This window comes from Meles meles, chromosome 7, assembly GCF_922984935.1.
Source record: "Meles meles chromosome 7, mMelMel3.1 paternal haplotype, whole genome shotgun sequence".
Taxonomy (NCBI): domain Eukaryota; kingdom Metazoa; phylum Chordata; class Mammalia; order Carnivora; family Mustelidae; genus Meles; species Meles meles.
In genome coordinates, this window is record NC_060072.1 from 87,281,877 (window position 1) to 87,406,719 (window position 124,843).

At 48.8% G+C, this 124,843-nt stretch overlaps 3 protein-coding genes and 1 pseudogene across 13 annotated transcripts; 2 read left to right on the forward strand and 2 right to left on the reverse strand.

Moving 5' to 3' along the window:
- The first annotated feature begins 339 nt into the window (after positions 1-339).
- On the forward strand, positions 340-20,722 carry PRPF40B (pre-mRNA processing factor 40 homolog B). Of its 4 annotated transcripts, none has more exons than XM_046011505.1 (26): positions 340-468; positions 6,567-6,647; positions 7,418-7,561; positions 7,877-7,942; positions 8,612-8,639; positions 8,871-8,896; positions 9,034-9,144; positions 9,429-9,549; positions 9,635-9,659; positions 9,883-10,086; positions 10,313-10,442; positions 10,524-10,588; positions 11,102-11,266; positions 11,372-11,480; positions 11,862-12,012; positions 12,746-12,879; positions 13,523-13,637; positions 13,780-13,871; positions 17,989-18,105; positions 18,347-18,484; positions 18,693-18,788; positions 19,019-19,105; positions 19,335-19,512; positions 19,755-19,816; positions 19,930-20,073; positions 20,174-20,722. In XM_046011505.1, exons 1-26 carry the CDS (start codon positions 466-468, stop codon positions 20,264-20,266), a joined length of 2,685 nt encoding a protein of 894 aa, XP_045867461.1. In that variant the 5' UTR covers positions 340-465; the 3' UTR covers positions 20,267-20,722. The 4 variants fall into 4 exon arrangements, with proteins under 4 accessions (XP_045867461.1, XP_045867462.1, XP_045867464.1 ...); XM_046011506.1 differs by having other exon boundaries at positions 9,429-9,501; XM_046011507.1 differs by lacking the exon at positions 6,567-6,647 and having other exon boundaries at positions 385-468.
- A 121-nt stretch (positions 20,723-20,843) lies between these two features.
- Positions 20,844-74,795, reverse strand: FMNL3 (formin like 3). Of its 5 annotated transcripts, none has more exons than XM_046011502.1 (27): positions 74,365-74,795; positions 43,254-43,337; positions 41,177-41,257; positions 40,819-40,895; positions 37,365-37,448; positions 34,496-34,648; positions 33,123-33,231; positions 32,874-32,950; positions 32,331-32,424; positions 31,166-31,240; positions 30,465-30,575; positions 29,998-30,144; positions 29,516-29,617; positions 27,787-28,066; positions 27,267-27,335; positions 27,059-27,183; positions 26,656-26,858; positions 25,660-25,894; positions 25,464-25,532; positions 25,282-25,362; positions 25,059-25,188; positions 24,359-24,519; positions 23,745-23,846; positions 23,318-23,410; positions 22,922-23,045; positions 22,674-22,790; positions 20,844-21,952 (listed from the first exon to the last, which is right to left on the reverse strand). In XM_046011502.1, the coding sequence occupies exons 1-26, from the start codon at positions 74,488-74,490 to the stop codon at positions 22,699-22,701; spliced, it is 3,084 nt and encodes a 1,027-aa protein (XP_045867458.1). In that variant the 5' UTR covers positions 74,491-74,795; the 3' UTR covers positions 20,844-21,952; positions 22,674-22,698. The 5 variants fall into 5 exon arrangements, with proteins under 5 accessions (XP_045867458.1, XP_045867456.1, XP_045867459.1 ...); XM_046011500.1 differs by having other exon boundaries at positions 29,998-30,147; XM_046011503.1 differs by lacking the exon at positions 34,496-34,648 and having other exon boundaries at positions 29,998-30,147.
- A 10,577-nt stretch (positions 74,796-85,372) lies between these two features.
- Positions 85,373-85,529, reverse strand: LOC123947728 (annotated as a pseudogene).
- Positions 85,530-90,593: 5,064 nt separating this feature from the next.
- On the forward strand, positions 90,594-110,869 carry TMBIM6 (transmembrane BAX inhibitor motif containing 6). Of its 4 annotated transcripts, none has more exons than XM_046012416.1 (10): positions 90,594-90,716; positions 101,037-101,124; positions 101,508-101,616; positions 104,535-104,655; positions 105,864-105,912; positions 106,021-106,118; positions 106,326-106,405; positions 106,704-106,804; positions 107,416-107,491; positions 108,858-110,869. In XM_046012416.1, exons 2-10 carry the CDS (start codon positions 101,069-101,071, stop codon positions 108,879-108,881), a joined length of 714 nt encoding a protein of 237 aa, XP_045868372.1. In that variant the 5' UTR covers positions 90,594-90,716; positions 101,037-101,068; the 3' UTR covers positions 108,882-110,869. The 4 variants fall into 4 exon arrangements, with proteins under 4 accessions (XP_045868372.1, XP_045868371.1, XP_045868374.1 ...); XM_046012415.1 differs by having other exon boundaries at positions 90,596-90,738; XM_046012418.1 differs by having other exon boundaries at positions 90,646-90,708.
- The last annotated feature ends 13,974 nt before the right edge of the window (positions 110,870-124,843 follow it).

Below are 124,843 nucleotides of genomic sequence, written 5' to 3' on the forward strand. Positions count from 1 at the left end.
CGAGTGCGCGGGCGCCCATGCGCGGCGGACGCGCCAGCTGATCCGTAAAGGCCGGGAAAGCGGGGGTCCCAGGTCTGGAGGCGGCCGGTGGGAAGGGCGGGAAGGCAAGAGAGCTGCAGACGCGCGGAGCCGGCCCCCGAAGCGCGCTCTAGCCGCTTGGGGCTGCCAGGCTTCTGCGGCTCCCGCCGCCAGTCAAGAGCCCCGCAGCGCGCCCCGCCCCCCGTGGGCGGGCCCCGGACCTGGCGGCGCGGGGGCGGGGTCTGGCTGTCCGCGCCGGGGGCGGGGCCGGGCCCGGGCGCTCCGGGCCGGTGCAGGGCCCGGCTGGTCCGCGGGCGCGACCGGAGCCCCGGCCACCAAGGGGTGCGACCCCCCACTGGCCCCGCCTTCCCGGCTGCGGCTCGGCCAATCAGAGCGTCTTTTACTGGCGGGTGGGCCGAGCCGGCCCAGCTGCTCGGAGGCTCTGGCATGGTAACGTCCCCGCGCGGGGGTGGAGGGGCCCGGGGCGGTCCCACAGCGCCCCCGGCGGCCCGGGCCGGGGCCGGGGGGGCGGGGAGGCCGCCGGGGGTACCCGGGACCCCGGGGGAGGGCGAGGGGCATGAGGGGTTAGGGAAGAGAGCCCGGGAGGGGGAGGGGAGCGGGGATTTGGGGGAGAAGGGGCGGGGAGGCCATGATGGAGGATGGCGGGGGTGGGGGAGAGGGGGGTTGAGGGGAGCGAGAGTTGCGGGACTGGGTTGAGGAGGAGGAAGGGGAGAAGAGAAGGGTGGGTTTGTGAAGAAAGGTCAGGAAAGGAGAGGGGGCGGGAATGTGGGAACCGAGGGACAAGGGGAGAGCTGGGAGGCCAATTTCCCCTTGTGGGGTATTTGGCGTGCATCACGCCCCTCCTCAGACCCAGTGCTTGTTTCCTTTGGAAGCCCTGGACGCCCCATAAAATCACTTGGAGACCCCCTCCTTCGTTTCCCCCTCATTGTGTCGTGAGGTGAGGAGAGGGCATTGTCTCCTGAGGAAAGAGAGGCTACATTCCCCATCTAGTCCCGGATAGCCCAAGAAATGAGAAGACAGAGGACCCTTGATCCCAGCCCTGGCTCTGCCATCAACAAACTGTGTTAACAACTCTGTGTGACCTTGGGCAAGTCACTACCTTTCTTTGGGCCTCAGATGCCCTATCCATTTAAAAAAAAACAACAAACAAACAAGGAAAATGCATGAGAATAATACCACAGATCCTTTCCAGCTTCGAAATGGGGTGGTTCCTCAGGAGAGAGTTCAGGAAAATGGGTTCTAGGATATGGGGAAGTAAGGGAAAGCAGGCTGACGGTGGAGGCGAGGCCTTCAGCTGGGGCTGCAGAAAATCCCCAGGGATGTGGGGGATGGTAGGCACAAAGCCTGCAGGGCTGGAGCAGGCTAGCCAGCGCCTCTGGCATCCTATTGGAGGGATGGAAGAACTCTGGAAGTGGCGGAGGAGGTAGAGACCTAACCCAAGAAAATGAAGACCAGAAGGAGGTCTTCATTCTGAGGAGATGGCAGGACAGAGAGAAGCAGTGGAAGCTCTTTTCTAGTAAGACAGCCAGTATCTTTGGGGAGAGGGAGGAATATACTATGGCTGGTGTAGAGGAGTGGGGATTAGGATGGTCTTGAAAACGGAGGGCCTGGCACTGTTTGGGGCAGCTGAAGCAGGGCAGCAAGTAAGGGTTGACTGCAGGGGAATTAGCTGGTCTCTTGGCCTCCATGCTATTTTTCTTTTTGATGAGAGGTACCTTCTCTCACCTTTCTGAGAAGTGTGCCTTCCAGCTTTCATTGTCCCAACACAAATCCCTTTAGGGAATGAGTCAGACCAGACCATCCTTGGGATCACCTGGAGGATTTCAGGATAGTGTGTGGATTGGGGTGAAAAGAAAACAGGAGAATCAGTTTGTGAGAAATAGCTGTGGCGCCATCACCCTAGCTGGGAGACAGCTTTGTGGAGTAGTTGAAAGCTTTGGGGTCAGGCTGCGTGGATTCCAAACCTGCCTCTGCCGTTTAATCCTTTGGAACCTTGCTTAAGTTATTTAATCTCCTGAACCTCACTTTCTTTATTTATAAAATGGGGACAATAATAACCTTTTAGATGGTTGCAAGGATTAAATGAGTGGCATAATATCTGGCCCATAATAAGCACTCAATAAATACTAGTTGTTAGCTCTTCCCTCTTTCCTTGCTCTTCCGTCTCTCCATTCTTGTTCTTTTCCCCTTTTATTCTTTCTTCTGAGTCTTTAGTTCTGAGCTGCAGCTTAGATAAAAAGCTCAGAAGAATTGATTGCACCTTTGGTGAGGGGTAGGGGGGTTTGTGTCCTTCCACTGGAACAGGTGAGCTCATGATGATAAGATGATCATGGTTTCTTCATCTCTCTCCAGCCCACAGATGTATTTTTGTTCCAGGGAAGACATAGGATCTGCTCTTTCAGCCCATTTCCTGTATCCCTCTGTCACACGAGTTCAGTCTCGCCCCAAAGTGTAATGAGACCCGCACTTGTCCAGGCACTGCAGCAAGTGAGAGAGGGGCAGGGGTGTTTCAGGAAGAAAAGTATACACACTGCACAGGGGAAGCTCAGGGAAGGGAGGGCCGCGGAAGTTCCATGGTAATTTATGTTCATTCCTTTGCTCTGTCCTCTGCGGGAACTGTCCAAAACAGTCCAGCATCTGGATCCTGGCCAGGGGTCTCCATTCCAAGTTAAAGATGGTCAGTGCTTGCTTCAGCGGCACATACACCAAATTAGAAATGTCTTATACAGTGAGTTTTTTACTATTTAGGTTTTCCCGTGCCAGTATTTGATTCCAGTTTTCTTTCCCCAGCTATACAGACAGCCTCTGGCGAGCTGTCCATCTCATTACAGACCGCCTTTACCCAGAGAATTTTATACAACTGTACATGGGCACGTGGGTGAACCTGCACACATTTGCCTGTTCTGGGATATTCCGGGATGTAAAAATCGAGTAAGGTTAAGGATGAGTCTGCATTCTATCACAGCACTTTGTATGCAGGGTCCTGCAGTCAAATGCTCTACCACTGAGCTATACCCCCTGTATGCAGGGTCCTGACTAGACACTCAAGAGGAGGCTTAAAAGGAGAAAACATAATCCCCCAGTATGGAGACATCTCCTCCCAAGTAGGGAGACAGGTGGTCCTGTGGGAAACACCCAGCAAACATCCACAGAGTAGTGTGTCATCAGTGCCTAGTAGTGCTGCATTTATGCCGAGGGGACACAAGGAGGGAGGAGTATGTGTATGTGTGGAGGATAATCACAAAGGTAATCTGAAGGGGGTGAATACCGGATCATCTTGAGCAAAGTGAGAGACAGTAGAGTAAGAGGAACACGGTGTAACCTACCAATCGCCGTGCAGAGAGGAGGAGGGAAGCCACTGAGTCAGGCTGAGCCAAGAGTAGACAGGTCTGTTGAAAGGCTTTGAATGTTAGGTGAGATTCTGTAGGGTGAGCGATAGGGAGCCACCACTAGTTCTCAAGGAAGGGTTTGGATCTTTGCTGATTTTACCACATGGGTAGCAGGGAATATGCTGAGTGAAAAAAACAGAGCGTTTCCTTTTGGCAAGGACAGTGCTGAGGGTGTAGGACTGAAGAGCAGAATGGACCCAGTCCTGGCTCTGTCCCTGACCACAGTGGAGCCTGGGACTGATAATTTCCCTTAGTTTTCTCATCTGAAAAAGGAAACTCCCTTGGGTGGTCGCCAGAGTCCCCTCCATCTCTGACATTCTGTGTTCTCTGAATAACTCCTAGGCCTTACCAGTGGCTGTGTTTTGTGCGACCTGCCAAGACGATCAAGTCGATAAATACTACCTTCTGTGTTCCAGTCTGGGGCAGTGAGGAAAATACAGTGGGGCTAGGAGATCAGGGTGAGCCAAAACAGGCCAAGTCCCTGCCCCTTTAAATGTAAGATCTGGTGGAGGCAGCAGATATTTCATTGACCCTAAGACTCACATTTTAACATTTCTTGTCAAGACTTCTTAAAATCGTTGGAGTATCATAGTTTAAGTGGTGGCATTTGTTTTTTATTAGTGGCCACGTAAAATAATGGGACAGTCAGCACCATGGGAGTAACTGTAAACTTCCAGTGGGTAATTGCTAAAGGGAAGGGTGCGGGGTACACGAGCCTGTAAAAGAGGGCTCTGGCTTAAACCTAGACCACTGGTCTGGGAGGAAGCCTTTCCTAAGGAGGTAATGGCTAGTAGATGTGAGACCTGTAGGCTAGGTGTATAGGGTCGGCAGGAAGTTGTGGCAGGCAGAGATGAAAGCCGGAAGTGGGAGAACTGAGAGATGGTGAGTGTGGCCAGAGCACACACTCAGGAACTCAACATGGATGAAGCTGGCAAGGCAGTTGAGAAGCAGACCGCCCACAGCCTTCCAGGCCTTGGGGACGAGTTTTGTTCTCTACCGTAAGAACAGTGGGAGCCATTGAAGAATTTTAAGCAGGGAGTAACATGATCTGAGGTGCATTTTGATGAGCTTGTTGTGGATGTGGGGAGACTACTACAGAAGGTCAAATGAAAACGAGAGAGGGGTGGACGGATTCAAGAAATGTGTACAAGGTACAATTAGCAGGACTCAGTGACGTATTGACAAGAGGGAGGTGTGGAGAATGACTCACCAGTTTCTATCTTAGCTGTATGGACTGTGGTGCCAGCCTCAGAGGGGCAACTCTGGAACCTGGTAGGACCCAGAGATGGTTACGTAGCATCTGGGAGGTCAGAGAGGACCCTGAGGCAGCTTGAGGTGGGTAAGCATGGCACAGAGAATTGGATTTCCTTCCACACTGGTGAATTTCTGACGTCCCATACTAAGGACAGTCTTGGGCTGAGGCAGGTCTGAATACAGGACTGGAGCAGTTCAACCCTGAGAAAGGTGATTCTGGGTGGAATAGTGTGGCTTACCCTTTTCTCCTTAGGACAAGATGTGTGGGAACAGAGGCAGGACAGATACTACGGGAGGTAGAGATTAGAAAGCATCTTTCAGTGCCAAGCCTTCTCAGTGCAGGGGGTCACTGGGGAGATAGGGAAGTTGGGCATCAGTGGGGTGTCTCCTCCTCAGCCAGCTACCACTTTTCCCTAGAACTCCTCCCTGATACCCTCTAACCATCAAGCGAAAGGAGGAAGGATAGGGCCTTTTAGCTGCATCTCGAAGCCTCAGTTTACTTAAAAAGATTTTTTTTTTAAGTAGGTAATATTGTCACATGGATGCATATTCAAAAGTTACAAAAGGGCATATGTACAGCGAGAAGGTTCCTTTCCCACCTCTGACTCCCTTCTACTGATTTCTTTCTTGTATGTCCTCTTTTCTCTCCGGTTTTCGTACAAATGATCACACTTTGCCGCACTTTGCATTTTTTTCCACTTGTTAATGGATCTTAGAGATTGTTCCTATCAAGACCATGAATGGCTTCATTCTTTTTTTATGACTGCATAGTATTCCACTTTATGTTTGTGTAAATTTCATAGTTAGTGACAGGTGTATAGGCTGATGCCAGTCTTCTGTTTACGAATAATGCTGGGCTGGAAACGTTGTATATGCATCATTCTGACCATATCTATGGAATGAATTTGGCAATATTTAATAGATGAGGTGTTAGAATTGGGAGTGTTTGGTCCTTTCTTTGTCCCTTCTTGCATTCATTCAGTATTTATTGAGTACCCATTATGTGCCAGACACTGAGGCAGGTACCAGGAGTCCAGCTTTCAACAAGTCCGACACATCCCTGTCCTCATGGAATGTTGTTACACATGTAAGGGGAAACGTAATAATTACGAAACTGTATACACCAGGAAACTAAGAAGGGCATCAGATAGAGAATAAATTCAGTGGTCAGGAAGGCTCTTGGGAGCACGTGGTATTTAAGGCAACAACTGCAAGATGGGATGTGGTGGCTAGTAGGCATAGGGCACGGAGACTAGACTGTTCAAAGTCTCAGCCACAAGGAGAGGAGGTCGGGATCTGTAGGGGAAAGGGGTAGAGCTGCTGAGAAGTAGGTGATGGGGAGTGGGAGGTGTCAGAGTGAGCAAGGGAGTAAAGATGAGGCCAGTTGGGGGGCGCCCGCAGTGAAGAGAGAGGGAAGCTAGAGCTTAAGGTGTGATTGTTTGGGCTTAGAGGGCTTTGGGGTTGACTCTAATGGTGAATTCAGGTAGGGGGATGGGAAAGGAGGTCACTTCCTCCCTGGCTACTTTGGGAATGAGAGACCTCTGCTTAAGGCTTGAGGGAGGCCCAGCCTTGTCCACAGATAGGAGAATGGATGCAAAGCCTTGGGAAAAGCCACACTGGGCCTATAGTCCAGTCGCCCTCATCTGTTCTGGGGCTCTGGTGCGATAAAGACCACGTAGAAGGGGACTGGCAGCCTGGCTCTTGGCTGGTAGAAGAGAGCAGACTTAGCCAGGGCTCAGAGCTGGGTGTGGGCAGGAAACCAGGCCAGGAGATCCTTCCTCTGAACTTTGTGCTCCTTTTTCATCCTCATCGCTTTGCTTCCCTTTTGCAAAAGCCCATCTCTTTGCCCATCCTGGGTCCTATGACTTTTCTCTCCCTCAACAGTCGGTTCCCGATTCTGGTCCCCGGCCCCCAGCAGCGCCTGCCCCCTTCCCACCGGGGCCCCCCATGATGCCACCACCCTTCGTAAGTTTTATGTCTTCCCCTGGGCTTGGCTTTTCCAGCCTGCACCCCCATCTCCCCGGTCCCTAGCACTGCTGCATTGCCAGCTCGGTTTTGTGTCCTGCTTTCTCTACCACCCTTGGAAAAGGGGTGGTGTTGCTTGGGCATGGGGGTGGGAGGAGCTGCTGTCAAGCTCCCTGTCCGTCCAGTTGACAGCTCCCCCTTTGTCTTTTTGTCCTTGGGACACACTGGGGCTGGGGTAAGAGAAGTGGAAGGGAAGAGACCCTGTTAGTGTAAGCGCATGGTGGGGCTGCCTTTCTCTTTCACTACTCCTTCTCTGTTCTTTCAACGTGCCACTGAAGTCAGGCTGAAGTAGCAGCTGGTGGTCATTGAGCTGGAGAAAAAGGGATGGGAGGCAGGGGACTGGGGGGTCTGGGGACCTGGAATCCTGCCTCTGAGAGGCCTCTTTGGGGAGAGTTGCTCAAGGGATGGAGCCTTCCAGCCACGGTCTGGTGGCAGTTAGACGTTTCCCCTCTCCCTTCCCTACCTCTGAAGAAGCTGTGGTGCTTGCCTCTTAGACCCAGAAGACTCCCCCCTTCCCCCAGTTTTCAGTCTTTTTCAGTGGTGGGGAGCAGGCAGTTTCATGCTTTGTGCTTCTTAAGCTAAAGCCTTGGAATTGCCTCAGAGCCAGGCGGTGCGGGGAGTTGAGAAGTGGGGAGGACAAGCGGATGTTCCCTGACCGGTCCAAGGTGGGGTCTTCGCTGCTCAGTGTCCCTTCCTTTCCTCACTTCCAGATGCCCCCTCCAGGAATTCCCCCACCCTTTCCTCCGATGGGACTACCCCCCATGAGTCAGAGACCACCAGCCATCCCCCCGATGCCGCCTGGCATCCTGCCCCCAATGCTTCCACCAATGGGGGCGCCACCACCACTCACGCAGGTAATCCTCCCTCCTGCCCCAGTGCCTCAGAAGACCCCATGAGTCTTGCTGGGGGTGGAGGGGAGAAAGGGCATCTGGACTTCAGGAAGTAGGGAGAGAAGGGAGGGAGCTTTGGCCAGGCCGATGTGGATTTGTCCACTGAGTGATGGGAGGAAACTCTCTGGTGGGGCTGAGAGCCTAGAACCTAGAGATTGTCTAAGGTGGGGCGGGGGACCATGTGAAGGTCATGGCCCCAAAGGGTATCTCTCAGGAACCTGCCTTGCCTCTGCCTGCCCTCACCTTGGTAGTTGTTTTTTATCTTCTTTGTGTCCCCAGATACCAGGAATGGTACCTCCCATGATGCCAGGAATGCTGATGCCAGCGGTGCCTGTCACTGCAGCGGTAAGCACGAGGGGGGCCAGCAGGAAGTAGGCCCTGCGGGTCTGATTCGGAGGACAGGGATGCGGCCTCCATCCTTTCCTTCTTCTCTTTGGTTCCGTCCTGGTCTCAGCAGCACTCCCCACACTCAGGTCCTCCTCTCTGGCCACGTACTCTGCTCTTGTAGTTTCTCACTCACCCCCAAAGGCATGTTACTCTCTTGTCCTCTTTATTGGGCCCGGCTCCCTGAAGGAACACATTCATGGCTGACACTGCTTGCCCTCACAGAGCTGGCACTGCAGACACTTGAATACAGTCCCCCCTCACATCTTCTCTGTCTCTGGTAGAAGCAGCAGCACCTGGGGATCTCACCGAACCTTCTGGTGCCATTGCTCAGTGTAGTAGAGTCTCGGTAGGATGTAGCAGTTGGCATCTGCTGTGGAAGAGGGGCCTCGGAGGTGGACTCGACAAAATACTCTCACTTGAGGAAAACCAAGAACAGCTGCTGTGCGATTCCCCTTAGGATCCTACAGCCGCGGCCCCAGAGGGTGGGGGTTGCCTATTAGGGGGCAGAGGTCCCTGGGAGCAGGACACATGGATCCTGGCCTGGCCTGCTTCTTCATCCCCCATGGCCTGGGTCCTGGGGGCCGCTGGGCTTGGCCCCAACCCTTCCCCCTCCTCTTTCTTCGGCAGACGGCTCCGGGTGCGGACACAGCCAGCTGTGAGTCTTCTGGGGGTCTGCTCCCCCCAGGCTCGGAGGTTGGGGGGTACAGGGGAGAGGGGACCATGGACTAGAGCCCACCCTGGATCATGCCTGTTGGGATGCCAGGGAGCCTGGGATGTTGATGGGACCAGGGGATATTTATTGGGGATGGAGTAGGGGAGGAATAGGTGGGATAAAATGGGGGTTGGGGCAAGGACTTAACATTTCCCTTGGCTTTTTTTTTCCTAGCTGCTGTGGCTGGTACAGGCCCTCCGGTGAGTTCTTCCAGCTCAGGGGTCTCTGGGTAGAAAAGCTGAAAGTTGGGGAAGCTGATGGTTAAATCTTTGGGGTAAGGAGGAGAAGCTTTGGGGACGGGGCCTTGACCACCATTCTTTGCCCCCTCCCCTCCCAGAGGGCCCTGTGGAGTGAGCATGTGGCTCCTGACGGACGTGTCTACTACTACAATGCTGACGACAAGCAGTCTGTGTGGGAGAAGCCCAGCGCTCTCAAGTCCAAGGCAGAGGTCCTAAACAGGGCTGTTTGGCCCTTCCTTTCAGCTTCCCTGACCCTTCAAGTCCTTGGCCTCCCCAAGTCTTTAACTATACACATGGTTCCTCTGATCCCAAGATCCTTGACCATTGCCCCAGCCTCCCTAGGATCTCAGGAAGTCTGTCTTCCCCCATGTTGAGCCAGGCCAGATGATAGCTAAAAACTCCCTGCTCACAGGATCCTCTTTGCTCCCCCAACTGTGCCTCCACTAGGGGGCATGCCCAGCCCACTGATGTCCTCTGACCCATCCTCTTGCAGTTGCTGCTGTCCCAGTGCCCCTGGAAAGAGTACAAGTCAGACACGGGCAAACCTTACTACTATAACAACCAGAGTAAGGAGTCTCGCTGGACCCGGCCCAAGGACTTGGATGACCTGGAGGGTGAGGAGGGGGTGGGACCCGGGCTACGGTTCTGGGGTGGTGGCCCTTGCCACCCTGTGACCATGTTATCTTTTTCCCATTGCAGCTCTAGTCAAACAAGAGGCTGCAGGGTGAGTGACTTGCCCACCTATCCCCCTGTACGTGGGGCCAGCAGAGGGGTGGGAGTGGACCCTCTGTCTGTGGTCGCCACTCCGTGGAAGAGCCAGCTCTCAGTCTGTATGTGGAGTGGTCCACTCTGGCCCCAGTCCTTCTCAGGACAGAGAGACCAGCTGGTCCCTGACTGTCCCACTCTCTGCTCCGCTCCTGGACACTGCTCTTCCGGCCCACCTGCAGGAAACAGCCGCAGCAGCCCCAGATCTTGCAGCCGCAGCCACCTCAGCCCCAGCCTGAGCCCCCACCTGGGCCGCCTGGTCCCACCCCTGTGCCCCTGGGCCTTCTAGAGCCAGAGCCAGGTGGGAGTGAAGATTGTGATATGTCAGAGGCCACCCAGCCTGTGGAGCAGGGTTTTCTACAGCAGCCGGAGGAGGGCCCCAGCAGGTGAGGGCTGCCCCTCTGAGGCATTCCAGATGCTGGCTTCAGGCTCCCTGCCTGTTCAACCCTTGACTTCTGCCAGGCCTCTTGGGAAGGGTGTGAAGATCTGGGCATAGCCTCTGGAGGGCAGAAGGGGGCTACTCTGGGGAGCCAGGCTATATTCCTGACCACATAGGCACTGAAAGCTGGGGGACCTGGGAGATGCTGTGGCTGAGTCCCCTTTGCCCCCCAGTGCTGCTGGACAGCATCAGCCGCCACAGCAGGAGGAAGAGGAATCAAAGCCAGAACCAGAGAGGTCTGGCCTCAGTTGGAGCAACCGGGAGAAGGCAAAGCAGGCCTTCAAGGAGCTGCTGAGGGACAAGGTGCGGGGTGGGGCTCCCAGGGTAGGCCTGGAGGGGGCTGGAGGTGGGCAGGCCCCATGACCCCTGCCTGCTCCATTCTAGGCTGTCCCCTCCAATGCCTCGTGGGAACAGGCCATGAAGATGGTGGTCACCGACCCCCGTTACAGGTAGGCCTGGGCAGAGGGAGCCAGGCCCTCCAGACTGTGTGTGAGCAGCTGGGCCAGGGCCTCCCTGAGAAGCCCCAGCTCAACACTCTGGCCCCAAGGGGGCCCGAGTTAGAGTGATAGAAGGGCAAGGGCGCAAGGAAAAGAAGCTGGAGGGCCTCCGGGAGGAGGAGGGGAAAGGTATCTGATATGAGACATTCAATAAATGCTTGTTGAATTGAATTGATTCGAATTGAATTAATTGGGGTAAGGGGGCTGGATAGGGCGGAGGCCTGAATGCACCTTGAGAACCAACCCCAGAGCAAAAGGGCTCGGTGTTAGTGTCTTGGAGCCCTGTCTTCCCCTCACTGCCTCCCATCCTTCCCCTCATCCCAGAGACCCGTCTTGCCTCCCTGCAGCCTGCTGTTCCCATGCATGGACCCCTCACTCAGTTCTGTGTGCCGTGACCCTGCTTGGTGGGCTGTGCAGGGTGACTCCTCTATCCCTCCCCCCCAACTCCCACCCTCTCCACCCCAGTGCCTTGCCCAAACTGAGTGAGAAAAAGCAGGCATTCAATGCCTACAAGGCGCAGCGGGAGAAGGAGGAGAAGGAAGAGGCCCGGCTAAGGGCCAAGGAGGCCAAGCAGACCTTGCAGCATTTCCTGGAGCAGCACGAACGCATGACCTCTACCACCCGCTACCGGTCAGGGGGCCGGGATGGGGTGGGGTCTGGGAACCCTGAGAACACACGGGCCCAGGGTCTCTGTCCCCTGCCTGCCCGCCCGCCCATGACCCATATGCTCCACAGGCGGGCAGAACAGACCTTTGGGGAGCTGGAGGTGTGGGCTGTGGTCCCTGAGAGGGATCGAAAAGAGGTTTATGATGATGTCCTCTTCTTCCTGGCCAAGAAGGAGAAGGTAACAGTCACTGGCTGGATCCGTCAGTCTGTCCTCAGGCTTTTCGTGTCTTTGTGTCCTTGTGGAGCCTGGCCATTCATTTCTCTGCTGCCCCAGGGTCTCAGCTCCTTCCTTGGAAGCTAGTGTGGCACTTGCACGCCCCCCGCTTCTGCTCGGAGCTCAGGGCCTACAACCTCGGTGTGGGAGGGCAGGAGGGCATCTGTGAGGGGTTGGTCTGTAACCCGTGCTCCTTCCCCTTTCTGGGGACAGGAAAGTCTTGAGTCTGGCCTTCCTAGGGTTCCCTAGCTGCCTGCTTTTCCCCAAATGCTCCTCTGCGCAGGCCCACCTGAGTAGCTCCAATCTGCCCTACCTCACCCTGACCCTGACCCTGTGGCTCCCCAGGAACAGGCCAAGCAGCTCCGGCGCCGCAACATCCAGGCCCTGAAGAGCATCCTGGATGGGATGAGTAGTGTCAACTTCCAAACTACATGGTCCCAGGCCCAGCAGTACCTCATGGATAACCCCAGCTTTGCTCAGGACCACCAGCTGCAGAGTAAGCCTGGGTCTCCACTCCTGCCCATTCCTTCCCTTTTACTCACTGACCTGGGAGCCCAGGGCCTGCCTCCTACTGCTCCCCTGCACTTACTGTCCTTGTGGATGTCTGGGGTCCTCTGCATTCACTCCGTCCCTGTATCTCTCCAGAGTCTAGAGATGCTGGAATGCTGGGACACCCTTCCTCTCCCTCTGGGGTCCACTTTTGACCTGGACATTGTGTGTCCTTGGAGGAAGAGCTCTAGGATAGGCAACAGAGGACCGGGAGAGGATAATTTTTCCAACTCCTGTGAATATGGTCTTAAATTGTCTTGGTGCCAGGGACCTCCACTGGTCATGTGTTGTCATGATGAGCTCTTGTTGGCCTGCAGTTATTGGCAATGTCAGAAATTGACCTTCTGAACTTTCGTCAAAGCCTGATCAATTCCCAGTTCTGTAAAGCATAAAACCTCAGATCCCGAGATTGCTGGTTTCATACGATTCTTTCCAGTAACTGAATTCACAAGAGCTGAATACTTGCTAGTTTTGTTCTCATGTATTAATGAACTATCCTCCAGAACCACCATTCCAGTCTCCTCTCCCACAGAGGCTTCTGCTCCCTTGCCCCACCACCCGGGGTGATCCCGGCACCTACTAAGGCAGCACCCTTAAACACAGGGTAGAGGGGTGGGTGCTTGGGTCGGTGAGGGTGTCCCCCTCCTGCAGCACCTGCTGAGCCTCCTTTCTGTGCTTAGACATGGACAAGGAAGATGCACTGATCTGCTTTGAGGAGCACATCCGAGCTTTGGAGAGGGAGGAGGAGGAGGAGCGGGAGCGGGCCCGCCTTCGGGAGCGGCGTCAGCAACGCAAGAACCGGGAGGCCTTCCAGGTATCTTTGCCACCTGCTGGTTAGGTGCTCAGCTCCGTCAGGGCCCATAATCTCTTCGCTCGTGCCCTGCCTCCTCTTGGCTAGGCCTGTTGTTTCATCTCCGCCTGGTCCTGTGCCACCTCCACGAGGCCGCTCTGCTTCTGCTGTCCCTTCCACTGGGGACCATGCTCCTCTAGGGAGACTGGATGTATGCACCACCCAGAAACTGCCAGCAGAGAGCGCCCTAAAGGCACAGCTTGGCAGCTCGTCCAAGTTCATTTCTGTTTGGTGGGGAGCCAGACAGGCAGAGCTCGATTGTCCCTCAGCTTGGAGGTGGCGGCAGCGGGGGTTCCTTAGCCTAACACTTTGGGAAGCTGAGAGCAAACGCCGGGCAGGACATGCTGCAGACAAGTTCCTATTTCTCTGCCTTCCAGGCCGGCTGCTTGTCATGTTTGAGTCTGTCCCTCTCTGTATTTATATTCCCTCCGTTTTCACTGCTCTCTGCCTCGCCATCTGTAGTTTTTCATCTCTGCCTCCTTCGCCTGCATTTCCTCAGGCGGGATTGTCCCGGCCTTTCCCTCCCATCCCCTCTTTTCCTTCCTAGTCTCTGCCTCTGCCGCTCTCCGTGTTTTCCTCTCCCTATAATTGGCCTCTCCCCACTCAGACCTTCCTGGATGAGCTGCACGAGACAGGGCAGCTGCACTCTATGTCCACCTGGATGGAGCTGTACCCAGCGGTCAGCACTGATGTCCGCTTTGCCAACATGCTGGGCCAGCCGGGTAAGGCAGCCAGGCTCCCCTTCTCAGGCCTGGCTTCCTGCCCTGCCAGCCTCTCTGCATCCCCACTCCCTGTCCTGGACCCCTCCCCCAGGCCTCGGGAAGCTGCTGCCTGCCAGGCCCCCCCTCCTTCCCTCCCCCGCAGGCTCCACCCCTCTGGACTTGTTCAAGTTCTATGTGGAGGAGTTGAAGGCACGATTCCATGATGAGAAGAAGATCATTAAGGACATCCTTAAGGTGAGGGAGGCCCAGGGTTGTGGATGGATGCAGATTGGGTGCAGGGCGCCTCTCCGGACAGGACTCCCTGCTAAGTCCTGTTTTGCAGAAGCAGTGTAGCTCCATTCAGCGGAGATCTGCTGTGATCCCTGACTGCACTGGGAACACACAAATAAGAAAGATGCGGTTTCTGCCATTAAGAGCTCATGGCCTAATAGGAGGATAAACATGAAACCTGTTTTAGAGAGGGGCAAGTGCTATTAGAGACGAGAATTGATAGAATTGACACTTTGTACTATGCCTTTAAGAACGAGCAGGTGGAAGAGGCTGACAGTCCTGGGTATGGGGTATTACAGGAGCAGAGGCAAGGGTGTGGGGAGGGTATGGCAGGTCTGAGCAGTAAGGGGCACAGCTCCTCATAAGCTGGTGGCCCACAGATATTCCTTTTGGCCTGTACAGTGTCCTGGAAACATTTCAACTTTGTTGTTAACATTTTAAAATTAGGAGATTGTACAGAAAAATCGGGAGTCTTTTAGTTCTCTTAAAATTATGGCTTATCTAGCACCACTGGGCTGGTTTTGCAAGGCATTCCAGGGCCTCAGACTGAGATGCTACTGCTTTTTAGAAGGGGCAGACCATCCTTAACCTCACGCTTCCGCCACCTATCTGGTGTGGCAGCAAGTTCAGCTGCCCCTTACCGCTGAGCAGGCACCTTGCTTGTCTTAGACTGGAGAGGGAGTTCTCAACGTCTATGTCCATGAAAGGTGGAAAAGGGATTGCTGCACTAAGAGGGCCTTGTGTTTCAGAAAGAAAAAACAAAGAAAAAGCGTATTTCTTGGTGGAAGTGAAGAACGTGCAAAGGCCCTGGGGAGGCAGTACGCCCAGCAGTTAGGAGCAGCACTGTGGAGACAGACTGCTTGGGACACAAGTTCAGCTTAACCACTTACTAGTTGTGTGACCTTCGGCAGACTATTTAACCTTTCTGAGCCTCAGTTTCCTCATCTGAAAAATGGAGGATTTTCCACCAACCTACACCTAATTACCAAGGGCAGTAACTCGGTACCTGGGGCAAGAAGGGTCGAGAATAAAGCTAGGAATGGGCCACTGCACACAGAGCATTTCTTTGAAGTCCTGTATTTTGTTTTACAGATTCAGGTGTTGCATCTTCATACCCTATTACTTCTCTGTTTAATATAAACATAATGTTTTAAAAGTCCTTACCATTAGGTAAGATGTGCCCTATTGTCCTGTGGCTTCCTGTTTCTCTGAAAGGAAGAGCCCTAGATGTAAAATACTTTGAAGGCTAAAATAAGAAGTTTGGGTTTTTATCTTGTAAGTAATGGGGAGCCAGGGAATGCTGTGGTCGGAGGATGTCTTGGAAGAGCCACGGGGTAAGAGTATAGAGTAGCATCCCTCAGACTGAGTGCCTGTGTCCGTAGAGGGTAGGTAGTTGGAGGACAGTTTTTGAAGCCTCAGGACACTGAAAAGTCACAGTGGCAAGTGATTTAAACAGATCTGGAGCTTGAGCCGTCCTCTTCTGACTCATCCCCAGGCTCTCTCCCCTGCTGTTAGGACCCTTTGGTAGGAAAGTCAGAGCAGCACAGGACTCTGGAGGACAGGTTAGAGGTATGGGAGGTGAGAAGGGAGGCCAGTCGGGAGGCAGTCTAGGTGGTGAACGAGCTCTGCGGAGGCAGCAGAGACAACAGATGAGGAGAGCTGTGCTCTAGTTGTGTTTTTCTGAGACCCCCACCCCCTCCCCCGAGTTTCTTCAGAGGAGCCTTGGGACACGAAAGGGGGAAGCTAATGCTCCGTCATCTGTTTTTAAGTATAGCAGCTTTTCCTTTATATACTGAGGTTCTCCGTAAGATTTTTTGTGGGAAAAAAGGTTTCTGCTGGTAAAAAAAAAAAGAGAACTTTAAAATCAGGAGGATGGAGTCACTCAGAAGTCAAGTGAGTTGAAGTTGGCGGAGGTGGGACAATGGTACCATTACTGAGGATTTGGCAGGAACAGGGCTAGAGAGAGAATAGAAATTCCATTTAGGGAATTAATCTCAAAAGTAACCTGGGGCAGGGAGGAATACAGCAAAGACCACATTTTAAATAGGTTATTTGTGTATAGTATAAATATCTAATCCCAGGAGAGCTGTATTTTATTGGATGCTTACATTTTAGCCACAGAGTGGCTGGTCCTGCTGACTGGCCTGCAGAAGTCTTATCCTTGCTGTGTCCTGTCTCCCCATATCTCCTGAGAAAGAAGCTTCTTTACACAGTTCCCCCACTGCTCCCCCTTTTGGGCTCCTGCTTATAGAAGGCCGATGAGCCCAGGAGTCCCTGTGGCCATCCATAGCCGGGCAGACTGTGAGGGCACCTCTCACCCCATAGGATAATGGCAAGAGCTTTGGACTCGGAACAGCTGGAAGCCAGAAGATCTAGGCCTGCGAGATCCATGGGAGTGGGGAGGGGGTGGCTCACAGGGAATGAATTCTCTTGGGGTCTGCTGAATTTGAAATTTCTGTGAAACATCCAGCCTATTATGGGTCTGAAAATCAGGAGGGAAGTGGGGCTGAGGTCACTAGGGACAATGTAGATTGAAAAGACCAAGTGCTATTCTCAGGTGAGCAAGCGCAGGCAAGAGAGGCAGTCAGAGAGGTCAGAGAAACAAGAGGGCGGTTGTTGAAGGGAGCAGCACACGTGTAAAGACCAGTCAAATGAGGACTGAGAAGGGGCCCGTGGAAGTTGCCTCTTGAGCACATGAGCACTTCGAGGAAAGTAGTGTCTATAAAGAGGGTGGAATAGAGTCAGGTAACTCCTGGCTTAGACCTGTGCAAGTCCTATCAAATTTGAGCCTCAGTTTCCTCATCTGTAGAATAGGAATAATTTACGCACATGGTTGTGGGAAGTGCTAATATTTGTAAAGTGCCGGGCTTATAGCAGGCTCACTAAATGTTGATTCGTTTTCCTTTGTGCTGCATTTAAAGATTTTACACCAAAGGGAAAGCAGCACAAGTTGTTAGTTTGAAGAAGGCGAGAGCAAGGTGGACAGGCTGTTCCCAGTCAAGTGAGGTCTGAGCTTGAGGGGAGTAGCCAGCAGAGAGGTGGGATGGCCTCTTTCACTCTCCTGACAGAGACTGGGCTGTTTGAGAAGGTCTGGAGTGTGAGTTGAGGAAATGCTCTCGAAGACGACAAGAAGAGCACACTCCACCATTGGCGGAAGGCCGGAGCAAGTTCATGCTGTGTGGAGGGAGGGAAAGGGAACCGGGCCTATGCCCCCACTGGCTCAAACTCCAGATCGACTTGGGCCCAGTGAGATACCTCTCCGAAGCCTCTGCTTGATTGAGGTGTTGGGAGGCATAGATGAGCAGCTCAGAGCCAGGCCCAACGTGCTTTGAGAAGGGGAGGTATTTTTAAGTGTTCTGGAGTTGCACACCTGATGCAACTCCATTAAATTCCCTGGAGGACTGAGGGATCTGCGTGGGTGTACTGCTTCAAACCATGGCTTTGGTGTTAGGACCTGGGGTAGAATTCTCAGTCAACCACCAGTTAGCTGTGAGACCGCGGGCAAGTGTGCAAGTTTCTCTAAACCTTGGTTTCTCCTTCCACATAAAATTAGGCGGCCAGGACCTATTCTTAAATTTCGATTCTGAGGATTTAAAGAAATAAGGTGTGTGAAGCACTCAGCACAGTATCTGGCAGCCTAGTAAGCACACAAGAACTAAGCCAAAGGATGGGACCAGCAAATGTTGACAGAATGCAAGGAAGTTACTGAGCAGCAAGAGGGCCTGACTGGGGCCCAGCCTTAAGCCAAAGGAACAAAGAATTACTTGTGGGAAGCTCAGGCGTCCGTCAGCAGACATGGCACATGCACATGCCCCCCGCCCCCCACCATGTGATCCAGTGCCCCACTCCGCTCTCTGTGACATCCAGACCAAGGGTAGGCATGGGAGGCTTAGGTGTCTGATGGTGAGGACTTGGGCAGCCTGGTTTCAGAAGTGCATCTGAGTCCTGTGGGTCTCTTCGGGGGGCTGGGGGACTTCTCGATCATCCCATCCTGTAGTCCAACCCTCTGCCTGCCCCGGAGGCTGGCTTCAGGCCTCGGGCCCATGGCGGCCCCTGCTTCACACACCACCTTCACACACAGGACCGGGGTTTCTGCGTGGAGGTGAACACAGCCTTTGAGGACTTCGCCCACGTCATAAGCTTTGACAAGAGGGCTGCTGCGCTGGACGCGGGCAACATCAAGCTGACCTTCAATAGTGTGAGGGCCCGGGTGGGGCGGGGCTGCAGCCAGGGCTCTGGTCTCCAACTCATCCCACATCTTGTTCTGTCGCTTCTCACTCACTGCCCCGGTGTGACTGTACCCAGCCCCCCTGCTCCGTTCAGTGGGTGGCGGCAGAAGCCCCCAGACCCCAGCTTCCCATGTCCTGCAGTGTGCCTGAGTGGGGCCCGGGCCCCCCCCCACCCCGGGTGACCCTGCTGTACCTCCTTCCCATCCTCAGCTGCTGGAGAAGGCAGAGGCGCGGGAGAGAGAGCGGGAGAAGGAGGAGGCGCGAAGGATGCGGCGCAGGGAAGCTGCCTTCCGAAGCATGCTGAGACAGGCCGTGCCTGCCCTGGAGCTGGGCACTGCCTGGGAAGAGGTCAGGGCTGCAGCCTGGCACCAGACACCACCCCCTCGGTCCTGAGGGCAGCAGTGCTTCACCACCACCGGGGGCCCGCCCCAGTCATAGCGCAGCTCGCGGCCAGCTTCGGCCCCCTTCCTTCCTCTGCCCCAGCCCTGCCCTGTGCTCCTGGCGGTGTCCGTGCCTGCCCGGGGCTGGTCTCATCAGCAGTGCTCTCCCGTTCAAGGTCCGTGAGCGCTTTGTGTGCGACTCAGCCTTTGAGCAGATCACCCTGGAGTCGGAGCGGATCCGGCTCTTCCGCGAGTTCCTGCAGGTACTGGAGGTGAGGCAGAGCTTCTGACCCCCTGTGTCTGTGCCCTGCTCACAAGCAGCCTGTCCGGCTCAACAGAGACCCCAGTGGCCGCCTACCGCCAGGGTCTGTCCTTGCCCTGAGGTCTGACGGCCTGGAGAGGCCTGAGGCCCTCATTTGAGGCAAAACCAGATTTTTGGGTTCAGGGTGCGTCCTGTGGCGAACCCTGGGGCCTTCCTCACCCCTCCCTCTCCCTCAACCAGACTGAATGCCAGCATCTCCACACCAAAGGCCGAAAACACGGCAGAAAGGGCAAGAAGCACCATCGGAAGCGTTCCCACTCACCCTCAGTGAGTTAGTGGGCAGAAGGGATGCGGGGCTAGTGGCGGGGGGAGGCTGGATTGTCTTGGGGAAATAGGAACCACGTTGCTTGTTTTTTCCCTAAACTGCCTCCCCTCGGAGCAAGATTTGAAAATTCCTTTGGCCCTGGATCCTCCTCTCTGTCCCCAGTTCCCAGACTTGAGGGCTTCTGGAGGCCAGAGAACCTGTACGCTGACATGTCTGTGCTGATCTGCCCAGGGCTCGGAGTCAGAAGAGGAGGAGCTGCCCCCGCCATCTCTCCGACCCCCAAAGCGGAGAAGGCGGAACCCCTCGGAGTCAGGCTCTGAGCCCTCTTCCTCACTTGATTCGGTTGAAAGTGGGGGTGCTGCCCTTGGAGGACGGGGCTCCCCATCTTCTCGCCTTCTTCTTGGATCAGGTGAGCCATTGGGAGTTGAGAGGCGACTCAGATGAGAGGCGACAGCGCCCTGGGGGTGGAGGGGATCAGGAGGTCTGTACCCATCGGAGTGGGAAGAACTTCCCTGCCCTGCCCTGGCAGAAAACGGGAGAAGGAAGGAAAACCGGACCAACAGAGACTTCCCCAGCTAGCTCCCTGTCTAAAGAATGAGCCGCACCCCCTCCTCCCGGCCATGGGACTTACTGAGTATTTTTTATCTCCAGATCATGGCCTTCGGAAAGCCAAGAAACCAAAAAAGAAAACTAAGAAGAGAAGACACAAGTCGGTGCGTAGAGAAGGGACTGCTACTCAGGGCCCTGCTATGCTGAGAGAGCTCTTCAGCCGCCTCCCGGGCTATCCTTCACAGGAACTGAGCAGGCGGGCTCTGGGCTCTTACAGAACAGTCCTGAGAGCGAGACAGACCCTGAGGAGAAAGCTGGCAAGGAGAGTGATGAGAAAGAACCAGAACAGGACAAGGACAGGGAGCTGCGGCGGGCAGAACTCCCTAACCGCTCCCCAGGTTTTGGAATCAAGAAGGAGAAGGTGAGAGGCAGGCACCTGACCCCAGCCCAGTCTGCACCCTCCACAGGCCTCCGTGGCCCTTGGCGGAGGCTGTGGGTGAGCTGTGACTTTGCTCCACCAGACGGGCTGGGACACGTCGGAAAGTGAGCTGAGCGAGGGTGAGCTGGAAAGGCGGCGGCGGACACTCCTGCAGCAGCTGGATGACCACCAGTGACCCGACGAGCCGCTCTGCCTCGGGTCTGTGTGAGGCCGTGGATCCTCGGTCACCCTCACTGTCTGCACTAGACTCCTTTCTTAGTCTGGTCTGTGTCCACTTTTCCTCAAGTAGCCCCGCCCCCAATGCGCCACGGCCGGCACCTCCCCAGGTTGCTCGTGGTATTCCAGGGTCCTCCACTTCCCAGGCAACTAGCGCGGTCCTTGCCCTCAGCCCCAGACCAGAGATTGGGATGCCATGTGGAGCGGGTGGTGCCAGTAGAGAAAATGTGAGAAGGGGCCTCTAGGGAAGAATGACAGGTTGGTGACAGGCGGGGTCCTTAGCCTCTAGCATCAGTGCCTGCTCCTGCCTGCCTGGGCCCTCGGGCTCCACCACTCCTTCCTTCAGCCCCGGGACCCAGTGTATGTGTGTTTTGTTTTGTTTTGTTTTTGTTTTTTAAATAATATTTATAACATGGCCAGTGGCTCTTCTCTCTTCGCCATATCCTGCTGGGGCATGCTGGGGACCGGGCAGGTGCACGTGTGGCCAGCAGAGAGCACTAGTGTCTCGTGGCAGGCCGGCCTCCCTTTGTGTGGTTGGAGCCCACCCAGCCTGGTGCCCCATCCCCAGGCTCTTCTGCTTACCTCCCCCAAGGAGATGGCAGGCTCTGTGTGACCTCCTTTCTGTCCCCGTGGTTCAGGTCAGACTAAACGGCCACCCTAGGCACCCTGCCTCCACTCCCCCCGCAAAGAGGAGACAAAGTCAGGCCTGGTGCTTCAAGCCTTTGTTGGGAGAAGGAAGGTCTGGGATTTATGTACATGAGAGAAGGGAGGTGCTACATGTACAGAAAGAAGTGGGTCCCTGTATTCCCCTGCGGGGGCTGGGACAAACTTGCAAGAGACTGAGAAAACAGCTAAGACCGCTGTGCCCCTGTCCCCTGCCAAAATACCCTAGTTGTGGAAAGGGGGCGAGGGTGCTGATGGTGCGCCCTTTCTCTAGCAGCCCCGGGAGAACCTCTACCCCTCTGCCCACGCAACAAGGACAGAGTCAGCCTAGAGTGGAAGGGGCTAAGGGCAGTAAGCACGGTATCTCTCCTTTACCCTTATCACCAGGGCCCAGCTGGGTGGGGACCAGGCTTAGGTGGGCCTTGCTCCTGGTAAAAGATGATCTGAGTCTTGTAGGGTCCTGGGGCCCCCCGAGTCTGGATACTTCCAGACCACAGCTGACCATGAGCCTGCAAAAAGGAAGGGGAAAAAAAAAGAAGGGGTATCTGCTTTCCCCTCTTGTTCCTCTGACCTAGTGACAAAGGGGGCTGTGGGCCCCTATACAGGCTAAAGCTAGAAATGCCTTTTCCCAGCTCTGAGCTGACCCTTGGTGACCTTTCAGTTGGGAAATGAAGCTGAAGACCCTGGGGCCGAAGTGCAGTTCTGGAGGCACCAGGGAAGTGCCAGGCCCCAGGAGACCCAGGGCCCCCGGTGGTGTCAGGCACGTGCAGCTTTGAGAGCTGGGGTGGATGCTGGGCAGAGAGCAGCACAGCCCTGCACTGCGCCCTTGGCTAGCTCCAGGGCCCCAGGTCCACAGGTTGGAGAGCTGAAGTGCTCCTGCCTTCAGGGGGTTCTTAGTGGGGGCCTGGAGCCCGCGGGGGGCCGCTGGGCGGTGCGGCACTCCTGGCTTGGTGGCGAACGACGATGGGCTGGTGGTGAAGGCCTGTGGGGAAGACAGGAGGACTGTGAACAGGCAAGGAGTCTGGGCCAGGCCCACCCTCTGTCAGAACATACCCTTGAGGAGCAGCCCACGGGCAGGGTCAAAGAAGAGCCAGTCATGAGGCCGAGGAAGGAGAAGCCTTAAGAGAGGCCAGAGGGAATGGTCAGGGAGCCTGCCGGGGCTCTGCATCTTCGAAGGACCAGGTCGGGGTGACTAGAGGCCACTGGGCAGCGGCAGAGACAAAGTAGACTTGGCGATAGCCAGAAGCTGAGGAGAGCCCCCAGGTGGACTGAGTATCAGGAAATCGGTCAAGGGACATCAGTTGCCGCTGGGCAACAGCTGCTGCCAGCGTCTTTATGGCGGGGGTGGGGTGGTGTGTGGCACAAGTCACAAAAGATACCCAGGCCTGGGAATGGAGGGAGCCTCGGCCTCAGCAGGGAGAGGTGGTGTCCAGGTTCTGCCCCCTGTGGAAGCTCCCTACCCCTCAGCGCTTAGTAGAAGCCAGGACAGCATTAGTGGGAGACACCACTTCCCCAAAGGCACATGCAAGGGGACAAGCCATGCTTCTCGGAGCACTGGGCATGCAAGTGGAGAAGTACGTGCCCCCATCACCGTGAGCCTGCCAGAGGACAGTTCCAAGTCATGCAGGGGAGGAGGGGTCTGCGGGCCCAGGAGGAGCCCGGGGAGGTGGGCATGCAGAGAGGGCAACTGTGGTGCCCGGTACCTGTCAAGAGCCCCAGCCTTGGGGGTTAACAGTTTGACTCATCATGGTGGGCTGCATCGCAGAAGAAGCGTGAGCCCCGCTTGGCAGTACGGGCCGTGAAAGGGACACTCTTCAACACTGTGGCCCAGGAAAGAGACACAGCGGTCAGGCCTTGTGGGGATGGAGTGGGAGGAGGGCCCAAAGGGGTGAGGTTGAAGTTGGGGAGCCAGGCCCAGTGGCCAAGCCTGAGGGAGGGACGAGGGCCCCACCTGTAATGATGTCCTCAATGGTACCATCCTTCCCCTCGTAAACAGGCCGATGCTCCTTGGCCTGGCGCCTCCTCAGCTCTGCGATTAGCTCCTGCTGTTGCCACTTGTTCCGCTGAGATGGCGTCTAGGGCCGAGCATTGAAGGGGAGGGGAGTCATCCCTACCTACCATGGCTGGTTCCTGCCCCAAGATACAGTCTGAGGATGCCCTTGGTTGTACACAGCAGCCCATCCCCAATCACTGCCTGAGAATCCCTTCCCAAAGCCCCTCTCCCCATCACTTCAGACTCCAGTCTTGGGCCCTTTGGGTGGTCTCTGGGCTCCAGTTTTCCATCTCGAGTTCTCCCTCCACCCCTCCTAATCCTCTCCTCCAGGCCCCAGCTCTTGGTCCCACCCACCTTGGCATCCAGTTTCTTGGCTTCCTGAGCCAGCTGCTTCTCCCGCATTACCTCCTCCTGCTTCTTTCTAGCTTCGTTCTCTTGTTCTGCTTCCTAAGAACCGTTGGGGGGTGGGGCGGTGAGGCTCACACAGGCTGTGAGGGGCGGGGCTGCCACCGAGGGTGGAGAATGGGTGGCAGTGGGACCAGCAACCCCAGGTGGCCACCCTCTGGAGGGGCACTTCCTGCCCCAAACAATGACAGGAAGGGCCTGGGCCCCCACCCTGCCCACCAGTTCACAGCTGAGAGGCCTGTGGCCAGCTTCCATTGCTCCCTCCCAGGACTCCAAGGAGGAGACAGAAAAGGCCTAGACCTGGAGCCCAGTCCTCCCTCCCCCTACCAGTTTTCCCTCCACTAGATTCCTTTGTAAAAGCCTCTATTCCGCTCACCTTGTAAGAACGAATGAATCGGACGAACACTGGGAAGAATACAGAAGGGGGTGTGGTCTTGGGACTCTCGCCAAAGTAGCGTACAACCGCATTATAGGCCTCCTGGGGAAGGGATGGACAGAAGGGGATCGGTCTGGCAGAGCAGGACAAGCGTGGCTCTCCAGCAGGGACAGGAGGCCCACAGAAAACAGTGCTTGGGGCCAAAGGAGGAAAACCAGCAGCCCCCAGCCCCTGTGGGAGGGATAAGAACCTAGGGCTCCCCAAGGTCCATAGAGTATGTCCCCAGACATGGCTGGTGGCCACCCTCACATCCCCTCTCCCCCACATGCAGCCGGTCAACCACGTGAGAAATGTTCTTCGGTCCAGGGGCACCTGGGTGGCACAGACCGTCACATTCAGAGCATGATCTCAGGGTCTACTTAAGACTCTCTCCCCCCTCCCTCTGCCCCTCCTCCCTGCATGCACTTGCCCCGTCTCTCTGTCTCAAATAAATAAATCTTTAAAAAATAATAATAAATAAAGTTGTTCTTTGGTCCAAGAAGCAGAACAAAGCCCATCTGGAGGGGCACAGGGCCTTGGCCCTGGCTGTTCGCCTGCCTCCACCATTCGCCCACCTCGGCTGTCTTGGCGTCACGCTGGAGCTTGTCCAGTTTGCCTTCGTTAGTGCTGAGGAAGTTCCGAAGGACGCTGTTGTCGTGGATGCCACATTCCCGCCGAATCAGCTCCATGCCCCGGCCCAGCTCCTTCACATCTAGCAGCACGTTCTCCAGGGACACTGTGGTCACCAGAGCCTGGGCTGAGGCCTGCTTGGCGGCAGCCTCAGATTCTCATGCACCTGCTTCCTGAGCCACCCGGTGGCCACCGAGAACCATATACCCAGCTAAAAGGGCTTGCACAGAGGTAAGGGAAAGGGATGGGGGCTATGAGCTCATGACCCCCAGGGCAAGATAGCACAAGAAGGCAAGCCAGAGAGGCTGCTGGGCTTGGGGCAGAAATATCAGCTGCCTTATGTCTGTGGGGACCTTATGGTTTTTCTAAGCCCTTCAAACATCACAGGGAAACAGAGTGTCCAGGGCCAGCCTGGGGGACTTGGGAGCAGAGAGCTGCTTCTGTCCCTCTGCCTGGGCCAGGCAGGGGCCTGCAGGAAGACTCCCTTTGGGGTGGCCCCCACCCATGGCCCCAGCGGAAAGCTTTGAAGGGGTCAGAAAGGAGATAACGAAAACTGAAGGGACCCAAGTGTTCCCTCTCCTGAGCTTCCTGGGATTGTCCTGGGCTAGACACGTGGGCAGGCTGGCCAGGCCAGGCTCCCCTCACCTGCTGCAGCCTTCTCCACGAAGTGTAGCTCATGCCAGAAGTTGGCCAGGTCTGGATACTTCTCTTTCACCGTCAAGGCAATGAAATGCAGCAATGTCATCTTCCTGTCAGTGGACTTGGTGTCCAGCAGCTGGGAGAGTGCAGGTGAGGGGTGGTGAGAGAGAGGGCCGAATGCCACAGCTCCTCAGGCTTCCTGGCCCCAGAGTTGACCCCACCGTCTTACCAGATCCAGGCTCTGGAGCTTGAAGCCGTACACAGCACCTCGCTTGCTGCTGTTCATATAGTTCCCCAGGGCAAGTATGATCTGTCCGAGAGATGCAGGGGAGGAGGTCAGGCCAGGCCCTGCAGGCTCCTCCCTCCACCCAGGCCGAGGGGCGCGTGTGGGTGTTCGCAACCCCTCCCCACCTCCAACATCTGCTTCAGCTTCTGGGAGGACTTGACAGAGGCAGAGGCGGCAATGATGGCGTTGAGTTGCTGGAAGGCGAGATGAAGAGTCGCGTCAGCCCAGGCCACGATGGGGCGAAGTCAGCCTGACAGGGCGGGCGGGGGAGGGGACTCGTGAGTGGGGTTGGGGCCTGGGGGACCTGGACAGAGGCTGTACCGGTGTGAGCATCTGCAGGTTGTCCTGGAAGTTGCCCAGGAAGGCCATGCCGGCCATCCGCTGCGTCAGCCGCTCCACCTTGCTGAAGAGCAGCATGAAGCGGTCCTCGGCCGCCAGCTCGTCCAGCGGCTGCCGCTCCCGCTCGTACTGCCGCAGCAGCTTCACCTCGGCCTCTGTGGGCAGGAAGCGCATCAGGCACTCCACAAAATCCACGGGCAGTGTCTGGAGGTCAAACCTGAGTCGGAGGAAGGAGCCACCTCAGGTCTTGTGTCTGCCCGGTATCCAACACCCCTTTATTCTCTGGGCCCTGGAAGGCCTGAGGGTGGGTTCTGTGAGCAGGACGCAGCCAGAGGCTGAGCGCCCATTGCTTCACTATCAGACCATGACTAACCATCCTAGGGGAACATTCCATGGCCTATTTAAACACCCTTCAGTGTCTCCCCTCTACCCCTAGGGAGAAATCTTTACACCTGAGCATGGCTTACGAGGCTCAGCCTGCAAGACTTCTGCCCACCTGGGTCTACCCTGTCTCTCCTACTCTCCTCCTACACTGAAGTCATAGTCGATTTCCAGTCCCTAGGGCATCATGTTCTCCCTCCAGGCACTGAAATGGACTTCATCTACTTCCTCAGGTCAGGTCACAGGTGAGACTTCACCTCCTCTGGGAAGCCTTCCCTGATCACCAGGCTCAGCTACCTGCCCTGCTCTGTTCCCCCAAAGCTGCCTATACCTCCACCACCTGGGTGGTTATCACCTGGTGCTACGGGACTGTTCCCCAGAGACTGGCAGCAACTTGAGTAAAGGTCTGAGCTGAATCTCCAGCACCTCGCTATGTGCCTGGCACACAGCACAGATGCACTGAGTTCTGGCCAAACCAGGGGATGACTGAGGAGTGTGAGATGTTGATGCCCTGGAATCCAGGGAAGGCCAGGATCCCGGGTGGAGAACTGGGTTGCCATCTCACTGGGACCAGGATGAGGTCAGCGGGAGCCTCACGTGTGGATGGCCCTGCAGATCTCCTCTGCCGAGCGGCCAGCCTTGCGGAGGGTGATGGCCAGGTTCTTGGCACGATTGGCTTCCAATAGGGTCACCTTGCTGGCGGCCTTTTGCGCTGTCTTATTCTTAGAGCAGATTAGGTCAAGAGCGGGGCCCTGGGCTTTCGTCTTGAACAGTTCTTCAAATTTGTCCAGGTCTAGGTCCTGGCAGGGGGTGACGAGAAGGGAAAATGCAGTGGGCTATCTGACTAGAAGACCCCCTAGGCAGTGCACCCGAAGTCTGCTCAGCTCTGGTGCACAGATATCTGAGTCTGACGGCATTTCTAAGGCCAAGAGATCTGGCTAAAAGCATGTTCTGGTCCCCAGCCCACAGCCCCACCGCTAAGGGCTCCAGGCCTTGCTACCTCCAAGATCTTCTCATCGTCAAGTTCACTGAAGACAGTGCCACTGATCTGGTTGGGTTTCAATGCTGTCCAGTTGAAGACAGGCAACCGGAACTTGGTCTTGATGGGTTTCTTGATGCGAATGGCTAATTTGGAAGGAAGATCAGTGAGGGCTGAGGACACTCTCCCTTCGTCCCACTAGCCCTGCCCAGAGCTCGGGGGCACTCACCTGACAGGCCTACTGTCAACACCACAGAGGGAGCAGCGCCAGGGAGAGGTGGGGCTGGGGGACACTTATCTGGGGGAAAAGAAATGCCACTGTGACCCAGGGCCTAAAAGACTCTTCAGAGATCCCTTCCCTAATGCCACCCCACCTGTCTGCAAAGTCTCCAGGGGAAAGAGAATGTGTGAATCCCTGCCCCTGTGGCTCCCAGGGGTCCTAACTCTGGTAGGGCAGGTCTTGCTGGCCTCTGGCCCACTATTTCCTGCTCTGGTCTGAGCCCCTCCGTGGCCATCCTCAGAAGAATCAGGAACGGCTCCTTTACGATCCTTACAATAGATCACGTCTACCCTTAGATACCCCTTCCCCAGTAACCTGAGACTCTTGCCCTCCCTCAACGCTTTCCCACCCAACTTCACATCCTTCCACCCATGTCCCTGGCTTCTCCCTAAGGGATGCACCGCTACCTGGGGTTTCGGTGTGGTCCTGAGATGGGGCTGCCCCTTAGGGCTCCCACAGTCTTCCTCACCTGGTAACGGGGGCGGTGGTGGGGGCAGGGGAGGAGCTGGCGGTGGAGGCAGCGGCAGGGCCTCCTCGGGTGGCGGGGCTGGAGCCAGGAGGTCCAGGTCAGAGGGCAGCACGCCCTCACCCAGCTCTGCAGGGCCTATCCGGGCCAGAGCCTCGCTGCCCAATGACTCCAGGCCCCGCGCCCCAGGCTCCAAGTGGCATCGGCGCTGGAAGGCCTCCTCCTTCTCTTTAATGAGCCGCCGCAGCGTGTGTACCTGGTGGCTCGTGTTCTCATAAGTCTCCTAGTGGGAGACAGTGGGGGAAAGGGTAAGTGGAAGGCATAGCCAGCGTTGCCCCTGAGAGTGGCCCTTCCAGGTTTCTCCACTGGGGTCTCTGGGAGGGTACCCAGAGGCAGAGAGCAGCAGGAACCCAGGCGGGGGCCGGGGAGCCTGGACTGCACAGAACAAGAGGTGAGCTACAGAGCCGCTGGCCCAGAGGGTACTCTCCAGGGTGCTTCCTCTCGGACCCGGCCTTAGACTCACTGGTTCCTCAAGGCCAGGGCCAGAAGCTGCTACTGGGCACACTTCCCGGGCCTGACTCCAGCCGGCCACACCATCCTCAGCCCTCTGGGCCTCCACTGTTCCACTGCATTTGACCTTGTATAATCACTCCTGGGCAGCCCCCTGTGGACAATACCCTGCCCTAGCCATCTCTGTATCCTCCATACTCCCTAGAACAGCACTCCAGACTCTCAGTAGGGTCCTGACGGATGTGTATCAAGCCCTGGCCTCCCAACTCAGGATACCTGGTGGATAGCCTCTGAGCTACTCAGCCTGCCCATTACACAGGGGAGGGAAAAGCAGTAAGAGGGGCTGGTAGGAGGAGGCCTGGATGCCAGAGGTGCCTGCAGGTACCCCCTTGCTCCCACCCTTCTCTGTGAGCATCTGGCCCACTCTGGACTCAGGTTCCTTTGTCAACTAAAAAATGGAGTGGTCATCAGCCCACCCTCCTCTGAGTGCCTCAAGTATGAACCAAGATCTGGATTTTCAAAGACTTGGCATGACTCAAGACAAAAAAGCCAAATAAAAAACTATGATTTTCAGATGCATTTCTTATAATAGGATGGAGCTGACTGTATGAAAGAGCAAAGAGGAGGCATCTGGGTGGTTCAGTGGGTTAAAGCCTCTGCCTTCAGCTCAGGTCATGATCCCAGGACCCTGGGATCGAGCCCCGCATTGGGCTCTCTGCTCAGCTGGGAACCTGCTTCCCCTCCTCTCTCTGCCTACTTGTGATCTGTCAAATAAATAAAATAAAATTGGGACGCTTGGGTGGCTCAGTTGGTTAAGCGGCTGCCTTTGGCTCAGGTCATGATCCCAGCATCCCCAGCATCCTGGGATCGAGTCCTGCATCAGGCTCCTTGCTCAGCAGGGAGCCTGCTTCTCCCTCTGCCTCTGCTTCTCCCTCTGCCACCCTGCCTGCCTGTGCTCTCTCTCTGACAAATAAATAAATAAAATCTTTTAAAAATAAATAAATAAATAAATAAAATCTTCAAAAAGAAAAGAAAAAGCAAAGAGATAAAAAACAAATTGATAAGAGAAATATTGAAAAAAAAGGAAGAAGGAAAGGAAGAAAGAGAGAAAGAAAGAAAGGAAAAAAGAAAAGGAAAGAAAAGAAAAGCCAAGCCAAGTCAGGTCCCCAGGCCCTGATGCCCAGCACCAGTCAGGGCCTCCCTTCCCCAGATTACTTGGTACCTTGACGCTCTCTAGTTCCTTCTCCCGCTGCAGCAGCTGCTTCTCTAGCTCTGCCACACGCATCATGTTCTCATTCTCCAGGTCCAGAAGCTTCTCCGTGAGCTGCAGGATGGGAAGAGCAGGTCTGGCGCTGGCCCTAAAGCCTGGGTGCTTTGCACAGCCGGAGCCTCTGTCAGGACCTGGGCCCAACTCCTGCATGCGGAGCTCCCGAGGCCGAGGGGCCCGGTGGCTTCTCTGCATCACTCCCATGGGCCCAGGGTCTGAGACTCTGTGAAGCAGACCACATCTGACTCTCTCAAGCCTGAGGCCACCTCACGTCCAGTCCTAGAGGTCAGTGTGTGTCCTAACCTATGAATTATCCCGGGCATCGGTCAGAGTGTATCAGGTTCTGAGGCTTCCCTGGGCCTCAGTACGGAACCGAGACAGCCTCGTCCTCTCCCCACCCTCAGCAGTAGTTCTGGCAGCTAAAGAGGACTACTTACGTGGGACACATGTTCCTCCAGCTCCTCCACCTTCTCCAGGGCCACGTTCTTAGTCTCCGCGTCCTCCAGCAAGCCTCCCACATCAAACACATTGTCCAGGTACGCCTGGATCTGCACCTGCAGCTTCTCGCTCTCTGTGTGCCTTGACTTCTGGGAAGAGCAGACACGGTAGTAGTTGGGGGAGACTTCCGACAGAGACGTGGCCCTCATCACCCTCCATGACCACTTCCTAGACGGGAAGACCCAGGGAGTTCCTTCTGTAGTCATGCAGAGTCTCACCCCATGGAGCTGCCAAGTTAGACAGCGCCCCCTGCAGGAGGGCCCCAGGCCCCCCCAGGCGGCGGAAAGACAGGCAGTGTCCCACCAGCATCCACGACTAGACTCTTGTAGAAGAACAATTGGTGATAGGACTAAGCCGATCCTCTGCCCCCAAGTTCCTCCCCGGCGGAGGCTTGAGTCCAGCTCACCTGCAAGAACTCCTCCAGCCCCAGCTTGGTGAACTCATACTGCAGGTGCACCCGGAAGTTCATGTCCTCTACTGAGTGCACCACGATGTTGATAAACTGCATGCACGCCACCTGGGGAGAAGCCGCCCAGAGGGTCAGAGGCAGGGCAGGCCAGAAGAGACCGCAAAGCCCGGGCGTTTGAACCACTATCCTCACAGGGGTACTCAAAAGAGTGAATTTAAAAAGTCTTTCTGGGAACAATAAGAGTATTTTAGCTTAAAAAATATCAAACTTAAGATTCAGTGTACGGAAAGAAGTAAATTACATGAGAAATAGACAGAAATGAAGATACAACTGATTTCCTTTAAAGTTCAGCAGGTATTTCTGGAGACAACACTACGTAACTAAAGATTGGAGGCTGAAGGGAAGAGAGGCTAGAGGAAAAGGTTGGGTGAAGCAAAGCAGCTTGAAAGGAGCCAAATCAGGTGCAGTAAGGCCACACAAAGGGGGAAAGGAGGGAAACCGAAGACACACAAATGTTACTGTCCTGAAGTTCCTAAAAGGTCTCTGGGGGTAGGTGAGTAGACAAGGAGCACTTACTGAGTGGAGAGAATCATTCTAGTTTCTAGACAGAATATCAAGATAAGCTGTTGGCTTGGGCCTGTTCTCAAGGAGCATGGGAGCCTGCTGGGCATGCGCCTGACTCAGGCCCAGCTCCTCACCATGAAGTCGATGTTGCTGTCTTCATTCCGGAAATACTCCATCAGCTTCTCAAAGCGGTGTAGCTCCTTGCATACCTGAACAAGCAAACTTTCTCAGTGAGAAGCTCTAGCCCGTGCAGAACCTAAGCCCTTGAGCCCTGCTCCCAGGAATATCACAGCAAAGGGACTGGTTCAGACTAAGCTTAACCACGACTCTTTCTAGGCAAGGAAACATTTGCGACACATAGAAGAAAGCCTGTAAGCGTAACAAGCTCTCCAAGTAGAAGAAAGCCTGGGACCTGCCATTGCCTTGGGTCACTGGTCTCCCATCAACTTGCCGAGGGTACCCAGTAAAGCCTGGGCCATTAGTCTGGCCTTTAGGGGCCTCTGGAGGGTAGGCCAAGAAGAAACACAGTTGCTCAGTTATTGAAGGAAGGAGGGAGGAAGGAGGGAGGTGGGAGGACATAGCTGAGGTCCTAGTGGGGACACAGGAGTGGGTCGAGAGTGCAGAAAAGCCCCTGTGCTGAGAGGGGTCCAGAGACTCTGCTGAGCCTCTGGCTTCAAGGAGGAAGAGCCATTTCCTGGCTTGAACAATGGATGCTAGGGAAGAGGTCCAAAGAGGAGGAAGGGGTGGGACCAGCAGCTGCGACTGGACGTCGAGGAATCCTATGTTCAAGCAGATGAGGGTTTCAGAGTCAGGCCCAGAAGCTGGGGAAATTCCAAGTAGGAGCTTCCTCTCCCCTCACCAATAACAGCCAACAACTCAGGACAACCCTTGCTTGCCTTCTCCCCACACCGCAAACATGCCTGCCTTGGGTTCTACCAGTGGGTTCTCTGCCTCAGAGCCACTTGGGGGGCCCTGTTAAAGCAATGGTCCTCAGCGCCCCAGGAGTTAGTTTAACCAGCTGCTCAGATAGGCTGATGCATGGCTAGGTTAGCGTCACTGGACTGCATCCCTCAAGTGAGGGCTTCTTCAGGGGTTCATTCAGGAGATGTCTTGCCATAAGATCTGGTAAGGCGGAAGTTCCCGTTTAGGTGCGGGAAAAAAAAAAAGTAGACAGGGCAGTCTTCTTAGTTAAGCACAGGCTGTGAAAATCATCACTGGGCTGTGTGAGATCAGAGCAAGAGGTGCTTCCCTAGCTGGCTCCCCACCTCCTCAACACACGCACAAATGTAGGAGACTGACCTCTTTGAAATTGTCAAAGGCAGCAAGAATGATTTCGTGACCTCCCCGCACCAAACACACAGCTGCCAAGAGCTCCAAGACAAGGGCTTTGGTCCTAAGGGGTGAAGAAAAAGGATTAAGCTCCTAGCTCCCCACACTGGCTGCCATACGGTTTGCCTCCATGAGAAGGTGAGCCCTTTCAGGGCAGAGACAGCCTCAGAAGTGAGGGGAGTGGGTTTCAGAAAGAAAGCAGGGGAAGGAAGGCTTGTCCCTCACTGAGCTGTGCAGACCAGAGGGAAGCCAGGGACATTCCCCGTCCTCTGGCAGAGGTGAGGGAGCAGAACCGAGGCTCAGGGACATTCCCCGTCCTCTGGCGGAGGTGAGGGAGCAGAACCGAGGCTCAGGGACATTCCCCGTCCTCTGGCAGAGGTGAGGGGGCAGAACCAAGGCTCTGACCTAGGCCACAGGCCCCTCAAGGCCAGGCAGGCGCAACTGCATGTCAGGGCCAAGTGGAAACTAGAGCCCTGCGCACTGTCAGGATGAGAGGGGAAGGAAGGAACTCACCGTGGATTCTTGTTGTTGAGGCTGAGTGCAATCTCATTGACAGCGTGGGGGTGGGACATGACCAGGTTGAAGCCATACTGTAACAAGGGGAAAGGACAGAAGGAAGGAAGACCTTGATGGTGGGGAAGGCAGCTCCCTGCTAGACCTCCTGGACCTCCAGTTGGCCGGGTGCCCTCCCTGCTCTTTGAGTTCAGCAGATGAGGCAGGACGGGTCGGGTAGAGCTTCTGCAGTTAGTGCTGCCCGCTTACCTGATAGTTCATGATGGCTCTGAGGCAAAGGATACAGACGTGGACATCATCCTTCTGGCTCACCAGGCGGGAGTTCTTCAGGGCCCTGCGCCCAGGGAGAGTGCTATACCTGGGGAAGAGGGAGCTGCTGGTGAAGGGTCTAGGAGTGCTTGCCATCACCCTGACAGCTGACAGCTGGCTGTGCCTCTGCAGCGCCCAGAAAGGGGAACAGGGGGTCTTGAACTGACAGCCTCGAGAGCGATAGGGGAGGGGCAGTCAGGGTGCTCAGCTGTTTTCATCTCTCTGCCATTGGCCTTTGGGAATAACTATCCAGGATCCCAGCTTTGTAATCAGTGCCCAAACCGTCCTGAGCCCAGGGGCCCTATGAAATACAACAGCAGGTGTGCAGGCCTTCCTGGGCCTCAAGATGGATCCAGAGAGATGTTCATCTGAGCCTTCCCTCCTCTTCCTTCCAGTCGTTGCATCGTCCACAAATTCCCTTGGGCAGGAGCATCTTGGCTCCCATCCCATTTCTATGTCCCAGAAAGGCAGACCAGATACTCTAAGACAATAGGAGGGCCCGGGGCTACCTCTTGCTTGGCCCCAGAGATGTTTCATGAAAGAAAGAGGAAGCACAAATGGTGTGTGCTCAGGCATGACGAGAATGACAAGCAGGGTCAGAGGGACAAAACCCAAAGGAAACCTGGAGAAAAGCATGGCCACAAGAGGGACACAGACCACAGAAATGGGCACAGGGCCCAGAGGACAGCCTCCCTGGGTAGGAGGGGCTCTGAAAAGTCATCTGGTCTGTCCACCTGCCTCCAGGCAGGACAGCTCCTAAAGTACCAAAAAAAAATAAAAATAAAAATAAAATAAAAAAAAATATATATATATATATGAACACAAGGCAGGCTTGGAGAAAAAAGGAAGAAATGAAGGGAAGGTGAGCAGTGGGCAGGTTGGGTGGGAGCTGGTCTCGGAGCAGCTGATGGCGCAGAATGCAGAGCCAGAAGGCAACAGACATGAGGGCAGGAGCTGGATCACCGGTGACGACCAGGGAGCTGCAGGAGGGCCGGTCCCATCCAGGAGGCCAGCAGGAATGGTAGAATGAAAAAGAGGAATGGGGGAGCTCCTTGAGGGGGAGTGTGGAGAGGGGAGAGCTGGAACCCCAGATGGGGCGGGCACAGCCGAGGGCGATATACTTACCCAGAACAGATTGCTGGGCAGAGTCAAGGAGACAGAGAGGACAGACCAGAGACAGACTGGCAGGCAGAGGGCAAAAGAGCTGAGCCTGGAAGCAAGAGTGGAGGGAGGAGCAATGAGCACTCACCCCTGGCCCCCAAGACCGGGACTAGGGGCTAGGCAGTAGGCGGGCAGAGCGAGAGCACACATACCGGAGCACAGACTGGCGCGCAGAGCGAGCGAGGCTGTTGGTGAAGGGGGCTGACAGGGCGCTGGGTGGCTGCAGGTCCTCGATGGACCTGCTCCAGGACCGGAGCTTGTCAAACGCACCATCGTCACCACTCTCCAGACCCTCAAAGTCAAACCTGGAGCAGGAGAGGACACACAAGCGCACACACAGGAGAAATTCAGTGCTAAGCCCCCTGGCCTGCCCACCCCCACCCTGTAGACTTCGAGGGCAGTAAGAAGCAAGGATGGCAAGAACAGAAAGCGGAATTGGGCAGCAGAGACCCAACCCTGGTCGGGAGGCCACCAACACAGGACAAGGGCAGCGGAGCACAGGGAGCAACCCGGAGAGGGACCTGCAGGGATGGGAGTGCTAACAGGGGTAAGCTGTGGCTCCCCGCTGACCAGGCAACTCTAGGAGTGATCTCTTGGTGGGCCCCAAGGGAATCTCTCTGCACTCCCAGCCTTAGAGACCACATCTCAAGGAAGCCATGGCTCCTTGTGGAGAATCCGCCCGCCCTGTAGAAGTGTGGTAGAGAACTGGCCAACGCTGGTCTTGCTGGTTGGCTAACGGCAGTGGCCAAAGGGGTCTCTCAGTGGCCTGCAGGGGCCTGGCTGGTTCTGGATTGGGCTCCCAAGGGCAGGTCTGAATGAAAGGAAATGGGGGTCCCAGACAACCTAGAGTGGGAGAAGCCACTAGGTTCAAGAGTACCATGGTCCCATCCCAGCACTGGGGTTTAATGGCTGGGTTTTCTGTGGTTCTACTTGAGACCGCTAGGTTTTCTGGAATAGAGGCTCCTTGGGCTCCAGCTTCCCTGGGGGAAGAAATCACAGGTCGAGGGTGTGGACTGGGGTCCTTCATCCCTACAGGAGTTGGAATGGTTTCTCTGTCACTTTGTACTTCTGTGACTGCCACCAGCCATTTGGGAGTGCGACCAGAACAAGGAGGATGGCTTGAGATCACCGGGGCCTAGCCCATTACGAATCCCCATATCAGGGTATACCCACTCTGGGAAACCAGCCCCACTTTTCTTTCCTGTCCTCTTCTCCAAAGTAGGTCATTAAGGACTGAACAAGCAGGGGCCCTCCTACAGGCTCCTCCTCCGGGGAACCTTCTGCTCAGACATTCATAACCCCAAGGTCAAAGGCACAGAGGCTAAGGCTTTCTGAAATAGGAAATGATATCTGCAGATGATCGAATGTTCCAAAGGAACAGGGGCAGACTACAGAGCCCTGAGGATGCGAAATTTAATGGGGCTCTCAAGTAAACACCAGAGGAGGCTCCCTGACAGGGAACCTTGCCAGCGGCTTCCCTCAGTAAGAAAACTCCCTAGCATCGGTACACGCAGTTTACAAATCAATGTCTTCACCCAAACTCTGCTTGGCTTCACCCTTTTCCTTCCAACCCTTCCCAAGACACACTTTCTCTCCCCTTCACACCCTCTCTCTACCCTGAATCTTTCTTTCGAAAACAGAGACAAGAACGCAGCTGTGGATACTGCAAGACTGAGGATCCAGCGTATTTTGGTTTTAAGCAGCTGGGATTTGTTTGCTTTTTGAACGAGAGAGATAGGCTTATTTGGAAAAATGATCTACATCTTTTTACTATAAAAGCTCCGACTTTTTAAAAAAATCACTTCAGCAAATGTTTTTCATTTCTTTCTATAAAAAGAGTCATTTTTAAAGGGAGAGGAGGATCACGAGGCCTGAATTCTGCAGGGATGGGAACGGGGAGTAGGCCACTCTTGGTTTTAAGGAGGGATGACCTGGGAAGACTGACAGGCCAAACAGAGGAGAGGCGTTACTTCAAACCCCTAAAGAGCTAAGACTGAAGATCTGGGGACAAAAGAGAAGGGTCATGGGGTAAGGACAGTAACAACAAAAGTGAAAGCCAAGGCTAGGACTGAGTCCCAGAACTGAGGAGTTCCCCAGGACTTGGGACTTTTGGTGCCAAGTCTGGGAAAGGTCACGGGCAAACTGGGATGATCAGTCAGCCAAGGGCTGATTGAAGTCTTAGCTCTAAGTCTGAAGTATACCCCAGTCATCACGCAAACCATCAGTATAAAATCTCTCTTCCCCTATATTCGGGTAATTACGGTAGGTTACACCACCTTGAATAACAATAATTAACAATAAAGCAGCTGAGGCAGAACAGACTTCCCAACACTACTAGTTGCTTTACACACAGTATCATCTCAACCTTACAACAACCCTGGAACACGGATCCCCTTTTCTATAAGAGGATGCAAATGTGCTTGTGGTCACCCTGAGAGTCAAGGACCTAACTGAGACCCACCACCAGCTTTGTGGCTGTCCTAGTCGAAAGTGCTCCTTTTCACAACCTCATGCCACCTTCTCATCCCCCCATCCCCCAACTGATTGAAAAGGGCTCCGAATACTTCATTTTCAGTCTGGGTCAAAGGTCATGCCCGCTGCTCCCCGGGCTCTGCTTCAGCAATGACCTGGAGTAACCCTCTCACATCTGGAGACCCAAAGGAGATTCAACTCTCCAAAGGCAAATGAATGGCTCCCACCGGGTGTCTCTCCCAGGAGCCAGGACATTTCCTTGGACTGCTCTCAGCCTGGAGCCTGGATCCTTTGGGTTCTAGTCCTGAGTTCCCTTTCCATATCTTCCTCCTTCTGCTTCCCAAAATGTACCTTCTGCTCCAGCCACCTGGCCTGCTTCACGGATCCCAGACGTCTCCTTGGCTGCCTGCCCACTCCCACTCCACTGCCTGGGCTCTTCCCTCCTGGCCTGGGACTCCCATACTGCAGTCTCGCCCTTCCTCAGCAAATCAGAATGGGACTGTGTCCTCCCTCGCCGGTCCCCAACCCCAGCCCCAGGGAGGTACTCACATGACCGAACATTGGGCAAAGGACAGATAATCCACCAGCACATCCAGGCCTTTGTTTTCATCATTCAGAAACTCCCGAACCCACCTGCGGATAGAGGACACATAGTGGAGGGGTTTGTTTTTTTTTTTTTTTTTTTTGTTTTGTAAAGATTTTATTTATTTGACAGAGAGAAATCACAAGAGAGGCAGGCAGAGAGAGAGGAAGGGAAGCAGGCTCTCCGCTGAGCAGAGAGCCTGATGCGGGACTCGATCCCAGGATCCTGAGATCATGACCTGAGCCGAAGGCAGCGGCTTAACCCACTGAGCCACCCAGGCGCCCCTGGAGGGGTTTGTTAAAGGGGGTCGAGGGTGAGAAGAGTGAGGGTCTCTGACCCAACACCCACTCCTGAATCCTCTGGAACTTAGCACCAGGCTGGGAAAACTCTGAGGTTCCAAACCCATGGCAGACCCATCCATGGTGACATCATGGGCCTAGACCTCTGCTAGGCCAGAGAGCCAGGGATGGGGAAATGTACAATGCCTTCCAATACCATGTCAGGCACACAAGCTTTCAGGTACGCTCTCCTAAACGGCCAGGGCCCTGGCTCAGTCAGTTTCGGTGTCCTTGGTGTCTAACACAACACCGAGTGTGCTGTCCCTGCTTGTTGTTTATTGGCAGAATTGTGGGGAGGTGGGGAGGTTGATCAAGAGCATTTACCACAGGCCCGTGTACACAGCTATGCCTGACGAGGGCTAACACGTCTCCAACTGGACTGAAGTCTTGGTCAAAAAACAGGCAGGAAGGGCCAAAGAGAGCTCTGGAACAGAGACATGTTGGGCCAAAGGGCCCTTCTACCAAGTTCAAGGAAAGATAGTTTGGGCCACACTGAGCTAAGAGGGATATGCGGGAATTCTGTGTTTGGTCAGAGTGAGTTTGACAGAATAAGAAAAGGATGGGAGAAGAGTCAGGGACTCAAGTAACTCCAGAATGACTATGACCACTCAGAGCCAGACTGAGGACTCAGGCCCCTTCAGCCAGAGAGGCAGGAAGGCTGACAACAAAGACCCTAAAGACAATGGCCCTGGGCATTTCCACCCTTCGGCCTTCAGGCCTCTTGGCCTGAGATATGCCTGGAAGGAAATTCAAGAGCCGATCCCAGGAGGGCTATTACAGGACAGGTTCATTTCACAGCACAGAGAAACATAAAACTCGTAGGATAAAACCCTGACTCTCCTCAGTGCTCTGTTCCCTTGGCTGTCTGGGGGTCTTCAGAGGCAGCTGCACCCAACAGCTCAACAGGGCTGCCTCTCCCCCGAGGCTGGGACACCAGCGCCATGTTTGCTGGCCACACCCTGGGACACAGTGAGAGCTCGGGGCCGGAGCACCAGGCTCAGCGGAGGCTGACTGACACGGGAGCTGCCTGAAGTTAGCTTCCTCTCTGGGGGCCGACAGGCCTCCTGTTTCCTGTCTGTCTGCTCTCCAGCTCCCCACCCCCTTCTCATTTCCTGTCTGAGTCTACACTGCTATTTTCGGGATCTTGACACTTTGAGGAGAGGTTAAAGGGCACTTCAGCAAGGCAGAGAAACCAATACAAACCCAAGAGAGGAGGAGCTGGTGAGGCTCTGGAATCCCACTTCCCAGCCCATCCGGCTCGCTCCAGGGCCGGAGTTCCCACTGGGCTGGCCCTACACACCCGGCTTCGGCAGGTCCTGGGGCGGATCAGGCTGGGACAGAAGCAGGGGCCTCCTCTCCCCACTGCTTGCCCTGGGCTCCTTCCACCCTGGAGCACCCACACCCTGGCCCGACGGCCTGACAAACTCTTCTTGCCTAAGAATCTGGGAAGGAGCCTGACCCTCCCACATAACTGCCCGGAGAAGCCACAGTTCAGACGACAGGAGCTCCTAGATTGCCAGACGCTAAACATTCCCTGGGAACCGAGGGCCAGGTCCAGACCTCTAACTCGTGTGCCAGCTGCCAAGAGGCCCCAGGCCTGGGAACCACGCTGCTCTCGCCCCAGCTCCTGGCGGGTGGCCAGAGAGGCAGGCCCCAGGTAGAAGGGGTGAGCAGTGCGGAGTGTCGCACACGGCTCTGGGGTCCTCTCCTGTAAAGAATGGGCTCCATCCTCTTGTGGCCAAGACTTACTAAGAAAGAACAGAAGGCCTGAGAGGGAGGGGAGGAGAGTAGAAGGCCCTGCGGGGTGATGTGAAGGGCAGTATTGGGATTTGGAGTCACCCTCTGTCTCACTGCCCCATCCCCTCCCCTCTCACACACAGGGTAGCTGAGGAGGCCCTGCCACTCCTTCTGTGAGGACTCACCACATACAGCAGGAGGCTGAGTTTCACGTTTGCTAGCATGTCAGCTTTCACTCTGGTTCATGGATGGGGTGTGGAAGCCAATTCTGGCCACCAGGCACATCTGCTGAGGCCAGGAACTATCCCTTTCCTGTTCTGTCCTGTGCCATTTCCCCCATGACTGCTGCCTCGGCAGCTGGCCGCAAACAGGTAGCCTCTCTGAGAGCCCCAGGCAGGCCCAGCCCAGCGTGGACAAGCGGGCGGCCACCACGGGCAGGAGGGAAAAGGCAGATGACATCATTTGGCTCTTTCCACCCCTGCTCTCAGGAAGCCCAGGACCCTGGGGGCGGCACCTGCCCAGCCACCCTCTCCCCCACCCCAGGCTCGACTTCTCACTCCTGTGAGCTCAGTATCTGTGCCAGGCCCCCCGGTCAGGACTGTGGCCCCGCCTGCCGTCCTCCATCAGGTTTCCCTTGCTATCCTCTGTGTACACTCTCTGTGTCTCTATCTTGCTCTCACTTTCACTACATATACTCTGACTGGTTACAGTTTTAGAAAACCGAGACCACTTGCCATCTGTCACTGTACCTTACGCATTAGACTTCGGCTTGTTCAGCAAGTTCTGGTTCCCCACTCAGAGACTAGCAAACAAGACCCACACCGTTCCTAGGGACCTGTCAATAGGCTGGCAATACCACGGTCTGTAGATGCAGAGATGTTCAATTCCTGGTCCCCACTGCCTTTGATCTACTTTCTTGGTGCCCTAGGAAGCTGCTTCTGCTCATGAACCGAGATGGTCTTGCAATCAAGAAAATAGTCTTCTGGGCACCACACAGTCTGGGAACGAGGTCTCAGCTACCCAATGTAATGTGCTCCCCATCCCCAGCACTCTCTGGGCCTCCCTTGGCCCACCCCCAGGCCACAGGCAGACTCGAGTCTCAGCTGCGACAGGAATGTCGTCTACTTAAAGCCACAAGCTGAAGACCCCAGGAGAGGCCCCAAGCTTGCCAGCAGCATCCAGTCAGCAGCTGGCAGAGCCAAAAGGGAGAAAAGCCAGAAAAAGAGCACTCTGAAGCTCCGGGGAACCCAGAGCCGTTCAAGGGGTGACCGTGCCTCATGGTCGGGCGATCAACAAGCCACCCATCCTCAGAGATGCCGGATCCTGATGGCCGATTCTGACTCACCCAATGTGGTTGGTGCGAAGTGAGATCTCCAGCTCCCTCAGTACTTTGGTTGACTCCTGCACTCTCCTCCTGAACTTCTGTAAACATGGAATTTCCTGTCACTATTGGAGGCCCCCGATCCAACTTTACAGCACAAACAAAAGGGGTAGAAAAGGAAAGGGAGGGGACGCAAGAGGGCAGGTACAAGCCTTCCCTCTGTGAGGAGCCAGCCACTCCAGGCCCATGGCCTCAGAACCCAGAAACCCAACTCCCATTGCTCAGAAGTGGACGTCCCACCCCCCAGTCACAGGGTCTGCCCCCCAAACCCCACAGGACTATAAGGGGCAGCAAGGTGGGGCCTCCCTGCCTCACGCTTCACCTTCCGGGTTACGCTGGGGTCCAAGAAGCTCTGGAGTTTCTGGATGTAAGTGTGGGGAGGATTCTTCACCTGGAACCGTTCCTGTGAAGGAAACACGCATGTGTGCACAGACACCCACAGTTTGAGGAGAGTGTCAAGGAAGTCAAACCCTGATGGCGTTCAGTGTGAGGGGACCCAGGCTCCTCAAGCTGTCAGCTGGCCCTTAACATCATCCAAGCCAGAGACTCTCTTCCTTGACTTATTTTCAGGCGCTTCTCATCTACCGTCATCTTCCCCTTCTCTGATTAGTGATCTCTGAGCCTAAAATATTTTTCTATGTTGAAAATTATTTTAAGAGCCTGCTGCTGCTAAGATGTGGGGATTAAAGAGCTGCTAACACCAAAATAATGGGGCAATTGAGAAATGGTGTCCACTGTCTAGCTAACTGATGACCTGGGGCTAGGAGGGCCATGGAGAGAGGAGCGAGGCTTCATAGAATGCAACCTCTTCAGCCCTAAACCCAGACTTGGAGTTGCACTGGCTTCGTAGCACTAACACGTTCAGGGCTGGAACGCACGTTCTGTTCCTTGGCCAGACCTCAGGCCCCAGGCCCCAACCATGGAGGCAACCTCAAATGCTGAACCTGCTTTTGGCAAGGTCATCCCTCAATCCTCTTCCACGAAGGGCACGGGATCATGGGACTATGCCTTCTCCATTTTGGTCCAACCCCTGCATCAGACCCAAGAGAAAACTCGGGGAAAACTCTTCAGCGTTCTGGTCCTATTAGGGCCTTCACCACTGAGATATCTGCAGAGTTGAGGGATGGGGGGAGCTAAGCGGGGCTCAGGGAGAATGATCTCATGTTAGCAAATAGAACCTAAACACAAAATGAAAGCAAAAAGTAAGGTGTGAGAAAGAGTCAAAATTATGTGACCTGGAAAAGACTGGGAGATCATCAATTAAAGAAACTCAGTGCCAACAGGCGACTGTTATCCAATCCCAAGCAAGGGTCACCAAGCTTGCCAGCTCTGCTTAATGCAGAACACGAGGAAATGGGCCTTCCCTGAAGAGGTGGGGAACTGGACTAGGAGCTCTGAAGCATAATTCCACCTTAGGTCAAGCAGCTTGATTTGGGGGGCAGTGGAACATAACAGCTAGCACAGATTGGGTCGGCTGCTTTGCCCTGGTGCCCGTGTCAGACACGGAACTGAGCCCCAAGTTCTTCATCCATAAAACGTAACAGCACTTTCCTCAGGGGGGTTTTGTGAGGATTAAATGAGATATTTCAGTATATGTAAGTCCTTGGTCCCCTGTAAGTACTTAATAAATGTTAGCTATTCTGGTTCTGTTCGGGGCTTGAAAAGAAACCATAAATCTCTGAGCGTGCCAGGCAAGCTTCCATGCCTTCCGAGAGGTAAGGAAGTAAAAGTGGACTCTCCTTCCTATGCAGACAGGCCTGTCGGAGTTCAGAAACTCATGACTTGTGAAATTCAAATGTGTGCAGGGTAAAGAGCCAGGCCATGGGTCCTGGGTCTCAGTTCTGAGCTAAGTAATAATCTCTGTAGTCTCTTCCAGCTCGAAACACTGTTCATGTAGGGAGAGCTTCCAATCCTCATATTCTGAGATTTGGGAACAGAAGACGACAGGGGACTCAGTATGCTCATTCTTAGATGCCTGTCAAGAATGAGAAAAACCTGAGGTGCCAGGGGTGGGGCAGAGCGAGAGAGAGAGAAGGTCCTTTGGTCTACCCTGCCAGGCAGGGCCCTCACCATGGGGAAAGGCAGAAACAGCTCTGTTGGGAAAGACACCCAGCTCCTCTGCAGACAGCCAGCTGGACCTACACAAACTTCCTTCAGGCTGCTGCCCATCAGGAGGAAACCAATACAGCTCTTCACAGGAGTCAGAGGGGAACTTGGCCTGCCAGCCCTGTGTCTGTGAAGAGAGCCCTCGTGGTACAAGAAGTGAGCATGGACTGAGGCCAAGCCCAGGCCAGGGTTTCTCAAGGGACCCCAGGGCTGTGGTCAGTGCCTTTGGCCCTGCTGTCTTGTCCAGCCCAAGACACAACCCCTACTCCTGGGCCTCGCCCCAAACCCCGTACCTGGTCACAGATCAGATCCCACTTCTTCTCATTGTCATACTGCCGCAGGAGCCGGGCCTTGTCAGGAGGCAGGTTCATGGAGCTCTGAGGAGAGAACCTGAGTCAGCAGGGCTGAAAACTCCCTGCACCCAGAGGAGAGAAAGGGAGAGCATGCAGGCCTTTCCCTCCTGGGCCCTCGGCTTCACCCTGACACTCTGTGGCTGATGAGGAAGGCTCGGAGAGACGTGACGGTCCTGCCTCCCCTTCATATTTAGTTCAGTTTGGTGGAGCAATGTTTTCCAATTTAGTGAGTTGAGATTAACTTTATTTTGAATGAAAACAAACATTAAAACCGGAGAGGCTAGAAGATACGAGAAATCCCTCCAAGTAGGAAATACAATGTTTCACGAAGCTTTTGTTTCTTTTCTATTTTAAGTATATACATATACTTATATATATATATATATATATATATATATATACATAGGCACACACACCAGGCATGCCATAAAATGTTTCTTAACTTGGGACAGGGCAAAAATTTTGAAAGCTACCTGTCTAGAACAGCAACTTTCAATCTGCTTCTCCCCCACAGCCGGAGGGATGCCTGGCCTTCCTGTATCACACACGACCATGGGTGGACGCCGAGCCAGCCACAGCCTATGTGGATCCATGAGTCTACCCCTTTGCCCCATATCAGGATGCAAGTACAAGAGAAGGAAACTGACATAAAAATAACAGCTCATTTTTTAAGGAAATAATTTATAAAATTTCAGTTCTTTAATTTTTTAGTAGCAAGTTATTTATGACACACTTCCCAATTAATGAAGACACAGGAAAGTGTCCCAATCCCTTCCTGAAAGACACTCTAACCTGGAATACAGAAGGACAGACCAAGAGTCATCTTATTTTGCTCACTACTATTTGCTGAATGAATAAAGGAATAAAAGCGGGCATGAGTGAGGCATGGGCTAGTCCTCTGCAGGCCAGCAGCCCTACCTTCCCCTCCTTGGTCCCCACCCAGCCAAGTTTCTCTTCTAGCCAGTGGAGCTGCCTTCCTTGCAGGTCACAGCCTTTGCCTCTAAAGGCAGATCGCTGCACCTGCCCCTAGTGCCCATACTCCTGAATCAAATATGATCTCCTACCTGAAGTATGATAGCTGTCTGATAACCCACGTGACTTCCCACAAATCCAGCCTCTCCCCCAAGCCCACACCTGGAAGGCCTTCCCCTCCTCTCTCTCTCTCTCTCCCCACTACTCACTGCTTCAAGTTCAGCTCTAACTCCCTGGGCACCCAAGCATGGCCAGTGTTTACATCTATCTGCCCACTCCTTGACATTCTCATCCCTGGGGACATGAATTGTGTGCACCCAGGATTCCAAGGAGACACACAAGCCCTGTGTTATTCCAGAAGTGGAAACATGCTAGGAGTGGGCCTTGCATTTTCTAAGAATCTGAGAGACAAACCTTAAATATCATTTATTTCTGTTAGACATATTATGCATTTGTCTACACACATCCTATTAACTAGCTATACACTCATCTAGCCCCCCAAGGACGGTGTCTGTTCTTATGGTCTCCAACCCCTGATGATGTCTAATACTCTGATAGGCCTTTAGTGGTGAGGAAGTAGACGGTAAATATAAGGTTAAGGCATCCTGGTTCTGAGTAATGGGCCCAGCTCTGGGCCAGAAACCGGTCACTAAAGCTCAAAGAAGGAGAATAGTTGGGATTTTTGCTCAGTTTTTAGGTATAAGCCAAAATGGGTCAAGGGAGAGAAAAGAAGGGGAAGAGGATTCCACATCACACCCCTCTTCACAGTTTCTGCTGCCCTGTGAGTCTGCCTGCACTCCTGCAGGAAAGAGGGGCTAATCAGATCCCCCCAACTCCTGATGCAGTAGGGACGGCTGGTTGGGCAAATACAATCCCGAATGTTCTCTCTGAAACTACTTGGCTAAGGGCCATTCTCAGCTTGTCTGTGTGGAGAAGAGGACAGGGGCAGGAAGCCACAACAAAACAGGGACCCCAAAGTCAAAGGTGAGCCCAGACCAAGGTCTCTCTCCTAACCGTAGCCAGGCTGCTGCTGGCTAAGACCAAGTGAGAGCAGAGAAGACACAGACCTCGGGCCTGGATCTGGCTCTGTGCACATCTCAAGCCCTTCATTGTCTTCTGCCTATTTCTCCCAAGTCTGTGCCATGGAAATAGAAATAGTTGTCCCCCCGGAAGAAAGCGACTGGCAGAGAAGGGGGAAGCCTGTCGCTGCTGCTGCAGACATCACATCCGGTCTACACCAACTTCCTCAGCCACCGGCCGTCAGCTGCTGCGGCCTCACACTACCCCACAAGGCGAACTGGGGAGAAAACGTCTGGTACCCTAGGGGCTTTGAAGATGAACAAAGTCACCCCCTTTGGGAGCCCTAGCCCAAGAGCATGGAAAAGTGGAAAAGGCATATCAGGGTTCAAACTTTAGATGTCCATGAGAGAGGCCCACCCCTCCAGGAGTATGGACAGGGGTGGCAGAAGTATGAATCAGCTCTGACCACAGGCCCACAAGCTCCAGCTCGAGCTTTCGGTGGCACTTTCTGGGCAGTGATGCTGGCTTCTCTGTTTCTTTGGGGGCCCAAGTGTGCCAGGGAAGGAAGTGGGGAGGGGAATTCCCCCCCGCCACCAGCATTAGCACACTGAGTCAGTCCCCACCTGGCGCCGGCTTCTCTCCGTGACAGACAAGGGCCCTGGGGGTTCTGCAGCTACACGATAACAGGCATGAGCCCAGCAGGGCTCTGACATCCTGAGTTCCGGGGACAGCCAGTGTCACGGGGAGAAACGTGACACATTCCTATCTCCATCAAAGGTGCGTTTCCTTGATATTTTTGTTCAGTGGTTCCATAGAGATGGTGAGCTCTCGTAAGGGAGGAGCCAGGCTCAGTCCTTGCTAGTTGCTCACTGAGACCCTTGCTGACCAGAAGGGGGCGGCGCCACTGTCTTGAAGCAGAGTCAGAGGGCCCAAGATCAACTGTGTGCCCTTCAGAGCTCATCTATAAAATGGAGATAATCTCACTATTTCACAGGGGTTTATGAGGATTAAATGATAAATATTTTATATCTGGATGTGTCCGGAACACAGTGGGTGTTCCACTGTCTTCTTCCCCTTCCTCCTGAAAATCCCGGGTAATGTTCTTGCTTCCCAAGGATCCCTCCTGCTTCTGGGTTGTCTCAGTCTCTGCCTCTGCCCCTCCTTCAGTGCTGCTTCTCAACCACTCAGGACACAGCCACCCATTGCCCCTACCCTCAACCCCCACATCCCTCACCAACCCTAAGACTAGGAGGTAGTTAAATACCAACACCCTCGAAGAAAGAGACCCCGGAGAGATAGGGGGTGAAGGGGAAGATGAACTTACACTGAAAAGCAACTCTGAGACTGATTCCTACATCAGAACAACCAGCCAGAAATCTAATAATAAAAACCTATAACGGGAAGCAGCAGAAAGGGGAGGATCTGACGCTTCTCCAGCAGGGCTGTTCTGGTTTACTGCCAGTTTGAGGTCAGGCACAGAGTCCTCCTCAGTGCCTAACCCCCTCCTGGGTTCTGTGGGAGCAAGGCTTCCTTACTCCCCACCCAAGCCCTGTCAGCCCCAGTGAAGCCAAGGAGGAGGAAGGTAGCTCTGGTCACAGAGGTTCCCTACTCTTTCCTGCTCTGTACCCATAGCCCGTTAGCCCCTCCTCGTTTCCTTCCCATCACAGGGGAAGGGAAATGCCGGTGGGGTTGGAGTTTCCTTAGAAGGTGTGGGTCCCTGCTCTGGAACTCACCCCTGACTGTCAGCCTCCTCCGGCCGGGCCTGGGGAAAACCCAACCAACAGAAGTAGGAGCCACCAAAAACTCCCAACTGTTTCTGTTGGTCCCAGTCAATCATGATGAGTCTTAGGAACAGAAATGGCACGGCTCTGCTGAGAGGCAGGGAAAGGGATGTGTGAAATTTTCCCGTGAAGGGGATTCTGGAGGCTTTAGGGAAGGCAGGCGGGAACTGTTTATTCTGAGCAAATCCAGAATGTGAGTTGGTTTTCTTCATATTTTCCCCCTCAAAACCATCTTCCCACCGGGTCCCTTATGGCCGACATGTCTCCCATGTGTGGTGGGCCCAGTCCCCATGCTCAGCCTGTGGGGGTGGTGAGCCTGGAAAGCTGAATCTAGAACTTCCCCAGAGACTAAATGAGACGCCGTCCTGGGCACCACTTGCTGCTGAGCCCCTGGCCACAGCTGCCAACAAGTCCTCTTGGGCACCCACAGATCAGCCCATTGTACAGATGGGCAGAAGCAGAATGTGGTGAGGAGGCGCAAGGTTGGGGAGCCCAGGAAACGGCTGTAGGTGGAGTTGGAGCCCTGTGTTCCCGCCCTGCGATCCTGCCCTGCGTTCCATCACAAACCAACAGTCCTGCCCAAGCCAACAGCAAAGCAAGCAACACCAGGCACAAAGGCCCGTCCCCAGCTGGCAAAAGGACAGAGTACTAGGAGTGGCCCAGCCCGCCCTGCCCTCCACGTATCTCTACTGGTGGGCAGGAGGCACAGCTGTGGCCAGCTGGGCACTGCTCCCAAAGGGCAAGAGCTCAAGGAGGTGGGAGGTACCAGCTCCTGCCGCCTCGGCCCCCTCGGCGGCCACAGCCAGCTCTGCTGCAGTAGCAGCTCCCAGACAATGAGAGTTATTTTCAGCCAGCGCTTTAACACAAGCCAGCTGGCCAGGGCGCAGGGCGGGAGCCCTCCGTCCAGCCCGCCCAGACAGCAGCCGCTGGCCCCGCCCACTGCCTACGCCCAGGCCGCCCCGGCGTCACTGTTTATCTCCTCTCCAGACAGCTCCTCTTCGCGCCCCCCCGCCCCACCCCCCCCCTGCCAAACTGTAATCCTGTCTAAAAGAAACCCAAAAAATCAGAGAGTTTGATCACAGATCCAATAGCTGACGTTCATTAGGTCCGGATCTGGGAAGCAGAGCAGGCCCTCCAAACACGCCCCCTCTTTTCCCCAGTCCCGTGACCGGCAGGAGTCTGCAGGAGTCGGGCAGGGAGGAAACTGAGCGAGAGGGGGCCAGGTCTCCCTGCCAGCCAGAAAATGAGGCTCAGGACGGCTATCCTGACCTCCCTCCCTCCCGTCTGTCTTTCCAGACCTAAGGTTCGGAGATGATCGCTTGAGACAGCCTGGAATGAACCGGAGCCAACTGTGAAAGGTTCCGGGAGAAGAACCATATCCTGTGGCAGAAAGGCAACCTAAACCGAGTTTAGGACACTTGGCTGGAGGGAGAGGCAGCCCTCCCCATCCAGATGGAGTGGGGGCGGCACATCAGACAGTTCAAGGATGGGAAAGGGTGGGCTCCAGGCCTCCAGCCCTGGTGCTGCCGCACCCCACAGCCTCAGCAGCAGGGCTCCCTCTGTTCCTCATCTCCCTCTGGCTGCAAGCCCCTGCACAGGACCCAACTCTAGCCACACACAACTTCCTCGAGGCCTGAGCTGCCCTGTTACACTTATGGGAAAGGTGCTGGGATACCGCACGACAGAAGACATCATTAGAGTGGGTGCTCCTTGACTTGAGTGTCCACAGTGGTTAGGCCTAGCCTCCTGTTTTTGTTGACTTGGAGCTGTCACTCTGGGGACAAGCTGCCAGGGGAAAGCCAGCTTGCACAGACTCAGAGCCCTGTCTGGAGAACGTGCTTCTGTGGTCACTGATGACTCTATAACCAGAAATGACTTGCTGAGCAGTTATGGGCCAAGTCCCTGAGTAGCCCGGAGGAAAAAGAGATGGATTCACCAGATGTCTCAGGCTGAACTCTGCAACTCACACCAGGGAAGTCTGAGGAAGGAGAGGCCCTGGAAGGCCAGCATCAAAGAGGTGGCTTTTTCCCAAATACGACCGTATCCCCGAGGCCTCTTCTTCACCCTGGAGGACACTTCCAGTGGATCCTGAGAAGGCAAAGGAAGTTGGCCATCTCCCCGATGCCAGCAAAACCCCCAGGTCTACCTCTATCACACTGGAGGCCTCACACCTGATATCAGATAACCTCTGTAGGTAACCTGGCCCCCAGTCGCCGGGTGAGGCCATCCCTTCTGGCCTCCTCCATCAGGATGCACACAAGCTCACAGAGAGGAACTCACGTTAGCTTTTCCCAACTGAGCCCCCAGGCCCTTGCTGAACAGCCACTGCCACAGCAACCTGATCTGTCTGCTGGCTCCTCAGCCCCTCCTCGCGGTTAGCCAGACCCACACACTCCCCAGTTACGCAAAATGGAAACTATTCTGCTGGGGGCAGCCGGGTTTCCAAAGCTGAGGAGGCTTGGGGCAGAGCCTCCCATTCTCTCTGTGGCCAACCAGGGTCCCCCCCTTCTCCTCATGATATTCTCCCCTCCTGCCTGGGGAGCCCTGAGAGGCAGCGCTGCCTCTCAGAGGACACAACATCCCACAACGAGCATTTTTCTCTCTCCCCAGACCATCGCCTGTTACTGAGACCCAATACGTGCCCCTCCCAGGGCCTCGCATCCATACCTTCCCTTCCATTCCCACTGTCACCATCAGATAGGCCCTTATTGTTTACTCCTGACCTTCTAGGATAATCCTCCAGCTAGCATCCTTGTTTTCTGCTTCCAGCCCTCTTTCCCACCAACCTGCACATGATGAAATTTCTCAACTTCTCAGCACCTAAGAGAAATCACCTCTCTTCTCAGTTCTGACAGAACTCTTCTCTGACTCCTTAATCATTTACACAAAAAACCCTCTGAACTCCTTGGCCTGCTGTTCTTAGCATCTTAAAATAAGAAAGAGCTTCAGAGATAAGATTCTCCAGCAGGATGGCCCCTTGTCCTCTGACCAGCCTTGTCCTCTTCCGGACTTTCTCCTGGAACGGCCACTCTTGCCATAGGAGCTGCTTGTAACTGATGTTTCCCCAATCTTCTGAATCCCTACCTATTACTGACTCAATATCCATCAGCTCTGTGACCACCCAGCCTAAAATCATCAGCCCCTCTTGTGAGCTCCAAAGCCTAATCATTCATGAAGAATGAAATGGCAGAGACCTTGCTATCCCCCACCCTCTTGTCCTCATCTTCCTGAGTAATGAACCTCCGATGTTCAGTTGAGTACTTGGCAGCCCAGAATTAATGTATTTCTCATCTTCCCTTGAATTTACGTATGGCTATGTGACCATATAGGATAGAAACAGAAGTAGTGTGTACAATTTCTGACAGGTGTCATTAAGGGGAGGGAGCATACCCTTCTTTTCCCCTTTCTGCTTCCAGCTGGGGAAGGAGCTCTGAAATGCAGAGGTAATGGCTGGAACTTCAACAGCTATTCTGGACCATGAAGTGACCTTGGAAATGAAGTCCAGATAGATGAAGCAACAAGAAAGAAAATACTTGGTCACTGATATCATGGACCTCAGCCCAAATTAAATGTCTTCCCTGTCATTCATGTGTGTGTTTCCTCTATTCACCAGGAGAACATGAATTCCTTGAGGGTAGGCGTCCTGACTTATCCCTTTTTGAATCATGTGCAGGTGCTTAATGAGTAACTGATTGATCCTGCTACTACTTCTCCTCCTACCACCAAGCTCTTTTTTGGCCCCTGGTTATTTTTGGAGGGGATTACCCAATTTCTCACTATTGTCCTTTCTATTTCTGAGCTCTCTCTCCTATCATCTAATTTAATGTAGCCCAAATCACTTTCTTTATTTGCTGCATCTCCCTCAGCAAGCTCCCACTCCTCATTCTGAATTTCAACTCTGTCCTTCAGTTCATGCCATAAATCTGAGCTACTCTCCTGCCCTTCTTTTTAATCGGCCTCATCTTAGAGCCTGCTAGACCCTAGGCTCTCCAGCCCTGGGATTACCACCAGATTATTTACCACTGTAGTGCTCTATAAATATTGGGCAAGTTGAACTTCCCCATGCATATATTCCTCTTCCTCCTGTTTTTAAGTGTTCTGCTCCATGACACCCCAGAGAGATCATTCCCAACTGTCAGCAATGCCTCGCCTTCAATTCGAAATAGGTGAGATCCTACCTTTTCCAGCAAATCTTTCATAAGTGGTAAGATTCCCAACCCCACCCCCAACAGTGTCTCCACACATTTATTAAGCCTTCAAAAATGTATTCAGAGAGCTGTGATTTATGACTAATGTCTTCTTGCCTTTTCTTGGACATCCAATAAATATCCTATCATAACCTCTGAGTGTGGTTAAAGCAGTGACTGATGGGCCATACCGCCCTGGCATGAATCCTGACTTTACCACTTACTAGTTATGTAGCCTTGAGAGAATCATTTAACCTCTATGAGCCTCAGTTGCCTCATCTATAAAATGGAGGTAGAAATACTATCTCTTCATATGGTTGCTCTGATGATAAAATCTGTTAATGTATGTAAAGTATGTATTTACTATATGTAAAGCATTTAAATCAGAACCTAGGTAGTAAATGTTACACAGAATGCTAGCAATGTGTTTTTGTTTGGGTTTTTTTATTTGGCACATAGCTGGAAAACAACCATACACCAAGCACTGAGCTAAGAGCTGGGAAGATTAAAATAAATAGGGTGGGATCCCTCCATTCAGGAAGTTTGTGTCCAGAGAGCAAGGTAGATGAGCAAAGCAGGGGTGAGTGTAGGTAGCGCTGCTGGGAGAGAGCAGCGCATGGGCCTGTGGGGACCTGGGGAGGCAACATCTAATTGGACAGAGGAATCAAGGAAGGCTTCCTGGAAGAGACCCTGGAGGATTTAATCTTAAACATCAGACAGAGGGGAGTCAGGCAAAGGCAATAAGGGAGGGGAAGATGGTGATATTCTAGGCAAGGAGACAGCATCTCTATGACATGGAAGTGCAAAACACCCTAAAAAGTCCAGAAGGCCCCATGTGATTTGCAGAGATGAAATGACAGTGTATAGGAGGAAATTACAGTAGGCGGGGAACAGTCTGAAGACAAAGAGGCTTAAGAGTTAAGGTAAGCAGGTGGCCATGAAGAGAATAACGATGCCACTATTAAAATGAAAATAGTAATAACGACAAAAGCTACCATTTATTCACAGAACCGTGATAAGAGCTATCCATGAATTATCTCATTGAATTCTCACAACAAGCCTATGAAGCTGGGACTATCATTACTCCCATATTAGAGGTGAGTTAGCAAAGGCTTGGGAAGGCTGTGGAACCTGCCCATGTTCACAGAGCAAATATGGGGTGGAGTCAGGATTTGCACCCAGGTCTGACTCCAAAGTCTGAGCTTGTAACCCAACACAATGAGGCAATGAATTACATTAGGCCTTCTCTGCACCCTTAGGGATCAACACAATCAGCTGTCCTCACGGAAACCGCTCCCCCCAAACCACCCAGAGTTCACTTGCTGCTCCTTCCGCTCCTTCCTTCCTTTGAACTTGCACGAGGTTTACTGCCCTTCACCTCCTATTGGCAATCGTATTCAATCACACCTTCAACAACGTTATGTTATCACACACTGTGCCAACGGGAAGACACGTTTTGCTTTGTGGTCACTCCTCTATATTTACAAAGAAAGGGGAAATTGCAGTTTATAAACACCTGTGCTGGGCCAGGCGCTGTGCTAGATCCTTTAATTACAAGATGTCATGGAAAAATCACTTCTGTCTCATATTGTTATTCACCTTTCATATTTTGTGCTATTTCCCAAACTATGCTGTAAGCTCCGTGAGGGCACAGACTTTGCCTTGAACACACTTTTCCTAGACAAGAGTGTCTGACTCCCAGAGGAAGCTCCATAGACACCGTGGGCCAGCCATATGGACAGCAAAGGCCAGCTGGAGGGCAGCATGTCATCTCACCCGGTACACGGGCGAGAGACTCAGCTCTGGCTTTCTAGGAGTCTCATTATAAAACCAGGAGCTTATTATCAAACCATAAAACTTAATGAATCCCTTCCTACCTCCAGATGATATGTGGGACAGGCACGACTCCTGCTTTATGGAAGGATAAACTGAGGCCCAGCATGGGCACACATCCGTCACAAGTGATATGAGCCGGGGAGAGCACTCCAAGTCTTCTGTCTCCTTGCTTTCTTAATTGCTCTCAAATGTGGGTCTGTCCTCAGGGCTGCCATGTTCCTGTCCTCTTGGGGGAGGAACCATAATGACCCCAGTCTGCTCTTCCCCATGAGCGGTCTTCGCAGTACGGTCCCCCTCATGCCTTGAAGGATGGCCAGAGCGTGACACAGGGTGTCATGGGTGCCTACACCCCAATTCCATCTTTGAGTGCCCCGGATTTTTTTATGTCTCATTTGACTGTCCCCCCTAGAAAAACAGCAACAACAGCATCTCTCTGGGGTTAGCCTTCCGAGAGTTATCACCCCATGACCCAAAGAGACCTTGATTCTTCTCTGTGTTTTGCAACATCTGGCCCCCTCAGAACCACTTCCACCCAGGGCCACAGATGTGGAGGAGAACATTCCTATTTTAGTATATGTGCTGCCGAAGCGAGCACTGGAGGAGAACATTCCTGAGCATCTCTTACACACCAGGCACTTTTACTCACATAATCTCCCTTACTGCCTTCAACAACCTCTGCAGGGGACTCTTATGCCTGTTTAATTGGTGAGAGGATGAAGAATCTGAAACAAACTGGTTCGAGATCACACAGAACGTGGCAGAACCCAGATTCAAATCCAGATAAATGGCCTCCAACATAACTTTTGCCAGAATGTGGCTCTTTCTACCATGTCCTGCCATCTCTTTACCAAAATAAATAAATAAATAAAATCTCCATTTCTAACTTGGGAAGGTCCACCTGGAGTCATCAGACTGGCTTTGGTTGATCATTAAACAGTGGTTCCTTGCCCAGCACAAATGGGGTAAAACCAGCTAAACAAGGTGTGTCAGGCACCTCAAGTTCATGGTTTCCGTCTCAGAGTAAGGAGGAGACCCTGCAGAGCAAGGAGACAAGGGGACTGCCTTCTTGAACACCACATGGTGACAATGCCCTCGTGTAAATGGCATCTTAAACATTCAGAGTACTATGGGTAACAGCAAGGACTTTGGAATCATGATGGCCTAGATTTGAATCCTGGTACTTTTTATGAGACAGTGGGAAAGTTACTGAATTTCTTTTTTTTTTTTTTTTAAGATTTTTATTTATTTGACAGACAGAGATCACAAGTAGGCAGAGAGGCAGGCAGAGACAGAGAGGGGAGCAGGCTCCCTGCTGAGCAGAGAGCCCCATATGGGGCTCCATCCCAGGACGCTGAGACCATGACCTGAGCTGAAGGCAGAGGCTTAACCCACTGAGTCACCCAGGCACCCATTACTGAATTTCTTTGAACCTAAGTTTCTTCATCTATAAAATGCAGATTAGGTATCTACCCCTTATAAGAATTAAGTGAAGGGATGAATGAATGAAAAGGATTTTGCATGGCACCTGGCATGGGAGAAGGGCTCTATAAATAGCACCCGAGGTGAGCTACTCTATGAGTCACAGCTGACTTGAGGTGTCATAGTCCTTTAAAACACATCAAGGTGAGAGTATATTGATAGAGTGGAACAATATAGGTTAAACATATTTATTTATATGTTTCTTAACTCTCTAGGTTAGGGCAATTGATTACACATCCCCTTTGAAAGATCAGACCGAGATACCAACGACCACCCAGGAGATTCACAGGAAAGCTGGGACCAGAATTTGGGGAGACACAAATGAGTCATTGACGAAGGCGCCCTGCTGAGTGATCTGGGACAACTCCTCTAACCTTTTAGAGATTTTGCTAAGCTGTCTTTAGTGTTCGATCTCATTGCAAATCCCTTATTTCCCCATTGTCTCCTGACTTCCTCAGGTTAAATCTGCAGTCTGCAAACCTGAGGGCTGATTTCTACCTCAAATCTCTATTTTTGGCCCCCTCAACTAACCACTCCTCTAGCAAGTCTGTCTTCTCCTTGGGATTGTGCCTGCCCTCCCAGTCACTTGAAGGGCTATGCTGTCTGTGGGGACAGAAAAAAAGGCAAGAGAATGCTTCAGCCCCCAATTTTATTTGACCAATAGACACTGATGATTGTCAAGTATTTCCTTCGATCCCAGACTTCTTTGAGTTTCAGCTTTAAATACCCAACTGCAGGGGCACCTGGGTGGCTCAGTGGGTTAAGCCTCTACTTCAGCTCAGGTCATGGTCTCAGGGTCCTGGGATCGAGCCCCGCCATTGGGAATCTCTGCTCAGCAGGGAACCTGCTCCCCAACCCCCAACCCCGCCTGCCTCTATGCCTACTTGTGATCTCTCTCTCTGTGTCAACTAAATAAATAAAATCTTTAAATATCCAACTGCCCATTAGACATTCCCCTTGGACTTCCACAATCTCTGTGACCTCACGTGCCTCAAACCGGCCTCATCCGGTTTCCTTCTATGTTATTTTCTCTCCTGCATTCTCAACCAGTAGCACCTCCATTTAACTCATTCCAGCAAGCTAGAAACCTGGGGTGGGGGGGCATCCTGCATTCCCCCCTTATTCCTCATCTCCATCTTCCCAAGGTCAAATCTAATCAGTTGTCAAGTCCCCCACATTTCTTTTCATAACCACCCGGCGACTCTGTTGCACGGTCTCCATCACGCACTCCAGCCCTTGTTCAGGCTCCCACTGTCATCACCACACCATCCAGGCCTCCTTGACCACTCTCGCCCCAACCCCCCACCCTCGCCACCACTCAGCCTGACACCTCACACTCCAACAACCCTGCGCCACTGCACGAGGATTCTTGACATATCTGCTCTGCCTCACCTTGCTGCCTCTACTCAAGCTGTCCCCTCTAACCAGAACGCTTTTTCTCTCCGACACGTCTCTCCAACTCCTAATTATCCCTTTAGCCAGCCTTGATTTCCTCCCACAGGCAGGAGTCCCCGAGCCCCACCTCTCCCCTGTGCCCCAAGATGCTCCTGCATTATCGATCCCGCTGCACTTCCCAAACTGTAGATTGCAATTACATGTTTAGTGTGTTTGTCTCCCTCTTTAGACTGCACTCCTGGGGGCAGACACTGTCTTAGTCATCTTTACTTTTCTGGCACTTACCATAATTCTAAGTGCTCGGTAAGTGCTTACGGAGTGAATGAAGGCTAGGCTGCAGTCAGCAAGTCTCTGAGGGCTGGCGCTGGGTCCTTCTCTCCCTCTCCAGCCAGGGAAGACGACACATTAAGCATTCTCAGCTCACAGCCTCAGGCCCTCCAGAGTACTGATGTGACTGTCACCTACCCTGTCATAGAGTAAGAAGGGAGTAACTGTCTGCCCTCTTGCCTCCGGAACAATCGGAAACAACTGGTGGTGTTTTCATACTGTTATGACACCACGGTGATATTTCCCTGGGCCTCTGCAGCAACAGGTACGAGAGGATTTCTTTATGATTCTTGGAAAGAATCAACTGAGAAGCCAAATGGCACCATACACTGTCGAGCTGGCTACCCCCTCACCTCCTGAGGTTATGCTCTAAACATCTAACAAGGATATTCTGGAGAAATGACAAATAAGTGCTCCTGGAGCCCACCAGGACCAGCTGCCCCATAAAAGCACAGATTCTTAATTCCTTAGTCACCCACGATGCCAGTAGTAATTAGCCAACCCAAAGGGAGAAGCAAGAGCTGCTATTGGACCATCATTCTGGAACACATGCCAGATGCGCTGGAAAATAATCTGCAGACGTGAGCACTTTACCAGGGATGCACCAAGTGCCCTGGCTGCCAAGGGCCTGAGGATAATGAGCGCTTATGTGATGCTGATTCCGCTGAGCAGTGAGTAAAAACAAAATAACCACAACCACAAACAAGAAGCCTGTCCAAAGTAAGGGGCTCAGGCATATCCTGGACACATAAAGTTCAAAAAAGACACTCTTCCCCAGTTAGCTCTTATCTATCCATCCATTCTAGGACATTGTCTGGGCCTCACCCTAAGGCTGGCATCAAGGGTAGGGGAGTATGTCATCTCCAATCTGCAAATGAACCCACATAAGAGTGGCCCTTATACCCCAGGATTCACCACTGTCCAGGAACACACGTCTGGACCTGGGCAGGCCTATGCTAGCTCTTCTGGCCTTGGTAAATGCCCCAGTCCAGAAGCCTCTTAACATCCAATCTTTCTGGGGCACCTGGGTGGCTCTGTTGGTTAAGAGTCTGCCTTTGGCTCAAGTTATGATCCCAGAGTTCTGGGACTGAGCCCTGCATCCGGCTCCCCGCTCAGCAGGGAGTCTGTTTCTCCCTCTCCCTCTGCTGCTCTCTCTCTCTCTCTGTCAATTAAAATAAAATCTTTAACCTCCAATCTGTCCACGGCTATACAAGAAATGAAATGTGCTGGGTCGCCTGGGTGGCTCAGTGGGTTGAGCCGCTGCCTTTGGCTCAGGTCATGATCTCGGGGTCTTGGGATCGAGTCCCGCATCGGGATCTCTGCTCGGCAGGGAGCCTGCTTCCCTCTCTCTCTCTCTGCCTGCCTCTCTGTCTGTCTACTTGTGATCTCTCTCTGTCAAATAAATAAAAAAAAAAAAAAAAAAAAAGAAATGAAATGTGCTAAACGGTGGACCAAGGGTTACACCAGTTCCTAAGGGCTCTAAGGCCTGTGGGTAGGTCAACTGGGAAAACAAGGGGACGACAGTGCGGTGTTCAGTTCAGTGATCGGACAACTTGTGGCACCTAAAACCAGTCCCTACTCATCAACGGCAATTCACAAGTCTTGACTATTCTTTTTGGGTTCCTTGATACTAGATACCTGAGTGAAGAGGTTAGTGGTCTTAGAACATTTGTACTTAGAATTTACTAAGTGCCCACTATGCCAGACACAGCCCTGGATTTTTTATATCCTCACAAAATCCTTAGAAGCCAAGTATTATTATTCTGATTATACAGATAAAGAAATTAAGGCTCAGGGAAATGAAGACACTGGCCCAAGATCACAGAGATCATAAATGGCAGAGCCAGAATTCAAATCCAGATTCACGGAGTCCCAAAGCTCTTGAACACGCAAAAGGAATCCCTGAACTCCTTGCAGTTTCCCAGGCCAGACTTCTTATTCCTCCACCAGCCAAGAACACAGAGTGACTCCAGGAGATCTTGAGAGCACCAGGCTTGAGGAGCCCTAGAAAGACAAGTCTTTAAAAACTCTACTTCTATCCCAGTGGGCTACGTAAATAACAAGACTGAATACTGACTTCAGAGGAAGCCCTACAAACCTGTTGTTGGACCCTAACATGCCTCCCAAAGAGCTCCCTAAAGTCCCGCACAGCTCACGCCCAGGCCTATGAACCCCAACCCTGCCCAGAGCAGGTACTAGAGGGAGAAAATGGAACAGCGTGTGGGGAGGAGACACATTTCTCCTCCACTTAAATACAGCCCAGGACCTCTGCAAATTAAAAGCTCCCTCTTTACTGAATCCACTCAGCTTTAGTTATAGGTCGTACTTTTTATTTTTGTAACCAGCCAACCCGCCAAATTATAGGCTCGGGCCACTGGTAGGCACGCCAAACACTGGGGCCGGCAGAGGCACTGCCCTTTCTGGCCTGAGGGTGGGTAGAGGAGTGAGGACTGAGCACCAGTCAAACCTGAAAAGGCAGAGGGCATGACCACTCCGCTGTGCTAAGTTGAGTGAGGAGCCTGGCCTCGCTTAGGCCACTGTGCTGCCCAGAGGGGAGCAGGATTCCAGGGGTCCCACACAGCAGCCATAGTGAACTCTTCTCCCATCCAAGTACTAACCAGGCCTAACCCTACTTAGCTTCTGAGATCAGATGAGATCCCGCACGTTCAGGGTGGTATGGCCACAGACCATAGTGAACTTTTCAGACTATAAAGCAGATCGAGTCATTCCCCCAACAATCATATCCAAACTCCTTACCAAAGCTGATACTGTCTCCCATGATCTGGGCACCGCTCAACTCTCTCCAGCATCCTTGTCAGCCAGTCTGGCATTCCCTCAGGTCCTGAACTGTGCAAAGTTCCTTCCCACTCCACAGCTTTGCACGGGTTGTTCTCTCTTCCTAGAAAACCCTTCCCTGAGGTCTTGGCATATGGCTACGTGATAGATCAGGGCAGGTGGGTCTGCAGAACCAGAGTAGAGAGACCACGAAAGGATCTGTGACAATACCCCAGGCAAGTGATGAGGACCAACTATGGCGGTGGTAGTACTATGGAGAGAAGGTGGGAGGAACAGTAGCCTAGCGTGACTCCCGGGGGTCTGGCCTGGACAACTCACTGAAAGAGGGTGCGGTGTCATCCTTCTGCCCTCTACACCAGTAGCATGCAAAAAAACACTAGCAGGTAGAAAGGGGCTCACAAACACTGGACACTATTACTATGTGACATACGAACGACATTTATTAAGCACCTACCATGAACAAGGCTTTGCTAATAACACAAATTATTTAGTGCAAGACAATATTTCACCCTAAAGGAAGGCAAGACAGTCTTGGCAAAGGAAAGAATTGGCCAAGAACCTGGTAACTAGAAGCAGAGTCTCCTAGATTTTTGGACTCCTGCAGTTCAGGGTAACATCTGGATCATCTACCCAGTTTTGCTTACATCAAATTACTCTGATTTTGTAACCTTTAAGGACTGAGTTGGCATCTATTTCTCCTCTATTACCATCGTTCAATTTAAAGAGCAAACCCATGAATGGCCATGAACCACTTACCAACTAATCTCTATTCCCTGTTGAAAGCCGGGCAAGAAGGCCTCCCCGGCCTTTCTAACAATCAGACGAAACTCTCTGTGAATTGCTCATCTGTCCTGATCCAAGCTCACCTCCCTTGTCTGCACCTGGGCTCCTCTGTCGAAGCAGCAGGTCTCCTGGCTGCCCCCTACATGGCTGGATCATTCTTCTCTTTAATCCCCTCCCCCATGCTCTGGCCCGCAATAGCCTCCTGGCTCCTCAACCACAGCTGCCACCTTTAAGACCCGACGGAAAGTCCATGTCCTTCTTAGAGCACTGCCTGATCAGCAGTCCTCTGCCACAGTGATCCTTCCCTAACTCTCCAATCCTTCTGTGCTTGTAGCTGCGTGACACCCCGTCACCTCGGAATCTCATTTGGTCTTCCCAAACACATGGGACGGGGCGAGACAAAGAGCATCCCCAGGTTACAGATAAGATAACTAAGGTACACAAGGAGTCTCGTGGATGGTCTGAAGACACATACTTGTTTTAATTCTCTGGCTATTCAAAGTACAGTTCTAAGTATATAGTTTTGTCTCTCCAACTTAGATAGTTAACATAGCCTTCCATTTCTTGGTATTTTCCCAAGTACTCAGCAAAGTGGCGTGTTTACAGCAGGCCCCTAAGACCTATTTCCTTAATAAATCAAGAAAGTAAGAAAAATGAAATGAAGGCAGAAAACCTCTCATAAACTTCCAAGGCTATTTCTGGCCTTCATTTAGAGGGAGGCTTTGTTACGCATTCTCCTAACAACTTGCTCTTTGCCTCCCAAGGACATATCGTAATTTGCAATGAAGTATTTATTTGCTTAATATCTGTCTTTCCCTGTAAACTCCAAAAAGGCGGAGGTGATTATTTGTTTTTTTCACCATTGTATACCCAGTGGTATTGTTGGCACATAGTAAGTAAAAAACAAAACAAAAAAACCCTCCAAAAACCAAAAATCAAAACCAAAACACTTGAATAGCCCATGTCCTAGTGGGGTAAATCTGGCTGACTCCAAAGTGCAAATCTTCCTACCACACCTCTTGGCAAAGGAAGTTGTTCTGGAACCTCCCCTCTATTCTGCCATAGCCTACACAATCCCCTCCAAAGCAGCAAGGCAGCTGACCCCGAGGAGGGAAGGAAACCCTAGCTCACAATGTGGGCTTGGAGTCAGATGGCTTGGATTCACAGCCTGACTTCACTGCTTACTAACTGTGTGATCCTAAGTGAGCTACTTAACCTTCCTGGACCTCAGTTTCCTCATCTACAAAATGCAGATAATAAAACTACTTTGATAAAGTTGTGATGATTAAATGAGATAATATGTGAAGGGCTTTGCAGGGTGCCCGGCATACAGTTAGCACTGGAAATGTTGGCTGTGAAAATGATTAGCTATCTGTATTCCTAGAAGATAAGAATCTAGAGAATGTGGCTTCCATGGGGATCAGGGCTGCTAAATGGACTTGACTTTGAGAAACTTAACAGCAGTGAAGCCCAGAGCTCACATTTATTCTCTTTGCTCACTTCACCCGCTACAGCTCTGCTAAGGCTGGAGGTGTGGCTTTGACCGGCCTACAAATAAAAGAAGCTAAAAAGGGGCGCCTGGGTGGCTCAGTGGATTAAGCCGCTGCCTTTGGCTCAGGTCTTGATCTCAGGGTCCTGGGATCGAGCCCCGCATCGGGCTCTCTGCTCCACAGGGAGCCTGCTTCCTCCTCTCTCTCTGCCTACTTGTGATCTCTCTCTCTGTCAAATAAATAAATAAAATCTTAAAAAAAAAAAAAAGAAGCTAAAAATATACAACCTGTGTCTGGGGGACCAAGATCATGTCTACATTAAAGAATTTAAAATGCAACCTCAGGGGACGCCTGGGTGGCTCAGTTGGTTAAGCGGCTGCCTTCGGCTCAGGTCATGATCCTAGCGTCCCGGATGGAGTCCCACGTCGGGCTCCTTGCTCGGCAGGGAGACTGCTTCTCCCTCTGCCTCTGCCTGCCACTCTGTCTGCCTGTGCTTGCTCTCTCTCTCTCTCTCTCTGACAAATAAATAAATAAAATCTTTAAAAAAAAAAATAAAATGCAACCTCAGGGCAGAAGAGCATCTCCTAGGATTCTTTCTACTCTAAAAACTAGGGCCAGCTCAGCACAGGGCAGGGAATGGGCTGTGGCCAGTTGCTGACCCCCCTGGTGTCCTTTCTCCCTCTTGCTCTCCTCCCTTGGCTCAGTGCAGAGAATAAGAGGAGAATTTTTTTTTTTTTTCTCAAAAAACGTGCAATCCTTCTCTCCTATTTTTTTCCCTCTTTTTCCCTCAGAAGAGGAATAAATACATGAGTATATATTGTTAGAAAAAATTCAATCAATGCGGGGCGCCTGGGTGGCTCAGTGGGTTAAGCCTCTGCCTTCGGCTCGGGTCATGATCTCAGGGTCCTGGGATTGAGCCCCACATCCCACATCGGGTTCTCTGCTCAGCGGGGAGCCTGCTTTCCTTCCTCTCTCTCTGCTTGCCTCTCTGCCTGCTTGTGATTTCTGTCAAATAAATAAATAAAATCTTTAAAAAAAAAATTCAATCAATGCAAAAGCTTACAGAATAGAAAATGAGTCACTCTTCAGCCCCCGACTCTACCCACTGTCTCCCAAGGGTCACCACAAATAACAGTTTGGTGTGGATTCTTCCAGGCCTTACATATAAACATATGTGGCTTAAAAAGCATTATACATAGGCTTCTTCTTTTAATTGCTTTTTTAGATGATTATATTTACACACACACACACACACACACATCCTGGAGATTCCCATCAGCCACAGCCATTAATATTGAGTGCCTACCCAGTGCCAATTATTTGGCTGAACAGTGATAAGCATACATAAAGTCTCTACTCTCCTGGAGTCAACAGTCTTAGGAGACGGATAATAAACAAGTAATCAACAATTTAAAAATGAAAAATAATACAAAAGAAATAAACAGCATGCTAAGATAGAGAATAATAAGTGAGGGAGGCCTGAGAGGTGGGATTTTTTTTTTTTTTTTTAACTGAGACCCAAGGTCTAACCTGGGTCAAGCCACTTGAAGACCCAGGAAAAAGGCATTCCAGAAGAGGAAACGGCTTGCGCAAAGGCCCTGAGACAGAAAGGAGATTGTACTGAAATGAAAGAAGGCTAATGTAGAGCTTGGTAAAGAGGAGGGTGAGTGAGGTTGAAGAGGTCAGCAGGACCAAATAATGCACAATCTTAAGGGCCTGGTCAGAGGGTAGGGACATTTGAAATTGCTGTACACTATAAAATGCCTTCTACAATGCCTGTACCAAATTGCCCCATTATTAATAGTGTATTAATGTACCATTAAAGACACCCACAGACGTTATCAATCTCTCAAATTTCACCTAGATGATTAGCATTAAAAGTACATAGTTTAAATGTTCATTTCTATAACTTCTAGTGAGATTAAGAATTTAACATGTTTTTATTTTTTATTAACATATAATGTGTCATTAGCCCCAGGGGTACAGGTCTGTGAATTGCCAGGTTTACACACTTCACAGCACTCACCATAGCATATACCGTCCCCCATGTCCCTCCCTCCTCCCCCCAGCAACCCTCAGTTTGCTTTGTGAGATTAAGAGTCTCTTATGGTTTGTCTCCCTCCCAACCATCTTGTTTCATTTTCCCCTTCCTTACCCCCCAAGCCCCCCACGTTGCCTCTCAAATTCTTCATATCAGGGAGATCATATGAAAACTGTCTTTCTCTGATTGAGTTATTTTGCTCAGCATAGTACCCTCTAGTTCCATCCGCGTCATTGCAAAAGGCAAGATTTCATTTCTTTTGATGGCTGCATAATGAATTTTTTCTTTAACTTTTAATTACATAATTTATACATAAGTACATTCTCCTTGTAAAAAATGTAAACTTTATAAAGCTAAATTAAATTCCCTTTGACTTTCCTATTCCTCCAAATATGGTTCCTTCAGTCTCCATCCCAGAGGTAATGACTGTATACTTCCAGAAATTTTTCTACGCATTTAAAAATCTACATATGCAGGGCACCTGGGTGGCTTGGTTGGTTAAGTGTCTGCCTTCGGCTCAGGTCATGATCCCGGGGTCCTGGGAATCAAGCCCCATAGCAGGCTCCCTGCTCAGTGGGGAGTCTGCCTCTCCCTCTCCATTTTCCCCTTCCCTTGCCTGTTCTCTCTCTCACTCGCTCTCAAATAAATAAAAATAAAAATTTTAAAAATAAAATTAAATAAAAATCTATATGTGCAATCAAGGATTAAGCATTTTTTCGAAGTTGTATTTCTAGCAGTCCTTTTAGCATGAGCAAAAAATCTAACTGAAAATTTTTGCTTAAGGCCTAAATAAGTGACATTTCAGTTGAGACCTTTTCAAGGTTAGTTAACTGCTCTGAGTCCTGGTTTCCTCACCTATAAAATAGAAGTGGCAGAAGGCCTCACAGAGTTGTTGACAAATTAACTGATTAACACACGTAAAGGCATGCAGCATCCACCCAACAAATGTTAATTCTCTTTCCTTAATCTCTACAGTTAAACTGAGGCATTTGGTGGAGACCAGAAACTGATCCATTCCTATAAGGATGAAGTAGAAGACTTCACTCAGAAAAAAACCATTTTTAATGTTGTCTTGAAAGAAAACCTTTTTTTGTAGTAAGCCCCTAAAAAAGGAATTTTCCTTCAAAAATTTTAGTATGAAAAATTAAAAATTAAAAAATTAAAAATTTTAGTATGACCAAAAAACATATAGGTTATTTAAAAATTATTATTATTTTTTTTCAGTAAGGCAGAAAGCAAGAGGATTTAAGCATAAAAGCAACTGCTAGAGACTGGTTGTTCCCAGTTCCCTGGGAAGTGGACTGCCTGGATATGCCCAGAGAATATAGGCCTGTAGGAGACAGTTGCCGCTTGAGACAGGTGGTACCTCCAACACAGGATATGACCTAACGTTTCGGTCTCACTGCAAGGATGCCACTGGTTCCCCTGGCTTGTCAAAGTACATCCTGTCATCCCTACCTAGATGTTCCTGGAGGTTGAGGGTGTAGTTCAAAAGGGCGGACCCCATCACAAAGTATCCCTAATCAGAATGAAATAAAAATGTCCAGGGACCAGAGACCAGAATATCTCCTTCTAAATGGGAGTCAGCCAGGTTCAATAAGCTCTCTTGTTTGGAACCATCACCAAGAGACATCATTTTATCTGAACTGATAACCAGGGCTGCTTCTCCTTACAAAATATCGAGAGTACTTGTATCAAGGAGCTCTTGCTACCTTCTCGCCCAGCTCTACCTTCTCACTCCTCTAGGCTCAAAACCAGAAATTTCCTTAGCAGATGCAAGAATAAGCTTTTTTTTTTTTTTTAAGATTTTATTTATTTATTTGACAGACAGAGATCACAAATAGGCAGAGAAGCAGGCAGAGAGAGAGGAGGAAGCAGGCTCCCTGCTGAACAGAGAGCCAGATGTGGGGCTCGATCCCAGGACCCTGGGATTATGACCTGAGCCAAAGGCAGAGGCTTTAACCCACTGAGCCACCCAGGCGCCCCGCAAGAATAAGCTTTAAACCCCCAAATACTCTGTGTGTGTGTGTTTATGTGTGTACATACACATTAGGGCAGGGAGAATTAGGGGTCACAGGTCTAATCAGATTTTCAGAAGGGTCTTTTACCCGAAAGATTCAGAAGCATTGTTCAAAGATCTCTCAAACATATTCCCAACCTAAAAGAATTTTTACCTTGGCCTGAGGACCTAACCAGGGGTGGGTAAAGACCAGAAGTGGAGAATGCAAACCCCAAACTGCTCCTTGATAAAATTTACCGTAGGGCCCAAAGTACAGAGGGCATCAGGGAATCAGGCCTTAAACCTAAAGACAGAAGTCATAAAAGAGGTCCCTCTCTTGCCTGAGGGTATAAGAGGAAATGCGGAAATCAAGAAAATACCAAAAACCGATGGTTCTGCCTTCACTTTCACTGTTCCTGGAGCTTGTTCCCCAACTGGGACACAGGACGATGGAGGTACAGATTAGTAGAAGATGATTCTCGGCAGGTGGACAGAACCATTCTTTACAGTGTGGGGCTGACCCAAACAAGGGAGGATAGTTAATATGCCCCGCCCTCAGGCACAAAGTACCAGCAGTACCACTCCGCCAGCACGATAATCAAAACACCCTCTCTTCTTTCCAAAAACTTTCTCCTGGGATCATACCTCCCCCACACAGCAACCACTTTTATTTATGGGAACAGAGGTTGGTCTAGTGGATAATGTGGATAATGTATATGGCACAAACATTTATTGGTAGAACCTTTATAGGTTACAAGGTATTTTCACTATGTTTTCTACTTTAAAAATCCTCAAAACCCTGTAAGATAGGTATCATCATTACCTATTTCATAAAGAATGAAATTTGCTCAGAAAAAAACTATTTTTTTAATATTTTATTTATTTGACAGAGAGAAATCACAACTAGGCAGAGAGGCAGCAGAGAGAGAGGAGGAAGCAGGCTCCCTGAAGAGCAGAAAGCCCGATGTTGGGCTCGATCCCAGGACCCTGGGATCATGACCTGAGCCAAAGGCAGAGGCTTTAACCCACTGAGCCACCCAGGTGCCCCAGAGAGAAACATTTTTTAAAGATCTTATTTATTGGGGCACCTGGGTGGCTCAGTGGGTTAAAGCCTCTGCCTTCCGCTCAGGTCATGATCCCAGGGACCTGGGATGGAGTCCCACATCGGGCTCTCTGCTCAGCGGGGAGCCTGTTTCCTTCTCTCTCTCTGCCTGTCTCTCTGCCTACTTGTGATCTCTGTCTGTTAAATAATTAAATAAAATCTTAAAAAAAAAAAAGATCTTATTTATTTAGAGATAGAGCGTGTGTGCAGGAGCATAGGGAGGGGCAGAGGGAGAGGCAGAGAGAGAGGGATCGACAACCTCAAGCCAATTGCACTAAGTGCAGAGACTGACATGGGGCCTGATCCCAAGACCCTGAGATCATGACCTAAACCAAAATTGAGAGGGATGTTTAATCGACTGCACCACCCGGACACCCTTGTAGGCAGTTAGTTCTTAAAACAAGATAGCCATGTCCTAAAGTAGGGAGCCAAGCTCATTCTCAGGTCTTCCTTAAAGAGGCACTGGTTAACTGGAGGAGGGAAGACATTCTCTAGTCTAGACCTGAGTAGATGAGCAGGTAGGGAAGGAAGAGAATACACCAGCTCTGTTCATGGTTTTAGGAACCCAGGGACAAGATGAGCAGCCCCAATTCCAGACCTCCTGGTGGTAACTCTGAGTGAGGGTGGGAAGATGGTAAAAGAGATGGGGAGCGGAGAGGAGGAAGAGATGAGGACAAGAACTGAACCACCACGTCGTAAACACTCTAAACTCTTCCTCTCCTGGCAAAATTCATCATGTAAATAATTCTGCTAGCCCCTTGTCGTTCTGAATATTATTTACAACACTATTCAAGGACCTCAAAGTGCTTAATAAACTGAGAAGAACATGAAAATTCGTAAAGCTGGTCAGGGGGCGGGGGGGTGCTCCTTCCAAAACACCCTACCTACCCAGGTCCTCTCCTGCCCAACACACAACTTCCCAGCCTATTGATTTGCTGGGAGGGGATGGAAGACAGAAAATGTGAGAGAATCTGGAAAGAGGGCATTTCTGAAAGGCGAAAAGAAAAGTAGAGAGCAGGGTAGGAGGCAAAGACAACCAGAGTATCTCAAGGGCAGAGAGACAAGCTTGACAGTTGGACGTCTTCCTTGGGTGATTCATTCTCCCATGTGGATGGAAAACAACACACAAAGATGTGCCTTTGCTGAGGGAGGAAAAAGAGAGCCTGAAACGGAGAACTTGGGAATTCTAGCTGCTCAGGTCATCTCTATCCTGGAATACACTTTTCTTCATGGACAACGATCTTAAAACCCTCAAGTTCCCGATTGGTACTGTTCAAAGAGGGAGCCCTAAAGTACCCAGCAAAGAGCAGGAGGTGGGGGTGCTGTGTGGACACGGCACCCCCTCTTATCTTCAAAGTGAAAGGTCCTTCCTCTTCTCTGAAGTGCATTTCCGAACTGGAACCCCCGGCCTTTCCCTGCTTCAGCTCAGCTCGGATTTGGGAGAAACGTTTCCCCCAGAATGGAGGTGACCAGCCTGGTGGACCAGTTAACTCACTGACGTCAGGCAGCCAGCGCTGCTGTCCCCTGGGCTCACAGCAGCCGGTTCTGGAGCGGAACTCCGGTCTTGACCACAGAATCAAGGCCTTGGCTCCAACCAGCCTTCCCAGGCAACCTCAGGGGGGCAGGGGAGGATCTGTGGTCTCATTTCCTCTCCACCTTGGCTTCTTTTTTCACTTCATTGAAGATTAGCTATTTCCACCACAACCAGTTCCTGTTCTCAGCAGCTGCAGCGGTTGTTTCCCCCCAGACAGAGCTCTGAAATACTGCTGTGGCTGCCACCTGGATGGTCCCAGCTGCAGACTTGTCCCAGACCTAGCAAGTCCTGAGCTCAAGGGTTTCTTCGTCCCAGATAAAATAGCAGGGAGAAGAAATTAAGGGACAGGAGGCCAATTCCAAGAACTCCACAGTAGATACACCGGCGTCCGTTTTTTAGATTATTTTAATCTTATATAAATGCTCTTTCCTATGTGAAAAAATTTTATAATAAAAATGTGGAAATTATATATTTATTACCTAGGAATCTGTGCATGTAATAAATCCCCAACAGAAAGCAAAGATTGCCAACAGAAGATGGCCAAAACATTTACGATGAAATGCTGAAAGAAATGCAAAGCAAAACAAGACACCATTTCTTAATGAAATGAAATTGGCAAAAGTTTTTTAAAACGTTAGACCATTCAATAAAGTTTAGCTTACAGAGACAGGGAGAGATGCATACTGTCAGTGAAAAAGCCAAGTAGTACAACTTTTTTAGAAGCATATTTCTCAGAGGACTTTAAAAAGCATGTCCCCTTTGGCCCAATAATTATACTTCTAGCAATTTATCCTAAATAAATAAGCAGAGATGCACACAAATATTTATGCACAGGATATTCTTCACAGTGTTATTTTCAGTAGCAAAAAAAAAAAGGGAAATAAAAGACAGGGCACTAATAAAGTATTATACGATGGAGTACTATCCAGCTGTGAAATCATGATAACAAAGAATGTTTAAACAGAGGAGAAAATGCTTAAGAAAGTAAAATAAAAATCAGTTTATAAAACAATGTGCCCAGTATGATCCTAACTGTTCATATATATATATGTACATCAAAATGTTAATAGTAGACAGTGAGGTTAGAGGTGACATTCTCTTTTTTATACTTTTCTATTTAGCTTATACTTGTTACATGTTTAACCTCAATTTGCTTAATAAACATGAATTATTGTCATAATCAGGAGAAAAGAAGCTATTCTCACCCCTCTTCCCTTCCTTTGAGGATACTCACACACGACTCCCTTTTTAAAAACCATTTGGAGGGACACCTGGGTGGCTCAGTCGGTTAGGTGTCGGCCTGCAGCTTGGGTCATGGTCTCGGGGTCCTGGGATCGAGTCCCATATCGGGCTCCCTGCTCAGCAGGGAGGCTGCTTCTCCCTCTCCCTCTGCCGCTCCCCCTGCTTTTGTGCTCTCTCTCTCTCTGACAAATGGATAAATAAAATCTTAAAAAAATAAATAAATCTCTAAAAAATAAAATAAAAACCATTTGGAAATATGTATTGAGGACCACAAAACCTTTATATTCGACAACCTAGCAGGTTCAATTTGGGGTTTCTATCCTAAGGAAAACTCTAAATATTAAAAAGGTTTTTTGCACCAAGATGTTCATCACAGCATTGTTTATGATGGCAAACAGAAGCAAACAACATACATGTCCAACAATAGAACAGTTAAGTACACAATGGTACATTCACTGGAGGGGCCACTGTGCAAGCATTAAAAGTGTTTACAATGACTGGCTTGGGAAAACTAGTGAAATAACAAAGCCAGAGGGGAAAAAAAACAAACCCCAAACTGGATTATAAAATATATACCAATACATATATTGGTAAATATTTGTATATTGGTATATATTTGTATATATTGGTATATATAAAATATATACCAATAAAATATATACCAGTATTACAACATTGAAAACCTTATGCAGAGAAAAAAAATATGAAAGGTTTTAAAACACATTGGCTCCGTTTGGTAAAAGACCTACAAAATATGGATGTTTTTCTTTGATATAAATCTTTAATCTTTTCTTTCTAAATTGCCCGTGCTTTTCTTTGGGAATGAATATTACTTTAAGAGAAAAAAGAAAAAAAGCTGAAACTCCCTCTGAGAATGAAAACATTCCCAAGTGACAAAAAGCCCACTTCATCAGTCCTATCCCCCTCCCACCCCAACACACCTCCCCCAGGCTAAGGCAGGGTCATATGGAAAGGTCAAGGAAATGAGGCTCCTCTCTGGAGGCCTAAGGTCTTCTTGGTGGGGTCTCCGAGCAAGGGAGTTCCTCTGACCAGCTGCTGTCAAGGGTCTTCTCCCTCCCCCATGTCCTATTCCAGCCTGAACTAATTCACTACAATCCCCAGGGCTGGGAAAAAATTTCCATCGTGGCCATTTGGAACTTGATATTTAGTTCAAGTTTTTCCCAGCCCCTTTCTGTGTCATAGGAGGCCCTCAAAGTCTCTTAGACAGCTAGCACCCAGACCAGCTTAGCTCCCACATCAACACTACACTTAGAGCAAAACCCAAAGCCATCAGTCATCACCAGGGAAATGTGAGCAGAGGACCCATGGCAGGGACAGGCTCTGTCATACAACCCCCCCCGCCTCCCTGAGAGCCTCCTCCTGAGGGATACCAGGGCTTTTTCTGGCATCAGAACCTTTAGACTCCATTTCAAGTTTATAGTAAGTTGGCAAAGAGAAAAATGAGGGTGCAAACACACCAAGGGCAGACAGCTATCCTTTCAAAGCCCTTAAAGCCCTCTGCTTCCCCTCTCTATCTTAGCAAAGGCCAGTACTGTCCAGATATTAGCTCTGAGAAATGGAGAAATGAGTAATCTAGTTGGACCCAAAACACAGACTGGGGCTCTATCAGACCAGAGATGGGTGCTCATTCTGATACTGATAAGGAAGCTCCAATAATTGCACTATCCCCTAAACTTCTCAGTATTCAACAGAATAGGAGCTGCTGCTCAGACAAGGGATAAGGAAGGATCCCAGAGAGACAGCAGAACACAGCTTCACAACCTTTTTTCATATCAGGGCACACCAGAAAATAATACTATTTATACAGCACACACAAAAAATGGTGGAAGTGATCCCAGTCAGAGATGACCAATCAGGGACCTTGGCTGCCCCCCCAAGGGATGAGGGGATCGGTATCCCAGCAGAACAGGACCGGGAAGCCTTGGATTAGGGCACTGGGCCTAGTCAGGACTCTTGGGATCAATGTCCTGAACAAATCACCTCATGGCCTCAAACCTTGAGCTCACCAACCTCGGCTGTCAGGCTATGTGTCAGACCATGTGTCTCTACCAGAACTCGGGGAGCCTGTGGTCTTGACTCACCATGATACAACTTCCCCAGGCAGTGTGGTTTTCGGGGTTGAAGGGGATGTTCCACAGTTACACTGGAACTGGGGGAAGCCCTCCATCGGAGAGCAGGAGGCATATCCTGAGACTAGATATATAAGATAGGTAATTGGTTTCATCATATTGCTAAACTTAAAATCCTTTTTGGGAATACAAGGGATCTCAGATCCGAGTCACTGCTGAGAGCTACAGATTTAAAAGCTACCATAGTAAAGTAGTTGCCAGACTCTGCTATCGACGTACTTGACTTCCAGTTTCATTACATCCACATGGCAACTTCATGTGGCAAATACTATTATTATCTTCATTTATAAGAAGAAGCTGCGACTCAAAGAGATGAAGCAACTTGCTTAAGGCCAAGCACTTTTTTAACTAGAGACTGTGGAGAGGCCAGTATTTGACCCCACTTAGACTTGAAAGTCCATATGCTTAACCAGGACACCAGCATGTCACCTCAACAAACTTCCAAACAGCTTTTTCAAAAACCAAATCAATCATAATGATGCTGACAATCTGGGAAAGAAAAGAGTAAGAAAGGAGCAGCTTGCCTGACTCACGCTATCAAGAAAAAAAGCTAATCTATATGGAGTATCTACAGGGTACCAAGGGCTTTATATACGGGGCTCATCTAATTCTCATAAGCCTACTAGGACAGAAATTATTTCCCTATCTTCTAGGTAAGGAAATCTATAAAATGTATGGATGAGGCTTAGAGAGGCTAAGACAGCTACTAAGATAGCCCTTGCCTTTTTCTACTACACATACTCCACTTCTCCTGACTGTTCAGGAAATACACCTGAGCTTGCATCAGGCTCAAACATCCAACAGCCAGTACTATTCCCCAATAGTAGGACAGTAGAAAGGAGGACAGTAAAAAGGGCATGTTTCAGAAGCAGAGGAAGGAGCCCCCAGAGAAGAACTCAAATCCCCAAGAAGGCATGATTTCCCTGTGTTGGAAAAGTGAGGAAAAATCCCCTCCTCCCCTAGGACAGCTAACTAGCCCTGGCCTGCCCTGTTCCAACCCGGAATCGGCAGCAGCTCAGACACACAGAAACAAGACCAAAACAAAGGCCAAGAGGAAACAAATCAAAAGTTTATACAGAAAGTATAACTTGCAAGTGGGTGGTCCAGGATCTCTCTTGACCTGTGCTCTCTGGGTGCTCTGGTTAGTAATCAGGACACCACGTGCATTTTGTGGATATTAAGCCATCGGTTTGCCAACTAACTAAACACTTGTCAACCAAGCTCCAATGAGGACACGACCAACTCTGGTTCTGAGCTCTCACGACCAACAGCTTGGCAGCCCCTACCTAAGGCAGCCCCCATCCAGTCCACCTCAAACCAACCCTTTCTCTCCAATCTCTGTAACTACCTCGTGACAACATACTGGGGCCGGGGCGGGGGGGGGGGTGGTTCCACACCCCCACTGGAGTGCAGATTCCCTCCCACTCTTTTCCCCAACAGTTGAGCTCTTGTTCTCAAGGGCACCAAATCCCACTCTCTCCTCAGCCTCTGAGTTGGCCACCGCACATTAGTAATCACTGACTCACCCATCCCCTTGAGGAGGCCAGGGGAAATGCAGAGGGCCACAGGATGTGTGGCCCAGATCCCTTTGGCCCTCTGCAGAGCTGGTGGGCAGAGAAGTTCCAGTAACATCGCTTCCCCTCAGCATGACTCTGAGCTGGCTGTGGTGCCAGTGGGCTAATGTCAGACTCTCCACCATCGGAGAGGCCAGGATCTCTAGACAGTCCCACTGTTGCCAACAGATCTAATCTCCCTATTCCAAGGCAGATGAAATCCAATAAGGCTGTTAAGTCCACAACTACTCCCTCCGCATGGGCAAAGGCAAAGTGGGCCCTTCAGGCCTTACCAACAATAACAGCAGCATTAACACTGTCCCTTTAGAGAGTTCTTTGAGGAATGGGGAACTATTTCCCCAAGTTTCTCAAAGGTTTACCTCTGCCAGCAAATGTTCCATCACCTTGTTCACTTTCTTTCCGCAAAACTTCATTTTTACCTCCAACATATTTCCCGGCTCCATCCCAGTGATGCCAGCTCAGATCCTCCCTATCCACAGGGTCACTGATACCAATGCCCAATTCCCACACCAAAGGAGAATCCCAAAGTTAGCTTAAAATTCATCTCTACAGATCTTCTGGGAACGTACAGAAAGTAAAAAGAAGCACAGGCAAAGAACACAAACCAGCCACTAGGGCTTAACATAAAGAGGGAGGAAAAAAGGAGGCGGGATGGTTTGTGTATTGTTTCAATTGGAAAAATACACTGGTGAGATGGCTTATCCACATGTTCTGCCTTTTAGACAAATCCACTATAACTTTGCAGGATGCCTGCAGGCCATTCTGAAAATAAGTAGAATGGCATCACTCTTTATTCCACACCCTTCGAGACCTCCCAGCCCCCTCTCCATTTCTCCACCTCTCCCCCAAACATCTGGTCTGGGCTGGAAGTGGGACCCACTCCCTGGGAAGCCTCCATGTTAACGTGAGAGGCGGTCTCCCCAGCCAGAGAACCCTGACTTAGGCTGAGGAGTGGGCCGGCCCCAAGTTTCTGAATCCCCAGGCACCAGCAAGAAACTTAGAAATGAGAATTCTAGGGCCCCGGGAAGGCTGGCGGGGAAGTGGGGAGAAGTGCGAGGACTGCAGAAGGGGGAGAGAGGAGGAAGAAGTGTGGATCCTGGGGAGGTCCCAGGCTGAGGACCCCTCCTCCTAAGTGTCCAGCGGCTGAGGCCGCGGTCGGGAAGTCCCCGACGGGGCTGTTGGGCGGCCAGCGGCTGCTCAGAGGTTGCCAAGAAGGCACTGAGTCTATCGGAATCTCCCCTAAAGGAGGGGGGCCGGATAGGGGCACCCGAGCATAGTCTTACCCCGGGCACTGGGAACTCAGGGATGGTGGGAGGGGGGAAGGGACTGGGCTCAGCTCTCACCAGCACCAAGGCGAACCTCTCTTCCAGTTCACAGGGCTCAGGCATCGGCATCTTGCCGGGCGGCGGCAGCAGCGAGACTGAAGGCGGCTCGCCCGGGCCCCCCTCGGCGCTCTCCAGGTTGCCCATCGCGGCGGGGCCCCCTCGGGGGCCTCAGCCCCCCACCTCCACGCCCGGGGGCCTTGGGCTCGGCGGCTCCGACCCCGCTCCTCCCTCAGCGTCGGCTCCCCTAGTCCCCACTCCTCTGCCCCGTCGGGGGCGCTGGGAGCTCCTCGGGGTCCCGCAAGCGGTGGCGCGCGGCGAAGGCGGAGGCAGCGCAGCGGACAGCGGCACCGAAGCGACCGACCCGGCGGCCACCCCTCTCGCTCACGCCAGCCGTCTCACAGCTCTCGGCTCGCCGCTCCCGCGCTGCCCCTCCCCGCCCCCTCGCGCTCTTTCCCTTCCCTCCCCCCCCCCCACCCCTTTGCTTCCTCCCACCCACTCCCGGCCGAGACTCGGGCTTCCCCCCCAGCGCCGACTGCAGCCCGCGCGCCGCGCTCCCCATTCATGCAGGGCCCGCCTCCCGCCTACAGGCCTCCCGAGCACTCCGCCCCGCCCCCCGCTCCTGATTGACGACCGCACCTGCCAATCACAGCGCCTCCCGCCCCCGGCGTCCTCGCGCCTGGCGCCTAGCGCGCCCTGGCGGCTCCAGTGCGAATGGAATCACCGTGGACGCTGAAGGTGTGAGGCGCTGGCTTGGACATCCGGGAAAAACCCGGCCCTTTCCACAAGGAGCTCGCAAAACGTACAAATATGTAAAATGTAGGGCACGTGAGTAAAGCTAGGTACAAGAGAAGTAGAAACAACTAAGATGCTCAGGAGAGGAAGAGAGACCACATCTGTTAAGAGTTAGAAGGGACTCATTTGAATTGGGCACTGAGAGGTGAGGAAGACCTTAAGTGACAGAGACAGGTGAAACGGCATTTAGGAGGAGAGAATCTAACCAAAGTTCAGAGGTTGATCAGGCTGGTTGTGAAAATGGAGGTGCAGAAGAAGAATGCTATTCTGGGCTAGGTCTGCTGATGGGATGAGCATCTGTTGTTTCTACTAGCCTAGCTCCCATCCCTTTTCTTCAAGTAATAGCGCCCCATTTCCTCTCAGGGAACCACCAGTCCTCTGTTCTCAGTCCAAATGGAGCTGAATTTCACCCCCTTTCCATGGGGCCCTATGACCTAGGCCCTGCCAGTCACAGTATTTTCTTTCCCTACCCTCAGAGAATGTTTTAGGGATCAGCACTTGACTGAAACCCAGGAAAAAAGACACTCTGTTTCCATTAGGGCTGCGGGATTGTTAGAATGTAAATCTGGAGCTGCTGGTAGCCATCATGCCATCACACATCACACCTCAAGCCTGCTGGGGAAAGTAAAGCTTAGAGACAGGGACAGAGTTCTAGCAACAAGCTGAAAACATGAATCTAACCACACCCGAAGTTATCACCTTGACTTTTGCCTTACTTATTCAACAAATTTTTGCTAAAAAGTTTATTACATGTCAGATACTGTTTTCAGCTTTGAAGATACATTTGTAAACAAAAAAGGCATATACCTTGCCCTTTCGGAATTTACACTTGCAATCAAACAAGTAAAATGTACAGACATTAAGGATCAGTGTTAATAAAAATAAAACTAAAAAGGGACAGAGGTGGAAGAGAGGTTAAAATTGTCAGTAAGGGGGCGCCTGGGTGGCTCAGTGGATTAAGCCGCTGCCTTCGGCTCAGGTCATGATCTCAGGGTTCTGGGATCGTGCCCCGCGTCGGGCTCTCTGCTCCTCGGGGTGCCTGCTTCCTCCTCTCTCTCTGCCTGCCTCTCTGCCTACTTGTGATCTATCTCTGTCAAATAAATAAAATAAAATCTTTAAAAAAAAATTGTCAGTAAGATGGTCAGAGAAGGCCTCAGTAATAAGATCACATTTGGATTTTGATAAAGATCTGAAGAAAGTAAGGGAGTAAGCCAGGTGGATATCTGAGGGAAGAACGATCCAGACAGAGAGGATGGCAAGTCCATACTATGTGTCATGTGTTAGAGGAACAGCGAGGAGGCCAGTGTAAGACAATACAGGTGGAAAGATGGTGGTGGTTTGAACCGGGGTAGCTGTACAGGTGGAGGGCAATGCTCTCCATGTTTTGTCTATAGATACAAACATAGTTATCTCTAAACTTATTTATTTATTTACTTACTTACTTATTTACATAAGCTCCATGCCCACTTTGGGGTGTGAACTCACAATGCTGAGATCAAGAGTCACGTGCTCTACTTGCTGAACCAGGCAGGAGCCCCAGAAATGGTCAAAGTAGAACCAATAAAATTGTTTGGCACTTTGGAATTATCTTTTATTCACCCTCCACATTCAAAGGTTTTATTTGACCTGACCAACTGGGAAGGTGGAGTTTTCACTAATCAAAATGGAGAGGAGTAGGTTGGTTGAGGGAAAGCCAGAAAGGGAAGATTAGAAACGGGGTGCTGGCTGTGATGAGTTTGATTTGATGACTGGACATCCAAGTAGAAGTAATCACGTGGCAATTGGATACAAATGAATCTGGTGATCCAGGGTGGTAGTATCAGTTTGGAAATCATCATCATTGGATGCTATTTAAAGCTGGTAAATTCTCCTTCGCAAGTCAGTCTGCATTGTTTCTATTGCTTACAACCCAAAAGTGGAGGAGTTTTCCTGTCTTGTCAGACCACTGAAACTCTCCTGTGAAGTTCAGCTCCTTCCAAACAGTTGGACAAATTAGTCAAGTCATATCTTATCCCATCTTTTCCGTCCCCTCCACTCCAAACACATGCTTTCCCAACTGCTGTAATAGACTTTCTTAAAGCAGAAGAGTTATAATATACTGAAGACTTGTACTAAACAAAAAACTGAGAATTCAAAAGAGGAAATAATTCATCAATCACTTTAGCAGTTGCTCAAAGAACATCCAGCAGAAAGAAGAGACTCAATAGGATAGTAAACAGCAAAGTATTTACCCTTGTGTAGTCTTTTGGTCCCCAGCCTTTTATTTTTGGTTTTGCTTGACCATCAAATTTATATACTTTAGGGACTTCTGGAGTCTCCTAGATACTGCTTTCACTGTTAACTCTTGGTCACACAACTTCAAAGTTTCTAACTTTATAAAAGATAAAGCCAAATCAGGGAATACAAATCAAAACCACAATGAGATACCTCATACCAGTCAGAATGGCTAAAATTAACAAGTCAGGAAACAACAGATGTTGGAGAGGATGCAGAGAAAGGGGAACCCTCCTACACTGTTGGTGGGAATGCAAGCTGGTGCAGCCACTCTGGAAAACAGTATGGAAGTTCCTCAAAAAGTTGAAAATAGAGCTACACTACAGCCCAGCAATTGCACTACTTGGTACTTATCCTAAGGATACAAATGTAGTGATCCGAATGGGCATGTTCACCCGAATGTTTATAGCAGCAATGTCCACAATAGCCAAACTATGGAAAGAACCTGGATGTCCATCAACAGATGAGTAGATAAAAAGGTGTGGTATATATACCCACAAAGGAATATTACTCAGCCATCAAAAAATGAAATCTTGCCATTTGCAAGGACATGGATGGAACTAGAAGGTATTATGCTAAGTGAAATAAGTCAATCAGGGAAAGACAATTATCATATGATCTCTCTGATATAAGAAATTTGAGAGGCAGGGCAGGGAGTCATGGGGGGTAGGGAGGGAAAAAATGAAACAAGATGGGATTGGGAGGGAGACAAACCATAAGAGACTCTTAATCTCAGGAAACAAACTGAGGGTTGCTGGGGGCGTGGGGTTGGGTGGTTGGGTTATGGACATTGGGGAGGGTATGTGCTATGGTGAGTGCTGTGAAATGTGTAAACCTGATGATTCACAGACCTGTACCCCTGCGGCAAACAATAGATTATATGTTAATAAAACAAACAAACAAAAAAGCAGAAACCTGAAAACTGTATCCATTACAACAGTTATCAAACTTTAATGTGCAATAAGAACACCCCATTATCTTGTTAAAAAAAAAGATAAAGATAAAACTTAATCTGGTATTCAAAGGTCTATATCATCTCTACCTCATTGCCCCTTCAAATCTATTTTTCTTATCTTACCTGACTCTAATATTTTATGAAACTTATGCTTCGGCTGGAAATGTCCACCTCCAAAATCAGTTGTTCATTCTTCTGTCTTCAGCTTAGCTCTCTGTGCTAAGCATAATAATGGCTCTCCCAAATGCCCATGCCCTAATCTCCAGAACCTGTGAATATTATTTTACATGGCAAAAGGGACTTTGCAGATGTGATTAAATTAAGGATCTTGAGATGGGAAGATTATTGTGGGTTATCTGAGTGCGCTCAATGTAATCCCCAGGGCCCTTCTAAGAGAGAGGCAGAGGGTCAGAATGAGAGGAGACATGGCAACAGAAGCAGAAGTTGGAGGGATGCAGGGCCGTAAACCAAGGAATGCAGCAGCCTTTAGAAACTGGGAAAGGCAAAGAAATAGATTCTTCCCTAGAGCTTCTGGAAGGAACACAGCCCTGTTAATACTTCAGTTTTACCCCTAGAAGACCTATTCTCAGACATCTAACCTCTAGAATTGTAACATAGTAAATCTGTGTTGTTTTAAGCCACTAAATTTGTGGTAATTTGTTAAAGTAGTAGTAGAGAGTGAATATAACACAGCTGAGTCCCTGCTTTGAATTTCTTGCTTTCTTCTATGCAGCCTCTGCAAATCTCACCCAGACTCAGCATAATCTTTGGTTTTTAACAAAAATGAAACCAATATCTACTGGATGTCTGTCTTGTGCAAAGTGTCTGGCTAGATACTAGTAAGTAGAGAAAGGATGCAAGATGAAAAGATGAGCAAGAGACACCCTGACTTCAAAAGAGCTGACAGGCAGGGGAGACAAGGTAGAGAGGAGAAAGAATATGGACTGAGTTTGAAGGCATCAGACGGAATCAGTGGTGGATACCAGCTTTTAAGTCCCATCCTGGAGTTCTCCCAGATTGAAATGATCATGACTCTTATTTTCTTAACTTTTCATTTACAACTTTTACTTTTTATTTCGATCAATATTTATTGAGAGTCTACTACATGGAAGACACTGTGTTGTGCGATATGGAGGATACCGGATACATAACTCTTGGTTCCTCTCCGGCTCTCTGTTGTTTAATTTTGTGTCTGTGTCTTGTCTGGACTGTGGGATTTTTTTGTTTGTTTATTTGAAACATATGTATCCAGTACCTCCTTTGTTTCATAAGTATGACAGGAGATTCAATGATGACTAGGTTTCTTTCTTTCAGGTGCTCACAATCTCCTAGGAAAGAGTCTCAACATATTTACAAAACAATGTGATAAGTGTTGAAAGAGAGGGGTGTGCCAAATGTTCCCAAGAGAACTGAGGGTGGGCCTGTAAAGGGGGGACTTCAGAGAGCAGATGACACTTGAGCCAAGGCTGAAAGATAAATAGATGTGCCAGAAGGAAAGTTGAGACAGTGTGATGAGAAGGTGACAGAAGGAGTAGTGATCAGGACGGGAAGGGGCATTTCAGGAAGGAGGAAAAATTATAGGCCAAAATTTCATGAATTATGAAAGTGCATGGATGTCTGAGAAATGGTAGGAATTTCAGTGAGGCTGAAGCATAGGATGTGTGTGTGTAGCAGGAGGACAGGAGACAAAGCTAGAGAGGCATGTCAAATCAAGGTCAAGAGGACATTTGTGCTCCGGTGAGGAGTTTGTCCTATGCGGTGGATAGTTCTGTATCCTAGATGGTTTTCCACTATACGCCCTTTGGAAAGGTTTCTTTATAAGAATTGAGAATACAGAAAGGTTTACAGAGATGATTGGGAAAAGAGAAGGGCCTGAACCAAATAAGGGCAGGGGAATGAAGAGAAATTGTTGTAGGTAAAGATTACATTTAAAAAAAATTTTAATTAACATATATTATTAGCTCCAGGGGTACAGGTCTGTGAATCGCCAGGTTTGCACACTTCACAGCACTCACCATAGCACATACCCTCCCCAATGGGTAAACATTACATTAATTAGCCTGCTTGAGTTGAAGTAACAAAATACTGTAGACTCGCTGTCTTAAACAACAGAAACTTATTTTTCCACATTCCTGGAGGCTAGAAGTCCAAGATCAAGGTGCCATTGGTGTTGGTTTATGGTTAGACCTCTCTTCTGACTTGTAGATGGTCACCCCTTTGCTATGTGCTCATATGGTCTCAACCTCTGTTCAGACTTGGAGAAGGAGGGTTGTAGCATCTCTTCTTAGTAGGATGCCAGTCTTACTGCATTAGGCCCCACCCTTATGACCTCCTTCAACCCCAATTGCCTTCTTAAAGGCCCTATCACCAAATACAGTCATCATGGGGTTAGGCTTCAACATATGAATTTAGGAAGGACACAATTTAATCTGTAACAGAGATATACTTGAGACATAATCAGGAAGACTTAGTTATACCTATTATATAATAGTGACTAATATTTTTACAGTGCTTTATAATTTACAATATTTTCTCATATCCATTATCTGATTTTATCTTTACAACACTGTAGGAGGGGGATATTATCATTATTCCCATTACATAGATAAATAAACAGACTAAATGACGTTAAATAATATGTTCAAAGCCATATGCTAGTAAGTGGTGACCCTGGCGCTGAACGTGACCTTGACCTTGGAATCCCCTGCCATTCTGATTCTCTTGTGAAAGATGAGGGAATAAAGAAGATTGAAAAGTTGAGGCCAGCTTGAGGATGTCTTATCCTTAATCTTTAGGGACAACCAGAATCTAAGGTCAAATGCTTTCATCTCCTTACTCGAAACACTTTCAAACTCCTGCTTCCACCTGCGCCCTCCCTACTGAGGAAATTTCCTACATTATCTCTAGCTTCTTCCTCTCAAGTCTTGAGAAACACACACTTCCTTTCTCCTTCTCTTTCCTGGAAAGGTGTGGAGGGTGGGTAAGGGGGATGTGAACACATTTAAAAGTTTTTCTTGGGGGCCTGGGTGGCTCAGTGGGTTAAAGCCTCTGCCTTGGGCTCGGGTCATGATCCCAGGGTCCTTCGATGGAGCCCCACATCGGACTCTCTACTCAGCAGGGAGCCTGCTTCCTCCTCCTCTTTCTCTTCTCTCTGCCTGCCTGTCTGCCTACTTGTGATCTTTATTTGTCAAATAAATAAATAAAATAAGTTTTTCTTAATAATTCACCCTTTTACACAGAGAATGCTCTTTCCTTCCCTCTTTGCTGGCTAATTCCTCTCATCCATTAAAATAAAGCTAACAGGTCACTTCTTTCATGACTTCCCAAGTTTAAGTGAGGACATGTTCATGAGCACATAGTGTCCCAACGTATTTCTATCATCATCCCATGAAGTCATCAAATTGTGTAAGCTCCTTCAGGGCAGGTAGATATTCCTAGTATATAACAATACCACCCACTTTCTGTCTGTCACATGCTCATTGAACAGATGAATGGTTTCATATATTATCACATTCTTCCCACAAAACAGCAGTCCCTTTATTCTTTACCATTCCTCCCAGATACAATCTGTCTGCTTGTATCACTCAGGGTTCAATGCAGGAGACAAAAATTCCTCCAAGTATTGTGAGGACACCAGGACACAGTGCTTACAAAATCAACTGGAAATTCTAGAGGAGCCCATTGCAGGCTGAAACTCTGCCAAGGAAGCTGCTCCCTCTGCCACAGTCAGGGAGCGTGGTGTATCTGGAGGTCTCCACCGATGACTGGATCTAAGTACAAGTGGCTACAAGTGTGATCCAGAGACCTGGAAGCGATGATCAGGACGTTGCTGCTGCTACACTCTGATGCAACCACCTCCCAATATTTGCAAAGCAGGAGACATCACTGAATCATTGCTGTACAAATATATCATATCTCCATGAACTTGTCTGCAGGGAGGAATAGCCAAAGTTGCAGTACAATGCCCTTTGTTTCACTTCTGCCTTCTAAATCTCACCCAAATACATCTGACTGCCTGTGAGGCCTTCTGAGAAATATAATCCTTAGCTTTTCAGCCTTTGCAGTGCAGGAAAGCATACCAGAAGGAGATGGGAATATATGATGAATGTGAACTAACTGTATCCAGCACTCTACTAGTCTGAAATCTACCCAAAGTCTGCAACTGGGTCTTTCCTTCCTTCCCCACCCGCCTTGCCCAATGTTTACCCGAGAGGCCGGTTTAATCTTTGGTCTTGTTCTCTTTAATCTGCTCCTTCAGACTATAGTTCACCCTTTTCTGTGATGTGGGTGAGGCAATTATTAGCTATGATTCCAAAATACAATCTGTAAAAGAATAAATTGACATATTGGGCTTCATTAAAATTAAAAACCAATGCTCTTTGAAAAGCATTTAGTTTTTGTTTTGTTGTTGTTGTATTTTAAGTAGGCTCCATGAGCAATGTGGGGCTTGAACTCACAACCCCGAGATGAAAGTCACATTCTCTACTCAGTGAGGCAGCTAGGTACCTCTGAAAGGCATTGTTAAGAGAAGAACAAACCACAATCCAGGAGAAAATATTGCAAATCACATATCTGACAAAGGACTTGTATCTCGAATATATAAATAAGTCTCAAAAATCAATAATGAGAATATAAACAGCCCAATTTAAAAAAATGGGCAAGGAGCACCTGGGTGGCTCAGTGGGTTAAGCCTCTGCCTTCAGCTCAGGTCATGATCTCAGGGTCCTGGGATTGAGCCCCGCATCGGGCTCTCTGCTCAGCGGCGAGCCTGCTCCCCCCCCCATCTGCCTTTCTGCCTACTTGTCATCTCTCTCTCTGTCAAATAAATAAAATCTTTTTAAAAAATTAAAAGAATAAATGGGCAAAAAAAACTGAACAGATCACTCACCAAAGAAGACATGTGGATGACAAACAAACACATGAAAAGATATTCAATATCATTAGCCATTAGGGAAATGCAAATTAAGACCACAATAAGATACCACTATACACCTAAAATTAAAAAGTCTGATCTGAGTGTTGGTGGTTATTTGGAGAAAACTGACTTCTCACATACTACGGGTAGGAGTGTAAAATGGTAAAACCACTTTGGAAAACAGGTTAGCATTTCTTAAAAAGTTGAACATACACTTACTTTGTGATGCAGTCATTCTACTTTTAGATATTTACCCCAGAGAAAAGGAAACACATGGGCACACAAAGATTGGTACACAAATGTTCTTAGTTCTTGGAATAGATACTACAATACTATAACGATGGTTGAATCTCAAATAATTATGTTGATTAAAAGAGGCCAAACCATTTGACCATACAGTATGAATACACATATAAAATTTAGAAAATTCAAACTAATCTGCAAAGATAGAAACCAGATCAGTGGCTGCCTAGGGATAAGGGAGGACAAAGGCAGGAAAGATTATGAAGGATCATGAAGGAGTTTGGAGGGGGGATATTGGGTATGTCCATTATCTTGATTATGATGATGGTTTCGGGGCACCTGTGGCTTGGTCAGTTAAGTGTCTGTCTTTGGTTCAGGTCATGATCTCAGGGTCCCGGAATTGAGCCCCACATCGGGCTCTTTGCTCACCGGTGAGTCTGCTTCTTCCTCTCCCTCTGGGAGCTCTCTGGCTCTTACTCTCTCTCAAATAAATAAAAAATCTTTAAAAAAATGATGATGGTTTCATGTCAAAACTCATGAAATTTGAGGCTTCAACTATATGCAATTTGTTATGTATCAATTTTACCTAAGAAAACAATTAAAGCAGAGGCAGTTGGACTGGAAAGAAACCCCTACACTCCTTGTATATATTCACTTACGTGAGTTTTGGTTTGACGGCTCTTTCCCACTAGCATGAAAACTCCATGGAGGCAGGGGCTGTACCTCTTTGCACAAGCACATCTCTAGTGTTTAACATGGAATCTCATGCATATTAGGTACTTGACACGTATTTGCTGAAGAAAGGAGAGAGAGAGAAGAGTTGAGAATACCTCCAAGTTTTAACCTGAGTAAAGGAGAGAAGGTGCTGCTGATAGATATGGAGGAAGCAAACGTAAGGACGGAAAGGAAGCAGAGAAGGAGAAGGAAAGCCAAGTAGTGCTGTGGCAGTAAAGCCAAAGAAAGTGGTGGCTTCAAGGAGAAGGATTAGAAAAAGCCCATTTGATTTTTGGTTTTGGCAGTTAGAAGGGATTAGGGCCTCGAAGAAAATGATTTTGGACAGAATCCAGGTTGTTTTTCCTTCCCCTCCCCTCCCCATACACGAAACTAAAACTTCTTCATACAGTGGAAGTATCCATTTGCTTCACTCTGTCTTCATCTTCACTAGTTGACTCCCGTCCAATCCCTCATTCTCCGTCCCTTGTTCTGTTCTGATAGCCTGACTCTCCTTTCTTGGGTGCCACTCTCATTCTCTAACAATACATTTGCCACAAATCAGCTAGAATGATGGTGTTAAAACACGAATCGGGTCCTGTGCCTCGTTCTCGCACGGACTCTAGTTCCCTCTGTACGCTCATGCTTAATACCCTCCTGTGCTCAAGCTCCGAGGCCCTCAAAGTTTTGTCACATTGTCAGCTGGAATCAGAGGAGGACGGAGTAAGACTCTTAGTTATATATTTCTGCCGAACAAACTACCCAAAACTTTGAGGCTTGAACCAAACAAAAAACTTTATGATCTTATAGTTTCGGAGAGCCAGGCATCTGGGAGAGGCTTAGCTGGGTGCTTCTGGCTTAGCCTCTCTCACGAGGTTGCCATAAAACTCCTGCCTGGGGATCTAGTTCTCAGCAGTCTGGACTGCTTTGAAGAAGCCTCCCTCCCAGGACTGTCAGCACGATCCTCCGTTCCTTGCTAGCTTGTCAGCAAAAGGCCTTAGCTCCTCACCACCTGGGCCATCCCACCAAACTGCTTGAGTCTCCTCCTGACATGGCAGCTGGCCATGAGTGAGCTTAGAGCAGAGAGGATGTCACGGTGTTTTTCATGATTTAGTCTTTCTGGCCATCATCTTTTCTACTTTATTGTATTTGTTAGAAGCAAGTCCTTCTATCCAGCCCACACCAAAGGGGAGGAGAATTACACTTCACCTCTTGAAGAGAAGAGTCTTCAATTAGCAATAATCGCGCCTCGGATAAACCTCATTGGCTACGATACTGCCACTGCGCAAAGCTTGAAGAGAAGAGTCTTAAAGAATATCAGGACCTACTTGAAAACCATCACAATAAGGCCAAGAAAAAAAAAAGTATATCAATGCCTTAAGGATGAAGAAAAGGTTTGATCATCAGTTGTGAATAGCAACACAGGAGTTAATGCAGTGAACAATTGTTATGCATGTATAGTACCTTTCCTATCTGTGCTACGTGACAGGAGGAGGACCAAGACAAGCAGATGGAGAGGCTGGCAGAGGATTTGAGGCTTGGAACCAGCAAGAGAAGAGAAAAATGTGGACATTGGAGGGGTGGGGCATACTCAAGTAATTGACCTGAAGCTCAGGCGGGAGGCCCACAGTGATATGGAAAGAGCTAATTACTTCCAAAAATGAAGCATCTGTGATAAGTCTTTAAGGAAACTGACTTAAAAACTGGGTTCCAGTTTCCTCATTTGTAAAATGGGATTAATCATGTCTACATTATCTTCTTACTATTATGCAAAGTGAAACATTGAAAATTACTTCAAAAAGAGTAAAGCATTCGTCTAATAATCTTTTATTATCACTGCTTTCCAAAGTTAGAAGGGACTGAATCAATATTAAAAAATATTGCAAGTTATATTTTTAGGTATTTCTTTTCTCCTCCCAGTCTTCAGTAATAATTGCCCATAATGCTGAGGTTGGGAAAAAGAAAACTCAGTTTTCTTCATTCCTGTCCTTTCGGTGTCAATGGATATGCAAGTAAGATCTGGGAAGCGAAAAGCCTCCTCCTGAATTTTAAACAGAATATTAAATGCTCACACACACTTATAAGTGATGGTGCGGATTTTAATGTCCTTTATTCCTGTGAGCTGCTTATTCTCATAACCACTGGGCAGAACAAGGTCGGTGCATTTGAGATCAGAAGGAGGTATCGAGGCTGTAAAAGTAGAAAAGGAGAGGTGTGAGATACAGAAAAAAAGACCTCAGGGAAGCCATGTTTATCTCTACTTGCTGGGAAACCACAGTGTTTCCCCTAAGGTTGAATGTAGACCAAGGGCCTCAAGTCATTCCCAGATTGCCCCCCTTCCTGTTCTCCTCTTCATCCTTGCCCTAGACTGAGGAATTCAGGCTGCTTTCCCTCTCTTTAACTTTGTCACATTCTCCTCCCCAACTTCTGGAATGTAGAACCTATTGCTATCTTCCCACCTTCCTCCCCACCATCTTATACACCCCAGCGCTGCAAGTCAGGTAAAACTGTCATTTTCTTTCAAAGGTTTTATTAAATTCACACACACACATACACACACAACTTCACAAAAGTATATTAACAATACATGTCAATTTTACAATGACAGGCAGTATAGCTTAATGATTGGGAATACGGGCTTATACCCCTTAATCCCCTTCACCTATTTCCTACCCCCCACACCCCCACCATGTTCTTCATGTTCTTTATTGTCAAATATGTCATTCCTGGCTAATGTTATATCTCCTACCAGGAGAAGATACAGTAATACTGTAAATACGATGCATGGCTCTTTGGAAACTTTTTATATTGAACCAATAAATATATTCTTGTCTCTGTAGTTCTTCTACACTATTTATTTACTCCTGGCTATATGACACCATATCATTTGTCATGTTGCCCTTGACTTTCTCAAAAATTATTACTGTGCTTTGTTGATGATGACCACAAATGGAAATCTTACCCAGAGTATGAGGAAATTTTGAACAATAATTTTTTGTATGGTCATGCTAAATTTTCATTCAGAATTTTATGCCAGAAACATAGACCAACACCTGTTCCAATCATGTCTTCTCTTGTATTCTATAATCATAGCATTCCCAGACTAATTTCTTTCAATGTTGACCGCATCCCTATCTTCCATACACCACCAGCAACAGGGAATATATGTGGGGAGATCCACAGGTGCAGCAAGAGGGCTGAGGCCATTTGTGCATGCCTCATATGGCACGACTTAAGACTGACATGGGAAGGGCATTTTATCACCACATCATTTTGAAACAAAAGAGGACAGCAGTTGGAAAGGGCCTATTGGTATTGTGAAGTGACAGTCTCAAAAGCACCTCACAATGATATTGGAGGAGAAGGTGGGGCTGCTCCCAGATGACTGCCTGATATGTGTCCCAGGGACTTTGGAGGGAATGGAGTTACTGCCCTGGGTGCCAGTGGTGGATTAGACAGTGGGGCAATGGTATGCAGTGATGCACAAGAGAAAAGATGCCGGCTGCCTCTCTACTGTCCTCTGGCACTATGAACCACCAGTAGCTCCACAGTCAGAACACTGAAAAGAGAGGGTCAAGGCAGGGACCCATACATAGGACTCAAGTCCAAGGGCTCGGGAAACTCTGTTCGTAGCCCAGAGGCCTGACCTCATCTTCCATGTGACTGCAGATAAGCTTATCAGCATCATCCCAGAGACAATCTCACCTGATTCCCCAAAAGGAATACTGTGCTGGCCAGAAAGAGTAGTTGGCTCATCAGGATGCCCTGTTAAAATTGAGACCTGGTCTCAGGGCCTTGGGATGACCCCATAGACATGAGTTCCAGAGTTTCTCAGGCAACATGGAATTAGAGAATGCCATGGAGGAGAGAAACTGGGGCCAGGGCTCTTTCAGGGACTGGTCTGGGCTCCTCTTAATAGCACTGCTAGCTCTGGCTGGTCCCAGGCATATAAGGGATACCTAGAATATTTACAGGAAGGCCCTCCAAAACTGAGGCCCTCAGGGCCACAGGATCCAGGGCAAGAGCCTGGGAATAGGGTGTTATTTTAAGGAAGTGATTGCTATGTGATTTATGAGGTTAAGTTTTAAAGAGAGTTTCTATCTAATTCTCATTACTGGGATTTCTCACTCTGGAAGAGAAGAAGCCACTTCTCTTGCTATAAGAGCAAGAAAAGGTTTGATCATTTCTTGATCAAACAGCCCTAAGGAGGAGCCCACATGCAGAGGAACTCAGCCTTCAAGTTAACAGCTTCAAGCAGCCCTAAGGAGGAGCCCACATGCAGAGGAACTCAGCCTTCAAGTTAACAGCTAGGACCTAATTGTCAGCAATAGGAGTGAGCTACCTTGGAAGCAATTCTTCCAGCCCCACTCAAGCCTTTGGATGACTACAGGCCCTGCTGACATCTAACTGCAACTTCATGAGAGACCCTGAGCCGGAAGGGAATGAATAATTTGTCACCATTGGATGAGTAACCTCTATTGGTCAATACTGAACAGACCAATCCCTTAGCAACTTAATTCTTCTAGGCAGAGAATTCAACACTAGTATGACAAAAGTTTTCTTGTGCCTTAACTATGGCATGGAATAGAGCTGCTGCACTAGTACAAAGGTAAAAACCTCTGCAGCAACTTGTGTGGACTGACCACCAGGAAGCAGGTAGGCCCCGTTCCCAAGCACTTTAGCCCAAGAAATGTGGCAGACGTTAATTAGGGTGGGGTGGGGAGAGAAACCCTAAGGAAGACAATAATATATTTTCACCCACTCTGATGGAATGAGATTCAGAGTAAATATTAGGTTGTACTGTAGAAAGTAAAATTATATTTATTGCATACCCAAGTTTGGGTACCGAGAATCATATCCTGTACATTTGTATTCTTTACTGAAAGGATAACTGTTCTAATCCTTCTAGGAGGATAGATTCTGATCTCATCTCCACTCTTCCAATGCTTAATCTACGTTTCTTCCCTACTTTGCCAAAACTTTTTCAGTCAGAGGCCTGTTTCCTCATCTATAAAATGAGAGGCAGGGGTAAATCTGTATTCTGTGCAGCCTAAAAAATATGCAATTGTGGGGCTGTATTTAGGAAATAGAATATGAGGGATGCCTGAGTGGCTCTGTTGGTTAAGCGTCTGCCTTTGGCTCAGGTCATGATTCCAGAGTCCTGGAATTGAGTCCCACATCAGGCTTCCTGCTCAGTGGGGAGCCTGCTTCTCCCTCTGCCTGCTCTGCCTGCTGCTCCCCCTGCTTGTGCTCTCTTACAAATAAATAAAATCTTTAAAAAAAGAAATAGAATATGAAGTTATATAATAGTCAATATTTATTTATAATGAGAAAAAGCATTGTCTATTTTAAGATGCTGACAAAACTAAAAACATCACACAATTCAGAAAAAAAGGGAAACAAAACCCCCAAAATATTTTTAACTATCTGGCAACCATTATAAGCTCTCTTTTTCTACATTTTCTTGGTCTACATACTCTTTGCCTCTTCATATGTCAATTTTTTACTATTTTTATAGAGATATTAGATAAAATAGTAAAAAAGTAATTTAAAACATTGATAGTGTAGGAACTTTTTTTTTTTTTTAATCGGCTTCACACCTCCTTACGTTAAGTTCTCCACGGTGGTGCTTCTTCCCCGACAAGCTCTTGGGGAGCTCAGCCCTTTGATCTCCCTTGGTTTAGTTTCTTCCCCGACGGCCTGGGCAGCTCTGCCAGGTTGCCGCCCTCGTTGCTTCTCCCATACACCCCACTCCACAGGCCGGAGTGACTATGAAGTTGTTGCCTATCTCCACCAAGCTGGCAAGGTGACCCTGAAGCCCGACAGCCCCGCACGCGGCCCCAAGACCACCTCTTGGGCTAGAGGGTGTCGGTGCTTCCGGTGCACGACTGGGACTGCTGTGTGCTCCTCGCATTCCTGGACGATTCGCAGAGACTCAAAAGTGCTTTGAAGCCTAACGCCCGCTAGATTCAAGGTAGATAGGCCTTTTTTACGTGTTATCCGAATCTCTTTCCCCCCTTTAATATTCCATGAGAAGGCTAAAACCAGAATCCCGGGACTTTGTTGCGCTGTCCTGTCACGCGTCGCGGGGCCTCGGTGACACGACAGGTATCTTGGGTGGGGCCTGTCCCTCTTCACTTTCTCCACTAGGGGCGGCTTGAGACCACGGTCCTACCTAACTACGGGGGAAGAGGCGGAGACCTTTTACCACGACGCCGGTTGGCGGCCCGAGTCTTGATCGACAAGGGCATCAGCTAATGGTGCTGAAGTAAGCTGCCGTTGTTTACGCATGTAAATCCAATGGGAAGGCAGAGGTGCGGCCAGGGGCCAATGAGTACTGGCCTTAAGCGGAACGCAGGGGCGGAGCTTCCCTCGAGGGGCAGACTTCTTGGGTAAAGAGTCTAGAGCGGACCCTGGGAGAGTCAGAAACACATCCGGTGTGAGAAGAGCTGTGTAGGCTCCTAGGAGACTGGTGAGAACGTACGTCTGAAGCTGGGACTGCGTAAGCCGGGAGAAATGGACAGGGGGTTGGCGATTATTGTCTGAGCAAGAGTTGGAATAGTGTCGGTTTTCGGACAGACTGCACCTTCGGGGAATGGGGCCTTGCTCCGCGACTGTACTGCGAGGGGAGGGGAGAAGCTCGGGAACTAGTACCGCGCATGCGCAACCGTACCGGAGCGGGGGAGGGGTTGGGGCGCGTCTGCTAGGTTTTGGGGGACGTCGAGGCTCCCGTTGTGCGCACGAGTGCTAGCCAAGGGTCCTTGTTAGTCCCTCTTTCTTCCTCCCACTCTGTGTTCCTTTTCTAGCCCCCCCCTCCCTGCCAGGAGTAGGCGCAGAGGTCCTTTGGCCCAGCCTCGACTACTTGAATTCAGGCCACATCCCCCACCCCTTCCTTCCGAGGCTAATGAAAGCGAAACCTCACGCGTTTGTGGTCACCCCTGCTTCACCCGACTGGTTGTTTCTCTGCTGTGGGCCCTCTGGCTGGGCCCCTTGTGGGTGAGCCGCGAGGACCAGGACAAAGGGCCTGGTCAGGCAGGCTGCCCTGTCACGGCCAGGCGGGTGATGTCACACTCCTCTGTGACACGGGAAGCTCCTTAGTTACTTGGAAGCCGAAAGCAGAGGCGGGAGGTGAGAAGATCCTTCCTGGCTTTTCAGTCCCGTTCCGGTCTGATTGATTACCTTTGGACAGGTGAGGTGGCCTTAGCTTTGCTTGGTCCCCAGTCTTGTGGGCGTCTTTCTCAGAGTGAGCGCAGGAAGGGCGTCGTTGGGTGGGTTTTTCTTGGACCTACTTGTTGGAATTATGGTAGTAAGTAGACTTTGGTATTTTTGTGTATTTATCAAGTGTGTAATTGTTGCTCAGTGCCAGCCCATTGCCTACCCCCTCAGCCTTTCATTGACCGAACAACAATAACAAAAACCTCTTTGAACTTGAGACTGTTCTAGCAATAGTTAACTTGTGAATGTGTAACTCAGTAGAAGAGCTGACTGTGCCTGAAACACAAAGATTTTAAGGTTGAAAGTTAATGGCGAATAGACTTTTCTAGTTATTTATTGATATGTAGGCTTAGTTTATCTTTTGGTCGAATATGTAGTTTAAGAATTCAGTTCAAGCAAGATTATTCCCGTTGCATAACCGAGTTCTTGTGACTTCTGCAGATAACACTTACTTCTGTAATTACTACTAGGTTTACTCTCTTTGGTGGTTTATTTCTCTTGTTCAGTATTTCTTGTTTCATCTTCAAGAATATGTTGATAACTTAGATTTTCTACCATTTTCTTCCAGTGGGGACAGAGTGGTGAAATCCTTGAGAAACACTCTCTGTAATTTGTATTCAGAGTTTCCTTCTTCCATTAGTCATCTTGTGGAAACATGGCTTAGCGAACCCTCTTTTCTTCCTCTCTCCCTTCCCTACTGTTTTTTTTTTTTAAGATTTTATTTATTTATTTGCCAGAGACAGACAGTGAGAGAGGGAACACAAGTGAGGAGGGGGGTGGCAGAGGAAGGAGCAGGTTTCTCCCTGAGCAGGGAGCCCAGTGTGGGCCTTGATCCCAGGACGCTGGGATCATGATCTGAGCTGAAGGCAGACACTTTACGACTGAGCCACCCAGGAACCCCTCTCCCTTCCCTGACTGAAGTCTTACTCTTCTGAGAATAAGAAAGATGAAATTAGTCTAGATATTAGTCAGCATTTGTTTTTTTCCTGGTTATGCATATAGTTCATGCTTATCATAGAAGTGCTGAAAAATATAAAGAAGTGTAATAGGAATCAGCATGTGTTAATATTTTTAAAATTTCTCTTGGCCTGTGGCTGGAACTGCCTTCATGAAAACTTGCTTTTCTACTATAGGGTATAATAGTAGGGAGAGCACCAGGCGTTAGAGGTCATAAGGCCCCTAATGTGGTTCTGGCTCTACTGTTTAACTTTGTGGTATTGGTAAGTCGATACTAATGTCTTTTTAGCACATTACAGTGATTTCACACAGCTTTTCTTTCTTCCTCTTTTTTTTTGTTTTTGTTTTTTAACTGAGATATAGTTGACACACAATGTTCCATTACTTCAGGTGAAGGACATAGTGATTCAACAAGTCTGTACATTATGCTGTGCTCACCGCAGGGTAGCTACAATATAGTTGTAGTTGTAACAGGGGCTGTTACAATATAGTTGACTGCATTCCCCTGTGTTGTACTTTTTTTTTTTTTTTAATATTTTATTTATTTGATAGAGAGAAATCACAACTAGGCAGAGAGGCAGGCAGAGAGAGAGAGGAAGGGAAGCAGGCTCCCCGCTGAGCAGAGAGCCCGATGCGGGGCTCGATCCCAGGACCCTGAGATCATGACCTGAGCCGAAGGCAGAGGCTTTAACCCACTGAGCCACCCAGGCGCCCCGCCCTGTGTTGTACTTTTTATCTGTGTCCCACAGATTTTTTTTTTTTTTTACTGGCATTCAGTAAGTTTGGTAGAGCTGGTGTTATTTAATCATCCTTATCATACAGATAAGAAAGCCCAGATGACCTTAGGTGAAATGATTTTCCCAAAGTTACATGGTAGAAAATGGTAGGATTTGTGACTCCAAAGCCAGTGCTCCTGCCACTATTAACGCTGCCTTTTGGAACTTTCTTTTTAAAGTGAGACTAGTCATTTTTGCCCTTTCTTTATGGATTGGTATGATGATCAAAGGAGATAGTGTATATAAAAGCACTTTAAAAAGTTGTAAAGTTGTATAGAAATGTAGTCGTATCATAGAAGGTATTGCTGCTGACCTGAAGTTTCACTTTATTTCATAAACTACCCAAGGGTATTAGTCTCCTTTGGGAAAATACTGAATATTCTCTTGATGTTCTGTCTGCTAAATTTTCCTTTGCGCCTTTGACTTGACTGTAGAAGATGTTAGTAGTGTCTTCCACTTCACCCTGTTTTGTTCCCCCAGAGTTCTTTTTTTAAGATATATTTATTATTTGAGAGGGTGAGCACGGGCAAAGGGAGAGGGAGAAGCAGACTCCCTGCAGAGCAGGGAGCCAGATGTGGGACTCAATCCCATTACCTTGAGATCACGACCTGAGCGGAAGGCAGACACTTAACTAACTCAGCCACCCAGGTGCTCTCCCCCTCTTCCCCCAGAGTTTCTAACCAAGTTTCATGAAGTAGCTTTGGTATTAAACACATCTTTTGATTTCCAAAGACAGTGTTCAAACCACGGAGAGACAGACTGGAGATTGTCTTTTAGGCCACTCAAGTTACTCCTCAAGATAGGTTCCCCTTTGAGCCAGCTGGGAAGTGTTGATTTGAGGTTGCAACACTCCTGATTAGGTAATGGGGTCTGCATTTGCTTTGGCGACTCCTGGTTGTGCTTAAATATGGGGGGATAGAAAGCTGAATCAGATGCAAGCTCTGCTCTCAGGGTGCTTACAGCCAGATATGTGAGAAGTTCTGGCACAATTAACTGGATTCCAGAACACTTAAAAAGATCTTCAGGGATGAGAATTGAATGGGTGTGCTCTTTATCCTCATCTATGCTTGCTCTCATTTGAGCTCCCATTTGCTCTCATGTTGTTATTGGGGAGGGATTACTGGTTTACACTGGAAAATGAGTATATTTAGGACACTTTATGTATCCTGTATCTAGGCCTCTTTATGATTCTTTATGATATCTTTATGATATGATCTGTCAAATACTTGTTATAGAGAGATTCAGTAGTGTCAAAGCTCAATATAAAAAAATAATTTATTGGGACCCCTGGGTGGCTCAGTTGTTAAGCATCTGCCTTCAGCTCAGGTCATGATCCCAGGGTCCTTGGGATTGAGTGCCACGTTGAGGTTCCTGCTCAGCGGGAAGCTTGCTTCTTCCACTCACCCTGCTTGTATTCCCTCTCTCGCTGTGTCTTTCTCTGTCAAATAAATAAATAAAATCTTTAAAAAAACCAGTAATTTATTGAAGGCTGTAGGCATTCCATCTCGAGTTACTGGCTTGGTTCTGAGGCAGCCCCCTAGAGAGACGGGCTCCAGTGTTAGCTAGCTAACCTAGCTAGCCCAGGAGTTTGGGCCCAAGTTAAGGGAGGGGCTGGGACATCTATGGTTCAAATCTAGGACCACTAGAGCCCAGGCCTGTCAAAACAGTTCTTTGGACTTCCTGAAACCAAACTGACCTACCTTTAGCGATGACGAGGAAAGCATTAAACTAATGACCATTTACTTCATCAAATTCTCTTTCACAACGGATTCTCACTTAGTGGTTATTAGGGTGTCTCAAAACACCTTGTGGCCCTGTGGGACAGGAGGTGCAGTATATATGTGCCCAAGGAGAGACATGGCATTTAAACAAAAGTAACTTTAGCCAGTAAAAAGATTTATCAAATTCCTTTAAATTCTAGTTTATAAGTTTCTTAGACTCTTCCCTCTCCCCAATTTAATTTTATTTATTTGGGTAAATAGTAAGTCTTCAGGATATAGTTAGCTATGAGTTAGTGGTTGAATAATATTTAAAAAAATTATAGGGTATATGAAAATTAGACCTACAATAAGTGTTTTATAAAACTAGGGGGAAATAATGCACTGAAGACATGAGAGTAATGAGTATTTACACTGGTAACAACAATAGTTAACATATGGAGCCAGTCTTATGTATGAAGCACTATTCTTTTTTTCTTTTCTTTTTTTTTAAGAGAGGGAGCACGCATGCATGAGATAGTAGGTGAGGGGGAACAAGGGCATAGGCAGAGGGAGAGGTAGGACAGAGAGAATCTTAAGCAGATTCCATGCCCAGCACAGAGCCTGACACAGGGCTTGATCCCGTGACCCTGAGATCATGACCTGAGCCTAAATCAAGAGTCAGGTGCTTAACTGGCTGAGCCATCCAGGCACCCCTGTATGAAGCACTGTTCTAAGCACTTTATTATCAATAAGCACTGTATTATCAATCTCAACCCTACGAGGTAGAGATTATTATATAATACTCTATGCAAATGAGGAAACTAAAGCACAGTGAGGTTCAAGTGCCAGAAACTTGGTGTGGGTCACACAGCTAAGGAAATACCAGTTAGGATTCAAGTGCAGCAAGCCAAGCTCTTACCTACTATTCTAGATACTTGGTTATACAGAGTCTGAAAGCTTTTCAGTAGGAAGAACTTCCAAAAAAATACAATTCTGCTGCCTCTCCCACCCCCCCCCCAGCTTTTTAATAACCATATGGGGTTTTTCTTCTCTCAAGTATCACTTGGTTCCTTCTGGATATGTGGGAAGAGGACTCAGAATGGTCGAATTATGATAGGAATGAGGAACCATATAATTCACAAACTAAATCTTGGAGGAAAAGCCTTCAGTGTTTCAACATTGAATATGATATTAGTGATGAGATTTTTTTTTTTTTAAGATTTTATTTATTTATTTGACAGACAGAGATCACAAATAGGCAGAGAAGCAGACAGAGAGCCTGATGCGAGGCTCAATCCCAGGACCCTGGGATCATGACCTGAGCCGAAGGCAGAGGCTTTAACCCCACTGAGCCACCCAGGCGCCCCTGACTTGCTGTATTTCTAAAAAAAACAAAACAAAACTTTTTTTAAAGTAAGCTCCACACTTAATATGGGGCTTGAACTCATGACCCTGAGATTAAGAGTTGGAGGCTGTACCAATTGAACTACCAGGTGCCCCTGACTTGCTGCTTTTGTTTTTAAATTGTATACATTAAGGCGTTACTAGTTGGTGTCTAGGATGAGACAGGCCGGTGCTGGTGTGGATTTCTTTTTTTTTTTAAGATTTTATTTATTTATTTGACAGAGAGAGAGATCACAAGTAGGCAGAGAGAGAGGAGGAAGCAGGCTCCCCACAGAGCAGAGAGCCCGATGCGGGGTTCGATCCCAGGACCCTGAGATCATGACCTGAGCCGAAGGCAGCGGCTTAATCCACTGAGCCACCCAGGCGCCCTGGTGTGGATTTCTTTTTTTTTTTTTTTTTAAAGATTTTATTTATTTATTTGACAGAGAGAAATCACAAGTAGGCAGAGAGGTAGGCAGAGAGAGTGAGAAGGAAGCAGGCTCCCTGCCAAGCAGAGAGCCCGATGCGGGACTCGATCCCAGGATCCCGAGATCATGACCTGAGCCGAAGGCAGCGTAAACCACTGAGCCACCCAGGCGCCCCCTGGTGTGGATTTCTTAATGGACTGGTGTGTGTTAGGGGAACTACTGTATTGAATAACTTCTGAGCAACTTGTAATACACTTTTTTCTTTTATTGTGGTAAAATATACATAGCATAAAACTTGTCATTTTAATTGTCCTTTTTTTTTTTTTAAAGATTTTATTTATTTACCAGAGAGCAAGAGAGAGCACAAGCAGGGGGAGTGGCAGGGGGAGAGAGAGAGAGCGAGCACATGTGCACATAAGCAGGAGGAGCAGCAGGCAAAGGGAGAAGCAGGCTCCCCGCTAAGCAGGGAACCCTAAGTGGGGAGCCCTAAGCGGGGCTCTGTCCTAGGACCCCACCCTGGGATCATGACCGGACTGGAACTGGGAGCTGCTGTTTTGGGGAATGCAGTTATCTTGTTGAGCTGAGTTTGCCTGTTGACCATTGAAATGTAGATACCTTTTCTCTGCAGCTTCCCAGTATGAGCTGTTGAGGCTGATAGAAACTTGGTTAGCTTAATCCCTGTGGCAAAACTTTAAGAATCCTTTGACTCTCATCTGTACTATAGTTCTTGTCTGTTTGGAACATAGAGTGAACTATCCCATTTCCTTGATTCTAAGACCTAACTTTTTCCTTCTCATGTTTTAACAGTTCTGAAATAACTTGTGTCCTGTACATATCATGTCATTTAATAAATGTATACTTTGTTGTGTTTTTCCCCTACAAAGCTATCATTTAAATTGCTATATGCCTTGGGTCTTCTGGGGGGCTCATTCGGTTAAGCATCCAACTCTTGATTTTGGCTCAGGTCATAATGTTCAGTGTCATGGGATTGATCCTGCATCAGGCTCCACACTGAGCTTGGAGCCTGCTTAGAATCTTCTCTTCCTCTGTGGCCCCCCCTACCACTTGTGTGTTTACACGCACGCTCTCTCAAAAAAAAAACTACTATGTGCCTTTGTATCTAGACAGTTTGATTCTTACATATTGCACTTAAATTTTAGAATAAGTACTGGTGTCAGAAAACTGGTTTTATTTGGTTTATTTTTTATTTATTTTACACCACAAGGCAATATTAAATCATGGAGAAATTGCTATTTGATACTCCCTCCTGTCCTCAACAACCTTTGATAGTTTTGGTTTTTCCATCAGCAGTTTTTTTTTTTTTTAAAGATTTTATTTATTTGACAGAAATCACAAGTAGGCAGAGGCAGGCAGAGAGAGAGGAGGAAGTAGGCTCCTTGCTGAGCAGAGAGCCCTATGTGGGGCTTGATCCCAGGACCCTGAGATCATGACCCAAGCCGAAGGCAGAGGCTTTAACCCACTGAGCCACCCAGGTGCCCCTCCATCAGCAGTTTTAAGAGGCAGTCAGTACCCTCTGGAAAATGCCAGAGAGCAAACTGGGAAAGAGAACTTTCTGCCATTATCCCCTCCCACTGTTTCCACACAGTGGAGTCTGGTTACAGGGTGTTGCTCCTTTCTGACTAACAGTCCCCTGAGTATTTGAGGATTTACACTGCTAAGCCCATTCATCACCCCCCTCCCCAATCCTTTTTTTTTTTTTTTTTTTTTTTAACTCTTGAAATTGGAAGCAAGAGGCGCTTCAGTGTTGTTGTGAATACTGAGAAACTTGGCTCTGAAGGTTGCTTCAGAACTGTTGCAAGTTCTGTCTAGGGATGTCATTAAGGGTGTTAATGGAAGCCTTGAACAAAGACACCTTCCAGGTGCTGGATTCTGCCATCCTGTAAGTGTGCTCTCAAGAGGATGTGAGTTCATCATGGTTATGAAAGACTGTGGTCGGTCCTGCAACAGACTGCAATAATTGCACCATCTAGATCAGGAGGGCCAGGAGCCCCGTGACTTAGAGGGGTGAGCAGCTTACATTCTGCAGCTTCTCACTGTATCCATCCTTAAGAACAGTACTAACAAAAAAAATTGAGGTGAGTAGGTTATTAGTGGGAAAGGAAAGAGGAAATCAAGAGAGAGCAAGCTAGCCATTGTAATTGTTGCATTTGTGAGAGAACAAGCCTCAGGAAACAAATGGTAATGATGTATGTGAACCAAAAGAATGACATCTTTCCACTGGCCCAGGATTTCTCAGGAGTCAGTTTGGGATTGTAACTTTTATTGCCCAGATTAGTTTTGCTGAGTATTGGGCTAGGTGCTCATTAGGATAGGCGTGACCAGTTGGCTGGTCTTTCAAACTACTTAGCTTTTTGTGTTTTGATACCACCCGGTTCCAGTTTTTGGTCAGTTTGAAATGAATAGGCATTATGGGTCTAATAAGAATCTGGGTGATTGTGGAAGATTGATATTTAGGAAAGATGAAAATTCTTGATTAGGTTTTTGGGTTTTTTTTTTAATCTATAGATTATTTTTTTTGTATTTTTTTTTTTTTTTTTTTTTTTTTAGGATTGCATGTGCAATAGAGGAGGGAACAAAACTTAAGAGCACAACTTGATGGTATTCATGGCATGTAACCTGGGTACAGTTCAGTTAAAACGTCCTTTCTGTGACATATTGGGACAGTTGGCAAGATCTGAATAGGGTGTGTATATCAGATAATGTTATTGTGTCAGTGTTAATTGCCGGGTTTTGATTATGGTTTTCAGGTGTACACACAAGTATTTAGGGGTGCCTGCATGGTTGGGAGAAAAATATTTTAGTCTCTGTATACTGCTGTATAGAGAGGGGATAAAGCAGCTATGGTGAAATATTAACAGAAAATTTGGGTAAAGAGTTTCTAGGAATTCTTTGTACTATTCCAACTCTTCTGTAGTAAAGTTTATGAAATTATCTAAAAAAAATTTTGTTTCTGCACAAATTCCTTTTTCACAGGGAACTTTCCTTTTTTTAAAATTGTAAATCCCTTTCAGTTCAGTTTTAACGTGCATTGGATGGAAAGTTTCTACATGCATGTATTTAAAATTCAAGACCTGGTGCTCTTGGGTAGTTCAGTCAGTTAAGCGGTTAAGTGCCTACCTTCGTCATGATCCCGGGGTTCTGGGATCCCCACTTTGGGGGGGGGGTCCTTGCTCCGCAGGGGGCCTATTTCTCCCTCCCTCTCTGCTGCTCCCCCTGCTCATTCTCTTTATCTGTCAAATAAATAAATAAAATCTATTAAAAAATTTTTTAAAAATTAAACTTAGGGGCGCTGGGGTGGCTCAGTGGGTTAGACCGCTGCCTTCAGCTCAGGTCATGATCTCGGGGTCCTGGGGTCAAGCCCCACATTGGGCTCTCTGCTCAGCGGGGAGCCTGCTTCCCCCTCTCTCTCTGCCTGCTGCTCTGCCTACTCGTGATCTCTCTCTGTCAAATCAATAAATAAAATCTTTAAAAAAAAAAAAATTAAACTCAGGACCTAGTACCAGGCCCAGCCCCTTCTTTCCTCCCTCTCCCCTCCTTCCCCTTTTGAGGTTCTTTGTCTTTGCTGAGAGAATTCAGTAGCAGCTCCATACAGTGATACAAAATTGCTTTATGCTGTAGGGGTGCTTAATTAAGTTCCAGTCTTAATTTTGGCTGAGGTCATGATCTCGGGGTGGAGGCTGCAGATTCTCTTTCTCCCTCTTCCGCAGCCTCTCCCTCCTGTCAAAAAATAGAATAAAAATAAATATCACCTTACGTTCCAGTGACTGGGTTCCTTTTTTTTAAAGATTTTATTTATTTATTTGACAGAGAGAGATCACAGGTAGATAGAGAGGCAGGCAGAGAGAGAGAGGGAAGCAGGCTCCCTGCTGAGCAGAGAGCCCGATGCGGGACTCGATCCCAGGACCTGAGATCATGACCTGAGCCGAAGGCAGCGGCTTAACCCACTGAGCCACCCAGGCGCCCCGTGACTGGGTTCCTTTAACTAACTCCTAACTGGTAATTTCTCAAGGGAAGAAACTATCTGTTAAAGGGACAGTTACCTTCTGAAAGAATAGAAATCAAATGGTAGTAAGGAAATAGTTTGCAAGAAGAAGATGGCTTCATTTTTTCTGTGTCCTTTAAAATGGTTGAGTATAATTGCAAATGTATCCTAGAAGGAAATGGATAAAAATGAAAATGGCTGTGCCAGGACAGTGGGATTTTAGGTAACTTTCATTTTCCAAACTTGGATGTTGCTGTTTTTCATGAGAGAGTTGTTTATGTTATTTTGTATGTCCTTGTATCTGTAAAATAACCTTCTTTTTATCCTTAACTCTACAGAGCGGAGGCTGTGCCCCACAGACTCTGGCATCATGAACGTATTTGATCGGAAGATCAACTTTGATGCACTCTTAAAATTTTCCCACATGTAAGTGTTGTGATCTTTACTGTAGTTTATAATATTTCCTTTCATATCTTGTTCCTTTTCCTAGTTCATTAACTTTTATATGTGTTAACTACCATATTAACTGTTAGAATCCAGAGGATCTAATAGAAGCACCTAGATTCTAAAGGCTGCCTGTAGTCACAGAGAAACCATTAGATATTCTAGTTTGGGTACTGATTATTCATAATTTGGGACCTTTGGCTCCTACCCAGCATTTAAGATTCTCAATTCATCTATTTTCAAGGCATTCTTTTTTTTAAATTATAACTTATACATATTCCCTGGGAAGAAGAGAGGGAAATGATTATTAGCTTAGAAATGAAATTGGTCCTAGAATAATGGCTGTTACTAACATTCTTTCCCAGAACCCCTTCAACACAGCAGCACCTGAAGAAGGTCTATGCCAGTTTTGCCCTCTGTATGTTCGTGGCGGCTGCGGGGGCCTATGTCCACGTGGTCACTCACTTCCTTCAGGTGAGAGCACTTTCTTTCATTTTGTTGCTGTGGCATAAATTTAGTATGTAGAAACTAGCGCAGCAGGGTGGTGCAAGCCTGTACCTCTCCTTAATCCTTTTCTGTAGTTTGTGATCTGAACTCAGCCAGAACCAGCTATAACTATGGACATGCAGAGCCATTTAATTTTCTGGTAGATATGCCCTCTCTAGGTGCTGAAAACAATGTCTTAACCTGGACACCGAATGGTGTGCAGGCAATACGTTTAAGACCCCAGCCCTCTGAGTTGTGGCGTGGTGTGTGTGCCTGGGTTTGCACAGTAGCCTTTTTATCTTTTCCTCCCTCCTCTATTTGCTTGTGACTATGGGGTTCTTAGATACAGACCACTGATTGTACAATGATCAGGAGAGGCAGGGTTGAGACCTTCAAGGATTTGACTTAATTTTATTTGCTGATGTACTAACATCTGCATAGTTGCATGAAAACCTTCAACAACTCACCTTCCTGTGTTGAAAGAGACCTTCAGTTTGACCAGTAGGAATAAAAAGGACAGTTGATGAATAATCAGAAAGTTTAAAGTTCTCACTAACCATGACTTGGCCTTTCCAAATGTCCTTTTTAGTGTAAGTACAGAGAGTGTGTCTGTGTTGGCATTTGCAACTACTGAGAACTGTCCGTATGCTCAGGCATCTCCTGGCAGTGGTTGTATGAAAAATTATTCTAGATACTTAGAGAATAAGACTTTGATCCCTGGAGTTTAGACTAAGACATACTCCAGTTTCTAGGTAAGAGTGGCCATTTGGTTTCTGATTGTGGGTGTTCTTTGTTTTGGGGAGGTTTTTGTGTGTGTGTGTTTTGATTTCGTTTTTGTTTTGTTTTTAAGCAATGTAGTAAAATACAGTTATCATCATTATTCATGGATTCTATATTTATGAATTTACCTACTTGCTAAAATCTATTTGTAACCCTAAAGTCAGTACCCATGGTGCTTTTGCAGACATTCGGAGTCCTAAGCAGAATGGCAAAAACTTTTGAGTTGCATACAGCGGTGTTCCAGCTGACGTTGAACAAGGCGCCACACTGCTCTGCTTCAAGCTCTTGTTGTATAAACAAGGGTCTTTTTCATGGTCTATGTAGTGCTACATTTTTTGCATTTCTGTGATTTTGGTGGCGATGTCTTTATTTAAAATGGACCCCAGGCATAGTGCTAGAGTGCTGTCTAGTGTTCCTGAGTGCAAAAAAAAGTACATTGAGACTGTGATGTGCCTTATGGAGAAAATGTGTCTATTAGGTAAGCTTTGTTCAGGCTTGAGTTTATGGTGTGTTGGTCATGAGTTACAGGTTGGTGAACCAACAATATATATCAAATAAAGTGCCCTAAAACATAAACACACATAAAACATGTATTTGTCATTTGAAGAAAATGTAAGCAGAGGTACGTGAGAATCTAACCCTTTATTTTTCTCAGGAGCAGTTGTTCAGTATTATTAATTCATTATTCACAGTAACTTTATAGATCATAACTATGAGAAATGAGGACCAGGTGTGCTTTTAAAGGAAGGAAGGAACTTCAGTGTGTACATACCTCCTTCATGATTTTCTTCTCTTTCTAATTGCCTGTAGCTTTTCCCACTTCCTTCTTCTTCTTCTTCTTTTTTTTTTTTTTTAAAGAATATTTTTCCTGGGGCGCCTGGGTGACTCAGTCATTAAGCGTCTGCCTTCGGCTCAGGTCATTATTCCAGGGTCCTGGAATCAATCCCTGCATCGGGCTTCCTGCTCGGTGGGGAGCCTGCTTCTCCCTCTCCCTCTGCCATTCCCCCTGCTTGTGCTCTCTATCTTGCTTACTGTCAAATAAACAAATAAAATCTTAAAAAAATTTTTTTTTTCTCTTAGAAAACTAATGCACGTTCATTGTAGAGCATTTAGAAGACAGACTAGTGATGAGAAGGAAATAAAAACACCCGGATATAACTTAACATTTTGATTCTTACTCTGCCTCAGTCCGTTGAGGCTGCTTTAATAGAACACCTAAGCTGAGTAGCTTAAACAGCAAATGTTTATCACAGTTTGGGAGGCTGGATGTCCAAGGTCATGGCACCAGCAGATATGTTGTGTGGGGAGGTCCTGCTTCCCGTGTAAATGACTGTCTTCTCACTGCGTCTTCACAGAAGGGGCAGGGGAGCTCTGGGATCTCTGTTGTAAGGACACTAACAAAGGCTGCACCCTCATGATCTAATCACCTTCCAGAGACCCTCCCCTCTGCCCCCCACACACCTCGAAATACCAGTACATTGGAGGTTAAAATTTAACCATGAATTTGAGGGGAGCATAAGCATTCAGTCTCTAGCACCCTCTCAGTCACTTTTCTCTGTATAGGTATATATATTTGTGTGTGTTTTAAAGGGATCATTTCTACTTGTCCTATAGATTAGAAAGTGCTTCAAACACTTGTCACTTTGATTCATCTTTTTCTTGGGCAAGACTTGTAGTTTGACTTGGGAAGTTGTGTCTGATGGACTACCTGGGTCAGAAGAGCCTCCAGGGGCGCCTGGGTGGCTCAGTGGGTTAAGCTGCTGCCTTCGGCTCAGGTCATGATTTTAGGGTCCTGGGATCAAGTCCCGCATCGGGCTCTCTGCTCAGCAGGGAACCTGCTTCCCTCTCTCTCTCTCTCTGCCTGCCTCTCTGCCTACTTGTGATCTCTGTCAAATAAATAAATAAATAAAATCTTTTTAAAAAAAGAGTAGTCTCTAGCATCCACCACGGTTGTCCCAGCCCTGACCTACAGGGCTTCTAGTTTCTCCTTAGCCCCCTCTGCCTTTCCACTGCCTCCAGGTTAGAAGGAAATATTAGGAAGTTCAGATGAATATTTGATCCCAGTAAGGTCTGCAGAATAAATTTGGTGTTTTCAAGTACTTCATTATTAACTCTGGATTTGACAGGCTGGCCTGCTCTCTGCCTTGGGCTCTCTGGGGTTGATGATCTGGCTGATGACAACGCCTCATAGCCATGAAACCGAGCAAAAAAGACTGGGACTTCTTGCTGGATTTGCTTTCCTTACAGGTATGTTAGAAATTGGGCTAATTTGTGGTGGGAGGAGGTACTGTATCTAGCATCTGTTTAGACTAGGGCCCCAGATTTGTATGTATTCTGATTCACCCCAGCTGGCACACTGTGCTAATCAGTCTTAAGTATTTGAGTGTATTTTGCCTGGTATTGCTTTCTCACTTCATAGAGGTGCATCTTTCCCACCCAGGGGATTTGCTCTTTAGGACTAGTGACTGTGACTTCTACGTTTTGTATCCAAAAATAAGCATTTGTGTTCTTGAATGAATGAGGTTCAAGAGCTTAGGTAGCATAACTTGTTAATGGTAGACGTGGCCTGAAACTCTAACTTAGTTGGATTCAAGCTGCAACTATCACTCCTGTGACCATTTATTCTCAACTTTGCAGGCAGTTGATTAAAGCCATACGTTGAGATCCATCCAGCAGAGCACTTTGCTGATTCTCAGGAAAAGAATTAAAAGCATCGCCCTTCTAGAATTATCGTTAAGGAAAACAGGACTCAAGCTACAGAGTGAAAATACTTGCAGAGCAGCATTTGACTTAGTACAACTCGTTTTGAGTGTGTCTAATCTATGTAGTGTTGAAATAGAAAGGGATTTGGAGATTAAGATTTTTTAAATAGGGAAAGCCAGTTTTTGAAGGCTTGAATGGGTGGAATTAGCAGGAGAGAGTAGCAAGAGTAGAGGAAATGTCGGGGCTGGAACAGGTTGCCACTGCGTCCTCCTGTTGGCAGGCGTCCACATGCAAAACCAGTTGGGCCTTTTCTACAAAGGGAGTCAGTCCTGCATGACTGTAGGTTGCTGGCCACAAGGCACTGGTTTGCTCTTGATCCTTCTGTTCTGATTCCTGATCTGGCCTACATTCTGTTCTCACAGCATTCCTCTTCGGAGTATGCAGCCTTATAGCTTGGCTCAAAAATGTTTGACATGCCTGCTTCCTTTTTCCTAATGTGTTTCCATCTTGGGCCATGCATGATTTTCAGCTCGGAGAACAGTTATTATAGCTCTGTCTATAAACAACTCAGTCAAGTGTATGTTCTCTGGAAAACAAGGCAGATAGAGCAGTGGAGATTTAGTTATTTCAGTGTACATGTTTTGGTTTTTTAGGAGCGTGGGCATGCCTGTGCATTTGATGGTCAGCTTTTGGATGAGGGTCATTTTCAGAAGTTGACAGTAATACCGTGGTCTGGGGCTTTTGTTTTCTAGGAGTTGGCCTGGGCCCTGCTCTGGAGCTGTGCATTGCCATCAACCCCAGGTAACTGTTCTAGTAGCATCTTATGTCTCTTTATCATTGCAAATATGCCTCCTCCATATAGGTTTGCAGACCTGTAGCCCTCAGTCTAATGGTGTTTTCCTTTCATAGCATTCTTCCCACCGCCTTCATGGGCACAGCAATGATCTTCACCTGCTTCACCCTGAGTGCCCTCTATGCCAGGCGTCGGAGCTACCTCTTTCTGGGAGGTAAGTGTGGATTGGAAATCAGAGTCTCTGCTTTAGCCAGAATTTGCGCTTACTCTTTCCCTACCTTCCCCCCTTCTTGTGATTGTTGGTTTGAAGTTGAAAGCCTTAATTTGTAGGGGGAGGGTTGGTAAGTAAGGAAAGGCTTTAATGTGATTGTCTTCCTTCACTTTCATTTTTCTCAGGATGGCTTTTTGTCATCTCTTACAGGTGTCTTGATGTCAGCCATGAGCCTGATGCTCTTGTCTTCCCTGGGGAACCTTTTCTTTGGATCCATTTGGCTTTTCCAGGTGAGACTTGGCATATAACTTTCTAGCAGCCGTTTGCCTGGCACATCTTATACTTGCTTCACCCTAAAGCAAGGTGGCTAAGAATCTTCCAGAATGCTCACTTTTGTTGGCAGTGCAGAGTTGTGCCTAGGGGAGCAATGTGGTCTTTACCATAGGCTTCTATTCCCAAGAACGTTAATGCCAGTAGGGTTAGCATTTGTCATACTTTCAAACAACTAAGAGCCAAAAAGAGGCACAGCTGGGTTTTTCCCCTCTGTGGTGCCTTCCACATGGTAACCTCATCTCATTCTCTTGTTAGGCAAACCTGTATGTGGGGCTGGTGGTCATGTGTGGCTTTGTCCTTTTTGATACTCAACTCATTATTGAAAAGGCTGAAAGTGGAGATAAGGATTATATCTGGTGAGTGAATTATATACTGCCTCCCTTTCTGTGGCTGTCGGGAGGGGTAAGAGTGGACTGGGTGGCGCTGGCTGAACTTCATGGCCAGCCTTTGGGAGCGTATACGGTAGGATGCCCATGGTTTTGGAAGTGTGCACCAAATAGCGTAGTCTCCCTCAATTCCTGAAAGACATCAGCTCTTTTTAAAATTGAACTAAGATGCATTTAATTATCCTTACTTTTAATAGTGGTTATCTCTAGGCATGAGAGAGGGAAATTATCTTTCCCTTTTTACTCTATATTTTTATATTCTTTAAACCTTTAATAATGAAAGATATGCATTCTTTTTCATATGTAACTTTTAAAAAATGTAATCTTCTCTGAGTCTCCTAACTAGTTAATGGTAGTCCGGGCCCCTGCAGAGTCTAAAGCTCAGCTTTGCTTTTACCTGGGCTGACGGCTTTGTTGATTTCAAAAGGATCTCGGACCTCAGAGTTTTACTTAGTGGGTGTTGGAGTATTGGCGAAGCTCTCTCAGAGGGTGGGAGAGGGGTTTTTATGCTCTGCTGCTCCGTGGGCTGTGGAAAAGGAAGGTGGGACGAGCTGGTTGGTAATCTGGTTCTTCTATTTCAGGCACTGCGTTGACCTCTTCTTAGATTTCATTACTCTCTTCAGAAAACTCATGATGATCCTGGCTATGAATGAGAAGGTTAGTCAGCCTGCTCCCTGAGGATGAGAGAATGGCACCTGAACTTAGCATCTGTGTAGACTTCAGGTTTGAAAACTGACATAGTGTGCAGGTCTAGGTTAACCGTAAGGCAGGCCGCCAAGTAAGAGGTGAACCAGAAGTCTTTTAGCCCATGATGAGAAAGGAACAAGTAAAAAAAAAAAAAAATCTTAAAAAAAAAAAGCAAGGGCTGCCTGGCTGGGTCAGTTGGTGGACCATGTTAATCTCAGGTTCTAAATTCAAGCCCCATGTTGGGTGTAGAGATTACTCTTCAAAAAAAAAAAACAGGGGCACCTGGGTGGCTCAGTGGGTTAAGCCTCTGCCTTCAGCTCAGGTCATGATCTCAGGGTCCTGGGATCGAGCCCCACATTGGACTCTGCTCAGCAGGGAGCACCCCGCCTGCTTTTCTGCCTACTTGTGATCTCTGTCTGTCAAATAAATAAAGTATTAAAAACAAACAAACAAACAAATCCCTAAGATTAGTATCAAAAGGGAAAGGGGCTTAAGTGGCAACAAGGAACAATCTAGTATATGAAGAATTTAAAGGCTGTGAAGATAGTTATGATTCAGGAAAAGATATTCTAGGGGATTTAATACTGGCTTTTATAAATACGTGTCAGAAGTAGATTGGTTTTATCCGTTTGTTGGTCTTGTTTCCAGAGAATATTCTGTGTATAGTTAGTGAGTGTCACACATAGTCTATGCCAGCAGTAGGTCAATAAATGAAACCATGAGGGTTTTTCACAGACCTTTTTAGGGAACAGGAGACAGTGTGGTGACGGTGGAAGCCGGTGAGGAGGTGGGATTGGTGGCTCTCGGTCTCACCTGTGCCGCGACTAGACGGGGCTCCAAGCACGTTTCAGCCAAAGCAATCAACTTGGCGTCTGTTTAATACATGGGGCGTCTGCTAGGATGGAATGAAGAGTTCACTGGGCTGGATTATTTCTGGGTTTGGTTTGTGCCTGGGATTTACACTTCTCGGGCTAATGGAAAGTTGGTCTTGGCCTCTTGTATAGTTGTTCTAGGGTGGACTGCCAGTCTAGAGCCTTCATGGGTTGGGATTGGAGCTGTGGTGGTTATGAGTAGACCAGGAGTGCTCTTGGGGTGGAAGTGGGAGCACCTGCTTAACTTTTATTCCTGTCAGGTCTGTCAGGAGCTTGAGGGACCATCAGTGAAAGGTGGTTAAGATTCAATTCCTACCACACCCAGGGAGTATTTCTCCTTCCTTTTTATTGTCCTGTTCCCTTCCTTTCCCTAACCAAAGGCAGCCAGGTGTTGGCTCAGTCAGGTGTTTAAGGTTGAATGTCAGATGCCAAAAATTAATTGGGTAATTTTTCTCCATTTCTAGGACAAGAAGAAAGAGAAGAAGTGAAATGACCATGCAGCCTTTCCCATTTTGACCTCTCCCTCCACCCCTCATTTCCTCTTCGCACACATTGCAGGTGGTGTGTTCTGTGATAATGAAAAGCATCAGAAAAGCTTTTGTACTTTGTGGTTTTCTCTATTTTGAATTTTTTGATCAAAAAACTGATTAGCAAAATATAGTTTGGAGTTTGGCTTCATATTCCTGGGGTTCTTCCCCACTCCCTTGTCTGTCCAGCCCATCCCTAGCTTCTCCCTCTGCTCGGGCAGCCGGTCACCGTGATGAGGAGTGGGACCCACAGCAGAGTAAACTCCAGGAGTCTGCTTTCTACCCAAGCTTCACCAGGTGCACCTGAACTTTCGGTTGAGCTGCTTTGGCTCTTTCCTCAGCATCGTTTGGCTTGTGCACAGTTTCTGTGGGACTGGGCGGTGTGTTCTCCATCGGAGAGGAGCTTGGTGGTTCTCTTGTTCCTCAGGCTCGTTACATCTGAGCTGCTGTCGACCCCTGTGAAGAAAATGAAGAGCCTCTTCTGGTGGATGCTTTGCTTCCTCTGAGCTGCCCAAGCTGCGGCGGGTCTGGCAAACACACCTTTCTGTCTTGCTGTCCCAAAAGGAATGTGGATTGATGTGTTGCCTTTCCCTGTCCCTGGCCTGACCCTCAGGGAATCTGCAGGTTTTTCTATCCCCGGGGCTGGAAGATTTCAGCACAAAGGAAAGACTGATTTCTTGTCAGGTATTTACGAAAAGGCTGGTTGTGTATGGCAAGACAGAACATAAAATTCCTGAATGTCCCCTGTCTTTATTTTTTATCACCTTAGTTGTTGAGCGGCCTCTCCCACCTGGCCTTGATTGAAGATCCCAGGACAGGAAGGATAGGGAAGGGGAATGGTTGAGACTGGGGGTAATCTTAAACTAATCCTGCCGGACAAACCTAGTTGACCTGTTTGGGGCAGTGGGGAGAGTAGCAGGAGATGCTGCTAGCTGAGTGGTTCTTTGTTGAGAGCTGCAGAGCTGGGTTGTGATGACTTGGGAGGCCGCATTCAGAGCAGTCCGGTGCATTTCTGTCTTCTTCCGCCTGGACGCCAGTAGTGTCAGGCCAGAGATTCCGGGCAGTAGACGAAAGTTCATTTTTACAGATGCACTTTAGTTTTTGACCTCTGCACCTGTTCCCAGAATCCATAGCTTTCCATCCAGGGACAGGTGACCAAACCTGCAAAACGAATGATTCCCTACAGCTTGGTCATTGTGTGGGAGGCCAGTACTAATGGGGATCCCTGGAGCTTTCCCAGGGAGCTGCCACAGGCCGCTGGCACAGAAGGTTAGGCAGCCTGGAGAGCAGTTATGTTTCTGGCTGTTCACAGGGCTTCTGTGGAACGGGACTGAGCCATCAAAAGCTCATTGGCAGTAGGATACCATTTTTGGTTCTCCCGGTTCACAAGCAGCACGCAGGTTGAGTGGCTGCTGGTTTGTGGTGCACCATGTCATCGTGCTGTCCCGTGAAGCAGTTTGTCCCCAGGATGTGTATTTCTGGGGAGCCGTGCTGCCAGGAATGGCTGGCATCTGCAGAGGATGCTGCCCTCTGACCTAGCTGCTGCCTCCAGCCTCTGGCTTGAGAAATTTTAATAAAGGGACTTCCCATTAAATGCCCAGTAGCACTCTCCATACATTTGTTGATTCTCTGCAAGGCCTGAGAATCTGAGTTGCATCTCTTGAAGCCAGACTCCACCTCTTGTGCTTTTTTGCTTGGGATAAAGGAGTTTTTCTTTAGAAACAGTGCCAAGAATGACAAGATCTAAAAAATGACTTTTTAAAGAAAATGCCTAACCGGTTTTTAATACAGATCACTGTAATTACTACTTTCTTTTCTAGTTCCTTGGTTTTCAGCTCAGGCTGCATTCTCTAACTCATACTGTGAAGACAAAGGTGTTTTTGATTCAGAAATATATGAAATCTACATAGTCTTAATTTGTAAAAAATAAAGAAAATTCCTTAACCTTTCCTGGTGTGTGTGTGTATGTTAAATTCAAGGCCACAGCTGAACAGGGCTTGGGGACATTCTGACTTGCCTTATAAGTAGGCTCTGGGAGTGGAACAGGATTAAGTTTCTGATCTAGACGTAGCAGACTGGTGACTAGAAAGAAACGAACCACAGAAGGCCTCCCACTCCAGCTTGCCACAAATGTTGAGAATTTCCTCTATGCAGTCACTATAGAGCCCAGGCCTTTTTCTGTCCGCAGCCTTCAGGTGCTTTGTGGTAGTGGCATGTGCCATCGTTCCAGTGGATAGCCAGGCTCTGGAATTTGGGGTGTATAATGGGAAAGGCATGGTAATCTACTGGTTCTGCAAGTCTTCTTGGTCACCTGCTGTGGCCAGGCTCTATACTAGGTGATAGGAATCATCAGTGAAAAATACAGAAATCCTTGTCTTCACAGCTTATAAGATCATAAGCCACTATTACAGTCAGGTTACTCCGTTTTGGCTTACTTGCCCTCTAGTTGCTGTGTTCCTTGCAGGCGCAGAGATTCCTCTTAGGGTTTGACTGTTACCCTGACTGGTTCAGGTTGCTCCCAGTTGACCTCTTGGATTCCACATACCTCCATCCCAGCTAATGTTAGCTACTCTCCCCAACTGAGTAAGCGTACTTTACGCTCTCTCAACCTTTTTTCTCGTCCTGACTGAAAAAGTCCAGTCTCTCAGACTCTAAAGCCTTTTTGTTCGGGGGAAGTTGCCTTCACCTATCAGGCACAAGGTAGTGCTTACAATAAATAAGGCTTGGCAAGGTGCTTTCTGTGTTAACACTCCTGATAGCTTAAGAAGATGGGTATTGCTCTGGGAAGCAGCATGGAGGTTCCTCAAAAAGTTGAAAAATAGAGCCACCCTACGGCCCAGCAGTTGCACTACTGGGTATTTATTTACCCTAAAGATACAAACGTAGTGATCCAAAGGGGCACGTGCACCTGAATGTTTATAGCAGCAATGTCCAAGATAGCCAAACTATGGAAAGAGCCTCGATGTCCAACAGATACTGGATAAAGAAGTTGTGGTATATATACACAATGGAATACTATGCAGCCATCAAAAGAAATGAAATCTTGCCATTTGGGATGACGTGGATGGAACTAGAGGGTATTATGATTAGAGAAATGTCAATCAGAGAAAGACAATTACCATATGGTCTCCCTGGTATGAGGAAGTTGAGAGGCAATGGGGGGGGTGTTGGAGGGTAGGAAAGGAATAAATGAAACAAGATGGGATCAGGAGAGACAAACCATAAGAGACTCAATCTCACAAAACAAACAGGGTTGCCTGGTGGGGGGGTGGGTAGGGAGAGGGTGGTGGGGTTATGGACATTGGGGAAGGTATGTGCTATGGTGAGTGCTGTGAAGTGTGTAAACCTGGCGATTCACAGACCTGTACCCCTGGGGCTAATAATACATTCTGTGTTAATTTTTTTTAAAAAGGTGGGGTATTTACTACACATGATCAATAACTTCCCAAGTCATGCCAGCAGGTGGCGGCAAATCTGTGTCCAAAAAACCCTGGCACACTGTCCAAAGCTCCTGTTCACTGTTGCTCTGTGCAGGTGATACGACATCGTGTTCGTGCCTCCTGACCAGTGTCATCCTTTCCATCCCGACTATCATCCTGGCTGGGGATCCAGCTGCCTAAGCAGGTGATCAGATGGGGGCATCCACTAGGCACCAGACGATGTACTCCACGTTGGGGGTAAAGATGGATAAGGCATGACTGCTTTCTAGTCTTTCACAGCTGAGCGGTGCAGGAGAGCTGTGTGGAGATGTTCGGTGCTTTTACGGGTCTAGGCACAGTGGCCATGAGACGTGGGAGACACCCCTGCCTGGCGGTTCAGGGGAAAGGGCGCCTGGGTGGCTGAGTCGATGACGCGTCTGTCTGCCACTCAGGTCATGGTCCCAGCTTCCTGGGATCCAGTCCTGCATCAGGCTCCCTGCTCCACGGGGAGCCTGCTTCTCCCTCTGCCTCTGCCTTTCTCTCTCCCTCTCTCCTGAGTAAATAAATAAAATACTAAAAAAAAAAAAAAAAAAATTCAGGGATGACACCTGAGAAGGCCAAATCTCTAAAACTGTGTTAAAGTGAGACAGGCGATGAGGTAAAGGCAGATACCAGAGCAACAAAACTTCAGGTTTTGCTGGGTTTTAAAGTCTAAGGAGACTGGGAGGAAGTGGGAAAGAGGGGGAAATGGGAAGACAGTAAAAGGACTGGCTTATTTTTTTTTTTAAGATTTTATTTATTCATTTGAGAGCACAAGCAGGGGGAGAGGCAGAGGCAGAGGGAGAAACAGGCTCCTCTGGACCTGCAGACCATGACCTGAGGACCTGGAGATGAGGACCTGCGCCAAAGGCAGACACTCAACCTTCCCAGCCACCCAGGCTCCCCAGGACCGGCTATTCTGTGCTTAGGAACGGACTTTGTCCTGGGGGCGATAGAGTCAGGGTGTTAGGACTTGGAGCAAGGGAGTGGTGGGATTTGCGGTTTTACAGCTCAGGTGACTGGAGGACAGACAGGGTGGGGTGCTGCTGGAAGGTAAAGACACTCCGCCCAGACGGTGGGAGAGAGTGAGCAAGTCAGAGGTGGCTGGTGAACTCTGGGACGGAGGGGCTGACTTGAAGAGGTGCCTCCTGGCTGACATGCGATCATCTGAGCATTAGTACGAATTACAAGTGCGATGGATTGAAATTAAATGTGTGTTTTTTTTAAGATTTTATTTATTTATTTGACAGACAGATCACAAGTAGGCAGAGAGGCAGGCGGGGCTTGATCCCAGGACCCTGAGGCCATGTCCTGAGCCGGAGGCAGAGGCTTTAACCCACTGAGCCACCCAGGCGCCCCTAAATGGTTTAAATCTGTAAGTTCATGATTTTTTTTTGAAGATTTTATTTATTCATTTGACAGAGATCACAAGTAAGCAGACGCAGGCAGAGAGAGAGGAAGGGAAGCAGGCTCCCTCCCAAGCAGAGAGAGAACCCGATGCGGGGCTCAATCCCAGGACCCTGGGATCATGACCTGAGCCGAAGGCAGAGGCTTTACCACTTAGCCACCCAGGTGGCCCTCATAATGATTTTTAAAAAATATCTTATTGGTCAACTTTGAAGGTTGCTAGTACTTGTTAATAAAGGGAAAGCAACAAGCATATATCTTTTCTATATTAACTGTGCGTCAAGGTAATCAAAAAGTGAAAGTTTCTATCTGCAGCAATATTCCAGCTAATAGATGATGGAATTATAGGGTCAATTTATCACTATTCTGTAAACCTCTAATGAAATAATGAAGCTAGGCCATGACAACAGCCACATCATATTAAGAGAGACAACCGGTCGTCATGTGCTCCATGCTGAAGCTCAACAACATTACCTTTGAAGCTTTCTTGCAAAAAAAAAAAAGAAAGAAAGAAAAGAAAAAAGAATCAGAATTGTACTAAGTTCTAGATCTAAGTTCTAGTTTATAGGAAAGACATGAATCAAAGGATTGAGTTAAATGACATCATGGGGATGTAAGTAGCAAAATCCAGTAAATGTAAAACTAAGGACAGACAACCTGGCTTCTTAAAAAAAAAAAAAAAAGGCAAAAGACAAAATGAAAAAAACAAGAGAAAAAGGAACCTAGAGATTAAGACTTATGAGACAGACCAACAAAATGCAAGTGTGGATCCTGGTTCAAACAAACCCAACTATAAGAAAGAGAGACAACTGGGGCAATTTGAACCTGTGGTTACCGTTCTCTAGGACGACCCCCTAAAACCCTAGCCTCCTGGTATTCCTACCCTCTTACAATAAGCAGGCTGGCATATGTGACCCAGGGGATGTTGTAGATGTGTGTGACTTACGAGACTGGGTCATGAAAAGTCTTGCAGCTTCCTCCTCTTCCTCCGTGGATCCTTGGTTTGCTTGCTCTGGGGGAAACCAGGCAAGGTTCTGAGGCCATTCAAGCCCTGGGAGAGCCCTCGTGCTGAGGACCAGAGCCCCTTGCTAACTGCCAGCACCCACTCCCCAGCCTGTGTCGATGAGCTGCATGGAACACAGATCCTCCCAGACCCGTTGGGAATTCCAGGTGACTGGCATCTCAGGAGACACTGATCCAGAACCGGCTAGCTCATCTGCTCTCAGATTTCCAACCCACAGAAACTGTGAGCTGCTAATAAAAATAAATGTTTATTATTGTTTTAAACCACTCGGTTACACAGCAGTGGATAACTAATACAATTACTGATTAGCTAATGACTGAAAGAAATACCTAATGCATAATGTGAAGAATGTTACGTGATTTTTTTTTTAAATTCGAGAGAGAGCATGAGCAGGGAGAGCGGCAGGCAGAGGGTGAGGGAAAAGCAGACTCCCCATTGAGCAGGGAGCCTGACTCAGGACTTGATTCTGGGACCCTGGGATCACGACCTGAGCCAAAGGCAGACTCCCAACCAACTCAGCCACCCAGATCCTCTGCTATTATGCTTGTCATTTGAAAGTTGTTTTAGAGACGAATACTGAAATATTTATAGATGCATTTATATGCTGAGATCTGCTTCAAAATAATGCAGTTATGGGCGCCTGGGTGGCTCAGTCGTTAAGCGACTGCCTTCAGCTCAGGTCCTGATCCCAGGGCGCTGGTATCCAGTCCCACATCAGGCTCCCTGCTCAGCAGGAAGCCTGCTTCTCCCTCTCCCACTCCCTCTGCTTGTGTTCCCTCTCTTGGAGTGTCTCTCTCTGTCAAATAAATAAATAAAATCTTTAACAAAAAAATAATGCTGTTAGGTTGCAGCAGGGAGTGTGTGGTTCAGAAGGAGAGAATGGTCAGGAGTTTAGAGTGGTTGTAGTGATGGGCATAGTCATTGTACTAGGCTCTACTTTTTGTATTGTTGAAATCTTCTATAATAAATACAATAAAAAGTTTTTTTTTAAAGGTACTTACGACGGTCCAGACAAGAGAAAAGATGGAGGTACCAGAGCAGTAGTTATAAGGATTAGGGGAAAGATGATGAAAGTAAAATATTCAGAAGGCAAATGTGTGGGTTTTAATGATGGAACAGACACTGGGAAGTGAGAAAGACAGGAGAGTCAAGGGTGATTCTGGGATCTGGATAGACCGACCACCAGATGCCCGCTGTGCAAGCTTGGGTGAGTTACTCAACATCTCTGTACCTCCTTTCCCTCTCCCTTTGGTCCCTGACTCCAATAAATAAATAAATAAAATATTTATTTATTTATGTGTGAGAGAGATGGAGAGAACAAGCAAGACAGCACAACCAGCGGGAGTGGCAGAGGGAGCGAGAGCCTGACGTGGGGCTCCATTCCAGGACCCTGGGATCATACACTGAGATCAGACCCTGGGATCAGACACTTAACTGACTGAGCCATCCAGATGTCCCAAAATAAATAAAATCTTAAAACAAAACAAACTAGGGGTGCCTGGGTGGCTCAGTGGGCTAAGCCTCTGCCTCAGGTCATAATCTCAGGGTCCTGGGATAGAGCCCCACATAGGACTCTCTGCTCAGCAGGGAGCCTGCTTCCCCTTCTCTCTGCCTGCCTCTCTGCCTACTTGTGATCTCTCTCTCTCTCTCTCTGTCAAATAAATAAATAAAATCTTTAAAAAAAAACACAAAACAAAACAAAACAAAAAATACTCAGTACTACTCAGAGGATTATTGTGAAGATTAAGTTAATTAAAATATGGAAAGCACCTGGAACAGTGTTTAGCAGAAGGTAAAGAGCTAGAAGTGATAGTTCTTCCCCTGGGGAGGCCCAGGACCCCTGCGATGGGATGGTGGTTTTGGCTTTGGACATGTTGAGATCACAGCGGTGGGGGACTTCCGTGAAGACACGGGAGGCATTTGCCGCATTTGCTTCCCCATCTGAAGTCCAGCAGGGAAGTTAGAGATAGAGATGTGGATGATTTGGCACATTTTAAAACCATAAAAGTGAGTCAGCTCTTTGAACAGACACTTTATGCAAGAAGATACACAAATGGCCTGCTTCCCCTCCTCTCTCTCTCTCTGCCTGCCTCTCTGCCTACTTGTGATCTCTCTCTGTCAAATAAATAAATAAAAAGATTTTATTTAATAAATGAATAATAAATAAATTATTTATTATAAATAATTAATAATAATTAATAATAATATTAATCAATAAATAATTATTAATAATAAATAAATAAAATCTTTTTATTTATTTATTTGACAGAGAGATCACAAGTAAGCGGGAGTGGGGAGGGAGCAAGCTCCCTGCTGAGCAGAGAGCTTGATGCGGGACTCGATCCCAGGGCCCTGAGAGCATGACCTGAGCTGAAGGCAGAGGCTTAACCCACTGAGCCACCCAGGCACCTAATAAATAAAATCTTTAAAAAAATAAATAAACACATGAAAAGACATTAAATATAATTAGATGTAATTAGATATTATGCAAGAGCAAACTCAAGCAATGATGAAATGCTGCTCTACATCTACTCGAATGACTAAAATGTTAAAGAAATGGTGATAACACCAAGTAGTGGTAGAGGCCTCATACATCTGGAAAATCATCTGGCACTTTCTCATAAAATGAAATACCCATTAACCACACAACCCAACAACTGCACTTCTGGATGTTTATCCTAGAAAAACAAAAATATGTGTTCACACAAAAACCTGTACCTGAGCATTCACAGAAGCTTCATTTGTAATGACCCAAATCTGGAACAATCCAAACCTCCTTCACCCGGTGAATGGATAAACTAACTGTGGTACGTCCATACAACAGAATACTACTCCGCTGTAAAACAGGATAAGCCATAGATAAAAGCAACAAGCTGGATGGATATCAAAGGCATCATTTTAGGAAGAATGACCAAACCCAACAGAACCCCGGGAACCTCATACTTAAGGAACATATGGAAAACTAGTCCACGGTGCTCCAACACAACAAATGCTGTCTGGGTTCAGGCCCTACTGAATCTTGCCTGGGTTATTGCTTCCGCCTCCTCATTGGCCTCACCCCCTAGCCGTGGGTGTCCACACACTCTTTCTAGATGGATCTTCCTGATAGCAAGCACTGAACTTTTCAATGGCACCTCTTTGCTGTCAGGTAAAAGTTCACACTTCATTGTATACTCAAAAATCATCCATCCTTCAGCGCTCCAACCATAATAAATCATCTGTATGCTAGAATGTTCCATTTGGTCCCTCACTGCTAGGCTTTGGCATGGACATTTTTCTGCCCAGAACTCTCATCTCCAGCCTCTGGGCATGACTCAGTCACACCGACCCTGCAGGTCTGGGTCCTGATAGCAGCTCATCTAGGGAAACTGGCTTAGAGCCCCATCCACGGCCTCCATAGCACATGGGTGCCCAACATTATAGCACCCCCACACCCTCCTGTGATCCCCCAGTGACTGTTTGGCATCAACCACTACGACTGTGAGTCCTGAGGGAAGGGGCATGTCACAGTCCCCTCTGGGTCCCTGGTGCCTAGCTCAGAGCTGCACACCCACGAGGAGCCTAACCAATGTTTGTTATATAAACAATAGCGCAGGTAGGTGAGGAAATGAAGGAAGGAGAGGGGAGGTCCAAGTACATTCTCTGTCCTTTGCGAAATTCTGAGGGCGTGGGGAGACCAGCAGCTGATTTGGGGCATTGGTGACAAATGAGGGAGGGCACCCTGCATTTCCTCTTCTCTCCACTGGGCGGCAGTTCAGGCCTGCGAACCGCTCTGACAGGCACAGCCAATCAGGCGCCACTTGGTGGCAATATATTTCCCAGCCGTTTTGCAGGAAATGATTTTTTTTTTTTTTTTCAGGATAAGGAATCTCAAACAAAGAAAATATGTGGCAAACTTAAATTAGGGATTTTAAACTCACTCCTTAGAGTGTTCCTGACTGAGAGAAGGCGCCCAGGGCTACCCTGCTGGGTTCCCCATGAGTCAGTGACAGAAACCCGCTTTCCTGATGGCTTTTGCCACCGTGGACCCCAGTGGCTCTCTGCCCAGACTCTTCCGTGCCCACCCACTCTCCTGCAGGAACCTTTCTCTGTAGTTATCAGAGATCTCCTCCAGTTGTCCTCTCCCTCTATGTCCATGTCACTTTAAGATACTTCAGTGTCCCATGGATGTCCCTCCACCACCCGACTCCCCGGTTCCTCACTCTTCCGGTCCCCTGCAGTGACTTTTCCCTCTGCCTCATTTCAGCCAGCTGCCCCAGATGTAAAATCTCCTCTTCTGCTCTCAAACCACAACTACACATGGTTCCAACTCTTACTACCACTCCCTGCTTCTCCCCTGCCCCGTGGTTGCACGGAAACCCCGGCCCTGCCTCTTCACCCCTCCACTGTCTCCTGCTCCTTGCGGTGCCCTCCTGGGGGCCCCTCCCTCTTGTTTGTGCTGCTGAAAGCACCCTCTGGAGCCGCACTGCCTTGTTCAGCTCATGGCTCCTCCGCAGTTAGGCTTGGAGCTCGGACAGCTTCCCGGAGCTCTCGGAGCCTCGAGCTCTCATATTAAAGTGGGGATAAAAGATTGCGGTGAGGGAAACTAAGTTACTATGGATAAGCATTCAGAACAGTGCCTGGCACACTTGACACACATGACATTTGCTCTGATTTCTTACTATTCTTGCTCAAGATGGAGCCTGTGGTGGATGACCTCACGCCACCTCAACCCCCTCATCAGCCAAACCCACCCTTGCACTAATCCCTCAGCTTTGAATCTCCTGTACACAGACTATACTGCTCACTCTACCTCCCTTTCCCGCTCACCTACAGACCCCTGGGTTACTTCCTCTCATTTCTTGAAGGCTTTTGGCTCCTGCCTCTTGGTCATTTCGTCTGATGATAATCCTGTCCTAGCTCTTAGAGATGTCAACATCCACACAGATAGATAGTTCCAGGATCTCTTCTCCAATGACCTTGCCCTTCACGCTGTCTGAACTACTCACTCCCATGGTCATTCCCTGGTTCTTTTTTTTTTTTTTTTTTAAGATTTTATTTATTTATTTGACAGACAGAGATCACAGGTAGGCAGAGAGGCAGGCAGAGAGAGAGGAAGGGAAGCAGGCTCCCTGCTGAGCAGAAAGCCTGATGTGGGGCTCGATCCCAGCACCCTGGGATCATGACCTGAGCCGAAGGCAGAGGCTTTAACCCACTGAGCCACCCAGGCTCCCCATCATTCTCTGGTTCTTGTCATTACCGGATAACTGCAGCCCCTCTGTGTTAGTGTCCCAGGGCCTCTGTAACCAACTCCCACTGACCGGACAGCTGGATCAACAGAAGGTGACTGCCTCACAGTTCTGGAGGCTGGAAGTCCGGGGTTGGCTCCTTCTTGAGGACCGTGAGGGAGCATCCGTTCGCTTCTGACCTCTCCCCTGACTTCTGATGCTTTGCTGACAATCATAGATTGGCATTCCTTGCCCTGTAAATGCATCACCATGATCTCTGCCTGTGTCACGTGGCCTCTCCCCACGTGCCTGTCTGTCCTTATGTCTAATTTTCCACTTTCTATAAGACCCCAGTCATACGGGAAGTAGCTAATCCCAAATCCCACACGATTTGGTTTTAGCTGGATTACCTCTGTAGAGTCTCAGTTTCCAAGTAAGTTCACATTCTGGGGTATTGGGGGTTAGGACTTCAACATCTTTTTTTTTCCTTAGGGGGGCACAATTTAACCCACAACACCTCCTATCATCTCAATCTCATGCACCCCACCTCTGATCCCCACTTCACCTCTTCCCAACTCATTCCTTCTAGTATCTTATCTGCGAAAGTGCTCTGGTCCTGCCACACTTGCCATCTACTGATCGTACCTCTGTCATGCCTGTCCTTTATCATTCTCTCTTCCCTCTTTAATCAGTGTAAAGCCCATGGCCAACTGACAGAATCATTCCCTTGCCTATACCTTCAGTCCCCTGGCCTCCCTCTCTCTCTCCCCGATGCTGTAGTCATTTGGTGAATCGCCAACCCTGACTAAACCTGTGTATTCTGCACCTCCCACGGCAGGAGAAAATCCCCAACACGTTTGTGTTAATAAGTCTCACTTTAAGGGATGCCTGGGTGGCACAGTTGATTGAACATCCGACTCTTGGTGGATCTAAGAGTCACGTCCACTCAGATCAGGATCTCGGGGTCATGGGATCAGGCCCATGTTCGGCTCTGTGCACAGCATGGAGTCAGCTTGGGACTTTCTCTCCCTCTGCCCCTCCACCCCCATTCTGTCTCTAAAATAAATAAATAAAATCTTTTTTTTTTTTAAAGTAAGTCTCACTTTAAATTCCTACGCATCTCATGTGAACCCCTCATGTTGCTTCGTACCCCCACTCCATGCCCTAGTGTGTTCACCCTTGACCTTCTAAATGACTACTCATACTATCTCCTCTCTTCTCAAATCTCCAGCACTTCCCTTTCCCATCCTTCCCTCTTAGCTGTTGACCTTGATTATTTCCTTGAGAAAATGAAAGCAATCACAAGTGTCCTTCTCTAAGCAGACACTCATAAACTCAGCTGCCTCCGTGCCTTCCTCCCTCCTGTACCTGTAGAAACTATTTGGGGCCACACATGTCCTAGGGCCCAACAATTCCCTTCTTCTCTCCTGGAATCATCAAATTTTCTCTATTTTTTTCTTTCCTGTAAGTACAAGAAAATACCTCAATTTCTTCTATCTTTAAGAAATCCTGGGCAGTTCAGTCGGTTAAGTATCTGACTTTGGCTCAGGTCAGGATCTCAGGGTTGTGAGAACGAGTCCTGTGTTGGACTGTCCACTCAGCGGGGAGTCTGCTTCTCCCTCGGCCTCTGCCCCTCTTCTTGCTTGTGTTCTTTCTCTCAAATGAATAAATAAAATCTTGAAACATAAAAAAAGAAATCCTCTCTTATGGCCTAGGAATCCTAAGGAAAAAATCCCCAGTAGCAATAAGCATACCCAGCTTCCAGATCTTGGTTTCTAAATATCACTCGCCATCAGAAGATCCAGGGCTCTTTGGAGAAATAGCAGATTCTAGGGTTGGGTTGGGGGAAAGTCCAAGATGAATCTTGAGCAAGTTATGCCAGAAAGTATATCCTCAAAGAATGATGGGGGTTTGTCAAAGAGATGGAAGCCACATTGAAGGGGCTCCTACTGGCCAAATCATGGACAATTTGACACCAAAGTAAATAATGATAGTAATGGATTACAAACCATTGAATAACATAGGAAGTCGTGAGTTCATACTGACATAAACAAATGCATAAATAGAAAGTTTGATGAAAATGAAACATTTACAGTGTCAAAGAACTTTCTGATTATGTTATTAATTATACAGGGAAAAATAGTTAAAGTATAATGGAGAAATCTGGCATACACCAACTTAATGAAAATGAACATCCTTAATAAGGAGATAAATGGAAATTATGGCCTGCAAAGTTAAAAAATGTCAAGTTCTCAGGGTGTCTGGGTGGCTCAGTCCATTAAGCCTCTGCCTTTGGCTCAGGTCATGATCCCAGGGTGCTGGGATTGAGCCCCACATCGGGCTCTGCTCAGCAGGGAGTTTGCTTCTCCCTCTGCCCCTCTCCTTGTTCATGCTCTCTCTCTCTCTCTCTCAAATAAATACATAAATAAAAATTTTTTTTAAATGTCAAGGTCTCAAAAGTCAAGGACAGTTTGGGGGCACCTGGGTGGCTCAGTCATTTAAGTGTCTGACTCTTGATTTCTGCTCAGGCCATGATCTCAGGGTCATGAGATTGAGCCCCAAGTGGGGCTCCCTGCTGTGTGTGGAGCCTGCTTTGGATTCTCTCTCTCCTTCTCTCCCTCTGCCCTCTGCCCCACACCACCTCCTTTTCTTAAAAAAAAAAAAAAAAAAAGTCAAGGATAGATTGAAAAATTGCTCCAGTTTGAAGGACATTAAGAAATGTCTAAAAGCAATGTGTGACTTTTGAACTGGCTATAAATGATGTTTTCTGGACAACTGGTGAAATTGGATGTGGTCTGAGGTGTCATTATAAATTAATTCCTGATTTTGACGATGGTATGGGGTTCTAGAAGAGAATGCCCTTGTTTGTAGGAAATCTACAGTCAAGTATGGGAGAGGGATCATTAAGTTGGCAGCTTTCAAGAGGGTTAGAAGAAAGTTTTTGTGCTGTCCTTGAAACATTTATGTAAGTTTGAAATAGTTTGAAAAAAGGGTGCCTGGGTGGCTCAGTGGGTTAAAGCCTCTGCCTTCGGCTCAGGTCATGATCCCAGGGTCCTGGAATCGAGTCCCGCATCGGGATCTCTGATCAGCAGAGAGTCTGCTTCCCTTCCTCTCTCTGCCTGCTTGTGATCTCTGTCAAATAAATAAAAAAAATCTTATAAAAAAAAGAAATAGTTTAAAAAAATAAGACTAAAAAAATAGTAAATATTGCATTTCTTGACCCCACTCTCCTCTCCCCACTCTCTCCACGACTTCTTAGAGGACTCGTCTATACTCCCTCCCATCCATCCTTGCAAGTTTTCTTCTTGAACCACTCCAGACAGCTCTCATTTCCACCAGGGCTCTTGCTAAGGTCACCAGTGACTTCTGTATTACTAAATTGAAGGAACAATTCTCAGTCCTCATCTTGACAGATGCATCAGCAAAACTTACTGATTCATCTTTCTTGAAACGTTTTCTTTTTTTATATCCCAGGACCCCATTATTCTCTTGGTACCGTCTTTTCAGTCTCCTCTGTGATCTCTCCTCATTTCCTCTGACCTCTGAAGAAATGAAGGATCCCAGGATTTAGGACTCAGACCTTTCCTCCTCTTACTCCTTTGTTGATCTCATCCAGCCCCTGGCTTTAAATAACATCCCTATGTTGATGACTTACTAATTTATATCTCTAGCCCTGGCTTCTTTTCTAAACTCTGGACTTCTATAACCAAATGCTTACTCTACATTTTCCATTGGATGGTGTCCAATAGACATCTCAAATGTAACGTGGCCAACACTTAACTCCTGATCTTCCCTCCCCCAAGTCTGCTCTATTTACTCTTCCCCTTAACGGTTAATGGCAACTTCTTCCTACCAATCGGTCTAAAATCCTTGGAGTTACCCTTGGTTCTTCTCCTTTCTTCACATCAATTACATTAGCGAATTTTAGTGTCTACAGGGTCCCCACCCTGGAATAGGTCGCCACCATCTGTCATCAGAGTTACCCAAGGGGCCCCCTTCCTGGTCTGCTGCCATACTTGCCCTCTCTAGTTCATTCTTTATCCCTCTCTAACGACTTCCCATTTCACTCTGAGTATAAGTCAAAGTCCCTAACATTAGGCCACAAGACTCTACATGGTAACTTACTCTGACCACATTAGTTGAGAATAAAAAGTTTAATAATACTGAATGATGTAGAAGATAGTCTCACTTGTACATTGTTAGGGAAATGCAATTTGTTAATATCTGCAAAAAATTTAAGTTAAGCATATGCTATGAGCTAGCAATTCCTTTTTTTTTTTAAAGATTTTGTTTATTTATTTGAGAGAGAGAGAGAGCATGAGCAGGGGAGGGGCAGAGGGAGAAGCAGACACCCTGCCAAGCAGGGAGCCTGATGCCAGGCTGATCCTGGGATGCTAGGATCATAACCAGAGCCAAAGGCAGACGCTTAACCGACTGAGCCACCCAGCCCCTCTGACCTCGCAATTCCACTGGTAAAAACATCTTGTGGAAATACACGAGTAGCCAAAGACACACATGCAATATTCACTGCAGCCCTGCTTGCCACGGTAGCACAAGTGAACACGGCACAGCCATACGATAGCGGACCATGTACGGTTATGGGGGTTCACGGACTTTGGAAAAATCCCCAAGATATATTATTAAATGCTAAAAGAAGCAGATTAGTAACTATAGAATAATTTCATTGTTTAATAAAAGGTCAACATGAACATGTTCTGTGTGTGTGTGTATGTACACTCGTGCATTTAAACATGATCTGAGGGGCACCTGGGTGGCTTACTCGTTAAGTGTCTGCCTTTGGCTCAGGTCATGATCCCAGGGTCCTGG

Bases quoted from the DNA above. Each gene is read 5' to 3' on its own strand.
- PRPF40B (XM_046011505.1), top strand. The intron at 12,880-13,522 runs GTATCTTTGCCA...CTCCCCACTCAG, and splicing joins AGAACCGGGAGGCCTTCCAG to ACCTTCCTGGATGAGCTGCA. The intron at 13,638-13,779 runs GTAAGGCAGCCA...CCTCCCCCGCAG, and splicing joins CAACATGCTGGGCCAGCCGG to GCTCCACCCCTCTGGACTTG.
- TMBIM6 (XM_046012416.1), top strand. From the start codon at position 101,069: ATGAACGTATTTGATCGGAAGATCAACTTTGATGCACTCTTAAAATTT. The intron at 104,656-105,863 runs GTATGTTAGAAA...TTTGTTTTCTAG, and splicing joins TGGATTTGCTTTCCTTACAG to GAGTTGGCCTGGGCCCTGCT. The intron at 106,119-106,325 runs GTAAGTGTGGAT...CATCTCTTACAG, and splicing joins GAGCTACCTCTTTCTGGGAG to GTGTCTTGATGTCAGCCATG.
- FMNL3 (XM_046011500.1), bottom strand. From the start codon at position 74,490: ATGGGCAACCTGGAGAGCGCCGAGGGGGGCCCGGGCGAGCCGCCTTCA. The intron at 40,896-41,176 runs GTGAAGCGTGAG...CCATGTTTACAG, and splicing joins ACCCCAGCGTAACCCGGAAG to AAGTTCAGGAGGAGAGTGCA. The intron at 37,449-40,818 runs GTGAGTCAGAAT...CTCTATCCGCAG, and splicing joins CTTCGCACCAACCACATTGG to GTGGGTTCGGGAGTTTCTGA.